This window comes from Sarcophilus harrisii, chromosome 1 (assembly GCF_902635505.1).
Source record: "Sarcophilus harrisii chromosome 1, mSarHar1.11, whole genome shotgun sequence".
Taxonomy (NCBI): domain Eukaryota; kingdom Metazoa; phylum Chordata; class Mammalia; order Dasyuromorphia; family Dasyuridae; genus Sarcophilus; species Sarcophilus harrisii.
The window spans coordinates 707,337,368-707,459,263 of NC_045426.1; the positions used below are offsets into that span (position 1 = coordinate 707,337,368).

The 121,896-nt window shown below is 53.7% G+C and overlaps 7 protein-coding genes across 7 annotated transcripts; 4 read left to right on the plus strand and 3 right to left on the minus strand.

Annotated features, from left to right (window-relative positions):
- Positions 1–5,013: 5,013 nt before the first annotated feature.
- On the minus strand, positions 5,014–19,905 carry SF3A1 (splicing factor 3a subunit 1). Its single transcript, XM_031948900.1, has 16 exons — positions 19,726–19,905; positions 15,186–15,304; positions 13,858–14,065; positions 12,916–13,173; positions 11,455–11,529; positions 10,373–10,523; positions 10,064–10,257; positions 9,485–9,602; positions 9,214–9,399; positions 8,692–8,813; positions 8,279–8,521; positions 7,665–7,872; positions 6,455–6,609; positions 5,853–5,954; positions 5,691–5,762; positions 5,014–5,588 (listed from the first exon to the last, which is right to left on the minus strand). Exons 1-16 carry the CDS (start codon positions 19,786–19,788, stop codon positions 5,487–5,489), a joined length of 2,376 nt encoding a protein of 791 aa, XP_031804760.1. The 5' UTR covers positions 19,789–19,905; the 3' UTR covers positions 5,014–5,486.
- A 91-nt stretch (positions 19,906–19,996) lies between these two features.
- LOC100933896 (coiled-coil domain-containing protein 157) lies at positions 19,997–21,762 on the plus strand. Its single transcript, XM_031948904.1, has 2 exons — positions 19,997–20,115; positions 21,491–21,762. The coding sequence occupies exon 2, from the start codon at positions 21,511–21,513 to the stop codon at positions 21,760–21,762; it is 252 nt and encodes an 83-aa protein (XP_031804764.1). The 5' UTR covers positions 19,997–20,115; positions 21,491–21,510.
- A 1,436-nt stretch (positions 21,763–23,198) lies between these two features.
- On the plus strand, positions 23,199–42,789 carry LOC116420858 (coiled-coil domain-containing protein 157-like). Its single transcript, XM_031948901.1, has 10 exons — positions 23,199–23,354; positions 24,007–24,178; positions 35,603–36,293; positions 37,395–37,472; positions 39,955–40,142; positions 40,906–41,082; positions 41,378–41,546; positions 41,759–41,898; positions 42,306–42,391; positions 42,494–42,789. The coding sequence occupies exons 2-10, from the start codon at positions 24,098–24,100 to the stop codon at positions 42,735–42,737; spliced, it is 1,854 nt and encodes a 617-aa protein (XP_031804761.1). The 5' UTR covers positions 23,199–23,354; positions 24,007–24,097; the 3' UTR covers positions 42,738–42,789.
- Positions 42,790–43,392: 603 nt separating this feature from the next.
- Positions 43,393–48,295, minus strand: RNF215 (ring finger protein 215). The gene is made up of 9 exons (XM_031948903.1): positions 48,050–48,295; positions 46,612–46,740; positions 46,324–46,395; positions 46,144–46,229; positions 45,739–45,898; positions 44,785–44,901; positions 44,575–44,712; positions 43,928–44,030; positions 43,393–43,814 (listed from the first exon to the last, which is right to left on the minus strand). Exons 1-9 carry the CDS (start codon positions 48,293–48,295, stop codon positions 43,792–43,794), a joined length of 1,074 nt encoding a protein of 357 aa, XP_031804763.1. The 3' UTR covers positions 43,393–43,791.
- A 12,821-nt stretch (positions 48,296–61,116) lies between these two features.
- On the plus strand, positions 61,117–83,049 carry SEC14L2 (SEC14 like lipid binding 2). Its single transcript, XM_031948905.1, has 12 exons — positions 61,117–61,294; positions 64,775–64,850; positions 69,798–69,841; positions 71,188–71,247; positions 71,456–71,644; positions 72,292–72,387; positions 73,147–73,207; positions 75,135–75,218; positions 77,215–77,321; positions 77,425–77,564; positions 78,881–79,050; positions 81,856–83,049. The coding sequence occupies exons 1-12, from the start codon at positions 61,241–61,243 to the stop codon at positions 81,996–81,998; spliced, it is 1,224 nt and encodes a 407-aa protein (XP_031804765.1). The 5' UTR covers positions 61,117–61,240; the 3' UTR covers positions 81,999–83,049.
- Positions 83,050–84,954: 1,905 nt separating this feature from the next.
- MTFP1 (mitochondrial fission process 1) lies at positions 84,955–88,875 on the plus strand. The gene is made up of 4 exons (XM_031948906.1): positions 84,955–85,192; positions 85,766–85,893; positions 86,215–86,447; positions 88,077–88,875. The coding sequence occupies exons 1-4, from the start codon at positions 85,129–85,131 to the stop codon at positions 88,147–88,149; spliced, it is 498 nt and encodes a 165-aa protein (XP_031804766.1). The 5' UTR covers positions 84,955–85,128; the 3' UTR covers positions 88,150–88,875.
- A 15,104-nt stretch (positions 88,876–103,979) lies between these two features.
- On the minus strand, positions 103,980–120,903 carry LOC100931560 (SEC14-like protein 3). Its single transcript, XM_003762665.3, has 12 exons — positions 120,781–120,903; positions 116,406–116,481; positions 114,697–114,740; positions 114,486–114,545; positions 113,461–113,649; positions 112,674–112,769; positions 111,398–111,458; positions 109,581–109,664; positions 107,379–107,485; positions 107,135–107,274; positions 106,887–107,056; positions 103,980–105,996 (listed from the first exon to the last, which is right to left on the minus strand). The coding sequence occupies exons 1-12, from the start codon at positions 120,832–120,834 to the stop codon at positions 105,875–105,877; spliced, it is 1,203 nt and encodes a 400-aa protein (XP_003762713.2). The 5' UTR covers positions 120,835–120,903; the 3' UTR covers positions 103,980–105,874.
- Positions 120,904–121,896: the final 993 nt, after the last annotated feature.

Below are 121,896 nucleotides of genomic sequence, written 5' to 3' on the forward strand. Positions count from 1 at the left end.
ATATTTATAACAACTCTTTTTATAGTAACTAAAAACAAAAATAGATACCCATCAAATGGGAAAATAGCTAAAAAAATTATAGTTATAAAATTATAGAATATTACTATTTCTGTAAAAAAACAACCAACAAATAATTCCAAGAAAAACCTAAGAACTTACCAGGCCAATCATTAAAACCAAACAGAACCAAGAAAATCATTAATACTTCAACAACAATACAAAATAAATTCCAAATAGACCCAAGCCATCCCTCCAACAAAGAATCAACCATCATTTCTAATAAAACAAAATAAAACTGAAACAGCAAAAAAAAACTCTAGAGAATGACAAAAAACCATTACATTAATTTAATCCCTCTATTTATAACACCATTTTTAATTTCCTTCACAAACTAATTATACAATATTTCAAAACCAATTCTTTTTGTAAAAAAGCAAAAATAACATTTTAGTCATTATACTTATTGTGTATCTAATTTATATTTAATATATTTAACATCTCTAGTCATCCACCATCTAGAGAGAAAGTAAGAAGGTAGAAAAATTGGAACAAGAAATTTTGGAATTATTAATTAATAAAAATTACCCCATACATATAACCTTAAATAAAAACTGTTTAAATTTAAAAAAAAAAAAAAAATAACTCCTTTGGTTAGTATTGGCTGGTACCCTAATAATACTTTCCCACAATAATTTTATATTCCTTTCCAAAATCCCCAAAATCATTATCGGTAAAATCCCTTTAAGTCTTGCCCGAAAGGGCTCCCTGGGCCTTGCCCGAATGCCCCTTCCAGCTTTCTAGCCTTGGAGGGCCCAAGCAGACAAGGACAGGGCCAGGGGCCAGGAGCCCCAGGCCGACCTGGCCGCCTCTTGGCTGGCAGCGGGGGTCGGGCGGGACTGGGGCCACAGGGGAACAATGTCAACCCGGGGGCCCGTCAAGGGCCCAGCCCTCCCTGGAAAAGGGTCCCGGCTGTCCCCTGCGGCTCCTCAGCTGTTCCCTCAGGCATTCCCGGCGGCGGCCTGGAAAACCCCCGGCACTTCTGGTCTTCCATAACTAGTCATGGAGACGGCAGAAAGCAGATGTGGCCCCGAAAGCGGAGGGGGGCAGGGGGGCCGAAGGCAGAATATTTCCGGCTCCCACAAAAGGTCCGGGCCCGAAGCATCAGGCAAACGGCAGACCCAAAGCTCAGATGTGGCTGAAACCTGGGGCAGGAACTCTCCAGAGGAGGAAAGGGCGGTGGGCAAAGTCACTGCAGACCCCTGGGGGAAGAAGGGCCCCTAAGCAGTACTAAGGCCAGCTCCCTAGAGCAGGAAAATAAGTGGGTAGTAGTGAAAATGAAATAAATGAAATAAAAGTGAATTAAAGCGAAAAATAAAGAATAAGTAAAATGAATAGGTAAAAGTGAATGAATAATTAGGATAATTAGTGGTGAATAGTGAATGAAGTGAATAAGTGAAGTGAAATGAAATAATAGTGAAAGTGAATAAGTAGTGAATGAATATGAATAGGTAGTAATGGAATAGATAGTGGTTGGTGGTGAATGGTGAATGAGGGAAGAGTGAAAGTGAATGAAATGGTGATAGTGAATGAATGGGTGAGTGGTAGTGATGGGGAGTGAATGGGTGAGTGAATAAGAATGGAGTGAATGGTGGTGAATGAATGGTGGTGGTGATAGGGTGGTGGGGGTAATGGATTTTTTGAATTAGATGGGGTGGTGGGGGGGGGGATTGGGGGTGACGGTCCTTTAATTTTGGGCCACAAAGCTACTTTAGCCCCTTCCACCCACCAAGGCAGGAGAAGGCGCCCCTGCTGGCCCCCGGCAGAAACAGGGGAACCCCGGCCCTGACCCCGGGGCCCCGCCCCGTCCGGAGAATTAACCTGGGAACTTGAGGGCCCAGGGAGGGCAAGGCTGGGGGGGCTTGGGGGGCGGGGAAACCCAGGGGGGAGGGGGGCCCCTGCCGGGGAACCCGCTCCAAGGAAACGGGAAATTTGGAACCTCCAAGGTTTGAAGCCTCGATCCCTTCGCCCCCCCCGCCCCCCCCCGGTTTCCCCAGGGCAGGCCTTCCAGTGGTCTCCGGGCCAAGGGAAGTCCTGGGGGCCCCTTCCCCCAGGGAAGCCAGGGAATCCAGAAAATTGGAAGAAGGCCAAAGGGAGAAAACAGGGCCCGGGAAGGGCCCCACAAATTTCCTCCCCCCCAGTTGGGTACCCCTGGCGTCCCTTCCCCCCCCGGCCTTCCTCTTAAAAGGGGAAAGCCAACACCGCCATTTCTACCAAGGAACATTCCCTCCCTTCCCCCGCCCTCCCCCCACAGACCCTCATGAAAGATTGGGGGGCAAAGGGGAAAGCAGGCCCCCCCGGGCCCCCGCCCCCCTCCCCCTCCCCCCTTCCCCCACCCCCACCCTGCCCCCTCCCCCCCCCCAGGCCCTTCCTCCTCCCCCCTTCCCCAACCCCATTGTTCCCCACCCCCTCCCCCCACACCCCCCCCCTTGGGGCTCAGTCTGGGCAGGGTGGAGCCACCCCAAACTCTCCCCCCACCCCGGGCTGGGCCCCCTCCCCCTTTCCCCAAACCCCAACCCCCCCAACCCCTTCCCCAAAACTGGCCCTCTGGGGTCCCCTTTTCCCCATTGGGTCCCCAATTTCCCCCAACCCCCCCCCCCACCCAACCCCTGCCAACTCTCCCTGAAACCCCCTGTCCCCCCCAAAGACCACCCAATCCCCCTTTGGGAAAACGGCACCCAAAATGAAAATTGGGAAAACCCCCCTTCCCCAGTAAACCCAGGGGAAAAAACCCAGGGCCCCCCCTCCCTCCAAAACCCCCTTCCCGCCTCTCCAATGGGTGCCACCCCCCTTCCCAAGGAACCAGCCCCCTTTCTCCCTCCCCACCCCCGAAGGCCCTTCACCCCAACCCTCTAACGCTTGGACCCTTCCCCCCCCAAATTCCAAGTCCCCCCCTTCTCTGTCCCCCGGGCAACCCCCCCCTTCCCCCACGCCCAGAAAGGGGAAACCGGAAAAGGCAAAACCCGGCCCCACCACCTTTCCAAACCCCCTCCCCCCCGGCAACCCGGTCCCAAAACCCCAAGAAAACAATTGGTCTCCCCTTCCCAAACTTTTCCCCTCCCCAATTTGCCCTCTTCCTTCAGGCAACCAAAACCCTGGGCTTCCAAAGAAAAAACTTCAAACCCTATTTAACCCTTTAAACCCGGCTCCCCTTTTCTCATCCCCCCCTTCGCCCCCCTACAAACCAACCCGAAAGGAAACCAATTTCCCAAACTTCCCCCCTCCCGGAAAAAATCCAATTTCAAAAGGGGAAAAACTAAGGGGCCCCTAAAGCGGAACCAAGAAACCCAAAAAAACCCCGGTTTTGGGCCTTTTGCCCCTCCCCAAACCCAGTGAAAATTCCCCCTGAATTCCCCCGGCTCCCTTTCCTCCCGGCCGCCGCCCCCGCCCTTTCTCCAAAATCCAAGGCCCTCCCCACAAGGGAACCCTGCCCCATTCCCACCCTTCAAAGGGTTTTGGGCCCCAATGGCAATGGGAGTCCTTCCAGTTTTTCCGGAAATATCGCTGCTCATTATTTCTTAGAATGTTCTATAACATCCATAACTTATTCAGCCAATTGATGGGCACCAGTTCCTTGCCACCACAAAAAGGGCTGCCGCGTACATTTTTGCCCACATGGGTTCTTCCCTTCTTCTATGATCCTTTGGGATACAGACGCAGTAAAGATACTGCTGGACCCGAGGGTATGCATTTATAGTTCCAGATTGGTTCACAACTCCACCAACGATGCATCAGGGTCCCAGTTTTCCCACCTCCCTTCCAACATTCATCATCATCTTTCCCCCATCATCTTGGCCAATCTGAGAGGTGTGAAGCAGTACCTCAGAGTTGCCTTTTCTCTGACCAATAGGGATTTAGAACAATCATTGAAATCACTGTCTCTCCCTCCCCCCATACGGATGTCACTGGGCTCTCTGAGAGGTTGGCATCCCATGGCTAGGATACCCTCCTCTATGCCAGTCCAGAAGCCTTCCCCTTTCTCCCATGCAGTCTCTTCACGTCCATGCCAGGTAAGAACTCTGCCTCCCTGCACCTACCCGGTTCCTCCGGCATCCCAGCCTGCAGCTTCTTTACTTGCCCGGCACTTACCCTTCAGGGGATGGCGGGCTCTCTCCTCCAGCAGGGGGAGGTTCCTGCTTAAACAGTAGCACTGGCAGAGCGAGGTAGTGCCCACCTGGCTGCACAGCTAATGTGCCCACATATTGACAGGTTCTGGTGCCGGCCCAAGACAGGAGGCTCTCCAGCAGCTCACTGAAGGCTTTTCTTGGGGATGTTTTGCTGAGGGTCATGACCAGTAATAATGAACAAAGGAATGAGTGTTTCTGTTCTGGGAGGAAGGGCTCTGGGACTAAAGATGGGCTTCTGCCAGGTTTGTAGGAGGAGACCAGCCTCCTGCTTCTGGGACACAAGGGACAATTCCATGAGGCTCAAAGCCGCTGGCAAGCGGCGTCAGGTCTGATATCCCCAAGAGGGAGGGGGGGGTCTGACGTCGGGAGGTGGCACCCTGGCCCTTGGGAGCTGTGTGACCTGGGATGTGACACTTTAACCTCACTGGGTCAGGTAAAACAGGGCGGAGACACTACAGAACCCCAGCGTGGGCAAGAAAGAAGAGCCAGGCCTAAGCCACCCCCCCCCACCACCCACCACAGTGAGTTTGGGGCACAGCAAGCATGGAAGGTTGTGCAACCCGCCATGTAAGAGACAGACTCTCGGCCATGAAGGTCCGAGAATGGGGGCCGTTTACACTGGGATTGTGTAGAGGAAGGGCATGTTAGAAGCACCCATATGGCCTCTTCCCTTTCCTGAAGCCCATTAAGATCTCACTAGAAACCCCAGAACTCTCCCCCCCTCTTCCCCTCCCCCTCAGCCCTGCTACCCTCCCTGGCTTTCTGGTCAGTGCCAGAGGAGGGATCACTAAGCGAGGTCACCAAGAACCCCACCTGGTGGGGACAGAAGTGACCCAAAAAACATAACTTTATTTTCAAAACCGGGGCCACGATGGACGAACTTGGGGCAACTTGCTTCCTGGAAGCACAGCACGGAAGAGGTCTGACTGAACAAGAGTTTAATGGAACTAAGTAACATGGAACTTTCCCAACAAGATGGAAAACTAGCACGTGTGGCTTCCCCCTGCCCGCCAGAGGAGGGCACGGGGGCCGTGGACTGGGTGACGACTTCCACGTCATCACGGAGGGTCACAGGCTTCATGGCCATCGCGACGTGGGCGGCTGCCGGACGAGCAAGCCCTACGACCTGGTCTTTTCTAACTGATTCTGGGAACGTACAATCAAGGGGACCCAAACCCGGCCCTCCAGAGTCAGAACAGGATGAACACAAGACAACAGGGACCCCCCCAAGGGAAGCCGCCGAGGGTCGGCATCTCAGCAAGGACCCCCGGACGAGGGCCGGGGCCACCACACTGGGCGCCTCTACTTCTTCCTCCCGCCTCTCTCCTTCAGTGCCAGGTGGATCACAGCCCCGTTCGCCATGTTGTAATAGGCCAACGAGTTGGAGTCTTTGATGAAGATGCCCTGAAAGAACCAGTCCTGTGTGAGGAGGAGTGTCTGGTTCCCCTTCCCCTCCCCCAAGCACAGCAAGAGCAGGGGTCCCCATGGGGAGAGAGGGGTGCTCACCTCATACTGCAGCTTCTGCTTGCCGGCGGGCATGCCGGTGGCCTCGTGGATCTTGACCTTGATGACAGAGACCTGTGGGACAGAGATGTGGTGGAGATAACGCTCTCTGCAAGACCTTTCCCCACCCCCAGCCCCTGACCCCTGACCCTCATCAGCACGTACCTGGTCAGGCAGCGGGAGGGTGAAGACCAGCACTTGCCCATTCAGCTTCCATTCGGTCTTGTCCTGCATGTTGGGGACCTGAACCTTGATGGTGACTGGACCCTGTGACACAAAAGGGGCCGTTACCTAATAAGGAAACCCCACACTTCCCGCCCTTTGGGGTTAGTTAACTAGATATGTAAAGGGCCTGCGGCCCCCTAAACAGTCACCCCCCTGGGCAGGGGCCACAGCCTTGTTGACAGCAGCTCCCGCGTCTGCAGCTCGGGAAGGTTTTCCGGGCACTCTGTGCTCGTGACTTGTCTCAGCTGATCCTCAGGACCCCCTGGGGGGCAGGGACTGACCGGGGGAAGCCCACCAGGCTGGAAGATGGGACCACCCCTGAAGGAGCTCCCAGAGCAGCAGGGCTGAGCCAGTGACCTGGGGGAGGCTTCAGTGTGCCCCTGAACCCCCCGGGTCAGTGACGCTGGCTTCTGTCCCTCTGTGAGTAGGACGCCAGGTGCTGCCCATGCTCAGAGCGGGCCAGCCAAGGCCCCTCAGAGAACCCCAGCAGGAAGCCCAAGGCCTCCTTCCCAAGGGAGCCCCAGCCAGGCTGTGCTACATGCCTTGTTCCTCCGCAGAAACTCTTCCTCGGGCATCAGGCTGTCTTCGGTCTTCAGCTTCTTGGAAGCGGGCTCCTCCTCCATGGGTGGCGGGGGGTGGACAGGAGGCATGGGGGTCGGGGCCGGGACAGGTGCCACCGGGGGGGCCGGCACAAACGCTGGGGGCACAAACACACCAGTGAGCCCCTTAGGCAGGAGCTGCCCCGGGATGTGAGCCCATGCAGGACCCCCACATCCACGGGGGAATGGCACGAAGGTTCTGCCCAACGCTGCCTCCTGAGGGGCTTCTCTCCTGCCCGCTCTTCCAGGACCAGCGATTCTGACCACAACGGGCACCAGGCCACCCGTGCTCTTTTAACAAGGTTCTAGAGGTGCTGACTGAGTCTCCTTGCTGCATGTGACTGGTACAGATAAAAGCCCAGCAGGCCCCTGGAAGCCAGGCCAGACCTGCCTGGGGCCAGACCTCTATCGTTCTCCTGACTTGGGGGGGTTGCTAAGCCCTGCACAGGGGCAGTGGGCCCGTCCTCTCCCCCAGGGCCCCCACTTCCTAAGCCTCCCTCTGGCTGACTCCCCAAGTCCAGGGCCTGGCACCTGGAAATGCTCAGTAAACCCTCAGTGACTGAGGTCAGAGCAGAAGGAAACCCGAGCCTTTGCCTGTGATGTGGTACGTGTCTTGACCCCTTAGCATCTGGGAGCCTGGGGGTCCCGCCAGGACAGCGCCCTTCTAATTCCAACCTGGCTGATTGACAGCTGCCCCCTGAGGAGGGGGCTGTTGGGAGGCAGTGACCCAGAAGGGGTAATCCCTGAGGGAGATGGAGGGAGGAAGAAGCCTTTCCTGAGCCCCAACTCCCAAGGCCCCAGGCTAAGCGCTCAGAATTCAAGGGCATCCTTGGGTTTCAGAGGGAGACCATAGAAAGGGTGGCCCAGGAAGACAGTCTAGATAGGGGACACTCAATGCACTGAGGGCAGGACCTCCACTTCCGCCTTTTCAAGAAGCAACAGCTCTGCCCAGGGGCCCAGAGGGATCCTCCCCGGGCCCACATCAGCCCACGGCCTATCTGATGCAGCCCCCTCCCCTCCCCCCAGCACAGCCTGGCCCTGCCACCCCTAACAAGTGGTCATCAGCTCCTCCAGGAAGAACCCCAAGGGCTAGAGGCACTCTGACTGTCCCAAGTTCATAGGGTCCCCCCCTCCGCCCAGAGAGAGCACCAACCTGTCGGCACAATCATGGGAGGCGGACGCGGTGCCATGATGGGTGGGGCAGAGGGAGGCATGGGCACCACATTGATGCGAGGCGCGTGGATGATGGGCGGCATGGGAGCAATCACCGAGCCCGGAGGCAGGCGGACCACGGAGGCCATCGGGGGCCGTGGCATGACGGGCACGGCCGAGACCACTGTGGTTCGGACGGGAGGCGGCATCTGCAAAGGGCAGGGAGCAGTTACACCAAGGGCCAGCGCCAGGGGCGCTGCTTCACCGCCCGGCCTTCATAGTAAGAGTCCCCCTCGCCAGAAGCCTGACGCCCCTCCCTCTCCACCCGAAGACCAGGGGGATGAGTTGGGGCGCCTCAAAGAGCACCTCAAGCAACAGGCCCTTGGGGGGAGCAAAGCAGTGACCCCAGAAAGATCTGGAGGGGCCTGGACTCTGCCCCTCCTCGCCCTCAGCCTGCTTGCAGGCTCTGGCTCTGGCCCTGCCTGCTCTGTTGGGACCAAGTCTAGGGGCAGCAGAGCGCGCTGGATTGGGGGTCACAAGACATGGATCTCCTCCCACCCGGACAGGGCCCCAGTCTTGGGGTCCGGGGTAAAGGCCCCTCTGGCCGGCGCTCACCGAGGGGGGTCGGGGCACCGAGGTGATAGGCGGGGCTGAGGTGGGGATGTTGGGGGCCGAGGACGGAGGGGGCGGCTGAGGGATCTCATTGGGCTTGCTGGGGCCAATCTTCTCCTTGCTGTCATCCTCTGGCACAAGCCCCTTGGCCTTGTGAATGGCCTCGATCTGCTCCTGGAGAGTGATGTTGGCCTGGGCGGCCTGCTGGGTTCGGGCCATGCTGCCCGAGTGGCCGTCCCAGGTGACCTGGAAAAGAACGCGCTGGGGTCAGGGAAGCGCCCTCCTGCTGGGAGCCCTGGGGGTGGGGAGGACAGGTGGGAGGGGAGGACTGGCTGGGGCCAGGGGGGAGTGGGGAGGACGGGTGGGGGGTCAGGGAGGAGGGAGGATGGGTAGGAGGGGAGGACGGGCCACCGCACCTTCTCCTCGGGTTTCTGGATCTCCTCCTCGCCGATCTTCTTGCCGATGGCCGTCTCCTCCACCCCAAAGATGTCGGTACGCCGCTCGGCCAGCTGCTTCAGGCTGCTCTCGATGTCCAGACCTGAGCCACAGATGAGGACAAAGGCGTCAGATGGCGCCACGACAGCCTCAGCGCGAGGGCTGACGCTTATGCCGGCCTCCTCCCAGCCCCAGAAGGTGGGGGCTCCAGGGACTCCCATTTAACAGAGGAGGAGACTAAGGCAGATGGGACGGGGGCCACTCAGGCTGCCTGGGCCGTGATGGCCCCTGGAGAGCGGCCTGTGACCTGAGCCCAAGGGCAGGTACCCCCCCTCCCCCCAAGCTGAAACCACAGAGGATGCAAACTCTGACAGCATCAGGACAGCCGGGCCGGGCCTCAGGTTCTCATCTTGGGGGCAGACCCACAGGGGAGTGACCGTGGCGGGGGCAGGGGGGCCAGGCTCCACCGCAGGGGAGTAACCACGACCCGAGGCCGGACTCACCTGGGGCATAGACCTCGTCATCGCTCTGCTTCTCCCGGATGGAGCGGTCACGCTGCTCCAGCCAGCGCGGGTCCAGCAGGCCGATGCGCATGTGCTCCTGCATCTTGCTGGCCGGGATCTTCTCCCCAGTGATGGGCGACACCAGATACTCATCTGGGGCGGGGGCGGGGGGCAGGGGCTTGGAAGCTGTAAAGGAAGGGAGAGGGTAAGCTCTCGGGCAGGGACCCCCTAAACCCCTGGGCCCAGGGGCGGCGGCCCGCAGTCTCCGTACCTTTGGGGTCGTAGTCTTTGCGGACGATGACCTGATCTGGGGTCGGTGGCAGTGGCGGGGGCATGGGAGTCTCTGGAGGAGGGGGAACTTTCTGGCCCTCCTCTTCGTCATCAGAACCCTGGGAACAGAAGCCTGGCTGATGGTCTGCGTGCCCTCCCGGGGTCCCGAGGCCAAGCTGATCTCTCAACTGCCCTCCCAGCAAGCCCTGGTGCTCCTTGGGTGTGTGGGGGGGGGAGGCTCTGGCCCCAGAAGCTGCTGGGAGCTGAGCTTCCCTCTTCAGGCAGGAGCCAACGGGCACCAGGCCAAGAGGCTTTCTCCCTGAATGAATGGAACAGTGGGGCTCGGGATACAAACGTCCCTGTGGCATTTCCAGCAGCTGGCACTGGGCGGGCTTCAATGGGGCCTCTCAGGGTGAGCTCTGGGCTGGGAGGCAGAGGAGAAGCCGATTCCCACAGAGAGGGGCGGCCCGCTCTCTGCCAGAGGCACAGGCTCCCCCCGGGCAGCACAGTTGAGGAGACGCCACGGGGAAAGCCCTGGGGACACTGGGAAGGGGCGCCCCAGCAGGGGGCCCACAGCTACCTCGTCCATGTCCTGCACTTGGGTGTCCTGATCCAGCTGTGACGGTGGCTCCTCGGTCTTCTCCTGCTTCTGGTCCTCGTCATCGGACTCCACCTCCATCTCCACCTCCTCGCTCTCCCCGAACTTCTCGTAGCGCTCCTGGATCAGGATCCGGGCGCCCAGCTCCTCCGGGGTGGTGGGAGGCGGGAAGTTTCCTGGGGGAAGGAAGCCCTCGAGTTAGCCCAGGCCGTCCTCCCGGGACGAGCCCGGTGCTCCCCAGGCCGAGCCGGCCAAGACCCCAGGGCTTCTCTGGGGGTGGTCCTGGCCCACCTTGCTCATTGGGTTGGAAGTCCACTGTTTCCACCACCACAAAGTCGTGCCAGTCAATCTGGGCATAGGCCACACGCTCCTTCTCCTTCTCCTCCTCCTCCTTCTTCCGCTCACGCTCCTGGAACTTGGCCCACTCTACCCGGTAGCAGACCTGGAGAAGGAGGCGTGAGATAAGTCAGGACGACGGAGCGGGGCCCAGAGGGCCAGCCGGCATCACCGTGGCTACCAGAGGAAGCCCGAGCAGGGCCCAGTCGCTCTATCCCACCTCTTGAGACTGACCACAGACGGGCAGCCCCACAAACCCTTTATTAGGGCTGCCGGCCCGGGGTGGGGTGGGGCAGACAGGGCCGGGGGGTGCTGCCAGCCTAGAGACCCGGTACAGATTTCTGCCTCCTCCATGCCAGCAAGAAAGCCCAGAGATAATGGAGAGGGCTGGGGGACTCCGTGCCACACTGGGAGGCCCATTCAAGGGGCCCCAAATCGGCCCCTCCCTCTCCGGCCCCAGGCCTCCCGCATCTGCTTCCCAGGGCAAGAGCAGAGACTGTGCTTCTGTGTCCCTCCCCACCCCTCGGCACAGCATCCGGGACATGAACGAAGCCCTGGTCACATCCTTACTGGGTGCAGGGCAGATGGCAGCCACAGGAACTGCCCTCAAGCTCCCCTTCTAAGGAGGAGACGGCACAGGGGGAGGGGCACAGCCGAGCCTGAGAACAGTTTCTGGGGCTGTCCCCCCCTCCCCGCCAGGACCTGCCACAGACTTTGGGGACCAGCACTTTCTGGTCTGGGCTCGAGGACCTGCAGGAGCCCTTTCAGGATCTTAATCATGGCCCATCAGAGGGGGGAGGCAAGGCAGAAGCTAAGCGACTGACACACGGGCGTCCAAGTCACCTCCATGAGGTGGGGGGCCTGGTCACTGGGGAACCCCAGACCCCCTCAGACAGGGAGCTATCAGCAGAGGAAAAGCGTCCCATGAGCCTCCCAGAGCCCTCTGGTCACCGGCTGAGGCTCCTTCTGGGCCCAGCCCCTCCCCCAAACAAGGGGAGCTTGCTAATGGGGCAGACAAGCGCCCATCCCCGGCTTACCTGATCCAAAACTTCCCGGGGGTTTTCTGCCTCCTTTTTAAGTTTTGTGAATAAGCCTTTGGGTGGAATCAAGATCTGAAACACAGTCAGGGTCAAAGAGTCACTAATGGAGTCACAAGGGGTGGGGCAAGGGCTGGCGGCTTAATGGCAAAAGGGCCCTTGTGGCTCACATCCTGCACCCAAGGAGGGCTGTGGGGCGCGGTGCCCAGGAAGCAGATCTGGGTCCCCAGCTCCCGGGAGAGGTCCGACGGTCTCTGGATGACCAACTCAGAGGAGAGGGTCCTGGACAGACCACCTGGCCTTTCTACATCTAAGTATGGGCGCCCAGACAAATAAGTAGTCCCCAGAGGCAGAGCTTTGTGGACACCAAGAAGGGCCTGTCCAACGCTTCCTGCCCGATGGGGAATGGTGAGCCACTGGGCAGAGCTGGGAGTGGGGGAGGGGCTGGGCCCGGGAGCCCTGACTCGCTGGCATCTGTGCCTTCCACAGGCTCCGACCCTCCACCTGCTCCAGGATAAAACCTCGAGGCTTGGCAGCTCAGCGCCCACTCACTCGCCTCATCCCCCTCCCCTCAGGCAGACCGGTCCTAAGGGGGGGGCTCATCCCCTGCTCGAAGATGCCTCTGAACCCTTCTGTCTGCCCCCCATCAGCTCAAGCTTGGAGGCTCTCCTCCAGGTGCATCATCCCCATCATGCCCCAAACAGCTTGGGTCAGGGTCAGCTTCTCTTCTTCCTGACACTCAATCTCTCTCTCCCCCTCTGTCTCTCTCTCTCCTCCCTCTGTCTCTCTCTGTGTCACTTTCTTCCCTGTTTCTGTATCTATATCACTCTCCTCTCTCCACCTGTGTCTCTCCCTCTCTCACTAATCTCATCTTCCATCACGGACCCGATTCTCTCTGTGCTTTTCTCTCTCGGGCCCCCCCATCCCCAGGCGTTTCCTGGTCATTCCCTCTGGAGGTACAAAGACAATCTTGGAGAAAAGACCTCATTGCTCCCCCCCAGCCCCAACCTCTCCACCCCGGCCTCCGCTCCCCACAGCATCCCTGCCCCCTCTCAGGCCCTTGCTCAGCCCTCACTCCTCCCGGGCTCAGACTTTGGCCCTGGCTGCTCATCCTCCCACAAGCCAACCCACTTCAGTCTGTCGCCCAATGACTCCTACAGCCCACGCCCAGCCCCCTTAGGCTCTTCAGTCTCACCCGGCCCCCCTTCCCCTGCCAGTCTCATTTAAAGGGATCTCTTTTCCTAAGGTCCTTGGGATGGCCCCCAGATCCCTCAGGCGCTCCGGACTCTGCGGCCCAAGGCACCCTCCTGGGCGTCACCCTGGCTCCTGTGCTTTGCTGCCTCGGACCTTCTGTCCTGTTTCTACCTGTCCAGGTGCGCTCCACTAGAATGTGTGTGGGGAGGAGAGTCTCTCTCCCTCCTCACGGTTTCTGAGGGCCCCCCTGCCCCGGGCAGCAGGCACCTTCGTGTACTGCTCCACCAGCTTGGTGAAGTAGTTGAAGAGGCTGTGCTGGGGACGCAGGAAATCAAACTGGTAATTCCGCTGCTCCTTCTGCATCAGCTGGGTCAGGAACTGGCGCCCGTTGCGGGCCACAAACTGGGCGGTCAGCTTCACCACATCCAGGTCGAAGGCTGAGATGGAAGGGGGGTCAGCGATGAACTCGAACTCTGGGGGGGGCTCCTTGGGCACGATGGTCTCCTGGATCACCTGGGCCTGGACCTGTATGGCGGGGGAGAAGACCCGATGCTGACGTGGGCACTCACGGCCCAAATAGTGGGCACAGCCCCAACAACAATGTTGTTTTCTTACAACCCTCCCCTCATACAGGCAGCAATGGTGAAATAAAGGTTCTGAGTTCAAATCTAGCCTCAGCCACTAACTCTCTGTGTGACTTTGGACAAGTCACTTCACCTCATCTGCCTCAAATGGCCCCCAAAGTCTCATTATAGACAGAGAAGCTGGGGCTGAGGGCAAAGGGACCACATGGGAGTGACGCCGGGCCAGCCTGGGACCTCCTGCGTTGGGGGGGGGGGGGGGGGGCTCTTGTGGGGCGGCTGCTCACCTACTGGAGACAACGAGAAGGTCTGTGACACCCCACGTGGGGGATGGGCTCCCTTCTCACACATGCCCCCAGCTGCCTGGAGGCTGACAGCAATGTCAGGTGGGCGGGAGGAAGGAGTGCAGCGGCCAGGAAGCCACGGGGGCAACTCCCTCCCGATGCCAACAGCATTACTGTAGCTACAAGAGCAAGCGGTCCCCAAGCCACGGCCCCGGAGAGCCAACGCGACCTCCCCCCCATCACCCCCTGCTGGGGGGGCGGGGGGGGGGGGCGGGGGGGGGCGGCCCTTCTGCTGGTCCCCCGTGGGAGGCAAGACGTCTCTGGGGGATGGGCCCGGGCCGTACCTTCTGGGGCAGCTGCTGCTGGGAGGCCTGCTGTTGCTGCTGCATGACCTTGGGGATGGCAGCCGAGGGCTCCTGCGCCTTCCCCTCCTTGAACTCGCTGACCTTGTGCCGGTAGTAGGCATGGTACGGGTCGTTGGGGTTGAGGAAGTTGAACTTGGGGTTGTTGATCTCATTCTGCCGAATCCGAGCTTCAAACTCCGGACCATTCCTGGGAAAGGAGGCGACGGTCACCGGCCGAGCCCTGGGGAGCTGCAGGCCCCGAGGTGGGGCCGGGGTGAGGAGACCAGGGGGAGCCCCGTGCCAGGTGCACCGTGGGCACCCGGGAAATGCAGGCGTCACCCACTGCCCTAGATGGCCGAGGGGGGTGGAATGCTGGGGAGCCCCGGCCCTAGAAGGGCCACCCAGCGGTGCCCACGAGGCCCTGGATCCTTCTTGATATCTCAGGGTCTCTCTGCCTGTCCCTCACTCTCTCCCAGCCCCCATCCCGTTACTCCTGCAGCTCTGCATAGCAGGCCTGGGATCAGAGGCGCCATGCTGGGGCCGAGGCCACTGCTCCCGTCGGGGCTCAGGCAGGGCCGACTCCACCATGGGCCTCAAGGCTCCCCCTGGGGACGAGCAGCCAAAGAACAACCCCCCGGCACTTTCCCCAACAGCCCCCTATTCTCATGAGCTGCTATTGGGATGGAGGGGCTGGCCAAGCTCAGGGCTCGGAACCTGGAGTCTGGGAATTATCTCTCCCACCCCGATAACTGCATTTAACCGTCCACTCCCCTCTCCCAGGGGCCATCCAGTCCACTCCCAGCTCTAGAACCTCAGATCCCAGACCACTGGTGGGGACCGGCGAGGTCATGCAGCGGGAGCCGGGGAGGGGGGCAACAGAAAAACAAAGACTAAGACAGAGAAAGAAATAGAGACAGACTTTCTCCCGTTGGGGCTGGGTGCCAAAGCTTCAGGGCCAGACAGAAGAGCCTTCCTCCCTAAGAGGCTGGAGCCTCCTCCCCCCCACCCCCAGCCACACCCAAGGCAGACACAATCCCGCCACAGGCCATTCCATCAAAATGAGTTTAATGAACTCCTTGAGGCAGCAGAGAAAAGATCAGCCCTTGGATCCATAAGAACTAGGGCCCAGAGTCAGGAGGACACAAAGCAGCCCCAGGGATCATCCACTTTCTTGGGGTCCCTCAGCCCCCAGGTCCACCCATATGGAACCCGGTCCTCGTACAAGTCAGGGAAAAGACCCCGTGCTGCCCCCCGAGAGGCCCCCAGTGACCCTTGCAATGCCACGAGGGACCCCAAGCTAACAAACGTGGGGTGCGCACACGACCTACCTGGCTACAAAGCTGGCGGTCTTGTCCACAATATTCCGAACCTCGGGAGGTGGGTAGATGATCCCCACAACGGGTTTGGAGGGAGTAGAATCCTCCTTGGAAGCTTCTTCTTCTGGGGGCTGCAAGGACAGCGAGGGTGAGCAAGGAAGGAGCTGCCTGTAGCCAGGCTGGGGGAGGCCGGGGGGGAGCACGGGGGTCCCTGCTGTAAGGCCGGTCCTGCCTCTCCAGGCCAGGCCTCCCACTCTTGCAGAACTGTTAGACACCGAACCTAAATCCCCCCCCCCACCCCCTCAGTTCTGCCCCAAAGCCATTCCCCTCACCCCACGCCGTTTCTTTTTCTTTCCTGCTCTGCTCCAGCCCAGCCTCACGACTCTGGTCTCCAGCGCCCTCCCCACCTGCTACCCTGGCCACGGATACGGCACGGTCCACTTTCTGTGGTCAGTCAGGACCACACCAGGGCATTGGACCCATTTCCTTCTCCTGATAAGGAGCTGAGGAAAACAGTGAGTGACCTGACCAGGGTCACACAGCTAGGAATGCCTGAGGCCGGATTCAAACTCAGCCTTCCAGATTCCGGGCTGGGGCACCATCCCATGCCCCTAGCTGCCCCAGGTCACCCTGACCTAGCGCTGCCGGACACTCACTCACCCCTTGGCACTCCCCCGAGCCACACTCCATGAGGTTTTTCTATGAGACGTTAATTGCAGACCTGCTGGGCTCATTGAGACCACTGGCCTTGAGCACACAGTAGGTGCTTAAAAATGCTGCGTTTCTGGCCACTAACACAAGACTCTTGTTAGAAAAGGGAAAGGTAACATCATGCAGAAATGGGCAGAAAGCTGAAGTGTGAGCTTTCAGCAAGCCCAAGATGCTCACTCCGCATTCTCAGAACCTCAGGAGCAGCTGCACCCCCCATCCCCCATGGGGACGTGTTGGGGGGGACCTGTGTGACATACTGGGGAACGTTATCAAAACTCTAGACCTCTTGGCTTGATGAGACAAAAAGGGGAATGAACGGTGGACAAAACTCCCCCCTTGTGCCCCGCTCTTCTCTATTCCCTTTCTCCCCCCATACCCCAGCAGACATGGCTGCCCCCAGCTCTCCCCACTCCCTCCTTCCACTTTTCTGCCAGGTCTATTATTTTTCCTCCAATGAACCCTCCCTGTATGGAAGGGTTAATTCCTAGGACAGGAGGCTCAGGATAGTATTAGAAACAAAGGCCAGCTCCTCCTCCCCCCCGAAAAGGCAACTCATGTGGGGCCATGTGGCACCCACACTGCTCCCCTGGGCCTCTTCGGACCCCCCCCAGCCTGCTCCAGGACCCCATTCTCAGACGGCCCTTGCCACTTCGCCAGAGAAGAGATAGCTGGGAGGACTTTAGGCAGGGAGGCTGTAGGGACAAGGAGCTGACTCAGATTGTTCAGGCCCAAAGGGAGGAGTGCGGAACAAGACCCCCCCCATAATCCCACTCCTTACTCTAGGGTGAGAAGGGCACAGCCCCCATTTACCCTGAGGGAAACATTAGGGGACAAGTTCTGTGGGGGACGGTAGGGAGGGGGAGCTTGACCACCCATGAGGGGGGTGCCCAAGGAGGCTTGTAATTTATTAGCATCTGTAGTGGCTGTGCTCTGGGGACCCAAAATTTAATAAAACCAGGGTCTCTGCTCCAGAAGCTTGTGCAGCAAGGGGGCAGCAGAGGAAGCTGCCTAGGAGGGCTGAGGGACGAAGGGTCCCTGAGCAGCCTGAGGTGCCTCTAAGTCCTCCTTTCAGATTCACCCCAAGAGACTGAGTCTTAATGTGAGGCGGCCCATTAGCTCCCAAGATGTGTTCCTGCCCCCAGGGACTCGATTACACTGTTTGACAAACATCAGATGCCCGCTGGGCCGGGTGCTGAGAAGGCCCTGGCAGACACGAGCCCATCTCTAGTCAGCTGGGCGGCCACCAAGGACCAGCCTACACTGAGGCAGGATTCCCGTCTCTGCGGGGCCGGATGCCGCCTGCTGGCCGAGAGGCAAGCGATCAACTGGCACAGTCAGCTTGTATCACTCGCTACCACTGTGAAATGCAAAGGCGCCAGCCCCACTGGGGAAAGCCGTGGCCAGGCCGGAGACACCATCTTGTCCACGTCGCTCCTATGGCTTTTCCAGGAGCGACGCGTGGCTGAGAGTTGGCCACAAGGGAAGACGGGCACCACAGGACTGACACTTTGGACTCGCGGCGCTGGAGAACCCTTGGGAAAGGCTCCTGGATAGCAAGGAGGTCAAAGCAGTCAGGACTTAAAGGAACTCAGGTCACTCACTAGAAGATCAAATACTGAAGCTGAAATACTCTGGCCACAAAACGAGGAGCTGGGACTCACTGGAAGAGCCTGATGTTGGGAACAACTGAAAGCAAAGGAAAAGGGGATGGCAGAGGACGAGGTGGAGAGGGGGTCCCAAAAGCAGGAGCTCGGACATCTCCGACAGACAGTGGAGGAAAGAAGGGTCCCAAGGTCACAGCCAGAGGAGTGACTGAACAACAACAACGTACTTTAATTCAACAAATGTCCCGGGGTATTTTGTGTCAAGCGCTAGGACGATGTTCTGCCCTCAAGGAGCCTCCACAGGGGAACGAGGGGAAACTCACGCAGTGCCTAACCAGATGAAAAAACATGCCCAAAGAAACTCAAAGGAGGGGGGTGAGAATGGCAGAACGTCTTCTTGGAAGCGGTGGCACTGGGAACCATAGAGCCTTCAAGGATGTGGTTATTTTAAGCCTTGGGGAGGAGGAGGAAGGTGCCAGCCATGGGAGACATTGGGCAAAAGGCAGGAAAGCAACAGCTCATGCAGGAAACAGCAAAGAGCGGTAATGAGACAGAGGTTTTCCAGAAGGACGAACGTGCTGGTGTGTTTGCTTGACTACATGAGTTTCTCATAAGAAAGGGCTTTGGGGAGGAGAGGTGGCTTAGTGTAGCGACAAAAAAACCTTTTCTTAACATGCACAGAAAAAGTACGGGAGAGGACTCAAAAGTAATTCCGTTATTAACGTCTTAAATTTTGTATGTGTCTCTTATAGCCATGTAACAAAAATACGATTTCTTGTATGATTTTCCCTTTTTAACAGGCTGGTATCAGATTTTGTGAAAGGTTTTAAATATCAGACTGCCGATTATTTTATTCTGGAAGCAATAGCGGCAATCAGACTTTGAGAAGCAAGCGGCGGGGCTGACCGCTTTCTTCCCTTTGGCACCTGGGTGAATGAATGGACACCTAGAAGATGATTAATCACCATGTCCTACGTCATCGGCCTCCTGTATGGGGGATATAACCGGAGGCCGTTTCTGCCCTTAGCTTCCATTCGTCAAAGAGAAATGTTTCCTTTAACTCTAAACTTAACACCAAAAAGCGACCACTTCCAAGAGTCAGCCAGGAAAGATAATCCCACATGAAACCACCCATACCTATTGTGTCGGGCTTGCTTTAAAAACGCCCACACAAGTCCAGCGGGCGCTTTCTTCCTTTCTGTCAGTTTGCTCCATCTCCCTCATCTGCACAATGTGAACGACAACCCCCAGCCCCAAGTGTGTGTAAGACTGAGTGAGACCCCGAAGCGCTACAGAAGTGCTGGCAACCGCCATGAGGATGAGGATGGCGAAAGGCTTCAGTCAGCATCTTCCTTTTCTTTTTGGCAACTGAATGAAAGGCACTAGGCCCCCTTCTATGGTCCCCAAATTCCACCCATCATCAAAAACCACAAAGCAAACCCTTAGCAAAGCACACACTAAAACAAGCAAACCCTCAGTGTTCGGGCCTGCAAACATCTTTCTCCCCGACTCCCCAGCCCCGGCCCTGGAGCTCCCCTGGAGCGGTGGGAGGCCGCGGAAATTCGGGCCGGGGTCCCAGGGAGGGGGCGGGCCAGGAGCTTTTCCCTCACAGAGCTGACAAGGGGCAGGACTAACAGGGGGAGGGGTGATACTGAGGTGGGTGGGAGGGCCAAGGGCCCGCCCGGAGTCACCGGCTCGCTGTTTGACCCCGGCTAAGTCACTTGACCCGGTTGCCCTCAATTTCCTCCTCTTTAGAATGAGCTGAAGGACACGTGGCAAACGGCTCCAGTGTCTTTGCCGAGAAAATCCCAAATGGGTCACACAGAGCGGACCGCGACTCAAACGACTCAACGACAACAAATGGGTCAACAGACAAGAGGCGCTCTCCACCGGCCGGCGGGGGAGGAGGGGCACGGGCCGGGGAGGGGCGAGCGAGTTACGGGCCGGGGAGGGGCGAGCGAGTTACGGGCCGGGGGGGGGGGGCACGGGCCGGGCCGGGGGGGAGGGGCGAGCGAGTTACGGGCCGGGGGTTCCGGAGCGTCCCACCGAGAGCAGGCCCCGCCCCCGGCCTCGAGTCCGGCTCCCAGACTGCCACGCGGCGCCGCCCCGCCTCCCGGGAGCTGTAGTCCGTCTCCCCCCTGTCATGGCGGCCCCGAGGCCTCCCGTCCCGCTCCCCTTCCGTCCCCTCCACAGCTGACAACCGGGCAGAGGGCGTTCCCCGGCCGCCAACCGCCTACCTGCTTGGGCTCCGTGGCCACGGGCGGCGGCGGCGGCACCGCCTGCACCGGTCCCGCCGGCATGTCTGCGGCGCTGGGGGCTGTGGCTCCAACGGCGGTCTGGGCGCGAGCGACGCTGCGTCCGGGCCGAGCCGGGCGCTCACAAGATGGCGGCGGCCCGCCTAGGATGAGGCGGGGCTGTGTGCTTCCGGTACCGCCCCTAGACTTCCGGCGGCTCGTTTTCTCCCCCGCCCACGCCGGACGTGGAGACGCCGTTGCCATGGAGACGTCCGGGCAGGCAGCTTTTACTCGGCTGGGAGCGGCAGCGAATCTAAGGAGCCGAGGCCGGGGCTCCGGGGGCAGGAGCTGCGGGAACAGTTCCGAAAGCCGCAGCAGCGCCGCCGGAAGCGGGTGAGTGCGGAGGGACTGGACCCCCCTCCCCCCTCAGGCCCCGGGGTTTACAGCCCACCTGGCCCCGCCCCTTCACACCCCTCCCCCACATCTGGCCCCGCCCCTTGCCTTACCTTACCCGGACAGGGGATGTCAGATCCTTGCCCCCCCCCCCCACCGAAGAATCTAGTCCCCCCCATCTTTGGGATCGCCCTTCCCACATCAGGAGCACCTGGGAGCCCTGACATCCCAACCCCTGCCCTCCTGGCGGAGCCCCGCCCCCGATACTACTCTCACTCCGGGGATGCCCTCCCACCTCCGGGAGCACCTGCCCTCCCACCTCCGGGAGCACCTGCCCTCCCACCTCCCGGAGCACCTGCCCTCCCACCTCCCGGAGCACCTGCCCTCCCACCTCCGGGAGCACCTGCCCTCCCACCTCCGGGAGCACCTGCCCTCCCACCTCCCGGAGCACCTGCCCTCCCACCTCCCGGAGCACCTGCCCTCCCACCTCCCGGAGCACCTGCCCTCCCCTGGGCGCCCCTCAGAGCCCAGCCCTCCTGGCGGAGCCCCACTACTGTCCCCAGCCTTGGGCCCCTCCCATCTCAGGGAGCGCCCCTTCTTCCCTCCCCCCAAAGCCTCCTGCGCTGAGAGCCTCTTCCTACCGCGGACTTCCCTGCTCTGCCAGGCAGCCGCCTCGGGCCCCCCCTCAGTCAGCGGCGCGGCTAAGGGCCTCCCCTGGGTCTGCCGGAGACTGCCGGGCCCGCCCCCCTCTCCCTCGCCCTTCCCCTTAGAAGCTCACCTGGGGACGCCGGGGCTGCCCTCCCGGGAGGGCCCGCTGGGATCCCTTCGCCAGGAGGCCCGACTCTCTCGGGGCCTTTCCCCAGACCTTGGTCCGGATTTCACTAGCCTTTGGGCCTGGACCCCGTCGACAGTGTGACGATGAAACCAGAATAACGTGCCGAAGTGGATAAAATAGCCCGGAGCCACGCAGGGTCCGTCTGGCCGGGCTTAGCGAGCCCCGTGGCGGGCCCTGGGGGCGGGCGCGGTGCCAGGCTGTGATCATGCATCTCAGGCACAGGGAAATACGGTTGTTAACTTGTTAAAAACAAAAGGGGGGCCCAGCTCTGGGGTCTGAAGCAAGCCCGGGCCCCTGGCTGTGAAACGGCACATCCGGCTGCTCCGGCCCGGGGCTCAGTGCGGACTCGCAGACCAGAGCAGGGAGGCCGCAAGCCAGGAGCCTTGGGGCTGCCTTCCAGAGGAGCTCAGCCCCGGGAGTTCTCAGCTAAACTCTGAGGTGCTCGAGGGGAACCCAGGCCGGGGAGGTGGCAGGAGCCTGGCCTAGGTGACCCCCAGGAGGCAGCCCCTGGAGCCGGCGTGTTCTCCCCGCTACACCCAGGACCTCTTCGGGCCTGCACGATGGCCCATCTCCTGGGGAACCAAAGCTGCATGGACAGCCTGAGGAAGGACATCACCGACCTGCAAGGAACCATCGTGGACGTCTTCTCCCGAGCGGGGGCAGTGCGCTTCCCCTCCTGGAAGTTCCCTGACAAAGTGTCCTGTGACCTGGACTTGGTCTCTCTCCTGGAACACTACGACCACGTGGAAGGGAACCCCGAGTTCACGCAGCTTTCCCACATCGTGCTCCTGGAGCTGGTGATTGACAGGTGAGGGACAAGCCACCACTTGTCCTTAGTGGGGCACCCCAGGGGAGGCAGGGAGGAGCGGCAGAGGCGGGCCCCGGCTGGACGTTGGAACCGTGGGGGCCGCCCGGAAGGATGAGAAGCCCCCATCAGTGGGGGCGCCCGAGCCAGAGCACCAGTGGCCACAGCAGGTACCTAGCACTGGGGTTTGTTTTCGTCCCAAGGGAGAACTGCCTGAGAAGCGGGCTGAAGTGAGGCAGGGTGGAGCGGAGGAAGGCTTCCGTAGCCATCAGGAGAGCAGGCCGGACTTGGGGGGCAGTAGCTGCGAGCCCCAGGGGCAGGAAGTGGGGCCTGGTGAAGGGGGATCGGGCGTGGCCTTGGCCTTGGAAAGGGGGTGAGCCATCCTGAGGGGGTCCTGCCAAGACAGAGGCGTGCCCCCCCACCTGCTGAGACAGAGGCGTGCTGGTCCCCCCCCCCCCCCCCCCCCCCCCCCCCCCCCCCCCCCCCCCCCCCCCCCCCCCCCCCCGGGCTGAGGGCCTGGCCTCCTGGGTTCGCTGGTCCATGGTCATTTCTCCTGCTTTCTCAGTGGGGAAGCCGTGGGGGGAAGAACGTGGTTCTGAGAAAATAGCATTGGGTGCAGAGCAAAACAAAGCATCTGTGGCCTTGCGGGCCTGGAGCCCAGAGGAGCCTCGAGGACTTGGATCTTTGAGCTGTGGGCGCCTCAGGAAAGCCAGCAGCATTTGGGTCTTCATAGACTTCTTCTTTTAGTAGAGAGCAGAAGGTGGTGAATGTCCTTCCTCTGAGCCACCCCAGCTCCCCCTGTCCCATGTGCACGGCTGTTTGACTCTCCTCTCCCTCTCGCCCTCCCCGTTAAACCGGGAGCCCCCCCAAAGAGGACTTAGTTTTCCATTTCTTTGTGTCCTGGGGCTTTCCCCAGGGTTGACTTCTTGGACAACGCACAGAACGCAGGCAAAGAGATTCTCCCTGTTCTCTGCAGTCTTGAATCAGGAATCCAACCATGTCAGAATTGGAAGTAACCGTAGAACATAGAATGTCAAGAGCTGGGAGGGGTCTTAGAACAGGGCATGTCAGGGCTAGGCAGGGGGGCCTTAGAACAGGGGATGTCAGAGCTGGGAGGGAGCTTAGAACAGGGGATGTCAGAGCTGGAAGGGAACCTAGAACAGGGGATATCAGGACTGGAGGGGCCTTAGAACAGAGGATGTCAGAGCTGGGAAGGAGCTTGCAACAGGGGTGTCAGAGCTAGAGGGGGAGCTTTAAAATGGGATGTCAGAGCTAGGCGGGGGGAGGGCCTTAAAACAGGGGATGTCAAGCTGGGAGGGGCTTTAGAATGGGGGATGTCAGAGTTGGGACGGGGGCCTTAGAACAGACGATGTCAGAGCTGGAAGGAAACCTAGAACAGGAGATGTCAGGGCTGGGAGGGGCCTTAGAACAGGGATGTCAGAGCTGGGGGAGGGGCCTTAGAACAGGGATGTCAGAGCTGGGGGAGGGGCCTTAGAACAGGGGATGTCCGCTAAGAGCCTTAGGACAGGGAATATGAGAGCTGGGAGGGCCCTTGGAAATCATTTTCATTGAGATACAGGGAAGTTTCAACTCTATTAGGTAAGTATTTGTTGTGTTTGAAGATCTGAATAGATTCAGTTACCAGCTTAAAGCACTGGCAAGAGACAAGGACCCCTGGTTCTAGATCAAGGTTCTAGTCTACCTGGCTGGGTGACTTTGCAGGGATCACATCCCCGCTTCAGGCCCATTTCCCACCTGTAGGTGAGTGGAGGTCCAGGTGGTCCCTAAAGACCCTCACCTTGGTCTCTGCTCAGTCTCAGGCTCAGATGTCTGGGTAGCTGAGCTTCTGTCTCAGAGGGCATTGTTGTTTTTGAGGCTGGGTGCTGTCCAGAAGCCCGAGCGCTTCGCCAGCCCCCCAGGGTGCCTTGATGACATGGGGTGTATGCAGACGGGAACAAGGCTGGGGGCATCTGGCCTGGCTGCTTCGGAGAGGAGGGGTTAGGTTAAGTTTCCCAGCCCTAGGGCCAATTTCAGCATCTTTCCCAGTGGCTATCTGGGTATCAGCAGGCAGGTGGGAGCCTCAGGGCTGCTGGTGAGGGGGCCGCAGCAGGCCGGGGGCAGGCTGGAAGGCAGGACATCCCCTCCAGACTGTGACCCAGCTACCAGCCTGCCCCGGCCTGCTCCGGCCTGCCCCGTCCTATCCCAGCCTGCCCCGGCCCTGGGCCCTCAGTCCGCTCCTCTTCGTCCCCAGGCTGCTGTTGCTGCTCCAGAGCTTTACCAGCTACACAGACAATATCACCAGCAATGCACTGATCCCCATCTCCCGCGAGGTGGGGCCTTGCATGTCCATTGGGCTCACAGTGCGCAAGTACTGGACCAGCATGCTGAAGCTCGGGGAACTCTACCGGCAATCACTGCCCCAGGTAGGACAGCGTGCATGGGGAGGGGGGGAAGGGTTGTGGGGAAGGTGGGCGGCTGCCTCATATGGGAGCTGTCTGTAAATCCGACATACAAAATTTAGCCCCCTTGGAGAGCAACCCCCCCCCCCCCATATGACCACTTTTATCCTGGATAAATCAAGGTCCTCTGTGCAGAAGCTTCTCAGTTTCACATAATCCAAGTTCTTTATTGCAATTGTTTGTCGGGCTGGGTTAAGAGTAGATCTCCTACTCATAGCTCTGAGGGACAGGAGCTCTTTCTCTTTGTTTTTTGCTTAGTATGATCTTTAACAGTAAGATTGTATGTCCATTTAGAATGAATTGTGGAGTGTGGTAGAATGTGCTGGTTCACACCTGATTTCTGCCAAAATGCTTTGCAGTTTTCCCAGAGGTTTTTTAAAAATTAAGTTGTTTTCCAGGTAATGAATGGTTTCCACTCTATCAAATAACAAATTTTTGAGTCCTATTTTTTCCTGATCCTCTTTTGTCTAGTCTCCTCCACTGATGTACTCTGTTGCTTTGTTTTTTTTAATCAGTACAAAATAGTTTGATGATGGCTGCTTTATAATAGAGTTTCAGATCTGGAAGCAGTATTCCCCTTTCATCCCCATTTCTTTTCATCATTTTCCTTGATATTTAAGCTCTTTTGTTTTCCTAATTTGTTAAAGTTTCATCAAGTTCCTTAAAGTATCTTGATAATTTCATTAACAAAACATTAAAAGTATAGATTAACTTTGATTCTGTTTTCATTTTATTTTATTGCCATGGCTCAGCCCTGAATATGGAAATTTATTCAGCTCTTTAAGTTGTTTTTTATTCTTTAAGGATCACTTAGGAACGGAATCCATCCAAGTCTTTTGTAGTTATTTGAAATGAGATGTCCCTTTCTATTATTGCCTCTTGGACTTTGCTATTATTATATAGAAATGCGGTTAATTTTTAACTGAAGTTTTATTTTGAGGACTGCAACTTTGCTCAACCTATTGTCTCAGTTAGTATATTTGATCATTCTTAAGATTTTCTAAGCAAGCCATCATATCTTTAGCAAATAGGGATATATACTTTTAATCTATTTATGCCTTTAATTTCTTTTTCTATTTGCTAGTATTTCAGAATTGTATCAAATAATAATGGGGGATGGACATCCTTGCTTTACTCCCTTATTTATTGGGAAAGGTTCTGATTTATCCTTATTGTCTATAAAATTTGTTTTGGTTTTAAATAAATGGTGCTTTTTATGATATTTTTAAAATAGGTTCCTATATGCCTATACTTTGGAGGTTGGGTTTTTTATTTTTGGTTTGTTTTGTTTGCTTGTTTATTTATTTTTTCAGGTTTTTGTTTTTGTTTTTTTAGTATAAATGAGCAGGGCTTCATTGACGACTATTGAAATGATCATATGGTTTGAATGTTTTTGTTTCTAAAATAATTATGTTGATTATTTTTTAAATATTGAACCATCCTTGCATTCTTGATATTAATCTAACTTGGTCATAATAAATGAGTCTTGGATAGATTGCTATAATGTGTTTTGACACGATTTTATTTAAAATTTTTGAATTTATATGCATTAATGATACTGGCTGTATTTCTTCTTCTATGTTTCATCCTTCCCTGATTTAGATATTAAGACTATAATTGTCGGGGCAGCTAGGTGGTGCGGTAGATAGAGTACCAGCTTGAAGTCAGGAGGACCTGAGTTCAAATATGACCTCAGATACTTCCTATCTGTGTGACCCTGAGCAAGACACTTAACTCCAATTGCTTCAGAAAAAAAAATAGACTATATTTGTCCCAGAAGGATTCTGGTAGGGTGCTTTCTTTATCAATTTTTGAGAATAATTTGTATATCATATGGGTACTACTTTTTTTAAAAAGTTTGATGGAATTCTCCTATCAGGAGCAAGAGTTCTTTTTTCCCCTCTTTGGTAGTTCATTTACAGTTATATCAATTTCTTTTTTTAAGGCTGGATTATTTAAGATCTCAATGTTATCTTCTCTTGGTTTGTGCATTTTTACATTTTTGAAGTTATTTCTCTATTTCTTTTGTGTTTCCAGTTTTGTTAGCATATCATTGTGCATAATAGGTTTTGATTATTCCCTCAAAGGGGAATATGAATTGGTCTCAGGTCCAAAGAACTTGCTTAGAAGAATTCAAAAAGGATTTTAAAAATTAAATAAGAGAGGTAGAAGAAAAATTGGGGAAAGAAAGGAGAGGTATGTAAGAGAGTCAACAGCTTGGTGGGTGGGGACAGAAATTGATTGGAGAAAACGATTCCTTTAAAAATACAATTAATCAAATGGAAAAAAAAATTCAATGAAGAAAACAACACCTTTAAAAATAGAACTAACCTAATGGAAAAGAAGATACAAAGAAGAAAATTATACATTAAAAACTAGAATTGGTCAAATGGAAGCTAATGACCATGTAACATCAAACAAAATGAAAAGAATGAAAAAAATAGAAGAAAATGTAAAATACTTCATCGAGAAACAACTGACCTGGAAAATAGATCCAGGAGAGACAATTTAAGTATTGGACTATTTGAAGATTGTAATAAAAATTTTAAAAAAGAGCCTTATTAGCATCTTTCAAGAAATCAAAGAAAAATAGTCATTGAAACAATGTATCAATCACTTCCTGAAAGAGATCCTACAAGGAAAACTCCAAGAAATATTGTAGCTAAATTCCAAAATTAGCAGATCAAAAAGAAAATACTGCAAGCTGCCAGAAAGAAAGAATTTAAATATTGAGGAGCCACAATCAGGATTACCCAGGATTTAGCAGCTTCTACATTAAATTACCAGAGGGCCAGTGATAGATATTCCAGAATGCAAAAGAGTTTGGACTACAACCAAGAATCAACTACCCTGCAAAACTGACCATAATCTTTTAGGGGAAGAGATGGACATTTATTTATTCACTTATCTGTTTTGTTTTGTTTTTTTAACTTGGAGATCATTTTTCCAGTGCCATTATTTTTTATATTTTTATAATACCTTTTTATTTTTCAAAAGACATACAAATATATTGGATTTAACATTTATTTCTACCATGTTTAATATATATTTGACTACTTGCCATTTAGGGGAGAGTGTAGGGGAAGGGAAGGAAAAATTGGAACACAAGGTTTGCAAGGGCTAATGTTGAATAATGGCCCACGCATATATTTTGAAAAATAAAAATCTTTAACAAAGAAAAAAAATACACGCAAAGATAGTTTTCAACATTCAACCTTGCAAAACCTTGTGTTCAATATTTTTTTGAGAAAGATATTTAATGAAATAGGGGACTTAAAAGTCATTTCTGACAAAGAAACCAGAACTTAACAGAAAATTCGATCTTCAGATATAAGACCGAAGTGCAGCATGAAAAGGTAAACAGGAAAGAAAAATCCCCCATGTTATTTAAAGATTAAACTGTTTACATCCTTACATAGAAAAGATGATACATGTAACTCTTGAGAACTATCTATTAGGACAGTTATAAGGGTTATATGTAGACAGAGGGTGTAGCTATTAGTTGACTTTAATATGATATTTAAAAAAAAAAACATTAAGGAGTAGAAAAAGGTAGAGAAAAGGGGAAGTAAAAAAGGGGAAATTAGGTCACATGAAGAGGCACAAAAGACCTGTTATGCTAGAGGGAAAGAAGGGAGGAAGAAGAGCATTGTTTGAACCTTCATCTCAAGGATTTAGCACAAAGAGGAAATAACATACAGGTTCAGTTGTGTATAGAAATTTATCTTGCTCTATAGGAAAGTAGAAAAAAAAGGGAAAAGAAAAAGAGGGGCTGAATAGAAGAGAGGGCAAAAGCAGAAGGAGAAAAGGGGTAAGAGAAGGGAGGAGAGGTGATAAAAGGGAGGGCAGATTGAGCAAGAGAGTGATCAGAAGCAAAATCCTGGTGAAGTGGGACAGGGTGAAAGAGGGAAAAAAAGTATCAGTGGGAGAAAATAGGATGGAGAAATAAAATCAGGAGTGAAACAAGGTTGCCCATTATCACCATTACCATTTAATATTGTATTAGAAATGCTAGCTTTGGCAATAAGAGATGAAAAAGAGATTAAAGGAATTAGAGTAGGTAATGAGGAAACCAAATTATCACTCTTTGCAGATATGATGGTATACTTAGAAAACCACAGAGATTCTACTAAAAAGCTATTAGAAATAATCCACAACTTTAGCAAAGTTGCAGGATACAAAATAAATCCCCATAAATCCTCAGCATTTTTATACATCACTAACAAAATCCAACAGCAAGAGATAGAAAGAGAAATTCTATTTAAATTTACTGTTGATAGCATAAAATATTTGGGAATCTATCTGCCAAGGGAAAGTCAGGAACTATATGAACAAAACTATGAAACACTTTCCACACAAATAAATTCAGATCTAAACAACTGGAAAAATATTAAGTGCTCTTGCATAGGATGAATGAATATAATAAAGATGACGATACTACCTAAACTAATCTATTTATTTAGTGCTATACCAATCAGACTCCCAAGAAACTATTTTACTGACCTAGAAAAAATAACAAAAGTCATCTGGAAGAACAAAAGATCAAGAATTTCAAGGGAACTAATGAAAAAAAAAAAATCAAATGAAGGTGGCCTACCTGTTCCTGATCTAAAACTATATTTCAAAGCAGCAATCACCAAAACCATTTGGTATTGGCTAAGAAATGGATGAGGTGATCGGTGGAATAGGTTAAGTTCACAGGACAAAGTAACTACAGCAATCTAATGTTTGACAAACCCAAAGACCCCAACTTTTGGGATAAAATTCACTATTTGACAAAAACTGCTGAGAAAATTGGAAATTAGTATGGCACAAACTAGGCATTGACCTACATTTAACACTGTGCACCAAGATAAGATCAAAATGGGTTCATGATTTAGGCATAAAGAATGAGATTATAAATAAAATTGGAAGAACATAGGATAGTTTACCTCTCAGACCTGTGGAGGAGGAAGGAATTTGTGACCAAAGAAGAACTAGAGATCATTATTGATCACAAAAGAGAAAATTTTGATTATATCAAGTTAAAAAGCTTTTGTACAAACAAAACTAATGCAGACAAGATTAGGAGGGAAGCAATAAACTGGGTAAACATTTTTACAGTAAAGGTTCTGAGAAAGGCCTCACTTCCAAATATATAGAGAATTGACTCAAATTTATAAAAAATCAAGCCATTCTCCAATTGATAAATGGTCAAAGGATATGAACAATTTTCAGATGATGAAATGTTCCAAATCATTATTGAGCAGAGAAATGCAAATTAAGACAACTCTGAGATACCAGTACACACCTGTCAGATTGGCTAAGATGGCAGGAAAAGATAATGACGAATGTTGGAGGGGATGTGGGAAAACGGACACTGATGCATTGTTGGTGGAGTTGTGAACGGATCCAACCAGTCTGGAGAACAATTTGGAACTATACTCAAGAAATTATCAAGCTATGCATCCCCTTTGATCCAGCAGTGTTACTACTGGGCTTATATCCCAAAAAGATCCTGAAGGAGGGAAAGGGACTCACATGTGCAAAAATGTTTGTGGCAGCCCTTTACACAGTGGCTAGAAACTGGAAATTGAACAGATGTCCATCAGTTAGAGAATAGTTGGGTAAATTGTGGTATATGAATGTTATGGAATATTATTGTTCTATAAGAAATGACCAGCAGGATGAATACAGAGAGGCCTTGAGAGACTTACATGAACTGATGCTAAGTGACATGAGCAGAACCAGGAGATCATTATACACTCCAACAAGAATACTATATGATGATCAATTCTGATGGATAATGAGAAGATCAACAATGAGAGGATCCAAATCAGTTCCATTTGATCAGTAATGAATGGAACCAGCTACACCCAGTGAAAGAACATTGGGAAATGAGTGTGGACCACAACATAGCATTTATGCTCTCTGTTATTGTTTGCCTGCATTTTTGTTTTTCTTCCCAGGTTATTTTTATCTTCTTCCTAAATCCTATTTTCTTGTGCAGCAAGATAACTGTATCCGTATATTGTATTTAAGATATACTTTAACATATTTAACATGTATGGGACTACCTACTATCTAGGGGAGGGGGTAGAGGGAAGCAGGGGAAAAGTTGAAACAGAAGTTTTTGCAAGGGTCAATGTTGAAAAATTACCCATGCATATGTTTTCTCAATAAAAAAGTTTAATAAAAAAAAAGAAAGAAGAAAGAAAATAGGATGGAGGGAAACTGTGAATGTGAATGGGATGAACTCGCAACATATAAGCAGATAGTTGAATGGATTAAAATCCAGAATCCTACAATATGTTATTTACAATAAATCCATTGGAAGCAGAGAGTTTCACAGAAGAAAAGGTAAAAGACTAGAGCAGGATATGTTATGTTTCAGCTAAAGTGAAAAAAAAAAAAAAACAGGTGTAACAATTCTGATCTCAGATAAAGCAAAATCAAAAATAGATCTACTTTAAAGAGATAAAAAAGGAAACTATATCTTGCTAAAAGGTACCATAGACAATGAAGTAATATCAACCCTAAACATGTATGAACCAGGTGATATAGCATCCAAATTCTTAGAGAAGTTGTCAGTTGCAGAAAGAAACTAGATAGAAAACCTATACTAATGGGGGGCCTTAATCTCTCTCTCTCAGAATTAGATAAATCCAACCAGAAAATAAACAAGAAAGGTATTATGGAACTAAATGGAATTTTAGAAAATTTTGATATGATGAGACCTCTGGAGAAAACTGAATGTGGATAGAAAGGAATATGCTTTTTTCTCAATGGTACATAACACCTATACAAAAATTAACCATATATTAGGGCATAAAAATCTCAGTCAAGTGGAGAAAGGCAGAATGCATCCTTTCCAGATCATGATGCAATAAAAATTATATATTATAAAAAGCCAGGGAAAGAAGATTAAAAACTAATTGGAAAGTAAACAAATTTTATAAAAGTAAATGTCAAAAACAGATAAATACTATTATCACAAAAAAGTTCCATATGGTGCTGAGAAATATGTATAGTCTTTTGCAGTTCATTAAGATACCACAAATATTTTAGCTCCAGCAATTTGTTCAATTTTGTATTTTCTGTTAAATGTCTTTCTGTTAAACTTATCCCAAAATGAGAGACATTGAAATCCCCTGATACTGTTATGTTGCTATCTTTGTCTTATTGTAGGTGAAATAATATTTCTTTTATATATCTAGATGCTAAGACATTTGGATGGTTTAAGTTGAATGATGATATTAAATTGTTGTCTAATGGTTCCTTTCAGAATAATTTAGTTTCCAGTCCCAAATTTTGGATTCATTTGGTGCATAGTAAAAAAAAAAAAAAAAAAAAATTCCAGCCCTTCATTTTTATATGTATGTCTTTTAAATGTTTCTATTAAGTCATAGATTGTGAGGTGTTTTGTTTTTTTTTTTTAATACAACCTGTCATTCTTTTTCTTGGATTTCCTCCCTACATTTAAAGCTACTTGCCCCCCCCCCCCCTTCTGTAAAAACAGTACCAGTTCTCATTTTAGGTTAATTTATTTTAAAGTAGCCTTACTCCCTGCTTTCTTCCCCTCACCCATAAGTCTGCCTTCCTCTTCCTCCATCTTCTTTTATTGATCTTTCTCTATTTTTGGAATTTTGCTTGTTAGTTCCTTTTTCTTTTTCGCCCTTAAGTAGTTTTAAATATTTTCTTCTCTTCTCTTCTCCCTTCCCCCCCCCCTCCCCCGGTTAAGTAGCCAATGAAAATCCCCTTCCTCTTTAATTTGTTTTGTTTATTGATTTAAAATTTTTCATTTTCTTCACCTTTTCTTTCTAAAAGGAATTTCTCACTTGTTTTCTTCACTATTTATTGTCCCTTTCTGACTAAAGTTTTATTCTTTGATTCATGGCTCTTATCCTTATTTAGTCCTTTGTTCTCAGTATTTTTTGTGAAATTAAAACTTTTGAGGTATCTACTTTGGGTTCCTATGAAGATTGTTTCCCAGTTTTCTGCTTTCCTTTTAATCTTGATGTATTAGTATGGTTTGTGCAAAAACTTTTTAATTTGATATAATCAAAATTATCCATTTTGCATTTTATAATGTTCCCTATTTCTTGTTTGGTCATAAATTCCTCCCTTTTCCAAAGATTTAACAGGTAAATTATCCCTTGGTTTCTTCTTCCAAAGTGTTTCTATTATGATCCCATGCCCACCCTTTTTCTGATTTCTGAATGGGCCCCCCATTCTTAGAAATACCATTACCTGATGGAGGGCCTATTTCCTCATGGAAGAAATCTTCCTATGTTCTTGATTGTACATTTTGTTATTGATCTTTTTCCGCTCTTTGGTAATTTTTTTTCTCCTTTTTACTTTTCAGTCACCTCCCATTCCTCTGAGTATCAGTTGTTCCCAAGATTCCTGATTCCTCTTCTCTTAGAGCAGGCTGTATAAGCGACCTCCATCAAATTCATTGCAGATCATACCATTGTAAGATCTCCATCTCCTTTTATTGATCTCCTTTCTCCTGTAGAAGCATTCATTAGCAGTTGTTTCCCCTTTTCCAATTCCTTCCTTCTCACCCATTCTCTTATAAATTCTCTTCCTGAGAGACTCAGGAATATTTTCCCTCCATTGTTAGATTTTTTTTTTTTAAGCAATTGGGATTAAGTGACTTGCCCAGGATCACACAGCTAGTGAGTGTTAAGTGTCTAAGGTCGGTTTTGAATTCAGCTCTTCCTGACTCCAGGCCCAGTGCTCTATCTACTGTACCACCTAGCTACTCCTATTGACTTGCTTTAGATCCATTACACATTCTCCTCCATCTTCTTCCTCCCTCTCTTCCCTTTTATGTGCCCTCCCATTCTATAATTAGGGCCACAAAAAACAATGATTCAATGATAGGCAGAGTGTTATGAAATTTACTTCATGGAACTGTTCAGTTCTGCACACATATATTGTATTTAGAATATACTATAACCTATTTAACATGTATAAGACTGCTTCCCATCTAGGGGAGGGAGTGAAAGGAGGGAAAGGAAAAGTCGGAACAGAAGTGAGTGCAAGGGATAATGCTGTAAAAAATTACCCAGGCATATGTTCTGTCAATAAAAAGTTATTTAAAAAAAAAAAAAAGAAAGGGAAAGGGAAAAAAAGAAAAGAAATTTAATTCATATTTTAGGCCTGTTTTTACACCTCTTATATTTGACTTTTGTTTTAGCTTTGTCTCCGGAAGTATATTTAGAAAAAAAAAAATCTCTGAATAGCTTCTCTGTTGTTAATTTGTTGGTGATTGTGGTAGTGGTGATTAGTATATTTATTTACCATTTTTATATTTCTGTTGTCTGGACTGCTTAAATAACAGATAATTTCTTCAAGTTTAGTTTTATTTTTAGGAAAGTTTAGAATATTTCCTTTCTTTTGAACATCAATTTTTTAAAACTATGGTTAGGTTCATGCATACAGAATACGACATTGTAAGAGTTTATTTTGAGTTCCTTAGCTCTTTAGAATACATTATTCCATTCCCTCTTGTGGCTTCTGGTGTTTGCAGATTAGTCTTGTGTTATTCAGATTTTGTTTCCATCATATTTTGAAGGTCCTCCTAATCTCTTATATTTTTTGTTTGTTGGTGGAAATGTTAAATTTAAATTAAGAGGGTGCAACTTAGAGCGTTTTCTCTCAAGGTAATCTGTGTATTCTTTCATTGGCATTTTGTCTTTTACTTTCAGACGCTCCAGGCAGTTTTCTTGTGTCATTTTTTATGTTGTGGTGTTCAGGGTTTTTAACTTGTGTTTCCCTCAAGACCTTTAATCCTTAGGCTGTCTCTATGCTTCCTTTTTCAAGATCAGTGTTTTACTTGCATTCTGTCTCATGATGTTACTGCCTTTTGCTCGTTTTCTTCCAAATCGTTCCTTACTTTTGTCTGTCTGCCTTCCCAAACAGTCTCTCTTTTGTTTCTTTGGTGAGCCTTGGCACTTTAGCTTCAGGTTTTTTTATTCTGCCGATTATTTCTGCCGTGCAAGCCATAAATCTGCTCCCACAAGTCTGACTTTTCTTTTAAGCCATTTAGGACTGCTATGGATCCATGTCACAGATGCCTGAATTCTCAGCCTTGATCTAGAGGCCCTTTGCTCTCCTGCAATTAATGTCTTTCCTCTTGGCTTTTTATGTTTTTGTCATTGTTTTATGTCATTGACTGAGTTTTCTTCCTCCTGAGAATTTTGGAAGTCCCAATCTCTCTATTTCGCCCTTTTGCCAACTTTTCTCCCTCTCCTTTCATGGCAGTTTACCTGGACCTCAAATTGATCCCCGTCTTTTCCCTTGCTGGTCATTTGTGGCTCAGGAGCACCCCTAGAGACTCCTGCAGGGACAGAATTGGTCCCAGGGGATGCTAAGCTTTTGCCCATGGCCTTGGTGGAGGGCCACCGAGAGCCCCCAGGACTCCATAGGGCCACATCCCTCTCTGATGCAGAGCAAGGCTTCCTGTCATGGCCAATACCCAAGCAGGTTTTTGCAGGAGATGTACATCTGAATCCTGCTGCAAGTCTATGGCAGGGATTGCACAGCCCTCACACCAATGGGGGGGGGGAAATCTGGCCCCCCCTTATGGGTGTTTCATTGGGATTTTACTTTGTTGGGTTCTTAGTGCTAGAGACTAGAGAAACAGCTGAGCACGATCCCTAATTTGGAGACGGTCACACAATAAAATGTCTCCTCTTTCATCCTGTTGGTCCCTCGACCACAAAATCTGCCCCCGCGGCTTTCATCGGCTTCCTTTAGGTCTAGACTGCTCATTCTGACATTAAACCCCCCCCCCCACCAGTTGGTACTGCCCATCCTTTCTGGGTTCTGATGTCCCAGCCAGAGGCCCCAGCCTAGATCCAGGAGGGACTCGGGGACCACCACCCCCACCTCCTAGTACAGAGGTGAGGGATGTGGGATGCGGCGATCTTCCCATTAGAGGCTGCAGTGAGGGCCATCCGCAAATGAGCCAATCACGTGACGTATGCCTATAATGGCAGGAGACTCCCCTCTCCTGGGAGGGGAGGGCAGTGATGATTCTCCCCATTCTCCAGATGGGGAAGCTGGGGCTCTCCCTGATTCCTACTCCATGTCCCAGGCTCCCAGGTGCACAGGCCAGCCCAGCTTCTTCCCAGGGCTAGGGTGGGGGCCCCCCACAGCTGAAGCCGCAGAACCTGGGCCATCAGACCCTCACTGCTTGGGGGCTGGCAGCCAGCCCCAAGGGTGCAAAGGAAGGCCAGAGTCTCTGCTTTCAGAGGGAGATCCCAAACAGCTGGAGGCGGGGCCCAGGGAGCATGCTGGGCTTCTTGGGAACCCTCCCACTACTGCCCCACTGGGTGGTGCTCTCTTCCCAATCCGGCCCCTCCCTTACTTCCTCCTTCTCTATTACCCCCTTAACAGAAGAAGACAAAGCCAGAGGTCTCCCCACTCCTCCCCAAGCATGGCGAGCCCTCCAGGACTCACCGCTTCACCTCCAAGCTTGAGGCCTCCAGAGGGGGCAAGCACAAGAGCCCCGAGACCCCGACGCCCCCGGCCTCCTGCTCTGGGACACCGGTCCCCCCCATGCCCTGCCGGTCTCGGGATGCCAGCTCCCCCAGGCCCCCGGGGTCCGCCGCCTCCCCCAGGACCAGCCGCAGCGTCCACAGCCAGACCGTGGATTCGGCCTTGATCCCCTGCGATGCCTGCAGCAGCGTCCAACGGAGCCTGTGGGAGGTCAGCAGGGCCCTCGTGGGCCTGTGCGCCAGCCAGAACCTGCCCTCCTCCCTGGACAAGTTCCAGCACCTGCTACAGGGGACCATGGGCCAGCAGCTCATGTCGGTCACGGACCTGAGCTACTGGGCGGCCGAGCAGTGCAAGGACCTGGCCCGCATCAGCAAGCACCTGGCAGCCCTCATGCAGGCCGTGGGGCCCCTGCGGGCGCAGCTGGCCGAGGCCGAGCGGCTGCGGCGGGAGCTGGAGCAGCAGCTGCAGGAGCGGGCCGGTGAGCTGCAGGAGGAGCGGGCCGAGCAGCGGCGGCAGCGGGTCGGCCTGCAGCAGGAGCAAGAGCGGGCGCTGGCCCAGCTGGGGGCCGAGAAGCAGGCCCTGCTCACAGGTTCTCAGCGGCCCTCGGACCCCCACCCTGCCCCCCAGTCCTGCTCCTGCCCTGCCCCCCACTCCCCTCCTGCCCTGCCCCCCAGCCCCCCTCCTGCCCTGCCCCCACTCCCCTCCTGTCCTCCTCCAGCCCCCCTCCTCCCCTCCCTCTAACCACTGACCCCTCAGTAGCCAACCAGGAGGGCCATCACAGGTTAGCCTTGACCAACAGTCTAACTTGAACTTCCCTGGGCCTCAGTTTCCTCATCTGTAGGGGAAGGGTGTCGTACCCGTGGCCTCAGAGCCAAGTCAAGGCTCTTGCGATTCTGAGCACTGAGAGGGGGTCGGGGAGAGGGCCCCGGGAGGCCAGGAGAGGCCGGGCCCGGCTGTACAGGGGCCAGCTCAGAACGGTGAGATGGACCCCAGCAGGAGGCCCAGGATGTCACCGGAGGGATCCTGGATCTGGATCCCATCCGCAAGGGCCCCTTGCCTGTCCAAGCACCGGTGATTCCAGAACAGGGTCTCGGGTGGAGGCAGGAGGAGGCTTAGGGACGAGGGCGTCCGTCCTTGGCTGAAGCGAGGGCGTCTTTCTCCAGCCTTCCTGGACAGCCCCGGCCTCGGGCTCCCGCGTAGGGAACAGAGGGGTCACCACTTCATGGGGGGCCCTCCCTGGCTCAGGGATCCCGCTTCTGTTCAGAGACACGGACTTCTCCCATGCCTTGGGACAGCCCCTTCCCACTGCCTTCCCTCCCTCAGGGAGGCCTTTGTGCGCCCTTAGGAACCACCAGAGCCAGTGGGTCTGAGCAGGGAGGCCCCGTGGGCATCAGAGCTGGGGGGGATAGAAGAGGGGGGTCAGAGCTAGGAGGACCAAGAGAATATCCCCTATCCCCATAACCCCCGTGGTGCCCCAGATCTCCACCTGCCCTCTGCGGAGGGTCTCATGGTCGCTCTCTCCCTTCCTTCTGGGAGAAACATCAGAGAGCCTTTAGTGGACGGTGCCCCCATTTTACAGATGAGGAAACAGGCTGAAAAGGGAAGGGTGCTGTCCCAGGTTCCCCAGCAGGGAGTGAGGGGAGATGGAGGGGGGGGGGCCTTGACTCAGGCGTTGCCTTTGGATCTTTAGAAACGAGCCTCCTGAAGAAGAATGTGGCTACCATGACCGAGGAGCTGAAGCAGTACCAGGACATCATCCGGGACCTGGGTGAGCCTCTGCTCCTGGCCTCAGCCCCCAGTCTGTCCTCCGGGCCTCGGCCTCTCTCCAGCCCATGGGGGTCCAGCAGCGGGAGGAGGAAATCCTGCTGAGAAGTCTGCATTCACCAGGCCCAGGCGCTTATGGGCCTGTTTGTGCTGGGCCCTGGGATGGAAAGATGGGTGGGAAGCTGAGGCTACATGGAGGAAGGCTTGGGAACAGAGGCCGGCAGGGAGTCAGGGAGGCCAGGGAGCCGCAGGAGGAAGAGGGGCCTCCGGAGCAGGGAGGGTGCGTGTCCCGAAGGGCTCCTGCTGCAGTTGGGAGAGGACGGCCTGGGCCCAGGAACCTCCAACCGAAGAGGCAGCTGCCTCCAGATGAGGGATGATGGCCGAGTCCCTTCCAGGATGTAGAATGGGAGCCCAGGGGAGGTTTAAGGAGATGGGCCGGGATCCAGGGCTGGGATGGCCTCCCACTCGGCCCTCCGGCCTTTCTGGGTTTTTAGGAAAAGGCTCTTCCCTCAGGCCGGTCAGAGATGGGAACTCAGTGTGTTGGAAGGGAGCCAGGGGCCTGAGCCTGGGGACCTGAGCACAGATGTTGGGGAGGGACTGAGAGGAGGAGGAATGAGAGGAGGAAAAGGAGAACAGGGAGGAGGGGAAGGGGGAAGAGGAGGAGGGGGAGGGAGGCAATGGTCTGTGGCCAGCCCGGGTTCACTGACAAGGGACCTGGAGTCGGGCCTGTCTGGGCCGGGTGTGTCGGGGCTGCCTGGGCTGGTGAGCGAGGGATGGGCCGGGGAGCCTGGGGGGAGGAGAGTCTCCAAACAGAGGAAATAGAGGCTCCCCTGGGAGTGGGGGGGGGGGTGGACCGTGGCCTTTGCTGGGTTCTATAGGGAACTCTGCCCTTTGCTCCCTGGGGGTCGCCAAGATGCTCCCAGGGCCCCTTCCCCAGGGAGTGGGTTCATCTGGAGAGGCCACTGGGGCCTATGGGTAATCCGTCACAGCCGCCCTCCTCAGGATTCTGAGAAGCGCAGTCCTAGCTTGTGGCCCTTGGGGGGGGGGGGGCCAGCAGGGGGTTGGCCAAGCCTAGAGGGTCCTGCCACACAGGCCTGGTGAAGGGAGTGGGCGGCAGAGTCGGGGCCCGACCGTGTGGGGCTCTGCAGGCAGAGCGTCGGCGTCGGCAGGAGTGTGCTGGGCAGCAGGGTGCCACGGCTCAAACGCGGCCAGCCATGGGGGATGGTGGGGGCCGAGAGTGGGGGGGCCTCCGGGATGGGAGCTTGGGGATGAGGACTCTGGGGGCCGATTAGAAGCATTGGGCGACTATCTTAGATCTTTGGGTTAATATCTTTAGACAATATGTAAGTCAATCTATAAAGTTGATGTTCAGAAAATCTGGCAGAGATAGTATAGTAGGTACAATGCTAAATTTGGTGTCAGGATGTCCTGGGTTTAAATTCTGTATCTAAAACTTACAAACTATGTGACCTTGTATAAGTCACCTAGCTTTTATGTGCCTTAGTTTCCTCATCTGCAAAATAAGAATATTGAGCTAGACAGTCTCTAAATTTTTTTTAGAAAATTTTAAATTTTTATAAGTTTTTTTTTTATCTCTTAAACCTATGATTTTATGACTTTTGAGGTAGGTGGTCTTCAAATGGGTTTATTTATAAGAGTTCTAGGATCAGCTCAAACACTGAGCAAATTCTTAAATTTTCTGAGAATTTATACCTTGGAAATTGTCAAATGCTATGAATCAGGACTAGATGAATTTGATCTCTTGGGTATATAGATGGGAAGATGGTATAGAAGGGTAGAAGAGGTATTGGATTTAGTGTAAAGGATTTGGGCTGGAATCTTACTTAATTACTTCTTGTACCATATAACACTACGAAGTTTATCTGTAAAATGAAGGGATTTTGTTAAAAAAAAAAAAAAAAGAAGAAGAAGCGTTGGGTGAGTGCGAAGGTGGGTTAGGGCTAAAGCCAGGAAGGATGTTCCCCGAACCACGGCCCCCCCGTGGCCCCAGGTGGGCCCCCAAGGGAAGGACACTGGGTTCTTGCCCTCCCGTCCCTGCTTCTTGGCCGCCCGACCCAGGTCCTCTGGGAAGCAGCGTCCCTGGCCGTGGCCTGAAGGCTGACAAAGGCCTGGGACGGGCCCCATTTGGGGGTCAGAGGCACTGATGGGGCTGAGGGTGAGCCATCCAGAATGAGCCGGAGCCCAGGAGAGCAGCAGAAGAGGGGCCCCGGGGGGGGGGGGCGGAAATGGGGCCAGTGACCCCCGGGAAACAGGCCCCCCACTGGGGGGTGAGCTGCCGCCTGCCCTTGAGGCCCCCACTGGGGGACAGCCAGGGAGGAGGGACATCCATGAGGGGAAGGGTCCAGAAAACGGGCGCCGTTTGTGGCCAGGGTCAGGGGTCATCTGGTCCCCCCCTTCGTCTTACGCCGCGTTGTGCCTTCCCCGGGGTCACCCGGACTAACAACACGGGTGGGGGGGGCTTCCAGAGGCCAAGAAACAGGAGATGCTGGAGGACATGAGCCACATGGTGAAAAGGAGCGAGGTCGCCCAGCTGGAGGCCCGCGTGCAGCTGCTGACCGGGCGCCTGGAGAACGCCAGCCAGCAGTTTGGCTGGGCCAGCACCGAGCTGGACAAGGAGAAGGCCAAGGTGGACAGCATGATCCGGCACCAGGAGGTGAGGCCGGGCCCGGGGTGGCTGGGCCCTCCATGCCCTCTGTGCCCACATGGGGCTGGGCGCTGGGCAGAGACAGCTGCTGCCCCCGGGGGTCTCGTTCTGCTGCTCGGGGCCCGCCCGGAGCGTGGAGGGGACTCCCCGCTGCCTCTGCTGGCCCTGGTGGGCACTTCCCCAGGGGCCTCCTCCTTCCTGCTCCCCACTCAGCCCGTGCCTGGTTATGTAGCCCCAGGGCCCAGAGCAGCCCCTCTGTCTGCCAACTTGGGCCAGACTGAGGGAGTGAGGCACCTCCGGCCGGGCAAGACCTGAGCAGCAGAGAGCTGAGGCAGCCAGGCCTTAACCCAAGGAGGGGGCAGGGTCAGAGGGAAGGGCAGAGGGATGGGGGGGGTGAGAATGGGCGCGGGGTCCAGGCTGCGGCGGGGAGGGACAGGCCTGCGGGCATCTGGGCCTGAGGCTACGGCTGAGCCTTCTCAGCTCCAGCACCGGGGTGGGGGCAGTGACTGCCCTGAGCCAGCAAAGGGGCTGGGGGCGACGAGGGGAGGAGCCTGGGGCTGGGGGACTTGGCTGAGGGCGTCCAGTGGGGCACAGCCCGGGCCACCCGCCTTGGCCCCGAGCCCTGCACCCTGAGGTGGCCCCGGCCTCGCCCCCTCCTTCCCACCAGGCTCTGCTCCCAGTGCCTCCCACTTCCTCTGGGCTTTGGAGGGGAGAGCCATGGAGGCCCCTTGGCCAGAGCACCCCACCCAGCCTCTGCCCCTGGGCCCCTCAGTCCCTGCAGGCCAAGCAGAGGGCCCTGCTGCAGCAGCTGGACAGCCTGGACCAAGAGCGTGAGGAGCTGCGTGCCAGCCTGGAGGAGGCCGAGGTGCAGCAGGCGAGCCTCGAGGGCCAGCTGCAGGCCGCCCGCACCGACAGGGAGCACGCAGAGGTCCAGCTCAAGGCCCATCAGGTGGGCGCCCCCCCACCCCCCCGCTGTTGGAGCCCGAGGGATCTCCTCAGTTTCTCCTTCTGCAGAAATGGGGCCCGTCCCAGGCCTTTGTCAGCCTTCAGGCCATGGCCGGGGACGCTGCTTCCCAGAGGACCTGGGTCGGGCGGCCAAGGAGCAGGGATGGGAGGGTGAGAAACTGGCGTCCTTCCCTCGGGGGCCCACCTGGGGCAGAAAACCGGGGTCCCTGGCGGTGGGGGCAGGGGTGGGCGGGCTCCTGACCTCTCCCCCGGCCCGCGCCCGCCCCCCGCGCCCCCAGGAGCTACTGCAGAGCCTCCAGCAGGAGAAGCAGGGCCTGGAACGGACGGCGGAGGAGCTGCAGGTGACCGTGAGCAAGCTGGACCAGGCCGTGCAGGAGCTGAAGGAGCGTGAGCGGCTGCTAGTGGCCTTCCCCGACCTCCACGTCCCCAGCGAGGCCCAGTTTGAGAGTGAGAGCCGGGGGGCAGGGAGGGGGGCCGTGTGAGGTTGGGGGGCTCACAGGGTGGTCTCCTGGCTCCCCTGGGCCCCAGGCTCCTCCTCAGTCTAGGCGGGACGGGAGGGCCCCATGGCCGGTCTGGTGGCCCCTGTCCCCTCCGGGCCACCCGCCTGGGCCAGGGGAGGCCCGGCTCTCAGGGCCCGCGCCCCGCGTGCCGCCCCCCAGGCTCCGGGAACGTGGCCGAGGACATGAGGAGGCAGGTGCAGGCCAACGACGTCCGCATCCGCATCCTGGAGGAGGAGAACGGGCGGCTCCGGGCCACACTGGCCAAGCTCAAGGAGGCGGCCGAGCAGGGAGACCTGCGGGTGAGGCCCCGGCCTGGGTGCAGAGACAGCCAGGGTGGGGGGGCCCCATCATTCCTGTGGGGCCGAGGTGGGGGCCGCTGACCATCCTCGCTGAGCAGAGGGCCGAGGGCGGGCCCCGGGGAGGGTCCGAGGGTGGGGATTTCAGCCCTTTCCCTGACTCTGGAAACCCCAGGGAGAATCTGAGAAGCAGCATTTTAAAAGGGCTGCCAGGCCCCAATCTCTCCCTGGGGACATGGCGGGGGGAAGGGCGGCCCAGCTTCCCGTCCAGTTCTGTCCCTGACTCCCATGTCTGCTTCCTCTTGAAAATGTGTGGGGGCAGGAAAAGGGGAGGTTGGGCTATGTCTCTCCCACCCTGACAGCCCCGTTCTAGGCCCCCCCCCGCCCTGACCCTCCACGGTTCTCCCCAGCTCGTCCCAGAGGCCCAGCTCTGGTCTTCCCCTTCTCAAGGGCAGCAGCCGGCGGCCGTCAGCCATTCCCGAAGGCCTTCTCCGAGGTGAGGGTCTCAATGACCATCTGTGGGCTGGGGGGCGGGTGGGGAGGCCGGGCGGGCAGCAGGGCCGGAGCCCGTGGTCACGTGCCCGCCTCCCTCCTCCAGCGCCTCCGCCGGCCGCCGGGACCGCCCCACCAGCAGCCGCCCCAGCAGCGAGGGCAGCCTCTGCCGCCCGCCCCGGGCCCCGACCGTTCGGCCCAATGCCCCCCCGGCCCCGAGGTCGCCCCGCTCCCCCCTGAGCGTCACGGGCTCATCCAAGACTTCGGGCAGCAACATGGCCTACATGGAGCTCCGGGGCAAGGGCAGCGGGAAGCGCCACCTGTCCGGTTCCGCATACCTGCTGAGGTAGCCCCTGGCCCAGAGACTGATCAATAAAGCCTCCGGCCTCTGCCTTCCCACCAGCAGCCGCCTCGGCCCAGTGTGCACTGGGGGGAGAGGGGCGGGGGGGGGGGACCTGCAGCGGGCAGAGCCTGGGCCCGGCCTGGGCCACAGAGCTGGAGACAAGCGACCTGGAGCAGAAGCTCAGGGGGCTCAAGAGGGAGCTGACCTTCCCTCTCCCATCAGGACCTCCGAACTCCTCTGGCCCCACTTTACAGAGAAGCAAACTGAGGCACAGAGAGGGGCTTACATGGTACAGCCAGGACTGGGAACCAGAGCTCCTGGCCCTTGGGACTATCCTCACTGTGCTAGAAGGATGGAGGGAGACCCAGAGTTCCCCCAGGCTGACCCGGCCCCCCAGTCCCCCCCAAGGACCTGGAGCTCCCTCAGGCCACCCGGCCCCCCAAGGACCCAGAGTCCCCCCAGGCTGTCCCGGCCCCCCAGGTCCCCAAGGACCCAGAGCTCCCTCAAGCCACCCCGGCTCCCCAAGTCCCCTTCACAAGGACCCACAGCTCCCTCCGCCGTCCCGGCTCCTGGACCCTGTGGCCCCCCTCCGGAGGGAGGCTGGCCCGGAGTGAGCAGAGACTCATGGGCCTCCAGGACAGAAACACTAGACATGTCTGCAAGTGCCTCAGGTTTAATGTTATACACTGTATGGGGGCCCGGGCCCACCCTCCGGCCCTTCCAGGCGTAACCCTAATAAATTAGTGTGAAACGAGGCCCCGGGGAGGAGCAAGGGCTGCTGCTGAGGGTCCCTGAGCGTCTCTGGTGGCCGCCCCCCCCCAGGCCGGCCTAGGCCCCACGGAGACCCCCACATGTCCCCCTCAGAGGCGGGGAGCCAGGCCTGGGGCGCCCCCTGCTGTCCCCGTGGGCGATGCAGCATGGGCACTCCGCTCCTGGATGAAGGCCGAGGGTCACCTTCCAGAGCAGCCACGGAGTCCCTGAGACCGCCGCAGGGGCCCAGAGAGCCAGGGCGCTCCAAGATGGCATTGTCAGCCACCTAGCCCCCCGGGGCTGGGCCGGGGCTAGCTGTCAGCCCAAGAGCTCCCTGGGGGATGGGGGGGGGAGAGCAGGCATCAGAGGGGGGAGGGGGCTTTGCCCTCCCCACGGCCCACCTCCCCTCCCCCCCCAAGTGGTGCATCTGCCCCCGGGTGCCCTTACCCAGGATGTTGTGCTTGCAGAGGGGGCAGGTCTGCTGGAGGAGCAGCCAGGGGTCCACGCATTCCCGGTGAAACTCATGGAGGCAGGGCAGAACCCTCAGACACTGCAGGGGGACAGGGGGCTGAAGCTGGGCCCGGTGCCTGGCCTTCCTAGGGGATGGGGGAGGGGGCTGTGCTACAGCAGGGGCCGGGGCAGGGCTGCAGTCCTACACCAGGGCCCGTCCTCTCCAAGGCCCCTTGTGGCGGTGGGTTCTGAGACTGGGGATGGCTGCCTTCACATGGTGCCTACTGTGCGCCAGGCTTACTGTGTGCTTATCGCCTCACAAATGCCTCAACAGCCCTGGGAGGAGGTGCTGGGACGCTGCCCATTCTACTGTTGGGGAAACTGAGGCAGACAGGGCCACAGGGCCAGGAAGGGTCTGAGGCCAGATCTGAACTTGGGGCTTCCCGTCCTGGGCCACCCCCAGCTGCTGTCACCGCTCCTGGCGACCACAGAGGCAGCGCCTGTTTCAGAGGGTCTCGTGCCTCCCATTGGCCCATCGGGCCTTCCCAAGGGAGGTTGGGGTCGCCAGGGCATCGGCCCCATTAGGCAGAGGAGGAGAGAGTTCGTGTGTCCATGTCCGTGTGCGCCCGCCTCCCGGGGCCCACCTGGTTTCTGTGGAACCGGTCCAGGCAGATCGCGCAGGTCTGGATGTCGGGCACATGGGCCCGGGGCGGGCGCCCCGGGTGGTAGCGCCGCGTTTTTAGGGCCGAGAGCGTCCGCAGGATGTGCTGCCTGAAGTCCAGCTGGGTAGAGAGGGGCCGGTCAGCAGGGAGGGGCTGTGAGGGGGGGCGGGGCTGAGGGGAGGGGGCTCTCACCTGGGGCTCGGGTTCCGCTGGGCCCCGCCGGGCCTGCCTCCGGGCCTGGATGATAAGCCCGGTGCACAGGAGCAAGGCCACCAGCAGGATGGTGTTCCACAGCTTCTGCAGGTACTTCTGGGGGAGGGAGCCCAGGGGAGGGGCTGAACCAGGGGCTGTGGCTGAAACAGCCTCCCTAGGCCGGGGTTCTGAGCTCAGAGCCTCAGAGCCAGAGCTGGAGGGGCCCAGAACGGGGGTGTCGGGGCTAGAAGGGGCCTAGAATAGGGTGTCGGGGCTGGGAGGGGCCTAGAACGGGGGTGTCAGGGCTGGGAGGAAGTACCTCGCCCACCTCACTTGGGCTGTTTTGTTTCCTAACTAAACGACTGACCAGGGCCTTCCTTTGGCCCTCAGTCCCAGACACGTGCTGCCCACCCCCGCCCGCATGGGGCACCCCCATCCCTGCAGGACAGAAGTCACACAAAGTCCCCCCCCCAAAGCCCTGCCCCCCCCAACCTAGCCTGGGCCCTTGTTTCTGAGGAGTCCAAAGCCAGGCCTGGGAGGCCTGGGTCTAATTACCCACAAGAGACAGGGAGACTGAGGCTGAGGGCCGCATGTGCGCCAGGGTCTGCCCCGCCCCCCACAGCTGTTATAGGGAGTGTGGCAGCTCTCGCCCCTTCCTCCCCTCATACTAGAAGCTTCTGGGGGGCAAGGAGTGTTCTAACCATGCCCCCATCCTTCCCTCTCTCCATCCATGCTTCTTCCCTCCGTCCTTCTCCCTTCCTCCCTTCCTCCTTTCTCTCCCATCCCTCCCTCTGTCTCTGACGCCCACACTGGGGCCTGCAGGGCACAGGGTCAGGGCTGAGCCCCTTGGGGAGGGTCCACTCTAGGAGCTAAGAGCCAGAGGGAGATGCGGGAGGGCTCCCTGGAGGCGGCGGCCTGGGCCTGGGTTGGCCGGCCCCAGAGGCCCCCACACACCTGGACTCTGGAGCCGCTCTCTCCGGGGCAGATCACGCCCTGCCACTCCCCGTAGAGCCCTCCCCGCGACAGGCCACAGGTGGACCACAGCGTCAGTGTCAGGCCCACGTTCTCCAGCAGCACGGCCTGAGAGGTGATCTTGGCCGTGGCCTGCAGGCCCCTGCCCGGGAAAAGCCGCAGACGGGCCGGCGTTCAGAGGGGCCCCTCAGAGGCCGCAGGGTCCAGCGGCGGGGCCGGGCCCCTCCCCAAAGGGCCCTTCCCAGCCAGGCCCATTCCTCTCCCTCTGCCCATTTTACAGATGAGGAGGTCAAGGTCTTAAGTAGGAGAAGGATCCCAAGGGAGCCGGGCAAGACCCGCCTGTGGGGACCGGAGACTCGTGGGTCCCGGCCCTGGGTGCCCACTCACCCCAGCAGGGCACTCAGGAGTTTGGTGACGTTGTCGGACATCTGGACCACGATGACCGGCTTGGAGAGGACCTGGGACACATCCAGCTTCTCGGGGAGCAGGGACAGGGGGTCAGTGGCTGGGCCCCCCGGGCGTCCTCCCAGTCTGACCAGTGCCCCGGCCCAGCCTAAGCCCGCCTACCTCTCGGACAGCATTCTGATTCAGGGCCAGAATGAGCAGGGCCGAAGCTCCCAGGACCAGGGCGCGCTTCATCTGTGGGGGCGGGACGGGGGCGGAAAAGGGGCCCTGAGGTCCCAGGGAGCACGGGGCAGCCCCTTCTCATCCACTGGGCAGTCTTCCCCCAAGCGGCTGGGGGCCCTCTGAGTGTCCTCCCCGAGCAGCTGGGGGCCCTCCCCAGGCCGGCCAGGGGCTCTCTGCCAGGGCCACTTTCTCCCCTCCCCCACCCCCGCCACCTCCCAGTACCATCACCTTGTTGACCACGGCGGAGGTGAAGGACTCCTCAGAGCCGGCTCCCTGGGCCTCCCCCTGCTCCTCACCCACGGGGACCACTCCGATCCAGTCGTCATCGGCCTGAAGCTGGGGCTCCTCGTCTCCCACCTAGGGCCGAGGTGGGGGTGAGAGGCGGCTCGGGCTGGGGAGTGCCGGCAGCTGCGGGGTTTCTCGCCCGATCGGGACGGGGTCGGGGGCTGGGGCGGGGACTGCTGCTCCCAAATCCCAGCTCTTACTTTAGGCCTCACACGGCTTAGAGGGGGCAGTGAGGTCTGTAGGCCCCCAAGCCAGCATTTTCCCACCATATGGGGCCCAAATCTGGGGTATTGGGGTCAGGAGGTCAGGGGGCCAGGGAGGATGGGGGCTCGGAGTCTGAGGGTCTGGGATGTGTTTAGGGCCTGGGTATCAAGGAGGCAGAGGGCTGAAGGTCTGAAGCCCCCCCCGGGGGGGTCTGAGGTATCTGAATCTGCCGGGACCCAGGGGCTTGAAGCTGGGGGTGGGGGCGGCTGGTCTAGACTGGCTGCAGCTTGGGGGGGGGGTGACTGGGCTGGGCTGGTAGCAGCTTGGGGGCGGGGGTATTTGGGTCTAGGCTGGCAGCGTTTGGGGGCGGGGGTGGCTGATCTGAGCTGGTGGCATACAGGGCAGGGATGCCTGGGTGGGCGCTGGCAGCGGGCAGGGTACAGGGTGCCCTAGCAGGTCTGGGTTCGGAGCCTGCCCCACCACCAACTTTTGAGGCGCCCACTGTAAGAGGGGCGCACTGCCGGCCAAGGGCTCGAGGGGGCAAAGAAGGGTCCCCAGCGGGGAGGGGGTTGCAGTGTCCCAAGCTGGCCTTGAGGTCGCTCCCAGTGCAGTGGGGGGTGGGGGTTAGCTTGGGGGGCGCCCCCGGGCCAGGGCCTGTGTGGGGCCCCGGCCGGTTGGGGAGGAGGGGCGGGGAAAGCCGGGATCCCCGGGACAGGATGGAGGGTCCGCCAGCCCGGGATAGGGCCGAGAAGGGGAGGGAGGGGTTTCGGGAGGGGCCGGGCCCCTGGGCTGGGCCCACTGCGGTGGTGGGCGGTTGGGGCTCAGGTAGCTCCGGTTCCAGCTGGGCAGAAAAGGGGCTGGAGCCAGGAAGGAAAGGAGAGCTCCCTGGGGGCAGGCGCCATAGGAGGGGGTGGGGGTCCCTCAGTCAGGGGCAAGGGCCCATAGCTGCGGGCGGGGGTCCCTCAGACGGGGGTGGGCGCCCATAGGGGCGGGCGGGGCCCCCTAGAGCAGGTCTGGGGCCGGGGCTGGGCTGGGACTCCTGCCTGGGGCTGGGGGGCAATGTTGCGGGTCGGGGCCCCTGGGGAGCCTCCTGGCGGGGCCGGGGCCCTGTCGCCCGCCCCGGGAAGGGGTCAGCGGGAGGAAGGGGGCCGCCCCGCCCCGCGGCCCGGGCTCTCACCAGCACCAGGCGGCCCTGCAGTCCGGCTCCGGGCGGCGGCGCGAGGCGCGGGGGCCCGCCCAGCAGGGCGCCCTGCAGAGTGTAGCTGGCCTGCGGCCGCCGCAGCCGCACGTCCACCCGCGCCCCGCACGCGGGGCCACCCGGGCCCAGGCCCAGGCCGAGGGGCAGCAGCGCCGACAGCAGCAGCAGCAGCGGCGGCGGCGGCGGCGGAGGCGGCCCCGGCCGCAGGAGCGCGGGGCCCGCCATGGGCGCGCGGGACGCGGCGGCGCGGCCGGGAGAGCGCGGGGAGGGGGGGCGGGGGGGGACGCGGCGTGCGAGGTGGGGGGCGCTCGGTTCGAGCGCCGGACGCCGAGATCTGGACCCACCCGGCCGGCCTGAGACACAAACAGCGGCTCGGCGGCCGGCCCGGCCCGGGACGCCCTCTGCCGGCTGCCGAGGCCCGGGGGCGGGAGCCGGGACCGGGGAGGGGCCGGGGGAGGGGCCGGGGCGGGGAGACCCGGGCCGGGAGTCAGAAGCGGAGAGTCCGGCACCAGAGCTGGGAACCGGGGAGAGAAGGAAAGAGAAAAAGGAGAGGGAGAGAGAACGGGGAAAGGGGAGGGAGGGAGACAGGGAAAGGGGGAGAAGGAAGAAAGAGGAAAGAAAAAGAGAAAGGAGGAGGAGGAAGGAGAGAGGAGAGGCAGAAGGAGAAGAAAAAAAAGAGGAAGAAGGAGGAGGAGGAGAACAGGAGGAAAAGGAAGAGAAGAAGGAGGAGGAGGAGGAGGAGGAGAAGGAGGAGGAGGAGGAGGAGGAGGAGGAGAGACACAGCGGGAGAGATGGACAAGCAGAGGCAGAAAGGAAGCCTCCTGCCACATCTGCCCTTTGAATCACCCTTTAAGATCTGGGGAGGAATCCAGCAGGGGAAGAGGGGGAGGAGAGTCGGTCCAGGAATGGGGGCGCCATGACTAAGGGCCCCGAGTGGGAGGGAGGGCCGGGACGGTGGCGGGGGAGGCGAGTAGACCTGTTTGGCTGGAATGACGAGGTGGCGCAGGCTGAAGAGTCAGTCGGGAAGAAGACACTATTTAGCAAGGCCAAGGGTAGGCCGGGGTGATTGCAAAAGGCCCTGAATGCCAGGCAAGAGTCTAAGCTTTATCCAAGGACAGTAGGGAGCCATGGAAAGTTTTCTGAGTTAAGGAGAGATGGGCCTGGGTCTGCACCAAAGGGATATTTTGGTAATGGGGTGAGGCTGATTGGAGGGATGAGAGAGAAGCCCCCCCCCATGGTAAATGAGGATGGGAAGCAGAGAGTGGGGGGGATTAGAGACGAGGAGCTCGGGGAAAGGGCCGGGTTCCCAGGCCTCGGACACTGAGTGGTTTGGCGAGTGAAGAGTCCAGGGTGCTCCTCGCTGGCGACATGGCATCCGGAGGGCTCAGCTTGGCACGTGCTCTGGCAGCTTCCGGCTGGCTCCAGCTGGCAAGTCCTGCACGGTCTGACTAATCAGGGCTGAGATGGAGAGAGGGCTCGGTCTGCAGAGCCACTTACTGCCACATCTCACTGACCCCGGAACGCCATCCCTCCTCCTCTCTGCCTCCGGTCTCTAGTTTTCTTTAAAGCTCAGCTCAGGGGCAACTGGGTGGTGCAGTGGGTAGAGACCAGCCCTGAAGTCAGGAGGACCCAAGTTCAAATCTGGTCTCAGACATATTAACACTTCCTAGCTGTGTGACCCTGGGCAAGTCACTTAACCCCAACTACCTCAAAAAAAAAAAAAGGTCAGTTCAAAGGCCATCAGCCAATCAATAAGAATTTATTTAGGACCACTGTGTGCTAGACATTGTGCTGGGCTCTGGGAATACAAAAAATAAAACCAGTCTCTGCCCTCAAGAAGCTTACATGTGACTAGAGAGAGAAGTATAATCAAGCAAGCCACAAACAAGCATTTATCAAGCTCCTACTGTGTGCTAGGCAATAGAAGTACCAAGACAAAAATGAAATAAATCCCTGCCCTCAGGGGGCTTACATTCTACTGAATGACTAGAGAGAGAAGTATAATCTAGCAAGCCACAAACAAGCATTTATTAGGCTCCCACTATGTGCTCGCCAAGACAGCTAGGTGGACACTGGAAAAGTCATCTTCATGAGTTCAAGTCCATCCTCAGGTACTTACCAGCTGTGTGACTTTGAGCAAGTCATTTGATCCCAGTTTCCTCACCTATAACGAGCCAGAAAAGGACATGGCAAGGCCCTCCAGGAGCTTTGCCAGGAAAACCCCAAATGGGGTTACAGAATCTGCCCCAACTGAGTGACAACAGTGTGGTAAGCAATGGGGGTCCCAGGACAAAAGGGAACCGGCCTCCTGCCCTCAGGGAGCTTCCAGTCTGCTGAAGGCATGGAGAGCAGACGCTCTGGTGAGCCTGGTGGACCCCGAAGAACATGAAATGGAGCCAGACTTGGAGGATCGCTTACATGGCAGGCTTTCCTAATTCCCGGGGCAGCTGCCAGGTGCCCCCATCCCCCAGCCGACAGCCGGGCTTCCGTGGGGACGTTCTATCTCCCCCGTTAGAACGTCGGCTTCTTAAGGGCCGGGATGATTTCTTAGGAATACGGTTCTGGAGCAAAATCTCCTCATTTTACAGAGAAGGAAACTGAGGTCCAGTGAGGTCAAGTGATTAGTTTTAAACCACACAGATTGGAGATTTAAAGGAGGAAGAGGAGAAGGAGAGATGGACAGACCATGAGGAAGAGGGAGATGGAGACAGAGACAGAGAGGACAGAAACAGAGATACAGAGAAAGAGATGAGAGACAGAGTCAGAGAGATGACAGGTAGAAAGAGATAGAGACAGAGAGGACAGAGAAAGACAGAGACAGAGGGAAATGAGAGAAAGAGAAACAACAGGAAGAGATAGAGAGGAAGAAGCAAAGTGGGGAGAGAGAGTGGTGGAGTTCCCACTCCAGAGCTAGAGTGCTTTTCACTGCCCACTTTGGTCTCTGTAGCAGGAGCCCAGTTTCTGGCGGACAGCAGCAACTCCAGAAATGCTCCTGGATTTGGATCATCCAGGTCTGTGAGGGAGGCATTGCGGGCGTTGCTGTCCATTTTATGTGAAACTGAGGCTCGCCCATGGTTATCCTGAGAGAGATACCAGGGGAGAAGCCAGAGGCAGGAGACGGGGATCAGAAGCAGGAGGCGGGGGACAGGCAGAGGGAGGTGACAGGGGCAGAACCCCGGGGAGGGGAGCCTGGAGAGAAGAGCTAGAGAAAGAGTAGGAAGGATGTGGAGGGCAGGTGTGCAGGAAAAGTGACCCAGGGAAGTAAAGGGCAGCTAGACGGAGATGGAGGATGGGGCGAGGAGACCAGGAAGCCTGGGAGAGCTACAGCACCAAGGGGAGGCCAGAACCTGAGAAGAGAGGCCGAGGGAGAAGCGGGAATCGAAAGATGGGAAAAGACAGAGGGAGAAGCAGGGACCAACAGAAAGTCAGGGAGAGACCGAGGGAGAAGAAGGCAGGAAAGATGAGAGAGAAACGGGGGAGCCAGGGGGAGAGAGAGAGGACAGAGACAGAGACCAGCAGAGGACACAGAGACAGAGAAGAGACACAGGGGACAGAGATAAAGAGACTGAAACAGAAAGTCAGAGACAGGAACAGATGAAAAGATTGAAACAAAGACAGAGTCAGAGACAGAAGCAGAAAGAGACAAAGAGAAAGGAACAAAGATAAAAAGACTGAAAGATACGCAGCATCAGAGACAAGGAGAGAAAGAGACAAAGAGAAAGGGACAGAAGAGAGATAGACAAAGCGACAGAGAGAGAGGGAGGGAGGGAAGGACAGAGAGACAGGGAAGAGAAGTAGTGATGTGAGAGACAGCATGAAGCACAATCGATGCCTTAGAAAGCCGCCGTGTCCGGCCTCTCATGTCTTTTTGCCGCCTCCAGTGGCCATCAGCACTGTATAAAAAGTGGGGGTGCTGGGAAGTCTCCAGTGGGGGTGTGTGAGTGAGTGCATCTTTGAGGTGGCTGAGTCCTCTTGGGCCTCCAGGGGTGTGTGAAGGACATGGAGTCTGAAGTCTGAGACTGGCTCACTCTGAGCTGGAGAGGGAGTTGCTTGTTGGAGGACAAGGCCGTGGGACAGCGGGCTCTCGCAGCCCCCTGGCCAGGAGGGCCCCTCTGTGGGTGTCCATGGGGGCCGGGCGCCTCCTCTGGGCCCCTCTGCAGGTGTCCTTGAGGGCCGGGAGCCTCCTCTGGGCCCCTCCTGGGCAGAGCCCTGAGCAATGCTGGCAGACCAGGGGAGAATGCCAGAGAATCCCTGCTTGGGATCCTGAGCCAGAGGCCCGGCCTGCCAGGCCCAGCCAGACCAGGGGCCTTCTGCCCCCCTTGTGATGGGGCAGGAAGCCAATCTCTCGGACTCCCCCCAGACCCCCGCAGAAGACCCGGGAGCTCGTGCCGGTGCCCGCCAACCGGAGATGGGGCCCGTGGGGCCGCCCGTAACCCGAGCGGAGGTGCAGACGGCCGGTCGGGAAGCCCGTAATCGGAGCTTCCCAGCTGCTTCTGAGCTGAGGCTTGGCGCCTGCAGTGGTACTGCCTGGCACCTGCTGCCCTGCCGAGCCGGGTTTGCCCGTGTGTCCTGGGGTGCTGGGGATTTCACTCTGCGTGGGATCACGGGGACCTTTCAGGCTTTTCTGTATTTCTCACAGTCACACTCCATTGGGTACCACCCTTTGTTCCGTCATCCCCCATTTGTAGGCATCCCCTTTGTTTCCCATCCTTAGCTATCACAGAAAGGGCCGCTATCAGTGGCTCCCTTGGGGCACAGGACATGGATATTTGTGTTTATTTACATAATTCCAACTTTGTTTCTAAATAGCAGAGAGATATTTCAGCTCCACCGACAATGTATCAGTGCGCCACTGACAATGTATCAGTGCGCCATTCCACCCCTCCTCCAACACTGGCTGTGGTTATTTTTTTGGCCGTATTTATATGCAAGTGTTTACTATGTAACAGACACTGTGCTAAGTTCTAGGGCATCGGGGACTGATTTGGAGGGGAGAGGATGCGGTGATATCCTCCCTCTCTCAAAAATCAACAACGGCTCCTTATTGCTGCCAGATTTTTCTTCCTGGCATTCAAGGCCTCCTAAGCTTTGCCAAGGTCTGCCCCAGCTTTCCCAGTCTTATCTCAGAGACTCCCTTCTTTGAGTACTGGGCTCTCCCACGGCCTCAGCACGGGGCTGGCGCGCCAGTTGTAGCTGTTGGCGGCTTATTCCCCTCCCGGACTCTCAGCTCCCGGGGCCGGGCTCGCTTCCCAGACCTCGAGTCTCCTCTGCCCTCTCCCCAGGCTCCCCAACACTGGTGGGCTCCCAGCCCAGACCCCAAAGCATCTTGCTTGCATTGATCGGCACAGGGCTCCTTGTTCCAGAACAGATCCCTCTCCTGACGAGAACCGGGAAGCTTCAGCAAGAGCGATGGAGGAGCGTGGGTCAGCCAAAGCACCGAGGTCAGCCTGGTCTCCGGGAGAGGGCGCTGTCCCAGATCCTGATCTCCACCTTCCCTCCCTCCCTACTCCCTTCTTCCTTACCCCCTCTCCCTTCCCTCCTTTCCTCCCTCCCTCCTTCTTTCTCCCTTCCCTCCTCCCTTCCTTTCTTCTCTCCCTTTCTTCTTTCCTCTTTCCCCTCCCTCCCTTCTGCTTTTCCTTCCCCCCTCCTTCCCTTCCCTCCTTTCCTCCCTCCCTCTCCACTCCCTCCTTCCCCTCCTCCCTCCCTCCCTCCCTCCTTCATCCCTCTCTCCTGCAGTTGAAAGCTGACACTGAAGTTGACCGTTGACCTTTCTCAGCCTCAAACACCAACAAGGGATCACCCTGTGGGGTCTCCGGGCATCCAGGGTCCGAGCTGGGGAGCCTTAGAGCACAGTGACTGGCTGAGCTGCCGTGACCCACGTGTTCCAGACACCCTATTATTACAAACAAATAAGCCGAGTCTGAGGGATGCTCCAGGGCTTCCTGGAGGCGCCTGCAGCGGGTGTTAAAAGCCAGAATTTAATTCCATTTCTGGCCTCTTCCAGAGGCTGCGAGTCCCCCTGCGGCCGCCAGGGGGAGCAGCGGGTCAAGAGCCAAACTTGGAAGGAACAAGCCGGGAATTTGAATCCTGCCCCAGGGCCTGTGCCTCGGGCGCCCCGTCTCTCTGGGCTCTTTGCCGCTGGGTAACTAGAGGGGGTGGGACCCCCCAGGCTTCTCGGGGCCTTCCAGCCGCCCAGGCCCCTTGCTTAGGAGAGGAGAGGTCTCTGCCCCCGCATCCCCACCCTGTCCATGGAAGGGGGCTCCCACCTGGGTGTGGATTCAGGCTTTTCCCTCAGGCCTCGGGGCCTTCTGGGGCGGGGCTGACTCCCTCTCCTCCCCAGGGAGGGAAGGGGGCGGCTCCCCCTCCTGCTGCCCCCTTGGCCACCCAAGCTCTGAGACGTTGGGCTTTTTCCCCATCTCAGCATAATGGCCCCCAGAGGCCTCTGGGAGGAAATGTGCTGGACATTGAAGAGATTATATTAAGCCCTGGCAGGGAGGGGCAGGCGGGGGAATCTACCGGGTGCACCTGGGAGCTGGAGGTGAAGCTCCATCCTCCCATCCGCCTGCTCACTGCAGGGCCCAAGCCCGGCCAGCTGGGGGCAGCTTCTAGTCCCCGAACTTGATATACCCTGCTAGGTATATCAAGCTCCCCATCACTGGGGCTGGATCCAGCAGAAGAGGGCTGGCCACTGCCTACACTCTTCCAACTGCACGCCGCTCACTAAAAGTCGGTATAACACATTAAAGCCCCTTAAGGTCGCACACTGGTGCAGTCCAAAAGTCTAGGCCCGCAGATGCGGCGGCGAATTAGGCGCCTTCCCTCCCAGCTTGATTCCCATGAGCTGCTGCACACAGACAGCCTCCCTGCTGATTTTGCACACGCTGATATTAATGAGAGTGAAACGCATGTGTCCCCACAACCCTGGAGACGCCAGTTCTTTCTTGCACTGAAAGTGCAGCAGCATCCCAGGGGATCTCGGGGCAAAGCGGGCAGATCTTGGTGGGTCTCGCTTCTCCTCGGCGGCTCTCGCTTCTCCCTGGTGGGGCCTTATGGTTTTGGACTGGAATTGCACATTGCACAGTAGAGGAAGCTGCTCCTGCTGCACTTTTAGGTTTTCAGAGCAGTGTTTAAAAACTGCATTGTTTGGGGGTTTTTCAACTATCAGTTAAAATAGACTAAGACGTTCTTGCCAAAGAGGCAGCTACATGTGCTCCTAATTGTTGTGTGGGGGCTTAGCTTTTGGAACCAATAAAAAGCTGCTATCAATTATGAAAGAAGAAAGAGAAAGGAAGGAAGGAAGAGAGAAAGAAAGAAAGAATAAGAAAAAGGAAAGAGAAAAAAGAAGAAAGAGAAAGAAAGGAAGGAAAAAGAAAGTAGGAAGGAAGGAAGGAAAGAGAAAAAAAGAAAGAGAAAGGAAGAAAAGAAAGAAAGGGAGGAAGAGAGGGAGGGAGGGAGGAAAGAAAGAAAAAAGAAAGGAAGGATAGAAAGGAAAGAAGAAAAAAAAGATAGCTGGCCATTTCATACAGGAAGTTTCCTATTGGAAGGGGAGTGGGGTTCCCTGAGACTCACGCCCCCCTCTCTCCCAGACTGAGGCCTCCTGCATGTGAGGCAGAAGGGGGGGCAGCCATTTCTGTCATTCTTTTCAGGGGTCACTGGAGGGATTCATTCAGCAGGAGACAGGCAAGGCCAGGTACCCGGAGGAAGCTGCCCTGGGCTTTGTCCCAAGCCCCGGCTTCCCCCCATCAGGGGAGCCAGGAGCACACACAGAGAGCTGGCCCAAGTGGTCCTGTTGGGATGCAAACCCTGGGCAAAGGGCGCTGCCCACTGAGCACACAGCCCGATGTTGTGAGCTTTTCAGAAGCAGGCGTGCAAGATCCTGCCAGCCAGGATCCCGCAGTCCTAAAGCTGGGGAGTAGGCAGGGACAGGAAGGGGTTATCTGGTCCCATTAATCAGACCCATGGCTATGGAGAGGAGTCAAAGGGGGGGGGGTGACTAGAATAACTAGCAGGGATAGAGCACCTACTATGTGCTAAGGCCTTCACTGGTATCTCATTTGCTCTTCATGATGATTGTCCAACTTGCCATTAGCCCCATTTTGCTGCATCTGAATGAACTCATTTGGGGTTTTCTCTGCAGAAATACTGGAGCAGTTTGCCATTTCTGTCACTAACCCATTTTACAGATGAGGAAACCACGGTAAATGGGTTTAGGGGTGGCCCGGATCACCTAACTGTTATATTTCTGTGTTCTACCCAATGGGCCACCATGCACAGGGAAGTGCCCATGTTCTAAGAGGAGGGTGAGGATGGAGATAAGAGATCACTGGGACTTCCTTCCAAAGGGAGACAGGTGGTGCAGTGGAGTCAGGAAGTCCTGGGTTCAAATGTGGTCTCTGTCACTTCCTAGCTATGTGCCCCTGAGCAAGTCACTTCCTCGGTTCCTCATCTGTAAAAGAGGCTGGAGGATGAATGGCCAACCTTGCACTATCTCAGCCCAGAAAGCCCCCGAGAACCAGAAAGGATCACAAGGAGCCATTTCTCGCCCAGCCTGGGCATCCGGGCTGGGGACATTGCTCAGCTCCCTTTTCCCAGCCTGCCCCTGAGTTAGGAAGGGGCCTGTATGAACAGCATCAGAGCCCCTGCCCAGACAGGCCAAGCATGGCCCCCAAATGCCACACAGCAGGCCTTGAAGCCGGGGTCCCCCGGCCCCCAGTCTGAGGGTAGCCTAGAATCACAGAGGAGGTAAGTCGGGGAACACGCGGGAGCAGGCAGGACGGCCCGGAGCTTTGAGACCTGACCTTTGTGGGAGCCGGGAGCTCTCCCACCGAACACCTGCTGGGGCAGCCCCCCCTCAGCCCTCTTCCTGCCCCCTCCCCTTAGCCCTCTTCCCGCCCCCCTGTGGCGTTCCCATAACTGGGACACTTCATTCTAAGGGGATTTGACTTCCCTGGAGACAACTGGAGACGGGTGAGAACGAGCCTGGGGATTAGCCCCGAGAAGATGATACCGAGGGAAGGGCAAGAACTAATGAGCTGAGCCGAGTCTGGGTGGGGGGAGCCCAGCAGGAGGCCGGGCAGGCTGCCAGAGCTGCTCGCTTGCTCTCTTTTGTGCCCTGAAAGCAGATATCAGGGGGCGGCCCCGCGGCTTTGGCTCTGATCCCCCACCTGGGAAGGGTGCAGGTGCATCGGGACTATGAGAAGATGCCAGAATGGGGCAAAGGCTTCTGGGATAGCAGGGCTGAGGAGGCCTTGGAGGGCCTGGGGGGAGGAAGGGGGGTGGCTAAGCTTCAGATGTGGGACAAAGGAGAAGGAATGGGGGGTGGAAGACAGAGAATGGGGGAAAGGAGGATGGGAAACAAGGAAGGGGGGGAAGGAAACAAGGAAGGGATGGGAGACAGGGAACAGGGGATAGGAAACAGGAAAGGGAGATGGAACACAGAAAAGGGAGCATGAGAGAGAGACCCTGAAGGAGGGGGCGGGAGGATGAGAGGCAGGGAATGGGGAATGGGAAACATGGAATGGGGAATGGGAAACGTGGAATGAGGAATGGGAAATATGGGATGGAGGGATGGGACACATGGGATGGAGGGATGCTCCCATCGAAGACACGGAACAAAAACCCATGGAGAAAGATTTTGGACAAAATTGCTTCTCAAAAACTGTGCCCATAATCCAACTTAAAACTGAAACAGGATCAAAGCACCAGCTGCTCAGTTCTGACGGACGTGGCCTTTTCCAGCAATGAGATGAACCAAATCAGTCCCAATGGAGCAGGAACCAACTGAACCAGCTACACCAGGGAAAGAACTCTGAGAGATGACTATGAACCACTCCATAGAATCCTCAATCCCTCTATTTTTGCCCGCCTGCATTTTGGATTTCCTTCACAAGCCAATTGTACACTGTTTCAGAGCCTGATTCTTCTTGTGCAGCAAAATAACGGTTTGGACATGTATACATATATTGGATTTAACTTAGACTTTAACATATTTAACATGTATTGGTCAACCTGCCATCTGAGGGAGGGGGGAAGGAGGGAAAAATTGGAACAAAAGGTTTGGCAATTGTCAATGCTGAAAAATTCCCCATACATATATCTTGTAAATAAAAAGCTATAAAACAAAACAAAACAACAAAAAACCACGAGCTGCCTTTATTGTATTTGCCTTCAACAAGCCGCCCTCCAGAGCCCTTTAAACTGGCTTCAGCATAACCTAGACAGAGAACAAGGTGTGTTAAAGAAACTTGGGATGTAAAATGTCTGAGAGATGAGGGACTTTAGGTAGGGATGTCAGGGTCTTGAGGGGGCCTTAGAACGGAAGATGTCAGTCAGACAGGGGAGAGGCCTGAGAACAGGGGATGTGGGGGCTGGGAGGGAGCTTAGAAGAAGGGATGTCAGACAGGGGAGAGGCCTGAGAACAGGGGATGTCAGGCCTGGGAGGGAGCTTAGAACAGGGGATATCAGGGCTGGGAGGGAGCTTAGAACAGAGACTATCCAAGTTAGGATCAAACCCCGTGTTCCATCGGCCAGTGCGGTGTCCCGCTTTCCTATGGCTGCTGTGGCCGGGTAATCTGTCTCCCCTGGCCCCCAGGCCAGCGTCATTGCAGTTGCTTTGAGCCCTGGGCTTTCTGGGGCTGGGAAGGCCCGGGTGGAGGCCAGCTCCAGGCTCCAGGAGAGGGAGGAAAGAGCCGGAGGCCGCTCGGGGTCTGAGGGTCTTCCATTGGCTCCTGATTTGTCCACCTTGCTGTGTGACAGGGCAGAGGCGTCTCTGCTCACTGGGAAAGCTCCCTCCCCCCCCCCCCCCCCCCACTGGATGATCCGGATCCTCCTTCCCTCTCCCATCTCCATGATTGCCCGACCTGGGCCTGGCCCCCGAGTCCCTCCCGAGAGACCCTTGTCCCAGTGTGGACCACGTTTCACAGCGATTGGACGTAAATCTGGAGGCAAATGTTAGTCCGCCCTCAAATACTGGCGGGGAACTGCCAGCTCAGCCTCCGCCTCCCTCAGTTTCCTTATCGGTGAAAATGGGTTAATGTTCCCCCAGGCTTCCGGTGGGGAAAAGGAACAACTGGGCCCAAGTGTTTTTAAACCGGGGCCAGGTGATCATTGTGATTGGTATGAAAGCCCGGGGCCCGGTTGCTGGAGTTCTCAATTCGGCTCGGGTGACACCTTTCCATTTCCTGGGACTCCGCGTTTGGACTGCAACCTCGGCCCGGCTTCAGGAGGACGGCCTTTCTTCTGGGGGCTTGGGCAGCCCAGCTCTTGGTTCCCTTTGGCTTTTGTTTTGTTTTAATAAGGGTTTCCTTCTTTTCCTTTTCAATTTTTCCTTTTCCATTCCCTTTCCCTCCCTCCCTCCCTCCCTCCTTTCCTTTCCTTTCCTTTCCTTCCTTTTCCTTCCTTCCTTTTCCTTTCCTTCCTTCCTCCCTCCCTCCCTCCCTCCTTTCCCTTTCCATTTCCTTTCCTTTCCTTTTCCTTTCCTTCCTTCCTTCCTTCCTTCCTTCCTTCCCTTTTCCTTCCTTCCTTTTTCCCTTTCCTTTTTTCCTTCCTTCCTTCCCCCTCCTCTCTCTCTGTCTCTGTCTCTCTGTCCTCTCTCTGTTTCCTTGCTGAGGCAATTGGGGTTAAATTGAGCCCCAGGGGTCACTCAACTAAGGGCGTTAAGTGTCCGAGTCCAAAGCTCTTTTTTTTCCCCAAGGAACTGTTTGTCAGGCTGACCGTTGGCCGTGTTTTTGAATTCCCCTCCCCCTCCCAGGACTGCAGCCCACCCAATACCAATTCCTGTTAAAATCTATGTTAAATCCACTGTGGGAGCGCGGTGACGCGGGCCCGCCGCGCGGGAAAGACCCCTGGGGAACCGGCTTCCCCAGCCTCGGGGTTGAGGCGGCCGAGGGGAAGGCGGGGCCGGGGGCGAGCGCGGGGCCGGGCTCCCGGGGGCAGAGGGAGCGCCCGAGGCGGTGCCCTTGGCCCGGCGGGCGGAGGCCCCGAGGGGGCAGGGCCGGGCAAGGCAACTTTCCTTCCTACTGGTTGGGGCAAAATTTGGGGCTCCCGAGGAGGGACACAGATTGGAAGAGATAAGGGTTAGATGGGACTTTCACTAGATAGATGCCCCCTCCCCCTTTCACGTCATCCCAGACCGGGGTTTGGGGGAGAGGATGAGGGGAGGCTGCTGGGAGCTGAGCTGGTGGAGAAACTGAGGCCGCCTGGCTTGGAAGCCCTCGGTCCCTTTCTCAAAGGAGAAGGGGGGGGGGTGTGGAAACCCCTCCCCGGACATCAGGGTTTCCGGGATCTGGGGTGGCAAAGGCAAGGAGGGAGGGGGTGGGACTCGGGCGGCCTCAGGAAGATGGGAAGAAGAAAAGGGAAAGGGAATAAGGACTAAGTAAGCACCCCATGGTGGGGGGGGGGCCTGGGCGGGAGGCAGGAATTCCCAGTTCAAAAATGTCAGTCCTTTCGGTAATGGGTAACCCTCAGGCGGTTAACCCTGCCTGTCCGCCTCAGTTTGCTCATCTGTGAAATGAGCTGGAGGAGTTGGCAAAGATCTTTGCCGAGAAAAGCCCCAGTGGGCTCATGCAGTCGGAAAAAGCACAACCGGCCGCTTTACAATGATTTATTCCCCCCTTACTGAGGAGGAAGCTGAGGGGAAACGTAAGTGACTCGGCCAGGGTCACACAGCTAGTCAGGGTCTTGGGCCAGATCGGCGCTCCGGCTTTGCCGGTTTCAGGCTCAGCATCTTTCCCGCCGGCCCCCCCTCCCTCCCACCGAGCCCGCCAGGGACCCTGTAGGCCCCCGAGACCCCCAGCCTGACACCGGCAGAGGAGGAGATGGGGGGTCGTGATCCCTTCAGCGAAGGGGTTTGGGGGCCCGAGGGCCCGCCGACTCCCGGCTCGGGACTCCCCCGGCCGCAGCGGCTCCGGCGTCTCGGGTTTCCTCCTGCAAGATGAGAGGGCCGGGCCAGCTGATCCCCGACGTTCCTTCCAGCGTGACGTCCTCGGGTTTGGGGAGCTGGGCCCGTCCCCCTCCCCCCCTCGCGGCCGTCCGGCCCCTTTAAGGGGCGGCGCTTGGCACCGGGCCCCCGCGGCCCGGGCAAAAAGGCTGGGAGCGGGCCGCCGGGGGCGGCGGGAGAGCGGGTGCGGACACCCCTCTCTGATCGCTGGCAGGCGCGGGCTCCGAGGCACCATGAGCGGCCGGGTCGGGGACCTGAGCCCGCGGCAGGAGGAGGCTCTGGCCAAGGTGAGCCGGCTCGGCGCCCGCCCGGCGGCCCGGGGGTCCCGGCGAGTGGGGATGGTGCGCCGCCCACCTGCGCGCCCCGCTCGCGCCCGGCAGCCCCGCGGCCGCCGCAGCCCGGGCGCGTCCCTTCTCCGCGCACGTCACGGTCGCTGGCGGCGGGGCCGGGCCGGGCCGGGGAGGGCAGAGCGGGATGCGGAGGGAGGGCGGGCTGGGATGCGGGGGCGGCACCGGGGTGCGGGGGAGGCTGGGATGCGGGGGCCACCGGGGTGCTGGGGGGGCACCGGGGTGCGGGGGGCACCTGAGCTGGGCTGGCGGGGGAGGACGGACTGGGGCGGGGGTGGAGGACACTCGGAACGGGGCCGGGAAGACTGCCGAGGGTGGGGTGGGGGGAGGGGAGGTACGGAGGGCACCCGGAGAAGGGATGGAGAGGGCAGGCTGGGAAGTTCGCTCTTCCCCCGGCCAACCTCTCTCCTTGCCGGCCTCCTCCCCCTCCTCCTCTCTGGCCTGTCCCTCTGCCCAGGAGAAAAGGCGGGCCCCGGGGGGAGGGTTCAGGGCCGGGCAGAAGGGGGCCCCCCTTCCTGGGGGGGGAGGGCCCCGGGGCCTGGGGGGTCCAGGCCCAAAAGGGCCGGGGCCACCCGCCTCGGGGCCCCCCCTCCCGGGGGCTTCCCTCCCTTCCAAGGGGGCTTAAGAAGGGAACCCAGGGTCAAACCCAGGGGGGGGGAAGGGCCTCCTCCCCACACCCGAAGAACCCCAACGGAAAGGCATTCCTAAGGCCAGGGGCTGGTTCCTGGGGGCCCCCCCCAGGCCCCTCCCTTTTGGGTTCCTCCCGGGGCTGGGGCCCCCCTCCTTTGGGGTGGGGAGGCCCCCGAGCCCTCCTGGCCACGCTCCGGCCTGGCCTTCCTGGGCCCCCCCCCCAACCCGCCCTCCAGGGTGCCTTTCTTTTGGGAGGCCCCGGCCCCCAGGCCCTCCCGGGGTTTCCTGCTCCCCGGCCCTCGGTGGGCTTTCTTTGGGGGCTCCCCTCCCGGGCCCCCGGGGCCTGGGGCTCTGGGCCGGGGGCTCCCCGGGAGGTGGGAGGTGGGGCCCGGGGGAGGGGGGGAGGGGTTTGGGGCACTGACCTATTAGGGTCACCTGGGGAATGGGATTAGCCTGAGATTAGGAGCTGGCCAAGCTCTGAGGAAGTTGGCTCTGCCCTCCCCCTCTCCTGCCAGGCCTGGGCCGGTGAGGGGCAGAATGGCCTCGGGCAGCGGGGAGAGGCCCAGGCCAGAGTGGAGGTGGCTGCTGCTCATTGGTTTTTTGTGAGCTGCCCTGAAAGGTGAATGACCGGTGGGATGTGCCCCGGGGGCAGAGGTCAGGCCAGGAAGCCTGGCCACTGTCCGAGTCCCAAATGGCACCAAAATGAGGGCAAGTCCAGGAGGGCCTTCAAGAGAAGCAAGTCCACGAGCATTTATTAAGCACCTATTGCGTGCCTGGCACCTTGATAGCTCTTGTAGCAGGAAGTGTGAAAAAGCAAAGAGGCCTCTGGGACTGAGAGCTCAGTAGTAATGCTCATAGACTGTAAGCAGGAGCCTGGCCTTCCCATTTCCAGCCGAGGACCCAAGCCTCTTCCCAGGACACGTGACTGGACCGGGTTCTCTGCCCCCCCCCCTTAATTCTGGGCCATCCCCAAGGAGGGGATCTGCAAGATTAGCTCTTTCTGGTCCCCATTTTTCAGAATAAAAAACTGAGACTAACACAAGTGCCCCAAGAGCACCCAGCGGGAGGAGGTGTGTGTGTGTATGTGTGTGTGTGTGTGTGTGTGTGGACTTCTTTGAAACCATTTTGGGATGGCATATTGGCAAACCGAGAAGAGGGATGCCATAGCCGAGACAGGTATACTTGGGTGACCCCGAGCAAGTGGCTCCGGCCCCAGATCTCTGGGACTCTTAAGTTTCAGGGCAGATACCATTTCTAAAGTGCTCCTTCTCCAGTCTCAGATTTTTATTAGCTTTGTGACCCTGGGAAAGTCCTTGATCTCTGGCTGCCTCAGTTTCCTCATTTGCAAAATGGAGATAATAATGAGATTAGAGTTATAAAGTGCTAAGCACAGAGTCTGGTACATAGTTGGTGCTTAATAAATGCTTATTTCCTCCTCCCCTTCCTTCCAAGTTCCCTTTGCTAGTGAAATCAAAGGTCTAGTCCAAAATTTTTTTGACAAACTAGGGCAAGCCCAGACTAATGAATGAATGATGCTAAAAATAATAATCAGCATCCACATTGAGCTCCGGTACGTTCTTGTTCTTTACATTCTATGCATTCTTTACATCATTATCTCATCTGTTCCTCCCAGCAGCCCTGGGAGGCAGGGCTTGTGATGATACCCATTTTACAGATGACAATACTGGGGGAGCAAGTGACTCGCTTCTGTGTGCCTGGATGCTGGTGGAACAGGGCCGGGGCCCCTAGCTCCCACTATTCCTGCCGGGCTCCTGCTGATGGGGGACGTGGTCCGGAAAGGCGACCTTGGCCAGAGCCAGGAAAAAGTCCATCTCTGGCTTTGGGCTTTGAATCTGTTGCCTTTTTTCCTTTTTAAATTTCCCAGAGCTCCTTTATTTGGACCGGAGGTACTACTTCTGCCTCAGAGTATCAGAATGTTTTTAGTAAAAGGAGTTTTTAAATCCTGGGGCCCTGACTCAGCTTTTGCTGGGGCCTGGGGCCCAATGCAGCCTGGGTGGTTGGCTCCTCTTTGGACCGCCGGCTCCTTGAAGCAGGTGCTGTTGTCATCCCTTGAGGAAGGGACTGTGCTATTGTGGATGGACTCAAAGGCCAGAAGCCCTGGGTTCAAGTCTCACTTCCGGCCTGTGTGAAGTCACTTAAGTTCTCTGAGCGTGTATGGCAGGAGGTGCTCCCATCTCCACCCCAGCATCTCTGTCAAGTAGCTGCCTCTGAGTCGCCATGGAACCTTCCCAGAATACTGTGAAGGAGGGAGGAGCCTCCCCATTTTATAGCCGAAGCCCAGTGATTGGCTCCGGTTAGACATGGGGTTGAAACCCAAGGTATCCAGCTCTCCCTCCCCCACAAGGGACTCTCCTGGCAAAGGGTGTTTAGCATGGAGAAGGAAAGGCATAGGGCAGGGTTCAAATATCGGAAGAGATCAATCAGTCAATCAATAAACATTAAGTCCTCAGTGTCGTAAGGAAGGAAAGCTGACCTTGTGTGGCGCAGGACTAGGAGCAATATGAGAAGTTTGGGGGAGGTGGATTTCTGGTTCATTATAATGACTAGTGATGGAATGGGCAGTGTCATGGAGTAATGAGCTCCCTGCCACCGCAAGTATGCAAGCAGAGACTGGATATTTGCAGTAGGAAGTTGGCCTGGGATCACTAAGTGTGTGGCCACTAAGGGTCTCTTACAGGAGCCCAAAGAAGGGTCCCATGGGGCCATGGTGGGGGGGGAGGGCAATGCTGGCTGGAGAATGTTTTACCTTCTTCCTGCCTCTCTCCGTAGTTCCGGGAGAACCTCCAGGATGTGCTGCCCCTGGTACCCACGCCAGACGACTACTTCCTTCTGCGATGGCTCCGAGGTGAGTTGGGAGTAGGAAGGGGGGCCGGCTGAGCCGGGAGTCAGCGTGCCCCTGAAATGCCGCAAACCCGTGCCGCTTCTGCTGTGCCGAGCGCTAACGCTTCCGTGTCCTTTGGGTGGCAGGGCCAGGAGGACTCCTAGGACCCGGAATGGCCAAACTAGCGGGCCTCTCATGTGCCCGGGGCAGAAGGTGTCGTGTCTGGGCTGGCTCTCGGGAGGACCTCGGGGCCAACCCGACTCCTTCGTCTTAGTGGAGGAGTGATAAGGGCAGGAGGGCCACGAAGCTGGTCAAAGATGGAACCTTTATTGTCTCCTTCCCAGTCTGTGTCTGTCGTAGTCTGAGCCAGTCTCCTCCAGCAGTCTGCCAGTCTGCCAGTCTCCGTCTGAGAATGACTCTGGCCCCAGTTCTCTCAGCCCTTAAATCCCCTACTACAATTACATCATCAAGTATACTGAGTATAAGCCAATCTAGAACGATTATATCATCTCAATCTAGAGCAATTATATCATGATATTAAACTACAGTGATCATATCATGATGTCAAACTAGAGTGATTATATAATTATATCAATCTAGAGTGATTATATCATGATATCAAACTAGAGCAATTATATCATATCAATCTAGAGGGATTATATCATGATGTCAATCTAGAGTGATTATATCATATCAAACTACAGTGATTACATCATTATGTCAATCTAGAGTGATTATATCATAATATCAAACTACAGTGATTACATCATTATGTCAATCTAGAGTGATTATATCATATCAATCTAGAGCAATTATATCATGATATCAAACTACAGTGATTATGTCATATCAATCTAGAGCAATTATATCATGATATCAATCTGGAGTGATTATACCATGATATCAAACTACAGTGATTATATCATGATATCAATCTAGAGTGATTATATCATGATATCAAACTAGAGCAATTATATCATCTCAATCTAGAGTGATTATATCATGATATCAAACTACAGTGATTATATCATTATGTCAATCTAGAGTGATTATATCATATCAATCTAGAGCGATTATCATGATATCAAACTACGATGATTATATCATGATATCAAACTAGATATATGTGAGCTAGAGAACCATCAATCCCACTGAGTTAACACCTTGTAAGTATCCTTGTCTCAAGTATACTTCTCCAGAGTTCTGGCCCTCTACAAGAAGGGTCCTTGGAACCCAGAATCTGGACCACCTTGGCTGGCGAAGACTTTAGAACCCAGAAGGTTCTGGAGGACCCTTGGGCACAATCTAGACCAATCTCTTATTTTACCGCCCAGGAAATAGAGACACAGAAGGGAAGTGATTTGTCCAAGTTCACATGGGTAGTGAGAGAAGCAGGATTTGAATCCAGGTCTCCAGGCTTTCAGGCAAGAAGGGGAGGCCATGCCATTCCCCTGCTTGCTCACTAAAGCTGGGCCATGTTCTCCCCCTGCCAGAGGGATTCCAGGAGGAGACTGCAGGAGACTCAGGGTTCCCATCAGTCAAGGCCAGAATGGGGGCTGAGAACCAGGAGCCTGGTCTCTGGGGGAGGAATGCTTCTGGTGACATAGTTGTGAATGGTGGGGGAGGAACGGAAGTGCTTCCAGGCCCGAAGAGCCCAGCCTGACCCAGATCTAAGGGGACTGAGACCGTGCCCCAGAGCCCAGCCCGACCCCTCCTGAGCCCTAGACAGCCTGACCCGGGTCCGAGGGGGCAGGGCCCTGCCCGAGGCCGGGGGTTGTGGCTGGCTGCGGCCAGCACCCAGGCCCCTGGGGAGCCTGCTCTCATGCTTCTGGCTGGGTCTTCCCTCTCTCCCTCCCTTGGATTCGGGCGCTTCCATCTTGGAGGAAGGCCGTTGGCCGCTGGCCCCAGAGCCGGCTTGGCTCGGCAAAGTGGGAGGGGAGGAGGGGGGCCATGTTCCCATCACCCTCTGGCCTGAGCTTGGCCAGGGGATGGAGGGAGAGGATGGGGGTGGGGCGGGTTCCAGCCCCCTGGCTCCCACGCAGCCCTTGCCCAGAGAGGAGCCTCGGCGCCAGGAGGAGGGCAGGGGGGAGGAGGCCGGGCCCCTTTCGGGGGTCATGGTGGGACCGGCCGAGTGTCCTTCCTGTGGTTTCAGGCAGCCTGCGATGAGCAGTTACTTTCTGATCTTATCTCAGGGGAAGGGTGCAGGGCCAGCCCTGCTTCTGCTCTTTCAGGACCACATGTGCTTGGCTCGGCAGAACTGGAGGAAACTTGAGAAATCGTGGAGGCACTTGCCCCCGGCATTTTACAGATGGGGAAACTGAGGCCCAGAGGGGGCTCTTGATCACGTGGCGGGCCCCGGCCCTCCCTCCCCAGCGTTGTTCTCTAGCCTGCCCTCCCTCTCGGCTTCCTGGAGCCGGGATAATCCTTGTACTTTGAAAAAAAGACATCGTCCTTCCTTCCTCCTCCCTTCTGCTGAGAGCGGCCACCCTTTCTGGGGGCTTTGAGGCGCTTCTCATTTCTACCACTTTATTTTCCCTCCTTAATTACACGTTTTATGTTTTCCCATTTAATGCTTTAATGGCATTTGCTTTGGGAGACCCTGGGATCCACATTCGCTCTCCCTTTGGCAGGCACGCAGTCCCACGGAGCCCTCATGTGCTCTCACATAAAACCTATTTTCATGTCCCGGGCGCCCGGCCCTCGGTTTTATGGAGGCGGCTCCGGGAAGGGCGAGTGGGCTCCGGGGCTGGAGCTTGGAGCCGAGTGTGTCTGGTCATGGAGACTGGCAGGGGCAGCTCAGTGGGAGGGGCCTCAGACCGGGGCAGGAGGAGGAAGCCCAGGGTTCCTGGGGGAGGAGGCGGCAGCTGCCACTCGCTTGTGGCACTTGCGGGCCAGGGCCCAGGCCGGATGATCTCGAGCCACGGGCTTCCTCCGATGCCCAGGGACTCCCTGGCCGGTGACCCCCCCTTGTGTCCGGGCCCGGGGCTGGGACATTGCCTTAATGGCGTGGCTGGGACCAGTCCCCTGGGGCTGCTTAAATGTCAGGCCCGGCGGGAAGGAGGTTGGGGCTCCTGGGTGGTGTCGAGGACAAAGGCCAGGCAGAAGACCCTGGAGTTGGACCCTGCGATAAGCTCTTCCCGAGATAAGGCAGCTCACCTTAGCTCCCTGAGGAGATAAGGGCTGTCTCGGCGGTCCTTCCCCGGCCGGGAGCAGCAGCATTGCCAGGCTCACCGAGGGCCCGCTCCAGCCTAGATCCCTCAGCAGGAGGAAGAAAGCTGGATTTGAACCTCAGGAGATTCTGGTCAAGCCACCCAACATCAGTTTCTTTATCTATAAAATGGGTGTAATCATAACCCTGACTCCCAAAGTTGGGGGGATCAAATGAAGTAAGGGAGGGTTAGCCCAATGAGGAGCTATTGTCATGGCAGCCCCCCTTGCACTCCTGCCCCAGGTCCCAGAGAAGCCAAGGGCCCCTGAGGGCATCTGAAGGGAGGACTTGAATCCAGGCCCTCTGGGTGCTCCCGGGCTTCCTCTGGCTATGGGGGTGGCGCAGTGGCCACCACTCTCCTTGTGCTCCCACCAGCCCTGTGAGTTTTGGCTCGGGAGATTCTGCCCCTAAGAGAGACTGCTGTACAGAGGAAAAATCCGGCTGTCTCCGGGAGCCGAGGGTGGGGGTTCCAAGCCTTCCCCTACATCCCGATCGTTGAGAAATCGTTTCTCAGCTGGGTCCGACTCTCTGGGACCCCGTTTGGGATTTTCTCGGCAGAGATATGGAGGGATTTGCCATTTCCTTCTCCAACCCATTTGACAGATGAGGAAACCGAGGCCAATGGGGTGCAGTGACTTGCCCAGGATCACCCAGCTAAGCAGTGTCTTCCTGAGTCTAGGCCCTGAGTTCCTCAGGGATCTTTCTCTGGGCCTCAGTTTCCTGCCCTGTCAAGTTGGGTTAATTTTGCTTGAGCTTCTTATCCTGAAGGGACTTGGCAAAGTCCAGGAGGTTTTAGAAGTAGATGTGTAATTATCAGGGGCCTCCCTGGGCCCTCGGGGCCTTTTCATAGGAGGGCCCCCTGTTCCGAGGTTTCTGGAAGCTTGCCCAGGGCCTTTCCTCCTGCCCCACACCTGGGAGCTGATGTCTGTTTTAAAGATAAGGAACCAAGGCTCGGGGACCCCATGAATCAGGTCGGTGGGGCCAGGAGGGACCCTGAGGCCGTTGGACTTCCTGGTCCAAGGTCACACAGACTCTGGGAAGCCTCAGAGGGTGTCAGCCCGGGGCCTTGGGGGGCCGGAGGGGCCACTTCAGAGCACAGAAATAACAGGGCTATTGTTTGAACTCATGTTCAGAGAGAGCCGGATGGAGGCCAGCGACGTGGCCAAATAGTGACTCCCCTGCCTTCTGGGGGACTCTGGGAGACCGGTACAAGGCCGCCCTCTCCTCCCTCTCGCTGCTCTGCTCACCTTTGAGCACCAGGGTCCGGGGCTGAAGTCCTGCAAGGAGGAAGATAAGCTAGTGAAGGGCGGAGGCTGCCGGAGATAGAGGAGCTCAGGGTTCACCCGCTGGGGAGAGAGCTGTGACCCCCTCTGACCCCGGGGGTGGACCTGGGCTCGCTTGCTGGCCTTGCCCCGGCTGAGACTGTAAGGGAGTCACAGGTTGAGGCTACAGAGCATCCCAGAGAGCCTCGGGGACCAAATCTGGCTTCTGCTCCTGCCTTTCATAATCATGTGCCATGTGATCCTGGACAGTCACCCCCCGATTTCACGGCAGAGGAAACAGATCTGTTCCCCAAACTTGCCCTCTTTGCCCTCTTGGTCCAACCCCAGGACCCATTCTAAGAAAGGACCTTAGAGGCCCCTCAAGCCAAGGCCAGGGAGGGCCTTCTTTCCCAGGCCCAGGATGGCCGGAGGAGCGAGCAGGCAGAAGAATGGCCTCAGTCCGATGACCTGGCCATGACTCCCTCTCTTTTTCTGTTGTAGCTCGAAGCTTCGACCTGCAGAAGTCAGAGGCCATGTTGAGAAAGGTGAGGGTCCCTTTCAGCATCTCAGCCAGCCCCCATCTTCCCCTTCACTCCATCCCCCCAAAATAGCTCTGGTGAAATCACTCAGTTAAAGGCATCCATGACCAGCATGAATTAAGCATCTACTGTGTGCTCACTGAGTTGAATTGGAGGTTGGGTGACTATGGGGGAGGGGATCCCCAGACCTTGAGGGCCTTAATCCTTAGCAGATACTCTTCCAGGGTTGTTGTGGCCTCCCCAAATTTGCCCGACTCGCCACAAGCCCCCCTCACCCCATTCACGCAGCCCAGCTTGGCCCCTACGTGAGTCTTTCTCGCCTGGTGGCTCTGATAAAAATAAACCAACTTCCATTTTTCGAGCACGTAGACGCTTTCCTCCCAGCACCGCGTGAGGTCGGGGGCGTCCCCTCCTCACAAACCGAGACTTAAGGGGTCAGGTCACTTACCTCCACTTACATAGTGTTAAGTGCTACAGGGTGGGTGGAATTTGAACTCAGGGTTTTCTGAGTAAGCGCAAAGACTGGAGATTGCCGGGACCTGAGCCCCCTGACTGGGAAAGTGCAGCCATCATGAGGCTCCGTGTTTGTGAAGGGCAGCCGTGAAGGGACTGCAGCCATTATGGTTCCTGCATTTTCCCTTCCCTATTGCAGATTGCAGCCCGTCCAAGGACTCCTCCCAGGGACTCCTCCTGACCATTTCTCAGGGATCCTCCTGAGCCTTTGGGGGGCCTTAGTCCAGCTGTCCTGGCCCAGCCCATTAGAGACATTGTATGGCTAGCAGAGGCCTCGGAGGCTCTCTGTTGATCGTCCCTCGTGGCCCGAAGGCCCATTTAGACCATTTTTATTATCACGGATAACAAGGCCTCGGGACACTGACTTCTTTTCAGGGTCCCTAGAAATGTTGCTCCCGAGGGAGAGGGAGGGAGTGGAGAAGGAGCCTTCTGGTGGCCCTGAGGGGATCCCCGGGAAATGCCCCCATTTTTAGAGTGAAAGCTCTCTCCTCGTAAGGAAAGTGTCCCAGGGAGGGAGGGAGCCCGAGGGGGCCTGGAGCTCAGGCCGGGCAAGGACCGAGCTAAAGTCACAGTCGGATCTGGTGCGACGAGAATTTGAATCCAGCTCTTGTGGCTCCCTGGCTCCGCCTGAGTGGGCTTAACGTACTGCGTCGGAGGCTGTAGACGTCCTTGTGGAAAAGAATGCTTTCAGAACGTGCTGCCCCCTCCCTCCCTCCCTCTCTCCCTGTCTGTCTCTCTCTCTGTCTCTCTGTCTTTCTCTCTCTGTCTGCCTCTCTACCTCTGTGTCTCTTTGTCTCTGTCTCTGTCTCTTGTCTTCATATACACTTGTGTTTTCACAGCATGTGGAGTTCCGAAAACAAAAGGATCTTGAAAATATTATGAGTTGGCACCCCCCGGAGGTGAGGAGGATGAACTCCAGCCCCCACCCTGACTACCCCCCAGCTCCGTACCCCCCCAGTTCCCAAAGGGACCGGGATACTAGACTCCTCTGTAGGAAACAAACCAGGGAGCTGGGAGGCCCCAATTCCCTCCCCCCCCCGGGCCCCCTCCCCAGCTGGGCCTTGCTGGGGACCCTGAGGGCCGGCCCGCTGCCCTGTCTCCGCCCAGGTGGTCCAGCAGTACCTGTCTGGGGGGCTGTGTGGCTTTGACCTCAACGGCTGTCCCGTCTGGTACGACGTCATCGGGCCCCTGGACGTCCGGGGCCTGCTGCTGTCGGCCTCCAAGCAGGACCTGCTCAGGACCAAGATGAGAGACTGTGAGATGCTCCGGCTGGTGTGTGCCCAGCAGTCGGAAAAGGTGAGTGGGGGTGGAGGGGAGCAGGCCGGGGGCTGCCGCCCCCTGTGACCCTCCGCCCCCTGTGACCCTCCGCCCCCTGTGGCCCTGGGACTGAGCTGCACCAGAAAGAGCCAGTGGGTCCACAGGCATTTATTAAGCGCCTATGGTGTGTGGGGCACTGTGCTAGTGCTCTGGATACAAAGAAAGGCAAAAACCCAGGCCCTGCCCTCAAGGGGCTTACAATCTAACAGGTGAGAAAGACGGGGCCCTCCCCTATAGAGGGAAGGTAAATCTGGAGGGGTTGGCTCAGATCCCATGGGGGCTGGGACAGGCCGCATCTCCCTTGTGAATCAAAGGTGCAGGCTTAGTGCATCAGCCGGGAGGGGAGGGGTGGGAGTAATCTGGATCACAAATCAATCTGAAAGGAATCACAAATCACTTTCTTAAAGGGACCACAACCTACTTCACTTCCAGTTCTGACACTTCCTGTTCTAAGCTCCCTCCCAGCCCTGACATCCCCTGTTCTAAGGCCCCTCCCAGCCCTGACATCCCCTGTTCTAAGCTCCCTCCCAGCTCTGACATGGCAGGACCCTGAGAAGCAGGTAAAGGAGAGAAGGAGGATGCTGCATTAAGCATTCTAAGAGGCAGTTCCGTTCCGTCTCCCACAGATGGGAAAGAAAATCGAAACCATAACCATGGTGTACGACTGTGAGGGGCTGGGCCTTAAGCATCTCTGGAAACCTGCCGTGGAACTCTATGGAGAGGTAAGAGACCCAGGGCTTCTAGCTTCAGGCCTGACAAACTGTAAAGGGGAAAGGAATAAGCATTCATTAAGCACCAACTATATACCAGGCACAGTGCCAAGCGCTTTACAAATATCCCATTTGTTCCTCACAACAACCCTGGGAGGCAGGTGCTAGTATGATCCCTGTTTTTTCAGGGGAGGAAACTGAGGCAAACACAATTGGAGTGACTTGCCCAGGGGTCACATAACTAGTAAATCCCCGATTCTGGATTTAAACTCGGGTCTTCCTGACTCCAGGCCACTGGGCCACCTCTACGTAGTGAGTTCCCCATCCCTGGGGGATTCAAGTGGGGGCTGTATAACCATTTGATAGAGCATAAGGGACAAGGCTGGGCCCAGATGGGACCCCTGAGCTCCCTCCCAGCTGCAGATCTAGGGTCTGGGTCTCATATTTCTTCACATATAAGAGGAAGGCTTCTGGGCGCCAGATCGGGCCTCTGACTTGTTTCTCACGGCCATAGTCGAGGCGGGGGGAGGGGACGGCCAGCAGCTCCCTTTGTAGACGGTGTCCAGCCTCTGCCCCGGCTGCCCAGGCGGAGGCCAGGGCTGGGGAGTCGGTGCAGTAGTGGTCAAGTCTCCCCCGTCAGCCCTGTCGGAAAAGGGGCAGGAGGACTCTAGATGGGCTGGAGCAGAGACGTGGTGCAGCCCTTCCCAGGGAAAGAAAGAGGCTACGAATGTAACAGGTCTCTTCATTCTACCTTCAACCCACCTCCCCCAGTTCCTCTGCATGTTTGAGGAGAATTACCCAGAGACCCTTGGACGCCTCTTTGTTGTGAAAGGTAAGTTGGGGGCCTTGAATGGTGAGGCAAGTGGGAAGGAGATGTGCAGAGGTCAGTGAAGAGGAGGCCCGGTGGATGGGCCTAAAGTTAAAACTTGGCTACCAGGGGGTGGTGAGCATTGGCTGTCGGGGTCCTCACCGGAGTTAAAACCTGGCTACCGGGGGGTGGTGAGCATTGGCTGTCGGGTTAAAACTTGGCTACCGGGGGGTGGTGAGCACGGCTGTTGGGGTGCTCACTGAGGGACTCCTCATCCTCATGCCCTCCCTGCTGAGGACTTTGTTTGGTCATTCAATAGCATTTATTAAGCACCTGCAGTATACACCTCACTGTGCTGGACATAGACGGAGATGATCAGATCGTAAATCATCTCATGTTTGAAAAGACCTGAGTTCAAATCCCATTTCTGACATATATTGGCTATGAAACTAAAGAAATCCCTTTTCCTGTCCGAACCTCAATCTTTTACTTTGCAAAATGGAGATAATCTTTGCACTTTATACTTTGAACCCAAGGTACTGGGTTCAGCTGATCTATTGGGTGTGATACTCAATTATATAATGGCTACAAGGTAATCTGTAAACCTTCAAAGTGCCTTAAGCCCCATATTTGGTGTTGGAGATTCAGACAAAAAGAAAATTGGCTCTGACCCTAAGGAGCTTATGTTCTGTAAACCCTCACAACATTCTGGAATAAATCAACCAAGCAACAAGCATTTATTAAGCACCTACTGCGTGCCGTATGCTGCTGTGAGAAGGGTAGAAAAACAAAAGCAAAACAGTGTCTGCCCTCTAGAAATTTATGTTTTATGAGCAATCTCAATAAAAGGGGAATGACTCAGGCATTTTGTTAATGAAATTAGCATTTATTAAGCACCTGCTGTGTGCCAGATACTGTGCTAGGTCCTATGGAGGGAAGGGTAGGAAGACAAAAATGAAACAACTCCTGTCCTCTAGAAGCATACATTCTATAAGCCCTCTCAATAAAGAGGACCAATTGGTCATTAATGAAACTGGCATTTATTAAGCACCTGCTGTGTACCAGACACTGAGCAAGGTTCTGCAGATTTGAAGAAATCATGAAACAATCTCCAGGAGCTCCCATGTTGGGGGGGGGGGGTCAGAAAACAATGTGATCTTGGATAAGGGGAAGGGGGAAGGCCTAGGGGATAGAGAAGGTCGTTAATCCTTGAAGGGACCTGGGAAATGAGGAGCTGGGGAGGGAGGAGGGAACAGCTTGTGCAAAGGTGTGGAGGTGGAACATGGAATGGTGTGTACAGGGAATGGTTGGAAGGGAGGGAGCATGCAGGAGAATCTCGTGGGGTTGGTGGCTGTTAATATTGTGGGAGGCAGGGGCTGGGCCTTATTTCTTGGGCCCCTTAGAAGGGACCTTGAGGTTACCTAGGGCAACTTCCTCAGTTTTATTCAGATGAAGAAACTGAGGTTCAGGGAGAAAAAGGGAATCTTTGTTGCATTTTTGTTTTCTAACCTTGAGAGGTATTAAATATAGTCTTGCTTTAACTGTTTGGTGGATGTTACATCCCAGGACTTGCAGGTCGGGAGGGGACTGGGAACTGTTCCCTGCCACTGTGGGGGGGACAACAGAGGGCTGGGGGAGATGATGAGGGAAGAGAAGAGCCCCTGCTGAGAGAAATCTAGAAGATTTCCTGAGGACATTGACCCCGGCCTTCAAGAATGGGAGAGGAGATTGCCCCCTGCTGGTGGGGAGGGGTAGGACAGGAGAGATGAGCCGGAGGACTTGTCTGGTTTGCAGGATTGTGGGAGGAGAACAGGAGATTGGGGCCTGCCTGGGGAGGCTTTCTACCTGGCTTCAGGGGGCGGGAATAGGGAAGAGGCAGGCAGCTGTACAGGTGGCCTAGGGCCCCTCTCTGACCTGCTTCCTGATTTTTTCTTGTGTCTCTCTGGTCTAGCCCCCAAGCTATTCCCTGTGGCCTACAACCTTATCAAACCCTTCCTGAGTGAAGACACGCGGAAGAAAATCATGGTTCTGGGCTGTGAGTAGCGTCCCCCTGCCTCAACCCTTGACCTCTCCTGGTCTTAAGAGAGTCACCTAGATGGCTCAGTGGGTAGAACCCTGGCTCGACATCAGAAAGCCCCGAGTTTGATCCGATCTCAGATTCTACTTGAGTGAACCTGGGCAAGTCACTCAGCCTGATTGCCTTAATTTATTGGAGAGGGAAATGACAGACCATTCCGGTATCTTTGCCGAGAAAACCCCACGAACATTATGGTCCACCGAGTCAGGAAGAGTCATTCGTAAGTGAGTGACAGCAAGCATTGAGCTTGAAGGGCCCAGAGCGGAAACCAAGCCGAGTTGGCTTCAGAAAATCAGCTTGGAAATCTTTGGTTTTTTCCTGAATTTCCTTGACTGTCTAATGATTCTGGCCCATTCAGGAAAGAATCATGGTGGGAAATGTTTCTGTCTTGAATTGGTCCTGCTGCCTAGGTGATGTAAGCAGGGGCTTGAGCCTCTGCCCCAAACCCTTACCTCTCTTCCCACTCCCAGTGGTAATTCGGCCATTTAACCTGAGCAGCATTTATTAAATGCCTCCATGGTACTTCACCCTCTACCTGGCACCGGGTGTGGCAAAGACAAAATGGAGCCAGTTCCCGCTCTCAGGGAGCTCTACTGGGAATGGGTGCTGAGAACATATACATAGAAAAGAAAATTGAAACATAGAAAACCCTGGAAAGAGAGCTGGGTTAGAGTAATTGGACTCTTATTACTTGCCAAATCTTGGCTTCCATTTCCCCTTCCATGAGATGAGGGGGTTGAGGCTGCACGGCAAAGGCAAAAGAACACTGGCTTTGGGGTCTGAGGATCTGGGTTCTAATCTTCTCTCTTATGCTTGGGGGCTGTGTGACCTTAGCAAGCCATTATCTCCCCAGACCTCTCGCTCTGGAAGATGAAGGTTTGTATCGGCTGCCCCTGGGAGCCCTTCCAGTTCTAGGGAAAGGGAAAGGATCTTGAAGATCCAGGAAGTTCACCAAGCTAGTCAGTGGCCAGTGGCCAGCTCAGGCCTCCACGCTTTCCTGGATTGTGTGGATTTTCTAGCCTGTAATGACTGGTTCCCTGTGCCAGGATCTTATCTTTTGCTGGTGATCAGGTAGGGCCTTAGGGCACAGATGCACCTTCTGTCCATTGCCAGGCCAGACTCACGCCCTTTTCAATCAGAAGAAGCTCTCCCGAGCTTGGGTGTTTCTGACAGAGTCTGGGCCGCTTCTGGTTAAGATGAAGCTGGGGGTGAAGAATGGGCATAACCCAGAAAGGGCTTTCCAAAGGTGGGCGAATAATAATAGCGAACAATTCTTTGACACTTTAAAGCCTACAAGGCACTTTCTATAGGTTATCTCATTTGATCCTCAATACTTAGGTGAGGTAGGTGCTATTGGGAGCTCCATTTTATGAACAGGGGAAACTGAGGCAGGGAGAAGTAAAATGGATTGTCCAGCATCATGTAGTAACTAAGCGAATTGGGGTCTCCCCCACCAGCCCTCTCTCTATCGCACCACTTAGCATCGTGGAGCCTTAAAGGGTTCTCAATCAAAAGCCACCTATCAGGAATAAGCCTAAAGAGGATCCCGGAAGCTAAGCAGGCCGTTGGACCAAAAGACCTTTGAGGCTCCTTCCGTCTCTGAGGCCTCTAAGATTCTGTGGTTTCTCATAGGCTAAGAAACTGGGAGGCAGTAAGGCCGTTTGGCGGGTAAAAACAGGCTTTTAATGGGACGAGGATAGGGCCAGCCAACCTTTCCAGCACTGGGAACCATTACTGCCTCAGTTTGAGATTTAGTGAGTCATTTTTTGGTGTTAGGTGTTAATAAATATTTATTAAATGCCTATTACAGGCCAAGCACATGCCAGACAGGTAAAAGACGGTTCCGCAGGTGAACGGGGGAGACACCTGTGGACAAACGAGCTAAATAGGGACCCATTGGAAATAATGGTGCCTCTTCCCCATTGAGCCTCCTGTTGCTTCCTCTCTCCACCAGCTAATTGGAAGGAGGTTTTACTGAAGCACATCAGCCCAGACCAACTGCCTATGGATTATGGAGGCACCATGACGGATCCTGACGGAGACCCCAAGTGCAAGTCCAAGGTATGGGCCCCCCAGGGTCCAGAGGGGAGGGGGAGGGGTAGAACTGGGCAGGAGTTCTCCTTCCCCTCCCACCCCCCCCACTCACCCCCTGGGCTCCCTGCAGATCAACTACGGGGGCGAAATCCCCAAGAAGTATTACATCCGGGACCAGGTAAAGCAGCAGTATGAGCACACGGTCCAGATCAGCAGGGGCTCCTCCCATCAGGTGGAGTACGAGATCCTCTTCCCGGGGTGTGTCCTCAGGTAAGGGAGGGCCCAGGCCCTCCGGGCGCCCCCCCCCCTTCCCTCTGCAGCCCTTCAGCTTTAGCAGGAGCTCAGCAGGGAAGGATGGGGCTGACTTCTTCCCAGAAGCCATCTCCTCAGCCCTTTAGTTTAGCCCTGACAGCCCTCTGCTTGGAGACCTCCAGTGATGGGGAGCTCACTATCTCCCAGGGCTGTCCTCTGGGGTAGAGCTTCCTTCTATTAATCCCAAGGCTGTCTTTTTGCAGCTTCTGTCCATTGGATCTGGTTCTGCAGATCAAGTCTAGGCAGGCAGGCAGGCAACAAGCATTTATTAAGTACTTACTGTATGCTGGGGGCTGTGCCAAGGTCCTTTTCTCCACAACAGCCCTTCAAACACTTGAAGAGAGACACCAGCACTTGGCACAATGCGTGGGACATAATAGGTGTTTAATAAATGCTTACTGCTTGAGCAATCATTCCCAGATCTGTCTTTTTTTCTCTGACGGGCATTTCCAATTCCCTTAGTCCCTCTTCTTGTGGCACGATTTCAAAGCCCCTTCCCACTCTAGGTGCTCTTCATTAATCTCCTTCCTAGACAGTGGCCTCTGGAACCCAGGTCTGAAAACCCTGGGGGGAGGGGAACTGGAAAAAAATCCACATAGGGTCTGACCTTCCATCAGACCTTCTGTTTGTTAGGCACAACATTTGTTAGGCACCTACTGTGTACACTAGGAAATAGGTTAGGCCCTATAGACACATTTTTAAAGTCCAACAGTCCCTGTCCCCAAGGATCTCACATTTTATTGGGGAGGAGGAGACATGCACACATATATAATTAGATACAAAATATAGGCAAATTAAGGGGCGGGGCTAGACCTGAAATGGTATTGATGCAGGGGTGGGCCAGTGCCTCCTCTGCTGTTTAATAGTCTTGGTGAGTTGGTCAGAGCATCAAGAGGACAAGATCTGACCAGGGTCACACTGTGGCATATGTCAAAGGCAGGACTCGAACTTGGAGCTTGTTGGCTACAAGACTAGCCACATACAAAATAAATTAATAATAACTGGGGGGGGGCAACAGAGGGGAGGAGACCCTAGCAGATGGGCCTCTGTGTTAATTTTTTGGATGACCTTGTTATAAAACTCTGTTCATCAAACTCTTGAATAGCCAGTCTTGGGTCAGAGCAATTGACATTTTGAACCCAAGTGCAGGAGTTGATATTTATTATGATGAAAAGTCCCCTGATTAGCTTAGGGCCCAGACCAGGGCTGTTGGCCCCAGAAAAGTCCTGGGTAGGGAAGGGGCTCGTGTGACTGGGGTCTGTGCCCGCTTGCAGGTGGCAGTTCATGTCAGATGGGGCAGACGTGGGCTTCGGGGTGTTCCTGAAGACAAAGACTGGTGAGCGTCAGAAAGCAGGCGAGATGAACGAAGTCCTCCCCAGCCAGAGGTACAATGCGCACCTGGTCCCTGAAGACGGGACACTCACCTGCGGAGAGCCTGGCATCTGTAAGTGTTCCTCTGGCTTGACTTAAGTAAGACACCTCCTCCCAGGGGATGCCTGGATTTAGCACAGAATGATAGAATTTTAAGTTAGGAGGAACCTTGGAACAGGGGATGTCAGAGCTGGGAGGGGGTTTAGAAGGGGGAGAGTGTCAGGACTATGGGTAGATGAGGCCTATAGACTATCAGTTTCTCATTTTATAAACGGTAAATCATAAAGTTCAGGAGACCTTCTCACCCTCCCCCTTGTGGAAGTAGCGATGACTGGGGTTACAGCCTCTGGAGCTGGCTAGAACTCAGGGCCGCCCCTTCGGGGCTTCTGTTCTGCCGGAGTCACATCACTCAGAACCTGCAGCGCTGGGCAGCTGGGAGGTGGGTGATCATGTGAGCCCCAGGATCCCTGGGAGCCCAATTAGGAGACCTTGAAGCTGCAGGTCCCTCGGCTTCCCTCCCCTGCTGACAGATTAGGAACCAGGCCCATGGGGAGGGGGGAGGGGGAGCAGGGGAGATGGAGATGGCTACCCAGGGGAGCCCAGAGCTTCATCTCCATGGCAACCCCGATGGGGGCGGGCCCAGGTCTGCGTTTGCTCAGGGTTTCCTCAGCCCCCCTCCTCCTCCTCCTCCTCCTTCTCCTCTGACATGTTCTGCCTGTTATAGTCTGTTCTGCACAGGCGTCCATCACAGTCCCCACTAGAAGGACCGCCGTTATTGTGGAAAGACCAGCCCCCAGGAATCAGTCAGTGAGCATTAGTTAGGCACCGACTGCATGCAGATGCTGAGCTAATTTCTGGTGCCCAGACATCCCTCTAATTTCAACCCCAAGGCTGGCCACGAGCAAAGGCAGCTGGGCCCCAGAGCCCCACGGCCCAGGTGCAGGATGGGGCAGCCGCCCTCCCCCTTGGGCTCAGGTTTACCTGGGGCAGGTGCTGGCAGGGAGGGCTGGCTGGAGCACAGCATCAGCTGCAGGGGCGGGCCTTCTCCTCTGCTCCGCCCCCTGCCAGGCTAGGGGCCCCTCCCGGGGCAGGCAGGACGCTGAGACCCGGGAGCCCAGTCTGTGATGGTGCAAGCGGAGGAAGACCCCCCCCCCTTCCCTCACTCTCCCCCTTCTCTTCATTTACCTTTACTTACTTGTCTTCTCCCCTTCATTATTCTCCCTCTTGACTTCATTAATTCAGATTCCCTCATTCATTCACTCCACTTCATTCATTCACTATTCATCCACTTCACTTATTCATCTACTTCATTCATTCACTTCACTCATTCACCTGCCTCGCGGACCCCCGCGGCTTCCAGGGGACCAGCCACATGATCTATTTCTGGGAGCGGCCGAGGGCTTGTTGCCACTGCCCTTCCCCATTTCCAAATTGGGGACTGGTCCCGTTTGCTTCACTGGCAATGGATTATTGTTGGTTATTATCGGCAGAGGAGGAAGCGGCGCAGGAGAGGGAGGGCTGGGCCCCCAAAGCACTGTGGGAACTTGGGCAGCTCAAAGTCGACTGAGCGCTTTCCTGCAGCTTCTAAGGGCAGTGCTGGATTGGAGTGGGCTGGGGGGAGGGGATATACAGAGACCCGGGCCTGGAAGCAGGAACCGCAGGAACTAGCGGAGTGAGCCAAGTCCCCTCTGTCTGCCTCAGTTTCCTCATCAGGAAAAGGAGTGCTAATGGCCTCCAAGGGTTTGTGGTGAGGATTGCAAGAGATAATAGATAAAAGTTCTCACTTAGCACAGTATCTAAAACATAGTAAGTGCTTAAAAAGCTTGTTTCCTGCCTTTTCTTCTCTTCCTTCTTCCCTCCCTCCCATACTTCCTTTCTTTCCTTCCTCCTCTTTCCCGCCCTTCTTTTCCTTCCTTCCTTCCTTCCTTCCTTCTTCCCTCCCTTCTTTTTCTCCTCCCTCCTCCCTTGCTTTTCTTTGTTCCTTCTTTCCTCCCCATCTCCCATCTTTCTTTCTTCCCTTCCTTCTCTTTCCCTTCCTCCCTCCCTCTTTCCCTCCCTCCCTTCCTTCTTTCTCTCCCTTCCTTTTTCCTCTTTCTCCCTTCTTCCCTCCTTTCCTTCCCACCTCCTAGACTCACTTTCCTCATCTATCAGATTCCACCTTCAGGGTCCCTCCTAGTGCTAAGCCCAGGCCCAGGGGCTCCTTTGATTCAGTGTTGGAGGCTCCGGGTGGAGGCCCCTGGGACTGAAGGGCTGGAGGCTGGGGAACTGCTGCTGGGGATGAGGGAAAGGGCACATCCTGATCTCTGGAGGCTTCTCCCGTATTAGGGAATGTTCCAGGCCGGGGTTGTTCCGCTTGCTGGCGACAGGGCCTTTGGCCCGAGATTACAAGGAAACCGATTATAGGACGATTCGGTGATTAAAATCCGTTATTTTTAAAGCCTGTTTGCGAAGCCCAGTTGTTTAAGGGAGCTCTCACCTGTCCCAAAGGTACCAATTAAACGCTAATTCTCCCGATTATTAGTGTCCATCGAGGGCCTTGAAGGCACCTTCATCTCGGAGAGTCCAAGCCCTCAGATTCAGTTATTTGCCTCCATTTCTTCATCTGTGTAATGGAGACAACGGCCTGCCAGGCTTGTACCAAGACAAGGTCATAGTGAAAAGCTAGAGATTTGGGGAAAGCTTTAAAAACTGTCTGGATTGCCGTGTTTCGGCCCAGTTCTCGGTCCTGCTACCGCCCAGCCCGGACCCTCGGAGCCGAAACCGAGCAGTAATCACGTATTCGGCACCTTCTGCTGGTCTGCTGGTACTGGCAGGAAGCGGCCCCGGTCTCCCAGGGCCTCCCACCCGACCGAGCCTCTCTCCCCTCTCCCCCTTGCAGACGTCCTGCGGTTTGACAACACCTACAGCTTCATCCACGCTAAGAAGGTCAGCTTCACGGTGGAGGTGCTGCTCCCGGACAAGGCCTCCGAGGAGCGGCTGCAGCAGCTGGGAGAGAAGGGGCTGGCGCCTTCCCAGCACTGAGGGCCGCGGCCGTCCCGCCTCGGCCCCGCCGCCCCCCGCAGCCCCGCGTTAGGGCTCCACCCCTGCCTCCCGCGGGGCTGCCCTCAGCCCAGCCTGACAAGGGGGTGGGGGGGGGTAACTGGGGGGCGCAGAGAGGCCGGGTGGCTCAGGACAAGCCCCCTCCCTCTCCCCCCTCCGGCCTAACTCGGGGTCCCCTGGGGAGGCACTGGGGGCTCCCTCCCTCCCTCGATTTGTGCCAACCTCGGTTTCTGTCCCGAGCCAGCTCCAGGCTGGACAAAACTACCGGGCCCATGGGGGGGGGGCGCCATTAGTCACCAGGACTCCGGGCCTGGACCCCGAGAAGCACATTCGCTCCTAGAGGGAGGCCAGAGGTGGCCGATGTCCGGGCCGCTGCGTCCCCGCTTTAGCTCCTCCGGGCCCGGCTCTTCCCTCCTGGAGGAGGTGCGGGGGCTCCTGGGCCGGCTTGGCTTAATCTCTAATGAAAACTGATCATTAATCCCCAGAGCCCCTTGCCCCCCCGCGCCCCCCCAGCACTGCCAGCCCCTGTTCCGGGCCGGAGACCTCGGCCCGGCCCTCGGGGGCTTCTGGCCTAGTCAGCTGCGCCAGGGTAAACTCGCCCACGACCGGCCCCGATGGCCCAGGAAGGCCCGGGGGCAGGACCGCCCCCCCCCATGCCCCCTGGGAGGCGGGGCCGGAGCGCTGCCCAGAGTGGGGGCGGGGAGGGGGCGGGGCCGGGCTCCCCTTCAGGCCGCGGGGGCTTGGGCCCGGGGCAGAGCCGGTGGGCAGTGGGTGGGCAGACTTCTTCCACTGATTTACGGGAAACGAGCTGGGCGGGCCCGGCAGGGGCGCCTGGGAGGGAGCTCCCCGTCCCTGGAGCTCTCGGTGGGGGCGGACACCCACCTGGCCGGGGATGCCGCAGGGGGCTCTTGCTCAGGGACGGGTTAACCGGGCGCTTTCAGAGCTGGCTCCCCAGAGTCGGGGCCCGGGGGGAGGGCGTCTCGGTTTACAAAGATTCTGTTAGGAAAATTAACCAATAAATAAATCTATGTGATTCAGGCTCCCCAGTCTTTTTTCTGCCATGTTGTACCGACCGCCTTCCTCTGGGGGGCGCCAGAGAACTCCAAATGCTGAGCTCACCCGCCAAAGGACCGAGGCTTCGGCCTCGGTGGTTCCAGTAATGAGCGGGTGCGCCTGCGCAGCGAAGCTCCTGCAATTGGACGGACTGGTGGGCGGGTGTTCTTACCATGTCTACTGAGGGCAGCGAGGGTGGCCTTCCAAGGGAGGGCGGAAGTCCCGCCTCCGGAACGGCTACGTCCGGCTGTGCCGCGGAGCTGGCCCCACGTGGCCTGAGAGGGTCTAGGGACTTGTGGTCCCCAGCTGGTTCTGCGCGAACCCCGGGCGAGGGGCGGAGAGAGGGGGGAAGCGAGGTCACGTGGCCCTAGGGACTGTCTCCGAATTCCATTTTGGGGGCTGGGGAGCCCCTCCAAGGCCCCCTCCCGCAGCCCGCGGCTCCCCGAGGAAGAAGGGCTTCCGGCCCCCCCCGAAACCTCCTAATCCCTCCCGCCGTTCCCCGGGGGCCCCTGGTCTCCGGTCCCACGTAATCCCGGCGGGATTTTCCCGCCCTTCTGCGGCGGTGACTGACAGCCCTGGGCCGGGCCCCGGGCGCGCGGCTGAGAAGGGAGTGGGAGCCCCGGGGGAGCTGGGGGGGAGGGGCGGGCAGGGGCGCACATCTGAATACGGCTAAAGACCCGCGTCCAAAGCAGGATCTCAGAGACTGCAGAGCGGGCGGGGGCGGGGCGAGCTCTGGCTGCGGACACAAATTGGCTCTTTAAGGAAAGCAGCCTGTTCGGGGATCCCAGGCTCGTGGTGATGGGGGTCCTCAGACTGGGGGCCCCTCCGTCCCGTCCGAATCCTGTCCCCGCCCAGGCTCTCACCCTTCAACCTTCCGATGTCCCCCATTCCCCTCCGCCCGTTCTTCCCCTTTTGGACAGCTCCCGGGGGCCCTACCCCCCACTCCTCAGATCTCCCCCCAGCTCCCTGAGCTCTCCCTGCTTCTCCGGGCCCCCGGTGCCCGCCCCCACGTCTGCCCGGGATGCACAAGGCAGTGCCGCCTGACGGGCGGCTCCCACTAGTCGCTGTGCCGGGCTCTCGGGACGCCACGAAGCAGGCGGCGTCCTCGCCCTCCCAGGAATCGGAAAACCACGGGGAGGGAACCACGGGGCTCGAGTTCAAATCCGGACTCTGCCGTCTGCGGAGACCTCGGCAAGTCCTGCATCGTAGGACCACAGCTTTGAGCTGGAAGAGACCTCTGGGTCTCCCAGCCCACCCACCCATTTCACTAACGGGGAAACTGAGGCGGAGAGGTTCGGCGATGTCTGAGGCAGGATCGGAAGTTGCTCTTCCTGACTCCAAGTTCCCCTTAACTGCTCTGGGCCTCAGTTTCCCCGTCTGCGAAAGGAGGGAGTAGGGCTCCACGAGGGGGCCTTCGGGGCCGCTTCTGCCTCCACACTTCGGATTCTAAGAGCGGCTTCTGATTCACGATGTGCTAGCCGGGGCGCTTCTCCAGCGCGGAGCGATAGTTTGGAAGGCTGCCCGGAAAGCCAGGGTCCGAAAGTTCGCTCGGGCAGCTGCTTCCCCCTTCCTGGGACTCAGTTTCCTCATCTGTAAACAAGCGGTCTGGCCGCCGTGACTTAGTCTGTCCCTCTCGCCTTGGAATCTCTGCCCCCGCCGGCCTAGCGGGGTCCCTCTCTGACCCGAGCCTTGCAACGGGGGGGGGGGAGAGCAGCGCCGGGGGAACGTGGACCCCCGGGACCTCCGAGGCCCCTCCTGGGGTTAAGCGCAGAAGAGCAGAGGGAGGGCGGGGCGGACGCGAGGGACTGCGGGGGAGGGACTGCGGGGGCGTGGCGGCCGCGGCCTCCGCGTCCGGGCCGGCCCGTAGGCGGGACGGGGCGGGGCCTCGGGCGCCCGGCCTCCTTCCACGTCTGGGCTCCCACGTGCGTGTGTGTGAGAGTGTTTGCGCGCGCGTTCGGCCGCCGTGTAATTTGCTGACGCTCCCCGGCCGGGCCGGAGAGAACGTCCTTCAGGGCCGGGGCCGGTGACCAGCCCCGCGGCCGCCCGCTCCCCGCGCACCATGCCGGAGCCTGCCCGAGATGCCCAGCCCGACCTCTACCGCGACACGTGGGTGCGCTACCTGGGTGAGCGCGCGCCGCCGGGGCCGGGCGGGGGGCGCGGAGGGGGAGGCGGGGCCGCGGCTCCGGGGGACATTGCGCTGCCCCCCGCCCCTCGCCCGGCTGCCCAATGACCTCCAGGTGCGACGGCCGCCGACACCGGCCGCTGGACACCTGGAGGTCGTCTGGCCTCTGGGGGCCGGGTGTGAGGTGCCTTCCACGTCTGTGACGCTGTGTGTTTGTCTCTGCCGTTCTAAGGGTCTGCGCGCCAGGCTCTGCAGGGCTAAGGGTCTGGGTCTCAAGGTCCTTCTAGTTCTGAGGTTCCGTGTCTCGCGGTCTCTCAGCCTTTTGCCCATTTCTGGGCCAGCCCTGCGTCCTTGAGTGAAAAAGACTCCTCTTCCCGAGTCCAGATGTAGCCCAGACGTAGCCCAGACACTCACTAGCTGGGGGACCCCGGGCAAGTCGTGTCACCCCGTCTGCCTCGGCTTCCTTCTCTGTACAATGAGCCGGAGAAGGCAATGGCTGAATCTCTGCCAAGAAAGCGCCAAGAGGAGACTTGAGGCGGCTGAAAGACTGGACAAAGCCCCTTCTCCCTTGCAGGTTATGCTAATGAAGTGGGAGAGGCCTTCAGAGCCATTGTGCCCACGTCGCTGGTGTGGCTGAGTTACGGCGTGGCCAGCTCCTACGTGGTGGCCGACGCTGTGGACAAGGGCAAGAAGGCCGGAGCTGTGCGTACGGGGGGGGGGGGGGGGGGGGGGGGGGGGGGGGGGGGGGGTGTCTCTGATTGGGGCTCAGCCCATTTCACCCCACGGGTCCCCAGATGTGGTACAGCCCGGTGGATATTTCTCCCCCCCCCAAATCCCTGGGGGTGGTATGGCCTCCCAACCTCATTCCCTCACTCTCCTGGGAGCGTCCCTCTTAAAGTGATACCGCTCCCCACTTTGAAAGTAGACCCTCCCCCTTTTTAATGCTGTAGCCCCCCCGGCCAAGATGGGTCCCCTTTGAGATGCTTCAGCGGCTTGGAATTTCCTATTCGGTTTTCCCTACAGGCCGCGAGCCCAGAGACAAGCAAGACCACCAAGATGGCGGTGGCCGTGGTGGACACCTTCGTCTGGCAGGCGCTGGCCTCCGTGGCCATCCCGGGCTTCACCATCAACCGTCTGTGCGCCGCTTCTCTCTACGTCCTGGGCAGAGCCACCCGCTGGCCCCTGGCAGCCCGCAAGTGGACGACCACGGCCGTGGGACTCCTGGCCATTCCCGTCATCATCCACCCCATCGACAGGTGCTCACAGTCCCTCGCCCTGGGGCAGCCCTGCCCGGAAACCCGTCACCGTCACCGTTAGAGCTCCGTGGGCCGGGAGCTGAGGATTAGGATACCAGCCAAGGGAAGGAGCCAGCCCGGCCGAGAGCAGAGTAGAGGCCCAGGGAGGAGGCAGCTGAGTCACCCTGGGGGAAAGCCTGAGAGCAGCATGGAGGAGGAGGAGGGTCCTAGGGGGCCACTGAAGATGGTTGGATAGGGGTCCCAAGGGCAGATCTGTGTGGAGGAGACTCTGGGAGCCGCGAGAGACTGGGGAGGATGAGAGAAGCCAGGGAGGGCAGGGGTGAGAGCAGAGAGAGGATGGAGGTGAAATAGGAGATGGAGGTGGAAATGTGCAGGCTCTGGGCAAGGGGATGAGGGAGAGGGAAGAATCCAGGAGGGTGCCGGAGTATAAGCCCGGGAGTCTGGAGGCTGCTGGGGGGACAGAAAGGGGACGTCCGTGCACAGGTAAAGGTCCTGAGTGCCCAGTTAGATGCTCAGTAGGCACGTGGTGGGGCAGGGCCTGTGCCCAGGGGAGACACTGAGGCTGGGTGTGACGGGTAACTGTGGGGCTGCCGAGGGCCCGAGAAGGGTCACAAAGCGCTCATCGCTTCCGTCCGGTCCTGAGCTTTGCCTGCTGGACAGGAGCCTGGGTCTCAGGCAGGCCTCACTGGCAGGGCTGGGGTTATTTCTGGGCCTTGTGGTTTGAGATAAGAAGTCTGGAGAGCGGCCAGAGGCAGCAACGAGGGTGATAAGGGCTCTGGGACGTTGATGGAGGGCTGGGTTGAAGGAACTGGCCATATTAGCCAGGAGGAGGCTCAGAAGGACTCGTGGAGAAGGATTAGTCCTACTGGGCCCCAGAATGAAGAGCCACTGGGGGCTTGTCACAAGAAGCCCATTTCGGACGGACACCGGGGGGAAAGTCTCCTAGCCACGTGCTTTGCCCTCCCTTGGAAGGGGATGTCTCTTGGAGTGAGGCACCTTGGTAGTATGTTGTTTTTCTACTTTTTTTGAGTTTTCTTGGATAGATACACAGAAGTGATTTGCCGTGTCCTCCAGTTCATTTTACAGATGAGGAAACTGAGGCTAACAGGGTGAAATGACTTGACTAAGGTCACTCAGCAAGGATGTGTCTGAGTTTGAATTTGAACTGGAGTCTCCCTAAAGTGCTTTGATCCTTATAGAACCGCCTAGCTGCTAGATGGTGCATGTGATAGAATCATGGATTCTATCTACTTGGTGAATCAACTTGGAGTCAGGAAGACTGGGATTCAGAATAGAGTGAAATGACTTGACTAAGGTCACACAGCAAGGCTGTGTCTGAGTCTGGATTTGAACTCGGTCTTTCCGAGGTGCTCTGTGCCTTACAGCACCAGCTGGGTGCAGTAGATGGAATCATGTGAAACTTGGAGTCGGGAAGACCCGATTCAGATTCAGAGTCTGCTTCTGCTATTACTGGGCAAGTTCACTTTTCAGTTTCCTCCTCTGTACAGAGGGGGTGGGGTGGGGTTGGACCTTCCCCTCCACCCAAAGCGACCTCTAAGGAGGCTGCTGTCCCTCCCACCTCTCCCGAGCTTCCTGCTCACTCCAACCCTGCCTCGGTGTCCCCCCCAGGTCAGTGGACTTCCTGATGGACTCCAGCCTACGGAAGATCTACCCTTCCCAAGAGAAGCCCAGCTCTGCTTGATACATCTGCCCGTCTTGGACCAGCCCCGCCCGCATGCCACCTGACATCTCATCCTCCTGGGGGACGCCGCCCCCGGAAAGCTCCAGCGGGGGCCGGGCCCGCAGCCCTTGAGCATTAGAGCTCGGTGGACCCCGGAGATCGTCTCGTTCATGCCCCTCACTTGATGGAGGACGGTGATGGCCAGGGTGGAGGGAAGAACATGGCCCTTCCTTATACTGTGAAGTCGTGGTGGAGCCGGGTCCTGGGACTGCTGGGTCGGGATTTCTCTCACTCCCCCCCCCCCCAAACCAACACTGTAAGAAGCACACACACACACACACACACACACACACCTCCCCTGCCCTGCCCCAGTTTTTTTTAAGCGTTTTGACTTTTACAAAGTGCTTCCCTCCCAACAGCTCTGAGAGGGCCCTAGTGCCAGTACCATTAGCCCAGGCGATGGATGAAAAAACTGAGGTTCCAAGAGAGAAGCTGATTTGCCCAAAGTTGCTCAGGGAGAATTATGGGAGAGTGCAATAGCAGTCAGATGATCAGGGGCTCTCTTTGGAACAGGGAGGGAGGGAAACCCAGGATACTGTGACCTCATTGTGAAGAGCCAGGAAGACCCCTTCCTCCCATGCCTCTGACCTGGTGAAGACCGCCCAGAGGAGCCTGTGGGTGGCCCTGCAGGATTCTGGGAGGCTGTGACTTCTCTAGGTGATCAATAAACACGAATCATGTCCAGCAGAATTCGTCTTTTCTGTTTCTGGGGGGGGGGGCAGCCCTCTTATTTCTTCTTCCTTCCTACCCACCCCACCAAGGACGGGGCAGACAGTCCCGTGTCTGTGGGGACAGAGCAGACACCTGAGGGTGCACAGAGGAAGTTCCTCCTCCCGAAATGTCACCTCTGGGAGTCTGAAAGTGCCCCATTATTTGTGCTAGGAGAGATATGAATATAGAATGTCTGTGGGAGGGCCTTTGGAACAGGGGATGTCAGGGCTGGGAGGGAACTCGGAACAGGGGATGGGAATGACCTTTGAACAAGGAGTATCACAGACTAAAAACCATTACATTGAATTTCCAATCCCTATATTTATGCCCACCTGCATTTTTGATTTCCTTCACAAGCTAATTGTCCAATATTTCAGAGTCTGATTCTTTTTGTACAGCAAAATAATGTTTTGGTCATGTAGACTTATTGTGTATCTAATTTATATTTTAATATATTTAACATCTACTGGTCATCCTGCCATCTAGGGGAGGGGGGGGGGGAAGAGGTGAAAAATTGGAACAAGAGGTTTGGCAATTGTTAATGCTGTAAAGTTACCCATGCATATATCCTGTAAATAAAAGGCTATTAAATAAAAATTAAAAAAAAAATAAAAAAAAGGAGTATCAGAACTGGGAGGAACCTTAGAATAGGGAGTATCAGAAATGTCAGGGGTAGACCATGGAAAGTTCCACAGAAGCAGGATTTCAGAATCTGATTAGATGAGATTCTTAACTCCCAGCCATGAACCTTCCTTTTCTCTTCCTTTTCTTTCCCTTCCCTTTTTCTTTATCTATTTATTTCTACCATTTTGACACTTATTTCAGGCTAATTGCTTTTCTTTATAATCTTTTGTATTTTAAGTTTTATTATAAATATTCTTTTACATTTTCTTATACTTTAAAATCACTGTTCTGAACGGCTCCATTGGCTTCCCCTGAGAGTCAAAGGGTCCTGGGTCAGAATCCAGAGCAGACGGAGTCCTCCAGCTCAGCCAGGGAAATGCCCTGGCTCCGGTGGGATGTTGGGGGCCGTCCTCTGACCGGGGGAGCTTCTGATTGAAGGCGGGTTTGGGACGGGCCAGTTTGAGAAGGAAACTCCTGTTAGGAGAAGTAAGGAGCCCAGAAACTCCTGTAGAGGGGACAGGGAGCCATAGCTAGAAAGGGGGGAGGGGAGGCAGATTACCTACCTTTCAGCTGCTGGGGCCTCCATCCCTTAGGTGTTGTAGGAAGAGAACGTCGACTGGCAAAGCTCAGAGGGATTGTAAAACTTGACGTAATCTAACTCTGGCATTTTCTAGGGGGGGAAGGAAGAACGACTTACTTGACAAAACTACTTTAAAGCTTCAAAATAGCAGACAAGAGTAGCTGGGTGGTGCAGTGGTTTGTATTGGGCTTGGAATCAGGATGACTCATCTCCCTGAGTTCAAAGCTGGTCTCAGACACTTTCTAGCTGTGTGTGTGTTCTTGGTCAAGTCGCTTAAACTGGCTTACCTCAGTTTCCTTCTCTGTAAAGTGAGCTGGAAAAGGAAATGCAAACCACTTCACTCTCTGGAAGGAAGGCCATCTTCCCAGCGGACATCCCCTATTCTAAGCTCCCTCCCACCTTTCTCCCACTTACTTGTTCTGACACTCCCTGGCCTAAGGCCCCTCCCAGCTCTGATATTCCATATATATCACTTAGATTTGTTACACTTTAGGCCTGACATCCTTTATGCCCTCTGACCTTTCTGACTGACAGAACCTTTATGCCCTCTGACCTCTCTGAGTACCGTAGGGAGGCAAGCACAAGTTATGTCTCTATTTGTGCGATGACGATACTGAGTTCCAGACAAACTCAAGTCACACCATGAATTACTGGGTGCAATGGCCCTGGGAGGAGCCCAGGCTCTTCCATTTTGCCTCCAGCCCTTGCCCAGTCCAGTGTCCTTCTTGGTTGCCCCTTCTTTTGCCCTCCCAGATGGAGAAAAGCTCCGCAGACACTGCTGAGATTCAGAATTCTGAGTTGTCAGGTTCTTAGAACCCAGGAGTTTTGGGGGGAAGGGGGCTCAAGCCTCAGGCTGTCAGAACACAAGCTATCTGGACCATAAGGGGCTTGGGGTTGGAAGGGCATTTACATACATATACAGCTCAGCATCTCCCACTTGAGAGACCCCTTAGAACATGGAAGGAAGGATGCAGCTGGGAGGGGCACGAGCCCCAGATCCAAAGGGCGTGACTTGGGTGGCCACGCATCTCTGCAGTCTGCTCTGGAGTCAGGCCCCCGGGGATGTGGGGCTGGGATTGGGGCATGCCTGAGAAGGGTTCCCCTCCCTGGAGAACTTGGCCCGCTGAAGGAGCTCTCCCAGCTGGTGAGCCCAGGCTGCTTGGCTGAAATGACTTGATGGATGGTAAGGTTTTTAGGGGAAGTTGAGACAGCCAACAAAGCTGCCATCTAGCCCAAAATAAGTCTTACTGGTGCTCTCGAGTGACTTCTTAAAATGTTAACGGTTTGGTAATAAAATACACGAGGGCAACAATTACAGAGAAAGGGGCTATGGGAAATACTTAGGATGCCCTAGAGATCTGGGAATTATTTTTTCCTTGGGCACGGCATCAATAAGACCTGCTTAAGTCATTTTCAGTCATGTCTTCATCTCCATAACTCCATCTGAGGCTTTCCTAGCAAAGATACTGGAGGGGTGGCCATTTCCTTCTCCAGCTCATTTTACAGATGAGGAAACTGAGGCAAACTGAGTTAAGTGCTTTGCCCAGGGTCACCTGGATGGCAGGAGGAAAAAATGGTATGTAAATAGATAAGAGAATAGTCACTAGGAACATCAGTGAAAGCTTTTTCCTGGGGACTCACGGGGAAAGATTTCCACTTCAGCCTTTCTGATTTCAGTCAACAGCCAGATTTAGAGCTGAGAAGGGGCTTAGAACAGAGGTTCAAAAGTGAAAGGGGCAACAGAGGCCGTCAGTCTCTCATCCTGCGGATGGGAGAATCAGAACCGGGAGCAGCTCCCTGTCCAAGGCCACCCGGAAAATGCGGGGCAGAATTGGGGCTACTCTTCCTTCCACCTGCCTCTGAATGTGATCGAGGTCATTCATCTCCAAGTGGAATAATAGACACATCTCTCTCTCCCTCCCTCCCTCCAACAGATCCATCTCTCCTTCCCTCCCTCCCTCCCAATAGATCCATCTCTCTCCTTCTTTCCCTCCCTCCCAATAGATCCATCTCTCTCTCCTTCCTCCCCCTCCCTTTCTTTCTTCTAGGAGGCTTGGGTACACCTGCTCTCAAGGTCACTGCTAACTCCACCAATGTCATCCCGGGCTCTAAGCTCCAGGTGGAATTCCGGGGCCCCGTGACTTCCAGCAGCCCCTGCAGCTCTATGTGGACACCCGTGTGGCCTCCCCTGGCCCGGCCCTGAGCCAGCCCCTCCGGCGTTACAACATTCTCAGGAACTATGAGTATTGTTAGCCAGGGCTGTGTTAGGGAGGAGAGTTCTGATGTAAATATACGGGAGGGTCTGTTGATAGAAGAGGGAGATCTGTATCAGGGACAATAATAAATGATCAGCCCACGGCGGCGATAAAGCTGATTTCTCGAGCTGGAAATTTTCAGAGCAGAGACTAACCTGATGGTTCCAAGCTTGTAATCGCTGGATTAGCTTGATTTTGTAGTCCCTGCTGCTGGTTGATGGGACTTGGTGTAAGGAAACATCAGTCACAAAACCAGTCAGTCTATAAAGCCTCTCACCACAGTACCAAAGTCTAAGCACAGGAGCCCAGGAGGTAGAAATGTGGAAGGGGAGGGCTCTTGCTCATTACTCCCCTCCCCCAGTTTTGTTTTGGGGTTCATTATTTCTCTTCTTTCTGATAGATCAAGAAGGTGGCCCCAGGGAGACTGTGAACATGTCCTGGAGATATGCTTGAGCAAGCTAAATATAGTTTGGGATCAAAGGTAGAGATGCCCTAGGAACCCCAGCAGGACGTGTTCCGAGTCTGATTGTCACAGAGGAAAAGATCGGCTAGAGGTTCTAAATCCCCGCCGGCATCTGCTCCCTACAGCTCCATTCTCCTGGACTGTCAGATGGAAGGGACCTAGAGAAGACCCCTCCTGACCCCTGTAATTTACACCTGAGGGTGAGACTCAGAAGGTTAGTCAGTTGGGAGTGGAGTCAGATTTTAAATCGGTGTCTCCTGGCTCCCGGACAGATCTGTTTCTTCCTAGATGGGCCTGTGGTGGAGAAGCTGGTGGTGATGGGAGAGCTTGTTTCTAGACTATTCATATATTCTTATAGCTAGAGAGTCTTATTGGCAGCCCCGGGTGGGCTTTGCCCTTGAGCAACCGCCCTCTCTGGAGGGAGGTCAGGACCTTTCTCCTATCAGAAAACATTGTGTGTCTGAGGAAATGTGAATTGTAAGGACGCCTTTGGTCTTGGTTCAGAAGATTTGGGTGCAGGTGCAACTCTGCTGGATGGTATTAGGAAAGTCGCTTTCTTTCTCCCTTCTTTAAAATGGTCAGCGTTCTCTAGGGTCTCTTCCATCTCTGACAGTCTAGGAGAATGGAGTCGTAGGGTGCAGATGCCCACGGGGATTTAGAGCCTCTAACCAACAGTCCCTGTTCTCCCTGCCTTTCCTGGGGCTTGCAGCCTTCTCCCTAAAGGACTCTTTGGAGTTATTACTGATGGGATGCTTCCTGCCCCTGTCTGATTTCTTCTAATTTAGGTGTTTTGTGGATGGCTCCTGATTCCTACCCCGAGCATCCCCAGAGACTCTTGCTACTCTCCCTAGAACTAGACCTATTCACCGAACTAGACTCAGATGTGAGTGAGGACTCTTTTTGCCTTGAAACTAGATACTTTCCTGAGCTTTACTTCCCTAGATGTGCAAGGAAGCTGAATAATTTTTGTTTAGTTTTTTACTTAAAAACAAATTTTATTTTTACATCATTATTATCCTCATTTTACAACTGAGGGAACTGAGATAGAGGTTAAGTGATTTACACAGGTTCATATAGCTAAGTGTCTGAGGTTGGATTTGAACTCTCTTCCTTTTTTTTTTTTTTTTCATTTGGGGTTAAGTGACTTGCCCAGGGTTACACAGTCAGGAAGTGTTAAGTGTCTGAGGTCAAATTTGAACTCAGGTCCTCCTGACTTCAGGGCTGGTTGCTCACTGCATTACCTAGTTGCCCCTTAAACTCTCTTCCTAATTCCAGATACAGGATCTATCTACTCTGCCAACTAGCTACCTCTAAATAAGTATTAATTAATTAATTAAGTACCTACCATATGCCAGGCACTGAGCCAACTTGAGGAAAGGGAGGAGACAAAAAAGGCATAAAAATATGCAGTGCACTTCATTCTATTCCAGTTCCCTACCATTCTTCCAAGAAAAAAGAATGTCTTCTTATTGTCGTGTCTGGCTTCTTTTTGGAATTCTTTCATTTACATTGTTGTAATCATTATGTTATATATATTATTTTATTATTATTCTTTTGGTTTCTCTTATTTCCCTCTGGATCAGTTGATCCAAATTTAGGAACTAGAATTTAGTCTACTGTATCTCTCCTCCCTCTGCCTTCCCCCATAAAACCAGCCCTCTTAGTTTTAGTTCAATACTTTTCTTACTTTTAATTTTATTCATTTCTCTTTTGATTTTTTATTCATTTCTCTTTTTTCTAGTTCTTTTAGTTGTGTGTCCAATTCATTGATCTCTTCTTTTTCTATTTTATTCACACAAGCGTCTAGAGATATAAAATTTCCCCTAAGAACTGCTTTGACTGCATCTCATAAGTTTTGGTATGTTGCCTCGTTGTTGTTATCTGAAATTTTGATTGTTTCAATGATTTGTTTGTTTGACCCATTTATTCTTTAGGTTTATGTTGTTGAATTTCCATTTAGTTTTTAGATTATCTTTCCATGGCCCTTTATTACATGTAATTTTTTTTATTGCATCATGACCTGAAAGAGATGCATTTAATATTTCTGCCTTTCCACATTTAATTGTGAGATTTTATGCCTTAATCTATGGCCAATTTTTGTGGTGGTACCATGTACTGGTGGGGGGAATAAAGTATATTCTTTCCCCATTTCCATTTCCAAAAGGCTATTTTCCATTTCCAAAGGGCTATTACATGTAAATCTTCTAAAAGTTTATTCACTTCCACAACACCTTTCTTATATATTTTGTGGTTAGATTTATCTAGTTATGGGAGGGGAAGGTTGAGGTTCCTCACTAGTATAGTTTTGCTGTTTATTTCTTCCTGTACTTACTTAATTTCATAAAGAATTTGGATGTTATACCATATCTTTTAACAAAATGTAGCTTCCTTTCTTAACTCTTTTAGTTAGATCTATTTTTGCTTTTGCTTTGTCTGAGATCAGGATTGACACCCCAGCCTTTTTTTTTTTTTTAACTACAATTTCCTGTGAGTTTCTTGTAAACAACATATTGTAAGTTTCTGTTTTTTTAATCCATTTTGCTGTCTACTTCTGTTTTATGGGAGAGTTCATCCCATTCACATTCACAGTTATGGTTACCAATTATATATTTCCCTCCATTCTACTTTCTCCCCTGTTTATATTCTCCTCTCTCTTTTCACCCTGTCCCTCCTCACGAGTGTTTTTCTTCTGACCACCACCTCCCTCAATCTGTCCTGCCTTCTAACAGCCCCCTTTCCTTTTCTTTTTTCTTTCTCCTCTTATTTTCCTACAGGGTAAGATAAATTTCTATATTCAACTGACTTTGTATGTTTATTCCCTCTTTGAGCCAAATCTGATGAAGTTAAGCTTCAAACACTCATCTCCCTCCCTTCTTTTCCTTTACTAAAATAGGTCTTTTGTGCCTCTTCATGTGAGCTAATTAATCTCATTTTACCCCCCCCCCTCCTTTCCTCTTCTCCCAGTACAATCTTTTTTATTTTTGTATCTCAATGTCCTTTTTAATATCATCACATCGAAGTCAACTTATTCCCACAACCTTCTGTCTATATACCCCTTGTAACTGCCCTCACAAATATACAATTCTCAAGAGTTACAAAATATTATTTTCTCACAGACAGATATAAACACTTTAACCTTTAAATAACATCTTGTTTTTCTTCTTTCACATTTATCTTTTTATGCTTCTCTTGAGTCTTATAATTGAAGATCGAATTTTTTGTTCAGCTCTGGTCTTTTCATCAGATTTGATTGAAAGCTCTCTATTTCTCTGATTCTCCTCCCCCCTCCCCCCCATCTTTTCCCCTGAAAGATTACGTTCAGTTTTGCTAGATAGTTGATTATTATACTCCAAACTCCTTTGCCTTCCAAAATATCATATTCCAGGCTCTCTGATCCTTTAATGTGGAATCTGCTAAGTCCTAGGGAATCCTGATTATGGCTTCTTGATATATGAATTGTTTCTTTCTGGACGCTTGCACTATCTTCTCCTTGACCTTATAATTCTGGAATCTGGCTGCAATCTTTCTTGGAGTTTTCATTTTGGGATCTCTTTCAGGAGGTGATCAGTGGATTTCTTCAGGGAGTTTTGCCTTCTGGTTCTAGGATATCAGAGCAATTTTTCTTGATCCTTTTTTGCTGTCTAGGTTCTTTTTTTGATCATGGCTTTCAGGTAATCAGATAATTCTTAAATTACCTCTGGAGGAACTATTTTTCAGGTTGTTTTGTTTTGTTTTCTTTTTTTTTCATTCTTTTGATTTTTTTTGACTGATTCTTGATGTATCAGAGTCATTAGCTTCCACTTGCCCAATTCTAATTTTTAAGAAATTATTTTCTTCAGTTAGCTTTTGCACCTCTGTTTCCATTTGACCAATTCTACTTTTAAAGAAGTTGTTTCCTTCAGTAGACATTTCCCCCATTTTATTAATTCTATTTCTTAAAGAGTTGTTTACTTCCTTTTCCAAGCTGTTGACTTTTTCTTTTTCATAATTCTATTGTATAGCTCTCATTTCTTTTCCTAATTTTTCTTCTACCTCTCTTACTTGATTTTTTCTTCTTTTTTTTCTTAGCAAGACACCTGGGGTAAGTGACTTGCCTAGTGTCACACAGCTAGTAAGTATTAAATATCTGAGGCCACATTTGAACTCAAAGGTCCTCCTGACTGCAGAGCTGGTGCACTATCTACTGTGTAATCTAGCTGCCCTTCTTACTTAATGTAGAGGGCCTCAGATAATGGGGAACTTGAGTTCTCAGGAAGGGAGAGAGCACCAAAGGGAGGTGGTCACGCCCTCCCTGACTTCTCAGGAAAAGTGAGAGCACCAAAGGGAGTTGAGCCAAACCAAACATTGTCATCAGGTTCTCTCTGGGCTAAAGGAAGGGCCCTGAAAGGTCACAGTCCAGATGGGCCGGGGGTTCTAGATCTGGGGTTAGGAAGGACTTGAAAGATCATTGCATTCAAACTTCTCATTTTGCAGAAGAGAGAGTTCTAGAGAGAGGTGGCGGTTGACTATGGGTCATATATAATATTCTGACAGAATTTTTGTTTAGTTTTTTACTTAAAAACAAATTTTATTTTTACATCATTATTATCCTCATTTTACAACTGAGGGAACTGAGATAGAGGTTAAGTGATTTACACAGGTTCATATAGCTAAGTGTCTGAGGTTGGATTTGAACTCTCTTCCTTTTTTTTTTTTTTTTTTTTTCATTTGGGGTTAAGTGACTTGCCCAGGGTTACACAGTCAGGAAGTGTTAAGTGTCTGAGGTCAAATTTGAACTCAGGTCCTCCTGACTTCAGGGCTGGTGCTCACTGCATTACCTAGTTGCCCCTTAAACTCTCTTCCTAATTCCAGATACAGGATCTATCTACTCTGCCAACTAGCTACTTCTAAATAAGTATTAATTAATTAATTAAGTACCTACCATATGCCAGGCACTGAGCCAAGTTGAGGAAAGGGAGGAGACAAAAAAGGCATAAAAATATGCAGTGCAGATCTTCCTGTCTCCCAGACCCGGGCCCTCGAGCTGTGCTCTCAGTGTGTAGGTGCCCCCTGCCTGCATCTCCCTGGTCTTGGAGGGAGAACTAGAGAATCCTAGAGGTGGAAAGGGGGCTTAATTCTCACTGAGTCCTTGTTTTAGAAGGGGAGTCAGACTCCCAGAGAGGAGAAGGGCCTCAGAGTCAGAGAGTGGCCTAGTGACTGAGTCCTGCCCTGCCCGGACCTCGGAGGGCGCTGGCCTAAGGCTTATACCAGAGGAATCCCAGCTAGGATATGCTTGGGATGAGGGTGGGGCTGTCCTGCCGGACTGAAGACTGTCAGTGAAAGGGAGGAGGGAGGGAGCTCACACCTCCAGAGGCAGCTGATTGTATATTTTGTAAAGCCTGGCACATAACAGGTACTTAAGTATTCCTCCCTCTCTCCCTCTCTCCCTTCATCCCTTCCTTCCTTCTTTCCTTCCTTCCTCCCTCCCTCCCTCCTTTCCTGTTTCCCTTCCTTCCTTCCTTCCTTCCTCCCTCCTTCCCTCTCTTCTTCCCTCTCTTTCTCCCTCCCTCCCTCCTTCCTCCCTTCCTCTCTTCCTCCCTCTCTCCTTCCCTTCCTTTCTTTCTCCCTCCCTCCTCCTCTCCCTCCTCCCCTCTCTCCTTCCCTTCCTTTCTTTCTCCCTCCCTCCTCCCCTTCCTCCTTCCCTTCCTTCCTTCCTTCCCTCCTTCCTTCCTCCCTCCTCCCTCCCTCCCTCCTTTCCTCTTTCCCTTCCTTCCTCCATTCCTTCCTCCCTCCTTCCCTCTCTTCTTCCTTCCCTTTCTCCCTCCCTCTCTCCTTCCCTTCCTTCCTTTCTCCTTCCTTCCTTCCTTCCTTCCTTCCTTCCTTCCTTCCTTCCCTTCCTTCCTTCCTTCCTTTAGACTATATCAAACCAAAGCTCTCCGGAGCCCTCGGGCTGACCTCATGGTTGTGAAACCTGGACAATGCACCAGAAAACTGAATCGCTTTCATCTGAATTTTCTTAGGAAGATCCCGAAGATCTGGCAGGATCAGGTACCAGCCCCGGAGATCCTTTTTGGACTAAATTGGCCAGCGTTACGACTCTACCGCAAAGAGCACAACTCCATTGTCTGGCCATTGTTCAAATGTCAAATGTACGCTTTTCTACTCCATTATTTTATGAAGAACTCCCACAGGGCGAGTGCTCACAAGGTGGTCAGAAAGAAGTGATACAAGGACACTCTCAAGGTCTCTCATAAGAGCTTTAGAATCGATCATATGACACGAGAGACGCTGGCCCAGGACCGCCCAGCATGGCGGGCCCTCCTCAGAGAAGGGGGCTGTGCTCTGTGAGCAAAGCAGAATTGAATTAGCCTAAAGGAAAGGTAAGATGCACAGAGTTAGAGAATCCACCCCAAATGTTCATAGGGCCTGCTTGTGTCTGATCTGTGGCGAAGCATCCTGAGCTCGTGTTGGTTTGATCTCTCGGACACACTGTGACTTGATTCCAACGGAGTGATGTCATTTTGATGCTCTTTGAGGATTAAGGACAATAGCCAAAAAGGGCAAAGATCCTGAATCCCTTAGCTTAGAACTCCATTTAAAAATCCATTAAGCTTATTGGAAAATACAGATTATCACTGACATTTAGAAAAGCTCCGAGATCCCTGGTGATCTTTGCTACTGGCTATGACGCTTCCCAGCCAGTTAAATTTTGTTTAGCCACATAGCCACTGGCTTTTCCTTTTAGTCATAGTCTCTCTAAGGAAGACATTAACTCAGGATGAAGTCAAATCCCTACATTTATTCAGAAAAATCATTATAAAATTCAAATAAGGGAAAGAGCAGAGAAATGCTTAATCGTACAGTTCTCACCATTTACAGTGGACAAAGAAACAAAAGAGAGAAACAGAAGATAAAACAGATTCTCCCCAGGTCCAGCTTTTCTCCAGATAGGTCTAGGTCAGTTTTTTTTTTTTTTTGTTTTGTTTTTTTTGCTGGATGTTTTTTGTTTGTTTGCTTGCTTTTTGAGAAGCAGAGGGAGGAATCAGTGAAAGACTCTGATTGTTGTAACCTCAGGGTCAGTTTCCCTGAAAAACACTCTCCATTTTCTGTTGCTAAAGCTCCTGATGTCTCTCTGCCTGACAGATCCAACTTCCCCAGACTGAGGTAATTTTGCCCTTTTGAAACTAAGAGATAATATCATAGGGTGTGCTGGCAAATGTTTAACAGCCAGTTCTGAAGAAAAACAATGTTTACAAGACATAATTTTAAGTTTAAGCAGCATCAATTAGTAAACATTTATTAAGCACCTACTATGTGCCGGCCACTAGTTAAATGTGGTTTTATAAAATGGGGCAAAAGGCAGCCCTGGCCCTTAAAGAGTTTAAAGTCCAGTGGGGGAGATAACATACAAACAAATCTATACAAAACAAACGAGATGGAGGATAGACAGGAAATAAGTGGGGGGGGGGGGATGAAGAGGGGTTAGAGAATGCTTTCTGTAGAAGGGGGGATTTTAATTGGGACTTAAAGGAAGCCAGAGGTCAATAGTCACCCTTAAGGAGAGGCAGTGGTCCAGGCTTGGGGGAAATCAGAGAATATTCCGAGCTGAGGGATGGAGCGTCGTGTTCTGGAACAGATAGGAGGCCGATGTTGTGGAGCAAAGGGAATGAGATGTAAGAACACTAGAAAGGACTAGGAAGGACTTTGAATAGCAAACATTTTATCCAATAATTTCTTAAGGCCACACAAACCACAAAACAACTTTATTTTTTTTCTTTTTGCTAATTTCTGTGGTATAAATTTTTATACTGAAATGAACAATTTTGGGGCAGCCGGGTAGGGCAGTGGATAGAGCACCGGCCCTGGAGTCAGAAGGAGTTGAGTTCAAATTTAGCCCTGGACACATGACACTTACTAGCTGTGCGATCTTGGGCAAGTCACTTAACCCTAATTGCCTTGTGGAGGAAGAAAGGAAGGGAGAGAGGAAAGAAGGAAGGGAGAGGTAGAGAGGGGAAGGAAGGAAGGGAGAGAGGGAAAGGAAGGAGAAAGAGGGGGAGAGGGAGGGAGAGCAAGGAACACAGAGTGAGAGGAGAGAGAAGAAAAGAGAGGGAAAGAGGAAGAGAGAGGAAGGAAGAACATTCATTGGTGGCCCCAATGAATATCCCCTTCCTTCATTGAATGAAGCCCGTACCAAATGGCCTTTAAACTTTGGGGATAGTTCTCATAAGCAAATTTTTTCTTCCATCAAGACTAGATGCTCCTCCTAGCAATCATCCTCCTTGACTCCCTCCTCCTAGTAATTCTCAGCCCTTCCCAGAATTCTTTCTTCTCAAGGCTAAACATTTCTACTTCCCTTGATTTACCCTCCTCTGCCATGGGTTCAAGGCTTTATGTGCTCCTGGCACTCCTAACGTCACTCTCTCTCTGGTTCTTCCTAAACTGTGATGTCAGGACTGGCCATAAAATTCCAGTTTAGACTGACCAGGATAGAGGGCATGAGGACTCCCACTTCCTTTTTTTGAGAGGCTGAAGATCTAATCAGCTTTCTTGGCAGTCCTATTATGCTGTTGATTTATATTGAGTTTGCAGTCCACTAATACCTCCAGATCTTCTTCGGATAAACTATGTTTAACCAGTTCCACCACTTTATTTGTGAAGTTGACTCCATCCCTCCTCAGATCCTTCTTATCTCTCTTATGTGATTCAGCACAATACAATATGTCCAGATACTGAGGTGGGGAGAGGGAAGAGTTCTTTGAGAACCCGATTCTTATTTTTGGTAAGTACATAAGCACCTGGGCCTGGAGAGGAGGAAGCTGGAGACGACTGGGGTAGGGAATAGAGACATCTGGGCTAGAAGTGCCGTGTTTTGTTTTGTTTTTTCTTAATTATTTAATATTTTCCCCCAGTTACATTTAAAATATATATATTTATATTTATACATATAAAAATATATGTATTTATACATATAATATATATATAAAATATATATATTTTTTAAGACTTTTGAGTTCTAGATTCTCTTCCTTATCTCCACCCACAATTAAGAACCCACGTGTCAAATTATGTAAAACATTTCCATAAAAATCAAGTTGTGAAAGAAAAGATAACTCTCCCACCCTAATGAAAATAAAAACCCTCCAAAAAATTAAGTGAAAAAGAAAGAGAGAAATAGAGAATGCTTCAGTCTGTATTCAGACACAATCAGTTCCTTCTCTGGCTATGGATAAGATTTTTCATCATACGTCCATCGGAGTAATTGTGGATGATGGTACTCCTGAGAATAACAAAATCATTTATAGCTGGTCATTCTAGAACATTGCTATTACTTTGTATACAGTTTGTTTGTTTATGGAGGACTTTCCAGGCTTTTTTTTTTTTTCTTTCTGAGAGCATCCTGCTCATCATTTCCCAGAGAACAATAATGTTCCATCACAAACACAAACCAGAGTTTATTGAGCCATTCCCCAATTGACGGGCATCCCTTCAATTTCCATTTTTTTTTTGCCCTGAGAAGAGAGTTGCTATGAATATTTTTGTACTTAAGATTCATTTTCCTTTTTTTTTTCTTTTCTGCTTCCCCTCCCCCCAAATCTCTTTTGATATTCATGCCTAGTAGGGGTGCTGTTAGGTTGAATTAGCAGTCCTTTGGAGAAGTGCCATGTTTAATTGCTAGTTCTTTGGGGGGAAATGGTTAATATATTCTCTCTATTCCTCCTTAATCTATGGATTTCAGAAATTAGAATCGGGATCCCTGGTATGAACCAATTTCTAAAGTATTTTAACTGTGCTGAAAATTTAACCATTGGCTCCCCCAAGCCTGTACAGCTGGCTCTAGCCCACCCTTGTATGAAGCTAATCTTTATTACCTGGAAATCCTCTGAATTTCCTCTCTGAATCTCAGGCTTCTCATCTGTTAAGTGGGTACAACCTGAGAACATGAGCCATCAATGTGACTCTCCCTTCATTCTCCACTAGAGTTCCTAGGGGAGGGGAGAGCACAGGTGATCCTAGCCTGACCCTTAGTGCTTCAGAAGGTTTGCGTTTCCTGCCTTGAAGGTAAGCCTGCTGGCCGTGGGGATGGGATAGCAGGAGCAAGCAGCTTTGTCCAGGAGGTCTTTCTCTCTCAGACCGAGTCAGCTAGTTCTGTTTTTTTTCTCCTCCCTCCATAGGACACTGCGTCCCTGAATCAATTGACAGTGTCCAAGGTGGCCTTACATAGGCAGTTTTCTCAAGGTTCTGGTTATTATACGGTCCGGGCCTTGGGCAGGCTGCCCTGCTGCTGGCCCCAGAGGAAGCAGCCAAGGGCCAGAGAGGACCCCCTTCAAGAAGAGCTAGTAGGGCAAGGGGCAGCTAGGTGGCGCAATAGTGGATAAAGCATCCAGCCCTGGAGTCAAGAGGATCTGAGTTCAAATCCAGATCCAGACACTTGACACTTCCTAGCTGTGTGACTCTGGGGAAGTCACTTAATTGTCTCAAAAGAAAAAAGGAGGGAGGGAGTTGGCTGCTTTTTGTGGAGGGCCTGGCCATCTGGAGCTGGGAAGATGACCCTGCCCCTGCTCTTTCTGCTCTGCCCCAAGGCACACAGCTAAGTGACTTTCCTGCCCCCAAAATAAAGCCCTTTTTAGAGGTCTATATCTGTCGCTGCTTCTTCCTTTTTGATTTCCAAGAGTAGGACATGGCTCTAATCGGAATACCTCTGGTCACTTCTTCCTGGCCTCCCTCCTCTTTACTCTCAGGCCTCCATACTCCAGAGGCCCAAATTACCAGCCTGCCACATGGTTCTGCCTCTTTCCAACGCAAAAGCCTGTGGGGCTTGAATCCTAAAACTTACTCGTTGTGTTTCCTTGAGCCAGCCACTTTCCCTCCATGGCCTCAGTTTTCCTATCTGTAAAATGGAAGGGTTGGACCAAAGGGCCTGTTAGATCTCTTGACTCCATAATATCAATGTGACTTCCTGACAAAACATAGGAGAAATAGATAGATCACTCCCATTCCCTCCCATCCCAGTACTTTTGGAATGGGGTCACTGAGGGAAGTCAGGGGACCTTTCTTCTCCCCTGCAGAATTTGGGGGAAGCAACATCTCTCAATGGCTCTGCTTGGGAGACCCGGGGTCAGAGCTTGAAGGAAAGCGAGAAATCGGGGGAGAGGCCCAGAAAGGAAGCAGCCACAGCATGTTCACACACACACACAGGATAATTTATTGGTCCACACTCTTGCTGAAAGGACCCAATCACCGGGCTCCCGGGTCTTCCCTTCATCCTCCCTCCCTCCTCCCCTCTTCCCCCCTTGCTTCTCACACTTGCTTCACTTTTTTGTTAAAATCCTTTAATACATTAATCATCTCCCTACTGCTTCAGCTGAGCAGCTAACCCTTACTGCTTGTAAATAGAGGAAGGGGCTCTTGGACAAATCCCTTCTCTCTCCTAGCCTCAGTCGTCTTCTATGTAAAAAAGGGAGTTAGACAAGAATTCTCTAATGTCCCTCCCAGCTCCGAGCGAAAGCCTCCTCCCACTTCTGACATTTCACGTTCTATCCCGGGCCCCAGCTTTGACATGCTCTGTCGAAAATTCCTACCAGCTCTAATGATCTATGAACCTGATTTTCTACAGAGCTCACGACATTGACTTCCATTTGTATCGCTAAGTCACCAGAGGGCGGTGGTGAGCACTGGCAGACAAAGGATGGGGAAAGGGGAGATAATTAAGGCTGGGCTGCCCAAGAATCCCTTTTTCTGACACTGTATAACTAACTCACAATATTATTTCATCGGTTTAATCTATGCTGGGCTAGCGTGCTAAGCTTGGAAGGTGGAGGGGGGCTTGGGTATCCTGAAGAAGGCCTCATCCTAGGCCCTTCTAGGATGGTTTTCCATGCGACTGTCATGAGAATTCACAAGATCACTGTCCCCTCCATCCTTTTTTCTACAGAAAATTCCCTCGACCCATTCAGGGAGGGCTTCGATAAAGAAGGAGACAGCATACTAAGCATAAAGGAAATCGTTTAAATCAAAGGAAGCCTAAAAAATTAAGATCTGATAGAGAAGATTTTCAAAGGGGAAAGAGGAGTCCTGAGAGAACGGGCATTTGGCCTGTTCAGGGCAAGGAACCTACAGAGACTCCTTCAAAGTAGGGGTACCCAGTATGATATAGATAAGCCATAGAGATAACCCACGGGTGGGCTTGATATAACAGACTGTGCACAACTGGCCTACAGAGGCAACCTGTCCTGACAAGTTAGTTGTTACCAGGAAGGGAACTGACACTTTTATTAACCTCTAGAGATAACCAAGAGGACTGATTAGGGGGAAATTGGCAGAGGGCAATTGACAGAGAGGAATTGACAAGGGGAATTGGTAAAGGAGAATTGACAGAAAGGAACTGACAAGGGAAATTGGCAGAGGGCAAATGACAGAGAGGAATTGACAAGGGGAATTGGTAAAGGAGAATTGACAGAGAGGAATTGACAAGGGAAATTGCTAGGGGAGAATTGACTGAGGGAAATTGACCTCTTACTTAGTTATCCCGCAGAGCCCACCTCTCCCTTCCTCAAAAACTGAGTATAATTAATTCTGCCAGACAAAGTGAGATTAATCTCACAAAGAAAGGACTAAAGGATACAGTCCAAAGAAGAAATTGATTGAATGGATAGAACTACCCCCTAAAGGGGTAGTTACCTTTTAGACCCAGCTAAGAAAATCTATAGGGAGAATTGAAGAGTGTAGTTTACCTAGAGAGCTACCCAATGAAGTCATTAACTTCTAGAGATACCCAAGAGGGTCTATGGGGAAACTGACAGCATAGTTTATTGAGGGAGCACCCCTCCCCCAGTATGATGAATCCACAGAGCTCCCCAGTGAACTTCCACGGGCAATGTAATGGGTAATATAATTAACCAAAAGAGGTAAACCGAGAGTATAATTAACTGAGAGAATGCCCCCTCCAACAGAGTTTAGTTAACTTACAGAAGTGAGTAATAGGGGATAGTGAATAGGAGGTGCTGAGTCGTCCATTCCCCACTCCTCATTTCCTTTGTCTTTTTTGCCCTTCCCCAACCCTTTTTGTTCCGATGTCTAGACAGGCGTGTACTCCTTGTCATACTTCTGCATTCCCTCATCGGGGAGTAGCACCTCCACGGTGAAGCTGACCTTCTTGGTGTGGACAAAGCTGTAGGTGTTGTCAAACCGCAGGACATCTGTGGGGACAGAGAGATGGGGGGGGGGTGGAGCTGGTAAAAGCAATTAATTATATTCTCCTGAGCTTAAAGAGTTGGGCTGCCCTCGTGATTGTGTTTATTGTTCTCAGTTGGACCAACTTCCTCCTACTGCATTCTCTTCTCCTTGGGAACAGCCCTCCTTTTTCCTGAATCAGTCACCCAACACTGATTCCCACCTGGCTCCTGCCCCAGCCTGGCTTAAGCTGCTCCACAGGGAAGAGGCCCCAGTGTCTGAGCCCGTGTCATTTTCTTGGTACTTGGCAGCCTGTGTGGTAATGTGAATATCCACAAAGGAGATGGAGTAGAAAGGAACTTTAGTTGGTTTCCTGCTTGTCACTTACAAGCTTTCTGATTGTGGGTGAGTCACTTCCCCTCTTTCAGCCTCAGTTTCCTTCTCTGTAAAATGAAAATAAGATTCCCTTCCCTGACTTTAGAGTCATTGGGAGGGTGGAATTCGATAATGACTGTGTAAACTAATGCTAGTTAGTTTACTAACTAAAACACTAAACATATAACTAAACTTGAACACTAAAAATATAAACTAATATTACTGACCCCAAGGCAAAGAAGTTGCCTTCAGAGTTTCAAGGCATTTAGAATGGGAGTCTCAAGATTATGCGTCACCTAGTTCAATTCCTCTTGTGATATAGATGAGGAAATTGAGGCCCAGAGAAGTTAATGTCTTTTCAAGGTCACACAGGGAGGAGAGAAGAAAGGAGAGGGAAGAAGAGAAAAGGAGAGGGGAGAAGAAAAAGGGAGAGGGGGAGAGAGAAGAAAGGAGAGAAAAAGAGAAGAAAAGAGAGGAGAAAGAAGAGAGGAGAGGAAAGAATCTGAGAAGGTGGAGGAAAGAGGTAGAGAAACAGACTTACACACTCCAGCCTCAGCGCAGGTAAGGCTCCCATCTTCGGGGACCATATGTGCATTGTATCTCTGGCTGGCAAGCACCTCCGTCATCTCCCCAGCTTTTTGTCGCTCCCCCATCTTGGTCTTTAGGAATACCCCAAAGCCTACATCTGCCCCATCTGACATGAACTGCCACCTGTCATGGAGAAGAACCAAATTAAACACCCATGGAAGCGGGCCAGGAGCCTCCGGGTGGGAGAGGCAGGTCCCTCACCTGAGAACGCAGCCAGGGAAGAGGATCTCATACTCCACCTGATGAGAGGAGCCCCTGCTGATCTGTATTGAGTGCTCATACTGGGTCTTTACCTGGTCCCGCACATACATGGATTTGGGAACCTCACCTCCGTAGTTGATCTGGAATCAGAGTCTGGCGTGAACAGAATTATGGGTACTACCCTCCTCATTTCCCTTCCCCTTTTCTGTTTTTTCCTTCCCCAACCTGGCCCAGGGCACCATACCTTGGTCACACACTTGGGGTTCCCATCAGGGTCTGTCAAGCTTCCCCCAAATTGTACGGGCAGTTCCTCGGGGCTTATGAGTTTCAGCAAACCTTCCTTCCAGTTGGCTGGGAGAGGGGGAGAAGGAAAAGGCCAGTGGGTTACATCAGGTGTGAGTGGGTTGTAGGCTGTTCTCTGTTAGCTCTGTAAATTAACCACTTGTGGAGAATCTCCGTAGGTTTTCTATCCTGTTTGCTCCTGAGGTTCTCTGTCCTGTTGGTCACTGACAAGGTCACTACACTAGGTTAGGAAGCTTCCTGTACTCTCTGTATATATCTGAGTCTATATCTACTTCCTCCTCCCTGTCGACTCCTATCGGGGAAGAATCAGCCGTATCTCTGGAAGCAGCGATCACAATATGTCACATTCATACGACATTTTCCACTCCGCAACTTTGAGGGTTTTGGAAGAAGAATTTGAGACTCAGAGGAATTTGTGACATGTTCCCAAGGAAATGTCGCAGACACGAGCGGCCAAGTTATTTCCTTTTTTTTTTTTTTTTTTTTAATCATCCTTGAATAAGTGGATCCCTCACTTACCAGCTGTATGACCAGCTGTACGTTACTTAACTTGTTTGGAACGAGAAGGTTGAGTCAGAGAATCTCTAAAATCTAGACCGCGGAATCTTAAAAATATTTTCCCTTCCTCCTCGACATCCTCAGCCTAATTTGTTTTTGGAAGCAGGAGGAGGCTGTTTGAGCCCAGATGCATTGTGTAGCTGCCTAGCAACCAAATGAAAGCAGGTCAGACCAGTGGAGGAGGGCATAGAAGAGAGGGGAGACTCAGGGGGGAAAGCCAGAGGTAACAAATGAAGAGCTGACAGTCTATATTTGGAGTATTAATTCTATGGGATTAAATTTATCCTGCTGGATGTAATTAGCTACATTTTGTCAATTGGCTTTATGAATACTCTGCTACTAAAGTAAAATTTACAAGGCATAAAGGGGTTCCAAAATCATTTTCACTAGAACAAGGCGGGAGAAGAATGGCGAAACAGATGAGTATTTTTAAAAGATCTGGAGGATTCGGAGGATCACAAGTGCAATCTGGAGACCACAAAAGTTAACATCTTAGACTACATGAAGAGAAGGTTTTGGGTTCAGGGAAGATCAGGAAAAGGTTGGATCCTCTGTGCTGGGCACAGCTCATCTGGAGTTGTAGGTTCAGTTCTGGCCACCAAAATTTAGGAGGTCATCGACAAACTGGATGGGTTCCCAAGCAGGGTGGTCAGGATGGGGAAAGATCTAAAGTCCATGGCATATGAGGATGGAGTGAAGGAAGTGTGGGCGTTTAGCCTGAACAAGAGGCATCTTTAGGTCTGTGAAAGACTCATCTGGAGGAGGGAGGGATGTACTTTGTTCTGCGTGGCTCAAAGAGACAGACCAAGGAGCCGTGGGTGGAAGTTATTACCCTGGGAGAAATTTAGGCTGTTGTCAGGACAAACTTCCTAGTGACGAGAGCTCTCCATAATTAGACCAGGCTTCCTTGGGTGATATTCCCCGCACGGGGAAGCTAAAAACACCATTGGAAGGGATTTTTCTCTGTGTCTAGTTTGGACTCTGTGGCCTCTGGGTCCCCTTTCCACTCTGAGATGCTGGGATATCGAGACGGGGACCTCTTTGAGTTCAGGATGCCTTCTTGAGTTTTTCTGCCAGGATCACTCACCTCAGCAAGTTTGGAGGCTTTACCACCCTCTTTTGATTCTCTCTCTATGCTTATTGTATTTTGTAGGGTATCCCTGCAGGTTCATGGTGCCCTGTCAGGTGCTGCTTCAGGCTAACTCTCAGGTAATCCATCGCAAGTTGACTATAACCTTTTTTGGTGGTTGTTGAGAGAATTCAGCTTCTCCAACTTGACATGTGAGCTAACAAAGGGCCTGAGATGATGGTTAATTGCTATGAGACATCCAAAGCTCTGGGGGGAAGTCATTCTTAGTCCAGTTCTTGGGAATGCCCATTGGTGACAGGACTTGAGGGAGGAGGAGAAGGGAGAGAAGGCAGAGGAAGGGGAGGAAAATAAGGAAGAGGAAGAGGAGAATGAAGAGAGGAAAGGAAAAGAGTGAAGAAGAAAAGAGCGGAGGAAGGAAAAAAGGAAGAGAAGGAAGAAAATGAAGAAGAAGAGGAGAAAGAGGAGGAAGATGAAGAGGAAGGTAGAGCTACTCACTTCCCAGGACGACAATCTTCCTGCGAGTGTCTTCACTCAGGAAGGGTTTCATGAGGTTGTAGCCCACAGGGAAGAGTTTGGTGGCTGCAAAGAGAATATGGAGAGGTTGGATGAGAAGTTTGGCAGCTACAACCTTGGAAAAAGCGCTGTGCCGGTAATACAACGGCAACCGTGGGCAGCTCCGGGCAGTCAAAGGTAATTAAAAACCATTATGTGTGGCACGGGTTCTGGAGGAGATAGAAAGCTCTATAGAGACACCATCCCGGCCCTCATGGAGCTTCCAGTTTAATAGAGGAGCAGTAGTCTTTATTTCGGGGCCAGGTGTTGTGAAGATTGGAGAGATGACAATGTTCTCCCTCAAGGGACGGTCTATTTGTGTGAGATGGAAATAACAAGTGGAAAAGAATAGGAGAAAGATAAGAGGACAGTGCCAAGGAGAATGGCATTGACCCTCAGGCCAGACTGACTTGGTGTTGCAAGCACTGGATTTATAGTCAGGAGAGCACGGGCTCACACCCTCCCTCTGACACCTGCTAGTTGTGTGAACCTGGACGAGTCACTTAACCACTGGCTGCCTCAACTTCATCTTTAAAATGTTGATAATGAGAGCAGCTTAATCATGTCTCAAAGTTGTTATGAGGATAAAAGGAGATATTTGTAAAGCACTTTGTAAACTTTAAAATGCTATTTCTATATGTATGCCTATATTGGACACATATATTTTTACCATGTTTAACATAAATTGGATTACTTGCCATCTAGGAGAGGGGGTGGGGGGAAAGGGGAGAAATTGTTACACCAGGTTTTGCAGGGGTTGATGGTGAAAAATGATGCTGCATATGTTTTGAAAATAAAAAGCTTCAATAAAGAGAAAAAGAAATAAATGCTATTTCTTTGATAATGATGATGATGATGATGACGACGACAAGTACCACCTCCTCCAGGAAGCCCTCCCTAAGAGGTCTGGGTGATTTCCCCCTTCCTTAATATCTCACAGCCCCGAGACCTTTCCTGATCCCTCCTCCTCCAGCTCCTGGCATGGCTCCACTGACATCGCCCTGTTCATATTTTGTATCTGCTTTTGTGCGTGTTGTTTCCTTTAATAAACTGGAAATGTCCCGAGGGCAAGAATTGGTTTGTTTTGGTCAAAGTTACCCCAGGGCCTCCTGACCCAAAGCTGGTTCTTAATTGAAGTGAATTTCAGAATCACAGAATTTGAGCGATGAAAGAGTTCGTTGTTTGGATCCAATCCATCAGTGAAAGGAATCGCCATTATAACATGACCCATGACAAGGGGGCGTTCATCCTCTAAGGATGAGGAGCTCCTCACTCTCAGGGCAGCCCATTCTACCTTGTCACGGCTCTTGTTGTCTGCATCTTTGCCCTGATACCGAGCCTGATTCTGCCTCTTCCTATGTCCTGTTCTCTGCTTCTAGATCTGCCCTTTTGGACTAAACAGAACAGTTGAATCAAGACAGGGCAGGCCTGACTTTGGGGGTTTTTCAGAAGAAACTCGGGGGTAAAGATGACTTGTCCAAGGTCATCAGACTGGCAAATGAGGGAACCTAGACTTGAACTGGATCTTGTGGTTCCCAGGTCAGCCCGTGAAGAGAGTTGGTAACTGGCTTGCCTGTGATTCACAAACCCTATCAACAGACAAGTGTTTCTTAAGCATCTACCATGTGCTGTGGCTTGGGCTAAGACAAAAATGACATTATTCCCATCAGTGCCTCTGGGGGGCAGCAGTACCCCCATCCTGTGCCATGGGTCTCTACAATGCTCTTGTCCTTCTGGGCGCAGGGTGGGACCAGACTTACCCTTTATAATGAGCATGAACTTGAGTCTCTCAGGATAGTTCTCTTCCAGAAGACTGAAAAACTGTGGAGTCAAGGTGGGTGCCCATTAGATTCTAGAGAGGCCTCTGCCCCAGGCTCCTGGGCACCCAAGGCCTTCCCTCCATCCCTCCCAATCCAGAAGTTCCAAGAAGCCAGAATAAGGAGGTCTCGGAAGGCCCGGCCTCCCCAAATCTAGGGGCCTCCCCTTCCCCATAACCAGCCCTCTCTGGGGGCAGCCCAGGGAGACCCCTCCCCAAACCCTCTCTATCCCCCACTACCCAAATGAGCTCTCTCAGTCTTGTGAGACACAAGTAAAGGCAGAGAGCGCTGGATGTAACATTGGAGAACCTCAGCTCCAATTCTGTTCCTGCTAAGAATAATTTTGACTCGACTTTTGGACTCTAAGGCCACTTTTCCATCTATGGTGACTGCCTTTCAATCTCATGTTAGGGCTAAGGAGAAGGACTGGTCTGGTGACTTCACTGTAGATCAGCACCATGATGAAGTGGACAGAGCACTGAATGGGAGTCAACATCCTCGGTTCAAATCTCTTCTTGGAGACCTAGAATTGTGTGGTTGTGGGCAACTCCCTTAATTTCAGTGTGCCTCAGTTTCTTCATATGCACACAAGGGAGGGTTTGGACTGTGCTCTGTGATTCCTTTCAGCCCTAGATGTGTGATCCCAGGTCTCACCTTCTCAGTGAGAAATCTCTTGGAGAATTGTTTAACACTGAAAAGTGAAATGATTTATTCAGGACCTCACGGCCAGGTGGGTCTGAAGGAAGATTTGAATCTAGGTGTTCCTGGTTCTGAGGCCATCTCTCTCTCCATGCTCTTCATCCCATTTTACAGATGAGAACAGTGAAGGGTAGGGGGATGAAGGAGTTTCTCCAAGGTCACGGAAGGTGTCAGAGGCGGGATTTGAAACCAGGTTTTCACTCCAAGCCCAGCTCTCCTGCCTGCCAAACTCTTCCTCCAGTTAAATAAAAGGATAGGTTTTTCCCCCTGAGGCAATTGGGGTTAAGTGACTTGGCCAGGGCCACACAGCTAGAAAGTGTTAAATGTCTGAGGTCAAATTTGAACTCAGGTCCTCCTGACTTCAGAGTTGGTGCTCTATCCACTGCGCCACCTAGCTGCCTGGTAAGAGGATTGTTTGGACTCTGCCATAGTTCATGCTCTACTGGCTAAAGGAAATTTGATCCGAGCTCCCAGGGGCCCCATAGCTGGCCTAGCGGGAAGCCTGCCCGGCCTGACCCACCTCCTGGTACGTTTCCACCAAGGGCTTCCAAAAGTGCTTCAGCCCCAGCCCCTCACAGTCAAAGATCATCACGATGGTCTCGATCTTCTTCCCGAGCTGCGGAGGGGGAGGGGGGACAAATGAGCTCCTGGGAGGTCTCCACCGGGTGGTGGGGGGGAGGCAGAGAGCTGGGAGCCCTCCGAGGCAGGAGAGGTGTCAGCTGTGGGAGGGTCTTTGGAACGTAGAGTGCGGAGCTGCACGGACTTTAGACCCTTTAGTCTGATTTCCTTCACTTTATGGATTAAGGAATAGGATTAAGGATTAAGGAAAGGTGCCTAAGGAATAGGATACAGAGAGATACGGAGATATATGTACATGTGAATATACATATATATGTGTGTGTATAAAAAGAGACAGAGACAGAGGGAGAAACAGAGACAAGAGAGATACAGAGACACAGAGACAGAGAGACAGACAGAGAGACAAAGAGACAGAGGCACAGAGAGAAAGAGAGACAGAGACAGAGACAGAGAGAAAGAGAGAGGCAGAGACAGAGAGAAAGAGAGAGAACAAAGGAAGAGGAAGAAGAAGAGAAAGACAGATGGAAGGAGAGACAGACAGACAGACAGAGAGGGAGACGGATCTTGCCTCAGGTTACCCAAGAGTCAGTAGCAGCACCCCAGCTTCCTTAGCCCTCAGCCAGGGCCAGAGCCAATGGCAGCCCCTGCCTCTCCCTGTCCCTGGGCCCTCCTATCCCCTCCCTCTCCTTGTCCAGGGCCGCCCTGCCCGTTGCCCGCCTCGGCCTCACCTTCTCAGTCTGCAGGTCACACTCCCGCATGATACGCTCGCAGTCCCGCATCTTGGCCTTGAGGAAGTCCTGCTTGGTCACCGAGAAGAGGATCCCCTTGGGGTCCAGGGGGCCGACGATGTCGTACCAGATGGGGCAGCCGTCCCGGTCGTAGCCACAGAGGCCTCCCGGCATGTACTTCTGGATCACCTGGACAGGGGCAGACACCGGGAGGGCGGCCGAACTCGGCGAGGGGCTCCTAGGTTCTGACCTGGCCTGGCTGTGGGCGACCCAGCTAAATCACTGCCCTTCTCTGGGCCTCAACGGACCTCTAAGGGCCCCGGGCAGGTCGTGGGCTGCTCTGGGGGCCCGTGTTCTTCATATGGATGTTCTCCCCAAGAATACAGGTCAGACAAATCAGCCAGGCATACAGTAGGTGCTCCATAAAGCACTTCTGTGATCTTCACTAGGGCACAAAGGGGTTTCCTCAGGCCTAGTTCTTAGTGTCAGCATCCCCATCCCCATTCCCCGGCTGAGGACAGAGGCCAAGAGAGATGGAGACCCTCGCTATGGAAACAGGGTTAGAATTCGAACTCGGGTCTGCCTTTGAGCCCAGCAAGCTTTTATCTCACACACACACACACACACACATGTACATACACACAATACATACATACATAATACACACATAAGTACATAGCAATATATACATCTATATATACACATATAATAAATATATACATACATACAAATGTATATATATACATATAAACAATAAATATATAGACACAATACATATAGATACACATATACACACATATACATATATATATTATTTGATTTTTCCCCAATTACATGTTAAAACTCTTAACTTTCCTTTTGTTTTGAGTTCCAAATTCTGTCCCCTCCCGCCTTCCGAGACGCTCACTCTTTTTGTTTCCCAAACACAACCATATAAAGCCCGCCAGTGCTCCCCAGTTGCCGGACAAATGTCCGTTGGGCAGACGAACGATGTGGGAACTGCCTGGTCCCGGGGGCCGCCTCACCTCGGGGGGCTGCCAGTCGAGGATGTGTTCGATGTCCATGTTCTTCCGGAACTCCATATACTACACAGAGACAAGGGGCGGCGCATGTGAGCTCAGTCGGGCTTGGGGGGAAGGGGGGTCGCTATCTCTTAGTCTAGGGTGTCAGGAAGGGGAAGGGCGTGGGCAGGGGTGGGCAGCTCAGAGCCAAGTCGGGGGTGGGGGCAAGACGCACCTTTCGAACCATGGATTCTGACTTCTGCAAGTCGAAGTTTCGGGCTGTGGAGACAAAAAGAGGAGAAGCCGTGGCCCTCACGGGGAGTAGTGGAGACAGGGCGATGTAGGGGGTGGTGAGTCAGGGTCAGACCCGGGCAGACTTCTCTTCCCTACAGTCTGTGTGACCCTGGACAGGTCACAACCTTCTAAGGCTTTCAGAAGAGCCTTTGAGACTAGAAGGGGCAGAGAAGGTTCCATGATAGCCACAGTTCTTCACCAGGAAGACACTGAAAGGAGGCTGATGAGATCCAGGTCCCCCGTTCCTGCCCAAAGCCATGGAGCACTTCACAATTTACAAGCCTTTTAGCCGTGGCACTTCTTGGTTATTTAAGGAAGAACTCTTTCCTTACAGCTCTGACATAGAGGCGCAAGAATTTGAACCCCTTCTTATAGATAGGGGGAACTTACAGATAGGGAAACTGAGTCACTTACCAAGAACCACAAAGCTAGTAAACTGGGATTCAAACCTGGGGCCAGCTTGGCTCCCTTTCTGGCGCTGGACTTTCTGCTCCCCTGAATTGCCTCCAATATTTCGTTTGAGCCTCAGCAGTCCCACGTGAGCAAGGCCAGTGCAAGCGTTCTTGTCTCTGTTTGCAGCGGCAGAAATGGAGGCTCCCAGGCCTTAGAAGTGCAAGGCGGCCTTAGCGCCCTAGACACAGCGGGCAGAGCTCTCCATTCCCCTCTTTCAGAGATGAGGAGGCTGAGGCTCAGGGAGGCCGGGACTTGCTCAAGGGGACTTGGAGGTAAGTGGCCCGACCAGGACTCAAACCCGCTCTTCGGGCCCAGGTACAGGAGGGGAATACGTCCCTGGTTGCTGGCTTAGGAAACGCCTGAACTCAAACTCAGGTCCCCCGACTCCATGCCGGGGGCTTCCCTCCAGGCCATCTGGAAGGGTGGGGGCCTCTGCTTTCCCTTCCACCCCCAGAGATGTGTGTGTACAGGTGGTGGGGCACAGAGATTGTTCCACTCAGGTATCTTTCTTTAGTCTTCACCCTGAAAAACTCCATGAAACAGGGAGGTGGCGCAGTGGGTGGAGCCCCAGCCCTGAAGTCAGGAGGACCTGAGTGCAAATCTGGTCTCAGACACTAACCACATCCTGGCTGTGTGACCCTGGGCAAGTCACTTAACCCCAATTGCTTCAGCAAAAAGGAAGGGAGAGGAGAGGAGAGGAGATTATATAGCCCCAAAAGGCAGTGGGACATAATGGAAAGAGCTCTGAATATTCATAGAAGCTTGTGTTCAAATTCTGACTCTGCTGCCTACTATCTATGTGATCTGGAACAAGACCCTCCTCTTCTCTGGACCTCAGTTCTCCCCTTCTCTGGACCATCAGTAAAAGAGGATTGGATGAACTGATCTCAGAAGTCTCTTCCTGCTCTTAACCTACGATTCTGTTACTTGGATCAAGCCTGAAAATGTCTGAGTTGTTGGGAAAGGACATCAACATTTACATAAATGGGGCCCCATCCCTAGCCTCCCCGGCCCTTCGTCGCCCTTCTCATCCACGTGATGTTGTCATTGTCATCCACATCTCCAGTAAGACGGGGCAGGGACGGGCAGGGATCTCATCGTTGACCCTTAATGCTGCCCAAGTGCTCGCTGACATCACGCCAAAGCACCCGCTGGGGGTGTAGCGAGCTCCCCCTCTGCCCTCGCCTCCCTCCTCACCTCGGAGCCAGCGCAGGAGGAAGTAGTCGTCGGGATTGGGAACGTTGGGTAGTATATCCTGGACGTTCTCCCGGAACTGTGGAGAGAGAAGGTGGCCCAGGAGTTTCCTACTGAGCATCCTGAAGCATCAGCACCACAACAAGTGACAGCTCCTCCCTCCCAGCCAATGATACCATTCTTCCATCTTGACCACTTTTCACAGGGCCTGCTTAATAAATGCTTATTCATTGACTAACTGACAGAGCTTTGAGAAATATCCTCATCAACCAGGGCAGCCAAATGACCTTGGAATCCCTGATCACAAAATGAGGGTAAGGGTTTGGGTGGGGGAAGAGAATAAGCAATTATTAAGTGCCTACTGTATACTAGGCACTGTGCTAAAATCTGTAGGATGAGATATTTTGCACACTTACGGCAAAACTCCTGATATGATTATAAGGGAAGTCCCACCCAGCTTCCTTCCTCAGGTTTTTCTCATGGGGTCCTACCTAGTACCGTGATGTCGCAAGTGGAGACCAAGCAAATTTAATATTTAGAACTGAACCAGCTACATCCAGAGAAAGAACTCTGGGAGATGACTAAGAACCACTCCATAGAATTGCCAATCCCTCTATTTTTGTCCGCCTGCATTTCTGATTTCCTTCCCAGGTTAATTGTACACTATTTTAAAGTCTGATTCTTTTTGTGCAGCAAAATAACTGTATGGATATGTATACATGTATTGTATTTAACATATACTTTAACATATTTAACATGTATGGGTCGACCTGCCATCTGGGGGAGGGGGGGAAGGAGGGGAAAAATTGGAACAAAAGGTTTGGCGATTGTCAGTGCTGTAAAAGTACCCATGCATAGAACTTGTAAATAAAAACTATAATTAAAAAATAATTTTAAAAATTTAATATTTAAGTCCAGATTCAAATTTCTACTGTTTTGTTGCCCGAAAGTACTCGCTCTATTTAACCAAATGATTGCTTGAGCCTCGTGGTTCTTGTTTCTGAAGGGGCCCAGCTCACACAAGCTGTGAGGATGGCCGAGATTGCATCAGCCTGGGCTCTGCTTTGCCCTTCCTGCCAGCCTGGAAGTTCCCTGAGGGCAGGGTCTCTGGAGTGTCTGCATCGCTCCCTGGACACTTCCCATCAGTGCCTATTTATGCCCAGCACAGAGCAGAGAGCTCAAGGAAGACTCAGGGCAACTGGCCCCAGGGATGGAGGAGGGATCGAGGATGGATGGAGGAGGGATGGAGGAGGGGTGGAGGGGGGGTGGAGGAGGGATGGAGGAAGGATGGAGGAGGGATGGAGGAGGGATGGAGGAGGGATGGAGAAGGGATGGACGGGCCTTAGGGGACAGGGATCTCAGACCTTGAATTTGGAATTGCTTTTCAGGTCCTGCTTCTGGGGTCTCCTAGCCCACCTAAGGTGCCCTCCCCTCCCCAAGTCTTTTTTTCCCTCTGTCTGCCTGTCCCCACCTTACTCTGTTCCCCACAGAGTAGCAAGACCCCGTGATTAGCCTTTGGGCCTGGGCCAGCAGGGTCAAAAAAATGGGGAACACTGGTCACCTGCGGGGACTCTTTAATTTTAAAAAAAGGAGGTTTTTTGTTTTCAGCCAGCAAACAATCTTCCCCCAAATACATGCCCGCCTCTGGCAAAATGCTGTTTTCTATATTTAAGGACTCTTATATCTTTAGATATTTACCTGCCCTTTCCTTAATGAAAATAGGAGTCCCCTAGGGGCAGTTCGGTAGTGCAGTGTATGGAGCACCAGCCCTGAAGTCAGGAAGATCTGAGTTCAAATTTGATCTCAGACACCTAACATTTTCTAGCTATGTGACCCTGGGCAAGTCACTTAACCCCAATTATCTCAACAAAAAGGGGAAGGGAACAGCTAGGTGGTTCAATGGATAGAGCACTAGCCCTGAAGTCAAGAGTTCAAATCTGGCCTCAGACACTTAACACTTCCTGGCTGTGTGACCCTGGGCAAGTCATTTAACCCCAATTGCCTCAGCAAAAAGAAAAAAAAAAGAAAATAGGAATCCCCCGAAGGGAGGCCCTCTGTCCCCCCTCACCCCCAGCATTTTTGTTTTAATATCCCCAGTGCTTACATAACAAATGCTTTGTAGTTGACTGTTAAAAGCCTGCTTCTTGCAGATCCCTGGGCTTAGCTCTGCTGAGAAAAGAAACTGGGCCCGACTCCCTAAGTTCTCATTCGGCTCTGACACTTCCTAGCTATTTTACTTCACCTCTGTCAGCCTCAGTTTCCTCCTCTGTAAAATGGGGACAAAAATGATACCTACCTGCCAGGGTTATTATGGGGACAAGTTGCTGTGGTCTTTGTAAAGTACTTGGCGGGCGCTTCAGTCATTTCGGATGCTTATTAGCATGCATGGGCATTATTAGCTTTTCAGGACATCGTCCAGTGGACAGACCTTTTTTCCTGTTTGTGCCCCGTCTCTTCCCCACTAGAATAGGGAGTGCTGGGATGGGAATGTGGAGGGGCTTTCCCATAATCCTAACGTGTGGCCCTAGGTCTGTCCTTTCCCTTCCTGGGCTTCCATCTCCTCAGGCACAAACTAGGGGGATTGAGGTGGGGTCTTTGAGCTCCCATCCCATTGCTACACTGGTCCCAGCTGCTCCTAGAACCTTCCTTCTCATTGGTTTTTGTTCTTTCCGAGCCAGCAAAATAGCTTTTTTATCCTGGGACCAAGCAGTGTGTGTGTGTGAGTGAGTGTGAGTGTGTGTGAGTGTGTAAGATTGTATGAGTGTGTGAGTATGTATGTGTGTGAGCGTGTAAGATTGCATGAGTGTGTGAGTATGTATGTGTGTGAGTGTGTAAGATTGCATGAGTGTGTGAGTATGTATGTGTGTAAGATTTGCATAAGTGTGTAAGTACGTATGTGTGTGAGCATGTAAGATTGCATAAGTGTGTAAGTATGTGTGTGTGAGCGTGTAAGATTGTATGAGTGTGTGAGTATGTATGTGTGTGAGTGTGTAAGATTGCATGAGTGTGTGAGTATGTATGTGTGTGAGCATGTAAGATTACATAAGTGTGTAAGTATGTGTGTGTGAGCGTGTAAGATTGTATGAGTGTGTGAGTATGTGTGTGTGTGAGTGTGTAAGCTTGTATGAGTGTGTAAGTATGTATTGTGTGTGTAAGATTGTATGAGTGTGAGTGTGTAAGATTGTATAAGTGTATAAGTATGCATGTATGAGAGTGTGTAAATGTGTGAGTGTATGTGTGAGTGTGTGTGTGTGTGTAAGTGTGTGTGTGTGTGTGTTGGGGAGATCAGGGAGGGGCTCCCTTGGGGTGGGGGATGGTAGGGTGCTATACTCCTAAGGGCTTGTAGCTAGGGGTGCCAGTGAGGGGACAGGGGACATGCTTCTGAATGGGGAGGAGCATGATGGGATAAGAGCATCCCAGGGCAGGAGAGGATGGGGAGGGGGCCTGTGCCATAATGCTCTTGGTGGCACCCTCTCAGTTTCCAGCCTTGGAACAAAGCTCCATTGGCCCCTCCTAGTTATAGGTCTGAGTGCATCCATCAAAGACCCATTTCCACCTCTCTCATCGAGTGAATGTGGCCCTGGGGAAGGAGAGGAGTCCCAGAGTGAGCCCCCCCTGAGGGCTGTGGGTGGGGAGGCAGAGGGGGCTAATTCAGAGCCCTCTTCTGTTACTATTAGCTCTCTGACTTTGGGCAAGCTCCTTCCTCTCTTTGGGACTCAGTTTCCTCATCTGTAAAATGGAGGAGTTGGCCTAGATCTCACCTTTCCCAACCTCTCCTAATTCCAGCCCAAAGCCTGTTTGTACACAGTGGCTTCCATGTGGTCTTGCCCATTGGATTGTGAACTCCTTGAGGGTCTTTTACCTTTCTTTGTACCTCCCGGTGTCTAGCAGAGTACCTGGAACGCAGTAGGTGCTTAATAAATGCTTACTGACTATGGATGGACTCTTTACAGAATCATGTAGGAAGCCCACAGTCACAAATGAAAGACTTATTAAATTTCCATCATAGGTTGGTGACCATAAAGATGTAATTGTTTTTCCATCCAGGTTCATGGGCCCTCCGAAACTTATCTCTGGAGCCCTTGGGGATTGGTAGATCTCGTGAAGAATCCCTGGGCAGGGGTTTCTGGTGATCTGGGGGCCGATCCACCTCTAAAGGTGAGGCAGGGATTATTATCCCCACTTTATGGATGAGAAAACTGAGGTTTTGAGAAGAGAGCTAAAGGGACTCCAACCCAGATCTTCTGTCTGTAGGCCTGGAGTGTTCCCCTCACCCCATCGCCCCTCAGTTCTACCCGGGACCTCCTGTCATCCTCCTGGGATGGCTGTTGTAGGGAAGTGCACGGGGCCCCTGAGTAGGCAGAAGGATCTCTCTCACCTTAGCCAGAGCCTCTGCCTGCTTGGGGCTTAGGTCCCCAACTCGCCCACTCATGACGACCGGCTGTGTGTTCTCTTGCGGCTTCCAGGAGGATCCCAGGGCCCAATTTGGGCCAAGCCAGGGCAGCCGAGCTTTTTGCCAGGCGCTTCTGGGCCGGCCTCCAAGCCCAGCCCCCTCCTTGGCTCAGCGCCCCTGTTGCATCTTACATAATTGGGATTAAGTGTGGATCCTCCCCCCTTCTCTCCCCAATTTCCTACCCCTCTTGGCTGGGCCCTTAAGCAAATGTGAGTCAGGGAGCCCAGGTTCAAGGCTGTGGTCCAGCTGGATGGAACAGGAGGGCTGGGAACAGAACGTTGCATTGGGAAGAGGGAACCCAAGCTGCTCCGGGCTGGCTGAAATTGGTCTCCTGAGACCCAGGGAAATCGCTGACGTGTGGGGCTGGGCCCGGCCTGACGTAGGGCTGTCAGAAGCATTTAGGCTCAAGATTAGAATGAAACAAGACACTGTACCACTGCCCTTTAACAAAAGGAGATTTACCCAACAATAGGGGATACAGCCAGGGCATTGAGGTGCAAAGAGCTTGACCAATTTGTAGGGGAAAAACAGTCTAGCCCAGGGCTCAGGGACCACACCTGGACAGCAGTGTGACCTTGTACAAGTCCCTCCCTGCCCCCGGGGCCTCAGTGGCCTCCCCTCTACAGGGCAGGATTAGAGTAAGTTGTTTTTAAGGTTTGTCCTAGTTCTATCGTTGTGTTTTTTAAAGTTTCTTAGGACCCTGTGGTTCAAGTTCTGACATTCTATGTCCTGAGTTATATGGCCCTTTCTTAGTGACATTCTGTGCTGAGAGAGGATCAGGATCCCCATGATTTAATAGCTGGGGTGTAGGAATCAGGATGGTAGAATGAGGATCCCCAGTGCTGGTGATGGAATGAGGGGGATCTGTGATGATAAGGAAGTAGAGGAATATGGGGGTAGAGGAGCCTTCTAGCTAAGACATTTCATCTTCTAAGGAGAATCCCATCCCTACCTCCAAACACTAATATTCCCTGTTCTCAGGCCCCTCCCAGCTCTGATATTCCCTGTCCTAAGGCCCCTCCCAGCTCTGATATTCCCTGT

Coding starts and splice junctions, on each gene's coding strand:
- SF3A1 (XM_031948900.1), bottom strand. CDS start 19,788: ATGCCGGCGGGACCGGTGCAGGCGGTGCCGCCGCCGCCGCCCGTGGCC. Junction 10,258..10,372: donor CTTCCAACCCAATGAGCAAG/GTGGGCCAGGAC, acceptor TCCTTCCCCCAG/GAAACTTCCCGCCTCCCACC. Junction 7,873..8,278: donor CGGTGCCCCGACCCCCCTCG/GTGAGCGCCGGC, acceptor TGCCCTTTGCAG/ATGCCGCCTCCCGTCCGAAC.
- LOC100931560 (XM_003762665.3), bottom strand. CDS start 120,834: ATGAGTGGGCGAGTTGGGGACCTAAGCCCCAAGCAGGCAGAGGCTCTG. Junction 116,482..120,780: donor AGGCAGAGGCTCTGGCTAAG/GTGAGAGAGATC, acceptor CTCTCTCCACAG/TTCCGGGAGAACGTCCAGGA. Junction 114,741..116,405: donor CCTCCTGCGCTGGCTCCGAG/GTGAGGAGGGAG, acceptor TTGTCTCCACAG/CCCGAAACTTCGACTTGCAG.
- RNF215 (XM_031948903.1), bottom strand. CDS start 48,295: ATGGCGGGCCCCGCGCTCCTGCGGCCGGGGCCGCCTCCGCCGCCGCCG. Junction 46,230..46,323: donor ATCAGAATGCTGTCCGAGAG/GTAGGCGGGCTT, acceptor CTCCCCGAGAAG/CTGGATGTGTCCCAGGTCCT. Junction 44,713..44,784: donor CAGCGGAACCCGAGCCCCAG/GTGAGAGCCCCC, acceptor CTCTCTACCCAG/CTGGACTTCAGGCAGCACAT.
- LOC100933896 (XM_031948904.1), top strand. CDS start 21,511: ATGGCCCATCTCCTGGGGAACCAAAGCTGCATGGACAGCCTGAGGAAG.
- LOC116420858 (XM_031948901.1), top strand. CDS start 24,098: ATGTCCATTGGGCTCACAGTGCGCAAGTACTGGACCAGCATGCTGAAG. Junction 37,473..39,954: donor GGACATCATCCGGGACCTGG/GTGAGCCTCTGC, acceptor GGGGGCTTCCAG/AGGCCAAGAAACAGGAGATG. Junction 42,392..42,493: donor TCCCGAAGGCCTTCTCCGAG/GTGAGGGTCTCA, acceptor TCCCTCCTCCAG/CGCCTCCGCCGGCCGCCGGG.
- SEC14L2 (XM_031948905.1), top strand. CDS start 61,241: ATGAGCGGCCGGGTCGGGGACCTGAGCCCGCGGCAGGAGGAGGCTCTG. Junction 71,645..72,291: donor GTGCCCAGCAGTCGGAAAAG/GTGAGTGGGGGT, acceptor CGTCTCCCACAG/ATGGGAAAGAAAATCGAAAC. Junction 75,219..77,214: donor GAAAATCATGGTTCTGGGCT/GTGAGTAGCGTC, acceptor TCTCTCCACCAG/CTAATTGGAAGGAGGTTTTA.
- MTFP1 (XM_031948906.1), top strand. CDS start 85,129: ATGCCGGAGCCTGCCCGAGATGCCCAGCCCGACCTCTACCGCGACACG. Junction 85,894..86,214: donor AGGGCAAGAAGGCCGGAGCT/GTGCGTACGGGG, acceptor TTTTCCCTACAG/GCCGCGAGCCCAGAGACAAG. Junction 86,448..88,076: donor ATCATCCACCCCATCGACAG/GTGCTCACAGTC, acceptor TGTCCCCCCCAG/GTCAGTGGACTTCCTGATGG.